Consider the following 116,375-nt stretch of genomic DNA (forward strand, 5'->3'; position numbering starts at 1 on the left):
AGTGTGCAAATTACGTCACCATACGTATGGTGGTGGTGTTGTTAAGAAAACTATAAAACATTTTACCCTTTCCCAGCGTTGAAAGCAATCGTCATTGTGTCCTTTATGTAAGTGTGCTAAACAAGAATTGACCCCGCAAACTATGGACAGAAATGTGGTGGTAAATAAACTTCTAACCACCACTGGGTTTAGAAAAGTTAGTTTCTGTCTGGCTAATCTACTCCAGAGAGTAAAAACCTATTTGCACATCATGTAGTAAAAAAATAAATAATAGAATAGTTCGGCTGTGAAATACACTGCTCAAAAATAAAGGGAACACTTAAACAACACGATGTAACTACAAGTCAATCACACATCTGTGAAATAAAACTGTCTATTTAGAAAGCGATACAGATTGACAATCAATTTCACATGTTGTTGTGCAAATAATAAAGAAAAATAAAGTGATAATAAAGTGAAGTGATTGTCATTGTGATACACAGCAGCACAGCACATGGTGCACACAGTGAAATGTGTCCTCTGCATTTAACCCATCACCCTTGGTTAGCAGTGGGCAGCCATGACAGGCATTCAGGAATCAGTGTGTGGGGACAGTGCTTTGCTCAGTGGCACCTTTGTGGCACCTTTGTGGCACCTTAGCGGATCGGGATTCGAACCGGCAAACTTCTGATTATGGGGCCACTTCCTTAACTGCTAGGTCACCAGTGCCCCTAAATGGAATAGACAACAGGTGGAACTTCTTGGCAATTAGCAAGACATCCCCAATAAAGGCGTGGTTCTGCAGGTTTTGTTTCTATGCTTTCTGGCTGATGTTTTGGTCATTTTTGAATCCTGGCGGTGCTTTCACTCTAGTGGTACAACCCACACAAATGGCTCAGGTAGTGCAGCTTATCCAGGATGGCACATCTATGCAAGCTGTGGCAAGAAGGTTTACTGTCTCTGTCAGCGTAGTGTCCAGAGCATGGAGCCGCTAAATCAGGAGTCCATCAGTACCACTATGTACCATCCGACCTCTACAACTCATACAAAATGCAACAGCACGACTGATCATAAACCTTCCCAAATTCTCCCACACCACCCCTCTGCTACGTTCCCTCCACTGGCTCCCAGTTGCTGCATGCATCAGGTTCAAAATACTGATGCTGGCCTACAAAGCCAAACATGGAGTAGCACCATCCTACCTCACAGCCCTTATTACACCTCGCACTGCACCTCGTATACTCCGAACCTCCAGTACTGCTCGCCTGGTCCCTCCATCTCTGAAGGTAAAAGGAAAACATTCATCTAGACTCTTCTCCGTCTTGGCCCCTCGGTGGTGGAATGAACTTCCCCTCAAGGTCAGAACAGCTCAGTCACTGAGTATTTTCAAACGGCAGCTCATGACCTTCCTCTTTAAAGAATATTTAGATTAACTTGTAACCTTCTTATTGTCGAACTTGTGTACAGAATCTACAACAGAGTGAATAAAAAAATTGTATCCATAGTTGGGGTCCTAGTGAACCGGAATTGATCTCTTCATTGATGGTAACTTGAAAACACGTTGTAAGTCGCTCTGGATAAGGGCGTCTCCCAAATGTCGTAAATGTAAATGGGGGTTGTGCTTACAGCCCAACACCGTACAGCACATTAGGCATTTGCCAGAGAACACCAAAATTGGCAAATTTGTGCTCTTCACAGACGAAAGCAGGTTTGCACCACAGAATGTCAAGGAATTGGCGGATGCTTTAGTCCAGGTCTGGGAGATGATCTTGCAGGAGACCATCCGGCATCGGGAGCACGCCCAGGCATTGTAGCGAGGTCATACAGGCATGTGGAGGCCACACACACTACTTAACCTCATTTTGACTTGTTTTTAAGGACATTACATCAAAGTTGGATTTCAATTTTGAGTGTGACTCCAAATCTCCATGGGTTCATAAATTTGTTATTTGTGTGATTTGGTTATCAGCACATTCAACTATGTAAAGAACAAAGTATTTAATAAGGACATTTCATTCATTCAGATCTAGGATGTCTTATTTTTATGTTCCCTTTGTTTTATGAGAAGTATATTGAATATATATTTCTTAATAAGCCTATTAGAGAATCCTCTGAAATGGAATGAAAATGAATTATTTTGTGATCAATTTCTTAATCAGTCTCCACGTTTTAAAATTCTACTGAGTCATGAAACCTACTATGACACCAAAACCAAAATCACATTTGCGTGACATGCAACTGAAAATAAAGCTATTGTTTATAACATACCCAAAAAAAGATGCAGAAATATCATTTATATCTGTTGTACACAGTTTATTTAACAATATGGTATATAAGTAAGAAATGAGATTTTAACCAGTTTATACAGTGATTTCATTCTTTCTTCCTTATATTTATAATATTTTGCGTAATAACTTGCATGATTTACATTAGAGAAAAAGTAGAGACCCAGTTCAAGTTTCTGTGTGAGACGAATGAGGATGGATAGTCCTTTAAGCATTCAGACAAGCAACCAATGACCACCTTCTTTCCATTCCCACAGCCCTCGGAGACTCACCTTTCTCACTTGCTTTATACTTATATATTCTCTATGACAAAAGTGAAGGACAAAAAACTTATAAGACAAAGCAACAATTTTCTACATCTGCAAGATGGAATTTCTGGCAATGCGCAATGTCCATGTTTCTGTTTGCTTCAAGGTCTGTGGTATTGGTTCCGGTTTTTATTTGTACAACTCCTCGTGTATATGAGTGTGCGAATGGTGTGCATGCTTGCGTGTATGCCCAGTTCCTATTGATACGAAAAAAAAAATAAAAAATGTTCTCCTCGTACAGATCTTACAACGATAAAGTGAAGAAAAACTCCCCGAACATGTTGAAAAACAGAACGCTAGAATACAACAGCCAGGTTGGAGGAGAGCTAGAGAACAGAGGAAATCCTGGCCCAAATTCCGAAACAAATATTTGTACAGTCTCACCACCTCCACCCCCCCCTCCCCGAAAAAAAAAAAAAAAAAAAAATTTTTTGAAATAAACACAAGAATAACAATGCAGTTTTATACAAAACGAATAAAGGCATGAAACCATATAAAAAGCAAAATTACACAGCTAAATGGGGGAAAACAAATCAAAAGTTAAAACATTACATACAGACCAAATTTGGCCAGAACCAAAAAATATATCCTTTATGATTTTTTTTTTTTACTTTGAAACATTTAAACAGCATTTTTTCCAAATCCCTTGCCATATAGGAAGTAGTATAAGTCTCTTATTTTAAATGGAAATACATCAACATGTCCCAAGCACTGTCTTAAATTTTTATTAATTTTTTTTTTTTGATACACTTCTTGAAACTTTTTACATGTCAGTACAAAAATTCTTCAGAGAAAAAAAATGGACACATACAGACCAAAGTGTGGTGGGTTGAGTCTCCCAAATAAAGCTACAATCTCTCCACAAACTTCTCCAATGTGTCCCCCGTGGGGTCCACCATGCTCAAGTCACTTGTGAGCCCACCGCGGTTGGGCGTATTGAGTTGCGGGAGCATGGCGCTCTGCTCCGCAGTGCCCAGATGTCCCTGCTCCAGAGGCACTGCCAGACTGGGGTGCGGTGAGCTGGAGTGGGGCGGGGCATGCTGGGGCGAGGGCTGCGGCTGCATCTGTGCTGGCGAGGGACTAGAAAGTGCCGGTGGCTGCTGGGAAGGCGGCCGTGGAGACTGAACGGGCGCCGGGGAGCGCACCTGGTTGCCCAGCGTGTTGGCCAAGGGCTGGCCAGTAAGCAGGTGGGCCTGCGGGCTCATGGGACCTGGCTGAGCTGGGGAGCCCATTAGCGGCTTGAGGACCGCTTGTTGCTGTTGGTGCTGTTGCTGCAGCATGCGCTGATGCATGAGGTTCTGCGGGCCGTCCATGCCCATTTGGGCCATGGGAGGCAGCTGACCTATGGGTCCTGTGCCCACCTGCATTGCCAGCTGCTGCTGCTGCTGTTGCTGCTGCTGCTGCATGCGGAGCTGTGAGTAAGAGGCCTGTGCCCCCTGGGTCTGGGTGAATTGTCCAAGAGCCTGTTGCTGTTGTTGTTGTTGTTGCTGCTGCTGCTGTTGTTGTTGCTGTTGTTGTTGCTGTTGTTGTTGTTGCTGCTGTTGTTGGCGTAAAAGCTGCCGGCGGTACATCTCTTGGATCTGTTGGTTGGAATTGTGTCCTGGGTTCATCAGCTGGCCCTGTGGACCAAGAGCAGCCATGCCCTGGGGAGTGGGCTGCCCAGGCTGTGGAGGGGCCATGGCAGGTCTCTGGACAGCCACCCCGCCCTGCAATGGTGCCTGCATGGCCGGCTGTACCCCATGTAAGCCCTGCGGTTGCTGCTGCTGCTGTTGTTGCTGCTGCTGCTGGCTGGCATTGTATTTGAGTGTGCGCTGCTTTATAAAGGCTGCCATGAGCTGAGGGTTTGATTTCAGTATGTTGAGGACCTGCTGCTGCTGCTGGGGAGAGCTGGGTGATTTGAGGGTGCGCAGCAGGTCCTGCAAGGCATTGGGAGCGATTGCACCAGGCCGCTGTTGAGGAATCTGAGGCCGTGGACCCTGCGGGGGAACCATCATGCGCAGTCCTGCTTGCTGGGGTGGCTGCTGTTGCTGCGGCATCATGGGACGCTGCATGGGAATGCCTTGCTGGGGCGGCTGCTGCGGAAGAGGCTGCTGCTGTTGTGTCTGCTGCATTGGTGCCTGAGGGCCTCCAGGGCCCCACTGCCCCTGGGCCATGGGCTGCATGACCTGTGGCGTCCGCGGACCGACCATCTGCATGGGTTGCTGAACGGCGCCGGGCATGCGAGGCTGCTGATGGTTCATGGGCAGCCCGTTCATGCTGAGCCGGTAGTTCTGACTCTGCTGAGCCTGAGCCACCATCTCGATGTGACGTGCCATTTTGACTGCAGCCGGAGGCGGCTGCTGCTGCTGTTGCTGCTGCTGAGGAGGCTGGGGTAAGGGCGACTGCTGCTGGGGGAGAGGTGAGGGCTGGGCACCGGGCTTGCCCTGCGGAGCTGGGACCTGGGGCTGGTTGGGGCGGGGTGCCGCACTGGCGTACGCCGGGGACATGACCCCAGCAGTGTTGGGCGTGGACGGTTGGGTAGATAGCGGTGCCTGTGCCGCGTTGGCCTGCGGATGCTGTGAGGTGGGCGTGCCTGGCGTAGCTGTAGGGGGTGGAGAGGGCAGGCTCTGAGGCATACGTTGGCCCTGCATAGTGGCCATGCGCCGCCGCATCATTTGGGCCTGCTGAAGCCTGTGCTGCAGCTGCTGCTGTCGCAGTTTATGCTTGATGTTGAGGCAGAAGGGCACGGGGCACTTGTTCTCCTGGCAGTGCTTGGCGTGGTAGCAGCAGAGGGCGATCAGCTGCTTGCAGACAGGACAGCCGCCGTTGGTCTTGCGTTTGCAGCCCTTGGTGTGCTGCACGACCCGCTTCATCTTCTGACACGAGGGAAGCGAGCAGTTGGCGTTGCGGCACTGACAGGCGTGCACCAGCGACTGGATGCACCGCTGGATGCTCAGGCGCCGGCTCTCCTGCGGACTTTTTGAGGCTTCATTGCTCTGGCTGTTACTGTCATCATCCAGGCCGAGACCCCACTTGACCATTGTGTGTTCGTGGCCCTTAGTGTTGTAGCAGTTGATGCAGAGGTCAAAGTCCTGGTGGAAAAAAATTGCACATGAATATTTCAAAAGCTTTAGATTTTTGGACACTGCTGAACACTGTGGTTCAAACAAGATTATCATTTTGGCAGACATCAGTCAGTCATACTTACTTAATTAACAGTTATCTGCATCTAACAGCAATCCTAATAAACATTTGGACTAGTATGTGTAAGTTAAATATGTATTCATGAATTTTAATATGCAACATGTAACATATATCATGTTTCTGACTGTGTGGCGTTTAACACACTAAGTCTGAACAGAAGTCAAACTTAAATATGTTGCTTGGGTCTGTGTGCAGGCCACCCACCTCACAGACAGTGCAGTGCCAGCGTGTCTCCACGTGGTGCTTGCACTCGTTGCAAGTGTAGACAAAGCGGTCTTGGCCCTGGTTGTGCAACTCCACCAGCATGCACATAGTACTCCACTTACAGCGTCTCAGAGAGCTGAACTCCCAATGTTTGTCCCTTGCGAGCGTCAGGAAGGCGTCACGCCCGTCCATCAGGTCGCAGGTCAGCATTGGGTCAGGGTCCATGATGGGTGGAAGCGTATTGACCATGTGGCCCGCGTGCAGGTGAATCACAAAGAACACCTACAGCCCGAGAACATAAGTGTGAAATACATGGCCATAGTATAGGGTAAGCTTAGATGCTTTAGAAACAGAGGTGCTATACCTCCTTATGCTTTTCCATGGTGGCATAAAGCTTCTGTGACAGATCGTTGGCTACATTTGGCATCCCAGGCTTCTTCTTGTTGGCTCTGCTAATGCTGCTCTTGTTTTTGTTGGTTTTTTTGTTGTTCTTCTTCTTGGCATTTTTACTATCTCCAGGCGTGCCCTAAAAGCAAGAGGGAATGCAACATAATTATTACATAAACACTAGAAAAAGTAAGAAAACAATATCATGTTTTAAGGATTTGATATAGTTTCTCCACAGAAGCAGCACCTCTGGCAGTAAAGAAGACATTGGTCACACAATTACATTTCTGTTAACACAAAATCTGTTAATAAACATCTGAAATAAAACTGCCACCACGCCTTTGTATGTATGAAGGTTTACATTTTCCTGTAGTTGGTAAATTAAAATGCATTGTGCCTGAACAAAATGAAAAAGCTTATTAGCACCAGACTCCAGAATGGACAAGAGTCTTGATGTGGTTCTCCCAGCCTGAACTCTTTACAGTTTGCCCCAATATGCACAACATGTATTGTTGGAAATATCTTTGAAATTAAGTATTAAATAAACAAACAAACAAATAATTATATACTAAACATTTCGTGACAACTGAATATGTGATGGCATCACATATGCAAAATCTGGATCGGAATAGTCATAACAAGTCATTACATGTTTTGTTTGGTATTAAACTGCATATTTCTTGTGATAAACTTCTTATTTGGACCAAATCGGTTTGAAGAAGAAGAAAAAAAAAAGCATGGTGTTCCCTGTATCAACCTCTCAGGCTCACCTCTGGCGTTTCGCATGCAGCAGTGTTCTCCTCCTTCTTTCTCTCCTCCTCCTCCTGCTCCAGCTCTTTGATGCTCTCCTCCAGCACATTAGGCCAGAAGTCACCTTCAAAGTACGGAAGCTCGTTGGCACTGCTGAGCCGGTCCTCTGTTGCCTGTTTGAAAATATCCTGCAACAACAACAAAAAAAAAATCCTTTAGATAAGGCTATTAAATGTAAAAGTCCTTTAGATATGCAAACATGGCAACTCAAACAGTCCCATCTAAAGAAAATGTCATTTTTTATAAAATTATTTTTAAACAACTTGCCTTGTAGTCCTGAATGATTCGTTCAGCAAAGGCTTTGTCCAGCATTTTGCGGTACCACTCCTGTAACCTCTTAGGCTTGGGGATTTTCTGGTCAGCAGGGTGACAGTGGAAGATGTAGTCATCACCTTCACTTGGTGGACACGCCCAAATGTGACCAGTCACATACCTGTATATATCCAGCAACGATGAGTAACAACCCAGGCCAAAATAAGAAATGGTAATAAGCATAAAAAGGGACCTACCCGAGTTTCTTGACATATTCCAGATAGCCGATAAGGATTTCGTGATACACTGCTGTTCGCAGCAAGCGAGGTCTGAAGAAATGAATACTGTCGAGGTATGATATGTATACTCGCCTATGGACAGAAAGGGTGAAGCATTAATTAAGATTTGAATAATTCTGATGTGACTCTCAGTCAGTCTATTCTTTTCTTTAGGAGCAAAACGATGGTTTAGGTGAACTTCAAAACTCTGATGGAATCATAGCAAAGAGCAAAATTGAACAATAAACGGAACACATAACATTCTCTCGTGCAGCCCTAACTGGCTGGCTGACCGCAAACCCACACCACGGCATCACTTACTACTGTCATGTTCTGACCTGCAAAACAAGAGCGGCCTCACCTGGTGTTGGGAAAACAACATTCTGAGCCATATTCTTGTACATGCATGCCAAAGAAGCACACGTCCACGCCATCGATCTCCTCGAAAGCAAAAAGTGCCTTAGTTCTGTAGGGAAAGCTGTCAGCCATCTCACCCATGTCCACAAACCTTGCAAAAAAAAATATCCCTTATTATATCAATAATTATGTACATGCAACAGATAAAAGGAGTTAAACAGTTCCTGCAAGGTTTTACCTTGACTTCATGCCAGGTTTAACTTCTACCGTTTTGTCCGAGCTGGCTACCACTCGGACAAACACCTCCCCGGCTTCTGGATGGTTTTGCCTCTTCAAGTACTTATTGACACGATCCTCAATGTATGTGCCTAGCCTTGTTGCTTGCAACCCTATATTGGACACACAGGCTAGTTCATCACACACTGGCTTCCTTTATTTAACAGCAGAAGAAAATTTTCATGAGTAATGCCAAAACATTTATATGTAAATAGGATCACTCACTTTTTGCAGAAAATTTGTTCTCCTTCCTGGTTTTCCCAGTTTTCTTCAAACAGTTATCACAGATGAAGCTGTGAAAGGTGAGTTGTGGTTAGATTATTCTTTGCACTGATCTGTGTGTGTGTGTGTGTGTACTAAAGACATGTTGAATCAAAAAGTACTGACCCAGAAGGCCAAATGACATCATAATGAAGAACACATATCTGATGCATCTTCCTTCCACAATCCTTACATTCAACAAACCTGCAGGAAAAATTGTGTTATTTTCTTTGTTGCTTAATTGCTTAGTTCAGTGCTTGGTGCAGTGTGCAATGAGGTGCAAAACAAGTCTAAATACATTAAAAGAAACATTTCCTCTTTATTGGGAATGGCACTAAGTGATACTATTAAGTTTTCAAATATTCTGTAATGTTTTATGCCTAATTAAGAAAAATGGCTGCCTCACAACTTACGGCTCAGGGTCTAGAGTATCATTTTTCTTCCTTTCAAATTGGTCTTTAGAGATCATCCTGCACACAAATAAAGAAAAATTATATATTGCAAAGATAACAAAATCACATGCATTACCTCCCAGGCTCCCTGCATTTTAAACCCATATTGTTCATTTGTTTACATTTACAGCATTCAGAGGACACTCTTATCCAGAGCGACTTACGTAAGTGCTTTAAATAATCAGATTGTTTTCCTGCTTGCCATGAGACACTACAACAAACACCACAACTGCATAGGAACCCCACGTACCACTGAGCATTTCTCTTGTGATTATCTGACATGTCTACACTGGACTTGAAATATTTAAATGAATAAAAAGAAGTTTCATGTAATAGAACTTACGTCTGTGGCTGTGCAGGGTCGTCACCTAGTGTTACACTTTCCCCCTGGATCTCATTGAAACACTTCTCACAGAAATGATATCTGCAAACAGAAATGCCATAAAATGATATGCAAGAGAAAATGTGCACTTGATTGAATGCATATCTTAGATGCATTGCTTAAATAATTGTACAATATTTTGTACTCATTTTAAGAATGTTATTTGGTAGCTCTTTACTAGTACCATTTCCACAGGTTTCTGATGCTACAGCTCACTTGTGTCCTGTGCGGAATTAGTTTGAAAGGTTACACTAAAAGTTATGCTATACCATGGGTCTCTGGAACTGGTGTTCTCTAATTGAGGCTAAGTATAATTAACTAGTATATTAAGTTCAATAATTATTACCGCACATCCAAGGTAAATATCTGCCGCGTGTCTAAATTACAATCTCTCATATTTCGTATTACAAAGTGAATTATGCACCCCCTTTCAACAACTCCTTACCTATTCTGGTAGCTGTAGTATGTCCCATCTCGGGGTATGGTGCACAACTGTTTGCCATAGCAGCACAGTGTCTGGGGAGAGAACTCGTACTGCAGAGAAGGGAAAAAAGAAAATTAAAAACCCAGTACATTTAAAATACAGACACATGCAGAAAAGATAATGATAATGCTCACCTTTCTGCCACAGCAGTACCCCAGCCCCTGCATAACAGGGTCAATCTCCTGTTCGAAAACCTCAGCCAGCTTGGAGCAGTACTTGTACACACGTGACGTCTTGCGATTGTACAGCCAGGCATTGTTGAACATGAGCCAGACGTCGTCCACATACTGCCACGGCTCCTGGTACTGACCAGTGTCCAGTTTGCGTTTGATGGTGGACAAATCGATTGGGTTCTTCACAATGTCAAAGTAGTCCTGACCACAGAGACAAGACCGCATGTTATTCAAATCCCTGGGGTGGGTGCAGGGCTGAGTGACATGGCTTATAAATAATTTTGGGAAATTCTGAAATCTCCTCTCCAGCACTTCAAAAATGCATAATTTAACCATTCAATGCTCTGAAGACATGCCAGCCTTGAAGAAAGGTTTAAAAGATTGTCGCTTTGGGTGTATTCAACCTGAAAAGCTTGTCTGGCATACATGAGTATAATATGTCCAACTAGTACATATTGTACTTCAATTAAAATAAATAAATAAATATATAAATGTTATAATGGTACAATTCTTGATTCTTTAACATCCACAAAGACTAAAGTTTCTTATATTCCTGAAAATACATCTTGTGGTGCCTAAATTGTATAAGAACATGATTTTAATAAACAATGTGGCCATGGACAGCAGCTGCTTAAAGCAACACACACCGGAATACCCAGAAGCATGGGGTCCACTGGCTGTCGGAAGGGCAGAGACTCGGGGTCCTGCCGGTAAAGAGACTCCAGAGTTTGCATCAGGGCCTGTCTCAGTTCTTCTGGCTTAAAGACTGAATGGGATAGAAGTAAACAGGCAGGAAGGTGATAATACAAAACTAGATCATTGTAACCGCTGGACATTAAGAGTCTCAAGGTGGGCCTCTGCACTCACTTTTCCTACGAGACTGTAAAGATACAGCCGTGCTACTGGCTCCACCCTCCTCATCCTCTTTACTTTCTGCCTTTATGTCTGGCTTCTTTTCCTCCATTTCCATTGGTTCCGTTTTACCCTCTAAACCTTCCTGCTCTTCCTTGGTTGCCGTAAGAGAGCTTGTGTCATCTTCAGCCTGGAAGGGAACACATGACCACTGTAATGTCAGTGTACAGTGAAAATTATGCTGATTCAAGAGTGTGTGTGTGTGTGTGTGTGTGTGTGTGTGTGTGTGTGTGTGTGTGTGTGTGAGAGAGAGTTAGAGAGGGGTGCTCTCATCAACAACAGACCTCCATCTTAGGCTCCATCTTAAGGCCTGCCAGATGCAACTCTTGCTCATTGTGTCGGGGCTCCACTTTGGCCTCTGTGGTGGTTGGCATATCAGGCAGTGCATTCTGGGAATGCATTTCTGCACTGGTCGCTGAGGCTGGTGTGGGAACTCTGTTGTCTTGGCTGGTGGCCTTCTGAATGAAAGAACGTGACCAAAAGAGTGAGTTAAGATAGATCTGGTGTCCCATGCTAAAGCATTCATTTGCCATAGTTATGTAGAATCAGGTACATTTGGGATAATTCAGTGAAAAAGAAACAAACAACAAGTCCACATTTTTGTTCTATATGTAATAAAAATATGTAACCAAAAAGGCTGAAGGAAAAAAAAGGAAAGTACAGCAGGGTTGGAAATGATCCGAACCAGTCATGCATATAGAGTGGCCTAGTGGGTAATACATTTGGCTATGAACTGGAAGGCCACAAAGGTCACAAGTTTAAAACCCCACAAGTTTAAACCTCACTTAGCATTGAGCAAGACACTTAACCCAGATTGTCTCCAGGGGGACAGTCCCTGTAAATAGTACTGATGCTCTGGATAAGGGCATCTGATAAGTGCAGGTAAATAAAATAAAGACAATATACCAGTAACTTTAAAAGTCAGACAGACACTCCATATGTCCTTCATTCCGACAAGCACAGACATGCAAAGTGTAGATATTTTCTTTTTATATTTGATTCTGTTTTTAGGTTATTTAACCTAATTGTTATTTGAAAGCTCTTAAAGAATAGCTTTCATACATAAACCAAAATAGTCCCTTCTGACAAACAAATGAGGTGACACACTGTGCTGCGGCCAGCAAGAGTGTTCACCTTGCCAAAAACATAATCGCTGAATGTCTTGAAGTTGAGGCAAAACCAACTGCAGCATGCAGGACATGATTTCTTATTTATTTCTTTTTTAACCAAAACATATTTGTGGCCACATCTTCAGATGTTTGCCAATGTAATTCTACTACAAACAAAGAAAGCACATAAAAGGCAAACACACATACATTTTACCTGGGATTTACTTTTATCCCCCAATCATACTGATATCACAGCATAACATTTTTTGTCCTGCCATCAATATCAGACATGATATACTGTAACATTAAATCTAACACATTTTGTTACCATTCAAACGATTATGTTGTTTTGCATTTAATAATTAGGAAAACTAACATTTAAACACAAACCCTGTGTTTGTCAGTAGCTTATTTCTCCCAGTAGCACCATTTCTATATTTTGGGAATGTTAGGACCCATGTATGAATACTGTAGCTCTTGTTTTAAGTTTCATATGCAGTTATACACAAAAAGGTTCATTTCCAATGCTGTTTATGAATTAACACTGAATAAAAACTTTGAACAATGCTTACCACACATTGGACTATGGAACTCAAAGAGAACATGTTTCATATGGATGTGGATTGGAAAGACACCCACAACAGACGCTGTGCGAGACAGCAGCAGTTAAAAGGGACAGTAATGTGTTGAGGGTATGGTGAAGGGGTAAATGGGTATAGCTGGGCATACACTGTGTAAGGGCTCATAATAAACTACTGAGGAAATCTAAAAACATGCGCCTTGAGACAGTAGAACCTATCCTTTAACTTTCACACCAGTTCCAACTACAACTCCTTTGGCTTGACCACTTTCTTCATTACAAATTTTCTGAACAAGAAATATGATACATTTGACTATAAACGGATGGTGTCACCAATCTAATAAATTAAAAAAATAAAAGCGCTGGTGAAGAACTGGACCTGGTCATGTCATTAGGGACTTGCTGGAAAATAATATTGAAACATAATTGCTTATTTCTTGCTGACATAACGGATCTTCTAAAATTAAGTTTCACTTTTGTTGACATGCATGTTTTCTTCACAAAAAGATGAAAAGAAAACTGCAATGTCATGCAGGACACTCTTTCAGATGCCCACAGGGTATCAACAAAACTAAGCTCACACCACCATTCTGAAGTACACTTGTTTTGAAGGTTACTTTCTAGAATATTAAGAAACAGACTATTAAGGCTATTAACAGCAGAAATTTAAAAAATGGTAACATACTCATTCTGCCTTATGTTTTGGGGGAAGTTGTCTTTATAATAATTGTATGTACTACTCAATCGGTTTTACAAAACAATGCAGTTTAATCATTTGAGCATTGAGGCGGCTATGTTGTAATTTTGACATTCTGACTATAAATTCTAGACATTTTCGCATCAAGTGGAATTCAAGTTACACAGGTTTAGTGAAATGCAAACCAGGTACACACTGGCCACATCAGGAGCAAGCTGTCAAATTTAAACTCCAGGGAATGTGTGGAAAAGCATGAAAGGAAGGGAGTAATGAAACGATGCTGAAAAGATGAAGAGGGTGTCTGTTGTCTCACCGGAGTGGTTGGGGGTTGCGCCTGTGGTGTAGGAAGCATGTCCATCGGGGAATGGGCCTGGGTGGGGGTTTGGCCAGGCTGTGGGCCCTGTACTGTGCCTGAGGTGGGGTGAGTGGGGGTAGAGGAGCGGCTGGAGGAGGCTTGCTGAGCCTGGGTGGGTGCAGGGAGCTGTAGCGAAGGCAGGTTAGCAGCATTGGTGTTGGAGGAAGAGGAGGAAGAGGATGGCGGAGTTGATGTTGCACGTAGCACAGGCTGGGGCAGCTGGGTGTTCATGGGAAGGTTAGTGGAATTGAGTGACTGCTGTTGAAAAGAAGAACAATACAAAGACATATATAGCCCTGCTTATTTGTGCAAATCCATGTGCACATCCAATAACCATCCCTTCTTTAGAAACCGATTTCTAATAATAATAATAATATTTTTAAAAAAATATCTAAAAAAAAAAAAAAAAAAAAAAAAGTTATCGATAGTAATAACATGAATGCAAAATACCTGAACGATTCTACATTTCTAGAGTTCACACTAAGTTATGAACAGATAATTAAAAAAATGCAACCGAAAAGGCACAAAACATGACCTTTCACATGTCACAAATCGAATAAAATACTATGTCCCCAGACACTGTTCAGGGAGTAAATGTCTCTGTATTGCACTATAACCAGGAGGGGGAAAATGGGCTGATGTTAGAAGGTAAACATTATTTGGGAGGATAGGATTGGCCTCTACTGGAAGACAAACGGTTACCCCATGAGACTGTGGTTATGATGTAGATGTGTGTGAGTGTTGGTTACCAAGTTAACACAAATCTGTGGATATTTTGTTTGTGTGTTGGTCCTAACCTGCGTAACTGCTGCTTGTGCTGCCGTTTGGCCCAGACCCATATTGCCTGCGATGGCGGCGTTGGTGTTTGGGAACTGTGTTGGGCTCAGGAACTGGGTCTGGCCAGCTGTCTGCCCTACAATGCTGCCCGAGTGGCCTCCAATCATGCTCTGTGCTTGGGGCATTCGTGGAGGTGACATCCCCATCTAAAAGGCAGCCAATAAAGAAATAAATAATAAAATAAAATTTTTATTAAAATGCCATACACATTTCTATGGTCAAAACACTGATTCATAATTCAAATGGCTGATGAATGACTAATGTGGTTGAGTGAAAAGAAAAGAATATGGGCAGCATTTCTCTTCAGTAAAAATATGAATGTTACTAGCAAGAGAAAGAGAACTAATGACAAAGAAAAAAATAATTATATTAACCGAAAACTGACCGGCGGGACGGTGCTCATGTTCATTTGCTGGGGATGATTCATGGGGGAAGCAGCATGAGCCCCCATGGGCGCAGGAGACATCTGTACATTCTGCATGGGCATGGGGCTAAACTGGTTCATTCCTGTACATAAACAGAAAAGCAGAACCGAGACACACGCATGTGCTTCATTATAAATAATTTTTTAACTGATGCAAAGCTACATTAGATAGAGATCAATAATAATAGTATTAATAGCAGGGGTGTTCGAAAATATCAATACCGCAATATATAGTGATATTTTATGTTGTGAAATAGTATTGATACAGGGACATCAAATATCAATAATTTTATATACAAATTTAGTACAAATTTTGTTGTTTTGTAATGTAATGTGATCACAGCATCTTGTATTTCAACTCTGTTTTTACATTTTCAGTGAACTGAAGGGGTTCTTTTCTGAGACACACAATGGTCACAAAAAAGGGAAAAGGGGGGAAGTGGTCCCAGAGGAAAGTGCAATACCTTGGGAAACCTGCATGCGATTCACGATCTGATTTGGCACACTGGGCATAGACACGGGTCCATCTGAGAGCAGAGGTATGAAAAAGATCAAAGAAAGAAGAGAGAAAGAAACCGGAAGACTGGAAGGTGAGATTTGGTGTATGTTAATCATATTTAGTTAAAATAAGGATGTGGATTTCAGGTCATGTAAAAACATGTAACATTAAAGTACATTCACTATAAAGGTACCCTCTTTTCACCAGATAGACTAGGTCCTAGTCTAGGAGTGATTGACTAGCACCCAATATGTGGTCATGTATAGAACTGTAGGGTAACCAAGACAAAATATGCATAATGTGTGTAAAATTTTCTACTCGAAAGACAGATTAGTAATAAGATTAGACAATAAGTAATGAATACAAGTAGGAAATGGGTTCAAGATGACTATAGGAATAGAGAAGATAAACTCACTCTGTGGCCTGTTAGGCTGTTGTGCGAGTGCATTGGGTTGCTGCTGCTGGGGTGTCTGGTTGATTATTTGCTTTTGCAGACGTGAACGCCGTTTCTCCTCAAGTTCTTTCTGGATTTTATAGATTTTCTCAGCAAGAAAATGATAATACTCATCCTGTATGAACACAAATGGAACTCAGAATCAGAAAAAAATTAAATCAAAAAGCATCTCAGGTAACGTGCCCACAACTGACAGCTGAAAACGTACCCTACTGTTGGCAGACTCATACATATCTCCCTCTACTTTACGAGCATAAGCCACCAAGTTCTCCATGCGGCGATCTTTCAGTGCTGCTGGGTCTGGTGTGGGGAATATGGCTTGAACTCTGCAAAAAAGGAAGGGGGAAAAATGAAGATAGGGTGAAATTGACAATTTCAAGAGAACCAGACAGATGCCATGCTGAGTAGGTACACTTACAGTTTATGGACCAGGTGATTGCGCAGGTCCTGAGTGACATGCTCATGCCAGGCTTTGCGCACTCCTGTGGCGGATAGTGGTGCTGCTGTGGGCAGATTGCCCATACTGCCCACCACTGAGCCATCTGACATCAGTTGACTGCAGGACAGACAAAATATCAGTCAATAGAAAATGTGGAGACTTTGACTAAACAATGACAATGCAGGGCTTCAAGGGCCAATATCACATGAACTATTTTATACCAGAACAATTAAATAATTCTCTAAAAGCATTTATTTTTACATTAAAATCGAGGTTCTTGTACTGATTAGCATCCTGCTTATCAATTTATTTCCACTTTGCTTCAGATTTTTTTCTTTTTAATAGTCGATTCAATTTGAACATGACAGAAAAAGTGATTTATATTGTATAAGAAAGCATGTGGGATATAGCCTCTCACTATAATAAACACAAATATTTTTTGTTGTGGGCCCATTTATTATACAGTGCAGCCGGAATGTATTCACTTTTGCCCCATTTTGTTATGTTACAACCTTATTCTAAAATGGATTAAATAAAAATTTCCTTCAGAACACCCCAAAATGACAACAAGAAAAAATGATGTTTTCTTGAGGTTTTGGAAACGTATTTAAAAAAATAAATACATAAAAATTGAAAGTCTTTGTGATGAAGCTCAAAATGAAGCTTCCTATTTCCCCGATCATCCTGGATATGTGTACACCGGTGGAAAAAAAAAAACCTTGATTGGACCTCCTTGGTTTGGAAAGTCACACTTGTCTATATAAGGTCCCACAGTTTGTGTCAGAGCACAAACAAAGCATGAAGTCCAAGAAATTGTCTGAAGTCTTAGTCTGGGAGGTGACCAGAGCTCCAGAGGTCCTCTGTGGACAGAGGATAAACTTCTAGAAGGACAACCATCTGTGCAGCAATCCACCAATCAAACCTGTATGGTTAAGTGGCCAGACAGAAGCCACTAATTAGTAAAAGGCACATGACATGAGACAAAGATTGAACTCTTTGGTGTGAATGCCAGGCATCACAGGACACAATAATGGTGGTTGCAGCATCATGCTGTGTGGATGTTTTTCAGGATAGAAGGAAAGATGACGGCAGCAATGTACAGAGACAGCCCGGATAAAAAAAAAAAACCAATGTCCTTGAGCGGACAGACTCGAATCCGATTGAATATCTCTGGTGAGATCTTAAGATGGCTGCACCAACGCTTCCCATCAAACCTGATATTGCTTGAGAGGTGCTGCAAAAAGGAATGGGTCAAATTGGCCAAGAATAGGTATGCCAAGCTTGCGGCATCATATTCAAGACTTGACACTTGACACTGTAATTGTTGCCAAAAGGTACATCGACAAAGTATTGAGGAAAAAGGCTTAAGTTCATGTGATCTCATTTATTTATTTATTTGTTTTAAAATAAATTTTCCAAACTCTCAAGTTATGAATTTAATCCATTTTGAAATAAGGCTGTAAACACAACAAAATGTGGAAAAAGTGATGCGCAGTTAATACTTGCCAGAGGCATTGTACATCTATCATTCTTCAAATTACCAAACTTCAGTGGTTTCATTATGCTGATTTGTGCACATTTCTGTGTGTTCAGGTGCAGATATGCAGTCGGCATATTAAAAGCCTCTCACTTGTTGGCATTGAGCGTGGACGGCAGTGTAGAGTCCGAATGTAGGCTTGTCTGCTCTGAAATGGTCACACCCATTGCTCCTCCTCCCATATTCATCTGATTGGATGCTGTCCAGACAGAATGGATGGAACTTGAGGTGATAGTGCCCATACTAATACATTTAATGTGACAATTTTTGTCTGTTCTACTAGGTACTTTTACTTTATGTATTAGGTTAAATAGAATTGCAAAAAAAAAAAAAAAAAAAGACTAAACTTAAACTTAAACATGACTAAGACTAATAAAAGCTAAAATGAGAGTTGGGCTCAAAGACTAGTCTAAAACTAAAATTAAGACCAGCCACCAAAAACAAATAAACTCAACAAAACACAATTAAACTGAATACTTTTAATTACTGTGGGCCACTGCAATAAGAAAATAACCAGAGCAGTTGAGCACAATATTTACCATGTGGGTTGAGGGGTCTCAGCTGCTGCTGCGGGTGTGATGTCTGCGTGGGTGTCTGGTTTCCATAGGGCAAACCCAAGGCAGCATAAGCACGCTTCATGGAGCTGGGGTCGATGGGTGTAGAGCTGTTGAGGGTGGAAGCGCTGGGCTGGCTTCCACCAACAACTGCTACCATAGTGCTCGGCAGACCTACACTGGGGGAGCTCAGCATGGCTATATGTGAGGGGGGACAGAGGGGAAGAGAGAGACAGAGATTAGAAATAAAGCTTTTTAATTTTATATAAAATGTTTCCACAGTAGAAAATGAGCACAAATGTTTTTATGTTTTAGTTTGTCACATAAGACTGAAGAACCAGTGGGTTAATTTGATTTTATCAGGAAAATGCATACACAACAATGTGGTTGGTGAATGGTGTTGATGACAATTTCTGCAAATGCCCAATCAATTTCTATAGGCCGCTCTAATCCTCGTCCCCGGCTCTCTGCTCATCATAAGCATTTATAGCTATACGTCATTGTGTGACTGGCAAAAATTGGCTTTAATTCTGCACCAAGGCTGAATTTCAGAAAAAAATTGTCAGGGGACCTTTAATTTCCTCTAATCTGAGCGTATGGTTTATTTAATTTTTGCACTCTTAAAGTATGAAAGTAAAGCACACTGTTAAATACTCAGTGATGGCCTAGCGGGTAAGGAAGCGGCCCAAGGCCCAATCCCAAGCCACCAAGGTGCCACTGAGCAAAGAACAGTCCCTACACGCTGCTCCCCGGATGCCTGTCATGTAGGGCTGCAACAACGAATCGATTGAATCGATAAAAATCGATTACTAAAAGAGTTGGCAACGAATTTCCTAATCGATTCGTTGTATCGTGCGACGCGGAGACATTTGATTTATAAAAAAAAAAAAAAAAACACCTTTATTTGAGCGCGGAGCGAACACACTCTGTCTCTCTCACGCACAGATGCTAGCAGAGTTTGGCATCTCATAGACAGCACGGCGCAAAAAAAAAAAAAAAATAGCGATTGGAGGTAGAGGACACGGCGGAGGCAGAGAAATCTGCGTGAAAATATGCAAAAGCGACATGGCACGGCACGGGAGCACCACAGCAATGATCCAGCACCTGAAATGCGTGTTTGATGAGGAGGAAGGGAGTTCAGCAGCAGGGTAAAGCCACTACAGAATCCTACTTTTTTTCTTCCATTTTGAAGTGAGGAACGTAATGTCCCTGGCGCTGGTGTTGGTGTTTACTCGTTATCCAGCTTGACAAGCATGACAAGTTAGCGTTAGCGCGTTAATAACAGTAGTAAAGCAGGGCTGCTATAGTTACTTTGCATTAAAAGACTAAAACAATGTTTTTATTCACTAGCCGTTTTTGGACCATTCATTTTTCAATCTGTTGTCATCTATAGATACACTGCAAGAAAAGCTTTTCTTACCTTGTAATTTTGTCTCGTTTCCAGTCCAAATATCTAAAAAAATCTTAAAATCAAGATTACTAGACAAGACAAATTGCTTGAGAAAATTAAGTGATGCTTAAAACTTCTGTTTGAGATTATATCTCATTAAGATTAGTTTTATTACCCCATTGGCAGATAATTTTGCTTGTTTTAAGCAATCACTTAATTTTGAGATGTTTTTTCAGAAAACAAGAATTTCTTATGCTATTTCATGTGTCTAGTGAATGTATCTTGATTTAAGATTTTTTAGATATTTGGATTGAAAACAGGAAAAGTTTAGAAAAGCATTTTTTGCAGTCTATATTCTGTTCTTTGTCCCATATAAGTTATTATTGACAAATATGTTTGTGTGTGTTGTAATTTTTAATTTAAGTTATTTTATAGCACTTGGTCATCTTAAGATGTGTTTAAATGTGGTGTATAAATGAACTTTGCACTTACTACATTGATGAATAATTTAATGAATAAGCTTCTAGTGAGCTTGAGAGAGAGATAGAGTGTATGTGTATGTGAGTTTGTGAGTGTGTGCGTCTGCGAGTGTGTGCACCTGCAGTGTAGTGTAGAGAACAAGTTCTGACATTCAAACAAATCCTGTTAAATGTTCTGATTTGTATTTTTCTTAATTTTTTTTTATAAATGATTTATCGTTCTGGCAGCTCAGGTGGCACTTTATTTAAAAAAAAAAAAAAAAGTCTATATTTGGCAGATGTAAAGCATACGTGTGTATGTTTTTTGTGTTAGTCCATTTTTATTTTATTATTATTATAACAGCTCAAGGAGCAACATGTTTGTGCACTTTCTAAAGATTTTGGATCTGTTTTTGAATTTGAATTGAATGTTTGGAAATGAATGCTTTTCTGTTTTTTTTATCCAATTCTACGATTAATCAAAAAAAAAAAAGAAGACAGATTAATCAATTATTAAAATAATTGTTAGTTGCAGCCACTGTCGTGGCTGCCCACTGCTCACCAAGGGTGGTGGTTAAAAGCAGAGGACACATTTTGTCGTGTCACCGTGTGCTGTGGTGCAGTGTTTCACAACGACAATCAGTTCACTTTCACTCAATGATGACAATGATGAGCACTGCTGTATTACCTTTACTATTTCTAAAAGAAGTATATATAGTTTAAGGAAAAGCAACATTTTGATTGCATTTTAATATGTCTGTCTCTATATAATTACTACATGAAATATAAATAATATTAATAATTTAAAAAGTAGGTTAAGAGGAGGGGCTCACGTTGTTGGTTTCGCTTGTCACTAGCGTTCTTAAGAGGTAAGCAGACAGGACAGTCATGCCTTGTGCAGTTCTTCCAGTGTGAAATGATCTGCCTGGATGATGCACAGTGAGCCACTAAAAAAGAAAACAGAATATTCACCACTTCAGACAGTGCTACAACACATCCTGGCAACAGAACAATAAAAATAAGTGCTGCAAAACACACACCAATGGTTTAACTAATGCACCATCACTTGTTAGCCTTATGCATTTATAAGACTGTGGTATCATGTTATAATGCTGTTCTTTAATGCAATTTCCTTACTTGAAACTGGAAACATGTGGAAAACATGTACTTTGAGAGTAAGAAACAATGTATATGCTAACCTCAGTCATTAAATAATTAACTGAACAATCACAAAATAAACTATTTTAAACTACTGTCTCTGTAGTCACTGCTAATATCACAATCATTACAATGGCATAATATAAATTAAACTTTACAAGTTAAGAGAGTGGACAAACTCTTACCTTGACAGGACTTGCCGGCCTGGCAGTGGGTCATGTGATTGAGCACATTTTTCATGGTTCGGCAGTGGGGTAATGAACAGGCTCGCACCTCTCCATTGGCCTGCTCACGCCGCTGGCACTTGTGTGCATGGAGCAGCAGGACCAGTTGCTGCTGTATAAGTTTCCGTTTCTCTGGGTCGGCAGTGGGACCTGCTGCTACCCCAGCACCTGGTCCTGTGGACACCATGCCCACTGCTGTACCCATTTGTTGCTGCTGTTGAGTAGCCTGCTGTTGGTGCTTGGATTGAAAAGAGACAACACTGTAAGAAAACCCACTGAAATTGTTTTAAATTAGTAACAAATATATATATAGTACAGGTCAAAAGTTTAGACACACCTTCTCATTCAATGTGCTTTCTATATTTTCATGACCATTTACTTTGGTAGATTCTCACTGAAGGCATCAAAACTATGAATGAACATGTGTGGAGTTATGTACTTAACAAAAAGTGGAGACCTGACCTCCACAGTCACTGGACCTGAACCCAATCCAGATGGTTTGGGGTGAGCTGGACCGCAGAGTGAAGACAAAGGGGCCAACAAGTGCTAAACACCTCTGGGAACTCCTTCAAGACTGTTGGTAAACCATTTCAGGTGACGACCTCTTGAAGCTCATTGAGAGAATGCCAAGAGTGTGCAAAGCAGTAATCAGAGCAAAGAAACTAGAATATAAAACATGTTTTCAGTTATTTCACCTTTTTTTGTTAAGTACATAACTCTACACGTGTTCATTCATAGTTTTGTTGCCTTCAGTGAGAGTCTGCCAATTTAAATGGTCATGAAAATAAAGAAAACACATTGAATGAGAAGGTGTGTGGGTGTGTGTGTGTGTGTGTGTGTGTGTGTGTGTGTGTGTATATATATATATATATATATATATATATACACATACACACACAACTGCATCTCCCTCACACTCGCTGGGGACTAGAATTAACTCACATTCATAACTACTACAGCATTCAGAAAGCTAAGTGAGGTCCAAGCATCAGTGACATAGGTGACAGCCACAGCATTTCATTTATATTATGAAGCAGTGCATTCAATTGTTTTGATTAGAATATACTAGGGCTGAACGATATATCAAAATCGAATTGCTATAGTGATTTGAATAATCACAATTTTACAAATCGTAACATAGGGCTGTGTGATATGGTTTAAAATTCATACTGCAATATAAATGTATATAAATAGCCAGTATATAATTTGACAAGTAAATCTAAATGTATCTTTTTTTAAAGGTTAATGTCTCTATAGCAAAGCAGGAGACACAGCACTGCAGCAGGAAGTTATATAGGAAGAACTATTGCGCTCAACTTGTGGTATGCTAGTTACAGCAGAGTTAATCTTTTTAAATATATGGTTATGCTACAGATTTTAATTCATGTAATATAGTGAACAAACAAATTAAATCACAATTTCTTTCTTAAAATCATTCATCCATACAATACACTTCTTTATATTATATCTTTGTCAAACAACAATGAACATTTGACACATTGATACAATGTAGTCAGTGTACAGCATGCAGTCCCCTTAAAATAACTAAACACTAAAGGTCTTAATAGACCAAACTCTGAATTCCATTGTTGTCCATGGGACGTATGCCTTTGCCAGTGAACGCTGTATGTTGTTGGCAGTGTAGAAATAGCATGTGATAGACATAGATCTACTTTTCAGTTTAACTGAAATAATGAGGTATAGATATTAAAAACACATGTGGTTGGCTTTTGATGGTGGTGCTCAGTAACGCGAGAACAGTGGCAAGTACTTTCACTGAATGTCTGATTTTACTCTTTGGTCTGAAAGCAATAGCTCAAATTCCTTTTGTTCAAAGCACATGTCATGTTCAGTCTAAGCCATTCATGTCTAATCTGCTGGCATCTAAAGTGAGTACACCCTGTAGTGAAAATGTTCAAATTTTGCCTAATTAGCCATTTTCCCTCCCCAGTGTCATATACCTCATGACAAGGTGTCAGGTGTGAAAGGGGAGTAGGTGTGTTGAACTTGGTGTTGTCCCTCTCACACTCTCTCATAACGGTCATTGTAGTTCAACATGGCATCTCATGGTAAAGAACTCTAAGGATCTGAAAAAATGATTGATACTCTACATAAAGATGGCCTAGGATAGGAGTTTACACACACCCTGAAACTGAGCTGCAGCATGGTGGCCAAGACCATTTAGTGGTTTAACAGACAGGTGCATAAACTCAGTCATGGTGTGTGTGTGTGTGTGTGTGTGGTGTATGCTCAGACCATACACCGCACACTGCATCAAACCGGTCTGTATGGCTGTCATCCCAGAAGGAATCTTCTAAAGATGATGCCCAAGAAAGTTGAAGACAAGCAGACTAAGGACGTGGGTTACAGGAACCATCTGCTGTGGTCTGATGAGCTCAAGATCATCAAGATCTTATTTGGTGTCAAGTGTATGTGGTGGCAACCAAGTGAGGAGTACAAAGACAAAGTGTGTCCTGCCCACAGTTTGGGGCTGCACGAGTGCTGCGGAGGAACAATGAGTAAATGCAGAGCATGATCCGCTACCTTCGGAACCTGGCCCACAGGGCAGAATTCAAACATGGTAATGACCCCAAACACACCTCCAAGACGACCACTGCCTTGCTAAAGAAACTGAGGGTGAAAGTGCTGGACTGGCCAAACATGTCTCCAGACTTGAACCCTATTGAGAATCTATAGGAAATCCTCAAATGGGAGGCGGAGGGGTGCAAAGTCTCTAAAATCCAACAGCTGTGTGATATTGGAACAGAGTGGAAGAGGTTTCCAGTGGCAACCTGGAAGCTCTAGTGAACTCCATGGCCAGGTCAGTTAAGACAGCGTTGGAAAATAAAGGTGGCCACATAAAATTTGAACATTTTCACATAGGGGAGTACAATTTTGTTGCCAGGGCTTTAGACATTAATGGCTGTTTGTCAAGTTATTTTGAGGGAACAGAAAATGTATAGTTTTAATAGCTGTGCACTGACTACTTTACATTTTTATCAAAGTGTCATATCTTCAGTGTTGTCCTAAGGAAAGACAAATTATTTACACAAATTGAGGGGTGTACTGACCTTTGTGATATGCTGCATGTACTCTATAAAACTATTAATGGATTTTTAAATGGCACAGTGTTTAGGATTGTCCCCACAATACTAAATATATTATTTAAATGCTGTGTACATTTTGTCCATACCTGGTTTGTGCCAGATGTTTTAATTTTGTTTTGTTCATTACTAGGACTAAGCAGTTAATTACAAATCTGCAGACAAGAGATCTGTGCATTGTTTTCCTAGAAATGAACAGGTTGGTATACTGGCCCCTATTATCAGTTCTCTAAATGGTAAATCTTACATATCACACATTCGAAACAAGTTACTTCTTTTGTTGTTCAGTGTTATGAGAAAATAATGCAATTTTAATAACAATGATTGAGAACATTAAACTAGATCGTCCTTGTGTTCACAATGTTACTTGCTAATTCTTAATAAGCAGTGCAGTGAAAGAACAGAAATATGCATCTGTATTGCATAATTGAATAACTCTGTTTTAACCTTCTTTGACCTCTCTGTAAATCCACAGTTCTAAGCAGACTGATTGACCCAAGTAGAACCTGCGTCACAAAAACCATTAAGATTCACTGCCTGGTAGAGCCAAAGGCAGGAGTGCTCAGTCTGGCAACTCAAAACTACACAAATTTTACAGAATAAAAGAAAAATGGAACAATCTGGACCACAACAGAAGACACTTTAATTACAAAATGAAGTTTAAGAACCAAATTCTGTACTGAATTACAATGGTGATTCAAATTAAAACATATCAATCCATGCAAAACTTAATTTTAAGGACCGAGGCTCTACATGCCAAGTATAATCATAGAATTGTATGAAAGTTGCAAACTTAATGCTGCTGTACAAACATTTTAATTTGTGCAAAGACTAAAAAAGGTTTATTTATATTTGTGAATACTGAAGAAGAAAAAATGTGCAGTAGTTTAAAATGAAATGACAACTCACCAGATTTGGCACACTGGTTACAGCAGCCTTCAGGTCTGATGGGAAGGGGGGTAGACTATTCTGTAAGGGAGCATTCACCCCTGCAGTACCTAACTGCTGACCTGAACCCTGTCCATACTGTTGACCAAATGGATTGTTGCCTGCCAAGTTAAGCTGGAAAAAAAGGGGAAACAATTATACATATACATAAACACACATGGCATCAGGTGTCCTATACAAGAGTTTGTGCCCAAGGAGTCCATACAAAATCTAACCTCAGAATGGATGTAAAATAATGACAAATAATTTAGGAATTAACCTACCTTGGCTTGCTGTGCGTTCAGACTTAGCGTCTCAGCCAGAGCACTGCCTCCATTGCCTGTGGTGCCACCTGTGCCCCCTCCAGCAGATCCTGCCCCTACCACTTGGGCCTGGTACTGCATGCCACCTCTGCCTCGGCCTGCTGACCCAAGTGTCCCATTGATAACCTGACCCTGCTGAGTGACAGCATTCTGTCCCAGTATTCCATGTGCCTGTCCACTGTTCATCATGGCCTGGTTAAAGCCGGTGTTCATGCCCATTGCGCTGCTGCTGTTAGTCTGAAGACCCCCGCTGTTCACCCCTGGTTTCTGTGCCTGGGGAGAAGGATGTGATGGGGAGCCCTGACCCAATGGACTTTTACCCAGTGGGCCCAACTGACCACCCCCCATTCCTCCAGGCTGGGGGCTGGGCGAGTTGAGGCCACTAGTTAGACTGGAGCTGCTGCCCGCCCGTAGAAGCTCTGAAAGCTGCTTGTGCTTGGCTGCAGGTTCAGGCCCCAAGGATCCCATGGACCCCAAGCTGCCTGCTCCTCCGCCCCCATTAGACGACATCAAGCCTAGGTCACTGCCATTGGGGATCAGCTCATCTGGAAGGTCATTTTCCAAGTCATCCCAGGACAATGAGCCCAAATCTAATCCAGAAAAAGAAAAATGAACAAGTGGGAAAAAAATAAGAAAGAGTTTTCGGTGAACCAACTCATGAAAATGCAAATTCAAAAATTAAAATCCAATTATGCTGAACTCCTGTCACAGTTCCTGATAACAACACAGGCATTTATCAGATCAAGTGTGTTGCACTACATGTGCACTAGAAGAGGGGGGGTAGGGGGTAGGGATGTCACGATTAAGCGGTTTCGCGATTAACCGCGATATAAAACGGCATGGTTAATTAATCGTAAAGGCTCCTCAACACCGTGTTTCTGTTGGCGCTCTTAAAAACGTAGTTTATGACAATGCTATCAACAGCTTGGTGGCACTCGCCCGGAACAAAAACGTTTTACCACCAGGGGTGCACTTCTGCTAGAAACACAGACAGTACAATCAGCGCATGACGGCTCACTTGACTGCGATAAACAATGGCAGAGACAAAACCTGAAAACGCTTTATTTCCACCAAAAAAGTGATTGAAGTCTGCCATATCGGAGTTTTTTGGATACCCCAAGAATACAGAGGGTCACATTCAAGACGATGGGTCACCCACATGCAAAACGTGCCACAAGAAAGTTTCGGCAAAAGGAGGTAATACCTCGAACATGACTCAGCACCTGCGGGATCATCATCCAGCTTTATACGCCCAAGTAAAGGTAATACAAAATTACAAACTGTTAGAAGCGAGTTATTTAATGAGTTGGAGGGAATTAAATATAAATGTGTCATATTTCACTAGGGGTGGGATAAAAAAAATCTATTCTTAGATGCATCGTAACTCGGGTGTACACACACACACACACACACACACACACACACACACACACACACAGGAACTTCACTGTAACTCACACATCCACACACTCGCCCGGGCTAGGCTAAGCGGCTAACAGGCTAGCGCCGTAAACAAACTAGTGCAGATAATGGGGGCGTGCAGTCTAACCACTAACGCACAACAGCAACCGCAAACACAGGCTGAGACTAATGCTTTGCATCTACCGTCTCCGTTACTTGCGGAGCCTGTGTGTGTGTGTGTGTGTGTGTGTGTGTGTGTGTGTGAGAGAGAGAGAGAGAGAGCCAAAATCAAAATCCAAAGTCCGATTTCCATACAGATGTTTTATTTCCCCGAGTTTCGTTTATAAATCACACTGAAGAAAATCGGATAACAGACCATTTTTTCGTTTTCCGATCGTATAATAACAACAAAAAACGGGTTGTTTCCCCTTTTTGCATTTTCTAATTTAAGACGAAAATCCATTGGCAGTCACGTACACGGACCGAGCTGGTGTTTAATATAACATAAACTGATAGAACTGAAGCAAGCACTCCAGACAAAAGAGCACTCCAATCCTATAGCCTTTGAATATGTTTATTTAAATAATATGTAAGCTTAAATTTAATTCTAAAGATAGACTGTTTATTTTTGTTTTAACTATAATGCATCACTGTTTACATTACTATTTATGTTCCAAAAGGTAGTACCCATTTGTTTATGTTCCATTTATGCACAGTATTGTTTGTTTATGGTTTTTGTCTTTTTTTTTTTTTTAAGACAGCAGTAAATAAAAGGTAAAAACCTCTAAATAATGTGATTGTCTATATTGTGATAATCATGCCATCAAAATCTATAATCGTGCCATCCCTAGTAGGGGGTGATAAAACATTTTCCATCGAGATTTCAAAAGTGTACCATTCCCTCACTTTTGAAAAACAAACACATTTCATTCAACAACTAAGTGTTGTGCTGATGTTAAGGACCACACTGCAAAAACACATGTTGCAGGGATCATTTTAATGGAAGATTACTGGCACCAGCCAGAGAATCTAGTGTGGACTTCAAGATTGTTTTCAATCTATGATCATGCCCTCCTAGCTCAATCTCCACATCAGATTTCATAATATTGACACTACTATGAGGAACAGAATGCTAAGGACTGAACTTTTTGAATTCCAAAAAATGATCCATTCCTTAACAGTTTTTTTTGCGAAGTAGCGTTCACCTGAAAATATGATGCCTCAGTCAATGCCGGTTCTGAAAAAAATGTATTCTCAGAAATTCAATACCAGTTAGCACTAGTATCAATACTTAAATTCCAGTTTTTAATCTGGCAGTTCACAGAATTCGCCAGTAGACTACAGAAATTTCCACTATGCATTGCAGCGGGCAGCCCCTCCCCAGCTACCTGAAGGACTTGGAAGTTTACATGAGAAACACACCAAGCTTGCTAGAAAATGTAAAAAGCAAGAGCACTGTCTGGTATTATCAAAGTATTTTGGTTCGGATTGGGTTCAGGCTCAATTTTAATGGGTTGGGTCGAGTAAATGATCGATCAAGAAACACAAACTTCTGGTCTATAAATCCTATAATTTCCACATGATTCATTGCTTTGCTAATTTAATTTGCCATTCCCAGCAATTGTAATCACTTAATTTGTTTTAATTATCGAGAGAGATAAAAAAAAATGCTGAGGAGGTAAAAAGGATAACCCAATTTTTGCTGTCAATGCAAATCCATTAACCTAGAACACATGGGAAGCCAAAAATAAGAAGTAAACCTTGACTGGTATCTGTTGAACACTAAAACTCATACTGACATCACTCAACATGTATCAAATTCAGTCTTTTGATTACTTTGGCAAGACCACATTAATTTGCTTTATTAATTCCATGCAAAGCTTTCACTTAACAAGTAACTATTTCCTAAAATACTAAAGGATTTCTGTAGTTTTAAGGAGGCAAAATTTAAGACATCTTAAGACACAGGAATCCTATTCCGATTACTGAGATCAATATTGCAATATGTGATATGATTTATAATAACTCACTACATAAATCAATAAATCACTATAAATCTTCTAATCAATAAATAATCAATAAGAATTATTTTTAAAAAAAGGTAACATTTTTAAAAAGATGTCCTACATATAGTTGTATATAGGAACTACTGGATATAAGTGGGATGGTTTAGGTGCTGATACAAATTTGTCCTCATGATGTTGCATTTTTTACTTACCATTAGTTCACCCAGTGAAAATTAATAACCCCCCTGCAACAATAAATAATTGTATACTCTCTATTCATTTGGCACACTACCTGCCACGGAAGAAAAGTTCTTCAGTTTTATATGTATTGTATATGGGCTCACCATCACCTGAAGACAGTGGCAGAGATTTGTAAATTAGATTAACATTTAATAAAAAAAACAAAAACAAAAAAAACATTTAATACATTTATGTACAACTTTAAGGATAGGTACTATAGACTGGAATTTTGTATTTGCAGAACGATCATTTATCGTGCAAACTCAACCAGATTAAAATGCTAAAAAAAAAACTTATTTACAGCTCTGCCCAACTTCAGTCCAGAGCATAGGAACTGTTAACAGACTTAAGTGAGTCTGAGCATCTTAGTCAGTTGGTAAACATGACAATATATTTTCGCTTCAGTCCAAGTACTTATAATATAAATGATTGAGCAGTGCTGACTTGTAAACCCGGTGCACCGCACTGTGACTGGCAGATTACTGGCAGAATGGAGGCTTGTCTCATTTGATTTACAAAATAATAAATACCTCAACTACGCTATTCTAATGTCAGAGACATTTTTATTATAAGGAGAACTTATTTAGAGGTTACCAGAAAATAAATGTATTGGGTGTGTAGTATTTTTAAGACTTTTAACTATGGATAACACCCTGTACTATGATTACTGTGACAATGATAAACAATTCACTGAATACTCTACTTTTTCCTGGTGCTCCTTTAATTGCAATATAAACAAATATCTTTGGCTTTAATTCTTTTTATTTCAAAGAATTTTACGTCATTACCGCACCAGCTTTTGTTAATTGAAGTCAGACTTTTGATCTTTTGCCACATGACTCAGCATTAACGTCAGCCAGACTCTGCACCACCTTAATGGTGTACAGTTTACGGAAAAAGAAATACCTGTGGCTAATCACGATAAGCCTTATTAGGTCTTCAAATCAGGCCTATGCTTATTCTGAAAAAACTTGAGAGATATTGGCAAAAGCCATCTGCGATCATATATGGAATGAGATTTATGCGCACAATCAACTGCACAATTCAACCAAGTATTTATTAAATATACTGATTATTCTGTGTTCAATATGTGATCGCTAATAGCTATGGCTGCATGTTCTTAAGTTCGCATAATTTCAATATATTTAACAAAAACTGCAGACATTTGAAACAGTCATGTCTCACGTTGTAACTTTTTTTTAGTTAAATTCAAAGCAAATTATTATCATAACCCAGACAATCAAAGTTACATTTATATGCATTATATTGTGCATATAATAGTGTATCGGGCGTAATTTAAATATTCATACAATGCACCACATTTTTATCAATTTTATCACATTATAATGCTTTTAATAATTATACATTAAAATTCACAGTACTCTTGTAGCTTTTAGACCAGTGACATTGTTGTCCCATGCATCACACCATCTTGGTCATTTTAGTTGAATATATTGGTATTGCATAAACATTATTTTGTTGATATTTGACACCCATTATACATTGAAATATTTGGTGCAATAGTTTTGTCTGAATGCTTATAGAGTTCACATAATTTTACTGTGGAAGTTTGTTTTAAAAAGTAAGACTAGTTTTCTGTGTCCCGTGCATCACATAGCAAGTTTTCAAACTGCTTGTATAGCTTTTTGTCATATTTGTCATAACCACCCAGTAGTAAGGCACGACAAATACTACATACAGTGGGTACAGAAAGTATTCAGACCCCCTTAAATCTTTCACTCTGTTATATTGCAGTCATTTGCTAAAATCATTTATGTTCATATATTCAATCAGACCAGAGAATCTTTTTTTTTTTTTTTAAAGCAAACTCCATGCAGGCTTTCATGTGTCTTGTACTGAGGAGTGGCTTCCAACAGGCCACTCTGCCTTTTTTGTAACCTTGGCCAGATCTGTGCCTCGCCACAATTCTGTCTCTGAGCTCTTCAGGCAGTTCTTTTGACCTCATGATTCTCATTTTGTCCAACATGCATTGTGAGCTGAAAGGTCTTATATAGACAGGTGTGTGGATCAAGTTCAAACACAGCTGGACTAGAATCATCTCAAGGACGATCAGAAGAAATGGACAGAACCTTAGTTAAATATACAAGTGTCACAGCAAAGGGTCTAAATACTTAGGACCATGTGATATTTTAGGTTTTCTGCAAAAATGTCAACAATTCTGTGTTTTTCTGTCAATATGGGGTGCAGTGTGTATATTAGGAAAGGAAACAATTAACTTGATTTATGATTTTAGCAAATGCCTGCAATATAACAAAGAGTGAGCGGGTTCTGACTACTTTCCATACACACTGTACATGTCACACTTGTTCATTGTTCTGACCACTAATTGGAAATAAATGTATGCAATGCTATTTGAGCACGCAGCCAACCAAATGGTGGCACTGCTCTACTTTAATTTGCCCCAAGTCAGTTTTTAAGTCTAGCTCACCTGACGACATGAACGGCAGAAAAACACCAGGTTCAAATGTCAGTGTAAACAAGGCCTTAATTCTCATGTCACTGACATATATGAAAATGTATGGGATGCATTGTGATTATCAATGCACCGATTATTGATCAATCGTAAATCATATCAAATTGTGAGAGCAGTGAAGGTTCACACCTCTAACTGACATGCTGCATCAGGAAACGAGAATCTGTAGCCTCGCTTCGACACAAATCAAAACACACACACACACACACACACACACACACACACACACACACACACACACACACACACACACACACACAAACACGTTAGCTGTCAGTAAATCATGCCATGTTCAAAGCAAGCAAGACTGGATTCTTTCTTTCAGAAGCATATATCAAATGATGCCGACTTACAGAATGAGCCAGAGGCAGAGGTTTGGTAGGGGGGAGGTCGTTTATGCAGGGCATGCAGCATTAAAGCCTGACATGACTGGTTCCCAGAACAATAAAGTTTGACAAACTTTTCCAAACAGTAGTGTCCGGGGAAAAGAGGACGTCTGTCGCCCTATATAAGGACACTTAAACCAAAGTATCAACTGACTAGTTGCTGTTTGCAGATAAATCACTACTGGGGCTTTACATTTCAATGAGAAAAGGTGGCTTATAACTTATAATATAAATAAAGATTCTCCATAAATGCAGATCTGTGGTCCAGCAAAACCTTTGCTTTGCTTCAAGGGGCAGTGGTGGCCTAGCGGTTAAGGAAGTGGCCCCGTAATCAGAAGGTTGCCGGTTCGAATCCCGATCCGCCAAGGTACCACTGAGGTGCCACTGAGCAAAGCACCGTCCCCACACACTGCTCCCCGGGCGCCTGTCATGGCTGCCCACTGCTCACTCAGGGTGATGGGTTAAATGCAGAGGACAAATTTCACTGTGTGCTGTGCTGCTGTGTATCACACGTGACAATCACTTCACTTTATTATTATTATTCTTTCTCTCTCTCACTCTCTCTCTCCTCGCCAAACCCCAGGCTGAGCACGACCAGGGTTGATGTGTCTGCACCTCAATCAGACAGCCCGTACTGCCACGAAAATCTGCCCCTGCCTATAAGATCTCCAGGCAGATGAACCCTGAACGACAGAGATTATAGTGAGTCAGTGATGCGCAGGGTTTGGCACACTCTGGCAGTGTTTTGAGCCCATGTTTCTTAGCATAAGCGCGTAAGTGCTTGTCGCATTGGAGAGGAGCATGAGCGAATATCAGCACCAGTGCACTCTCTTTCACCCTCTGGATCGCAATCATTAGAGCAGTCAGTGGCAATATGCAAAATGATTCAATGGATGTTTGGGGCTCAGGGCATGGTGCTTGAGCCTGACTTGTATGGGGATTACAGACTCTGTAAGATGAGCGATAGCGCATAAAATTCAGATTGCGATATAAACTGAAGCATAGATATAAATTGAACCATATATATTGTAGTATATAATCTGCTGAATAAATTTAAATGTAAGTTTTTGAAAAGGGTAACATACATATTCTATGAAACCAGGTATTTGTATGATGCAATTATGTAGACAGATGTAGACAGTTTACATAAAAAATATTGTCAGAAATATTTAAATAACACCATGCTTGTTCATATTTCATCATGTAGTCCCTTCAGGATTCCAAGATTTTATTTGGTGATGATTTTTGTTTGTCACAGAGCACCAGACAGACTTGGACCTCCCCTGGTCATTTCCATGCACGCATGGACCGGTGACCAGTGGATTACTGACATATTGAAGGCTTGTTTGATTTCATTTATTGTGTCTGCAGTATTTTTAAGAACGTTAAACTCTAGATTTAAGGATTACTAGTCATTTTTAATTATATTTAAGGGCTTATTTTTTTAATGAAAGCGTTGGAAGTGTTTGGTCTTTCCCTATGAAACACATACTCACACACAAAGCGAGGATGGAAAAAGCTTACCAGTCTCTGAGTGTACAGATATCTACCACACCACATTATTGTCTTACCAGGAATTTAAAAAACACTATACCTGTTCTTTACATTTTACAGGGTGGTAGTAGCCTAGTGGGTAACACACTCGCCTATGAACCAGAAGACCCGGGTTCAAATCCCACTTACTACCATTGTGTCCCTGAGCAAGACACTTAACCCAGAGTGTCTCCAGAGGACTGTCCCTGTAACTACTGATTGTAAGTCGCTCTGGATAAGGGTGTAAATGTACATTGAGCCCTGCAGCAAGCCCGGCGCTGATTTTTTATTTATTTCTTTTTAAAAGGAAAAGTAAAACTTGCGGTAAGCGCAGCAAACTTTGTTTTAGTGTCAGAACTTTGTTTACTCTGCTCTATTCACCCCTCAAATGGACAGAATGGCATCTGCCCATGTGGCTGTATTCGGCATTCAACGCAGCACTCAAGCCAATGCAGCATGTTTTGCGCATGTGTCTTCCCAAAGCAACCCTGACATTAAACGATAGAGCACAGTCTGGGGTTTATTCATCACGCCATTTCTAATGGCTAGGACAAAAATGGAGTAAGAACTGAGGTGTAGTGTTCAAACCTGAAAAGAAATAAAAACCTGCAAGTCTACCCAGTGGTAGAGCTGTAATTGGGTATAAAATGTTAGGCCTGACTCTGCTCTGTTAGGATTCTGCTGAAGCCCGACAATCCCACCAGTATAGTATAGTATAGCTTTCTTTGCACATGTTATGAGTGCTAGACTAAGAGGGAAAAAAATGTGTGGGGAAATAAGCAGCACCAGAGGCTAACCACCATTTCACCTCCTAAGCTTCCATTTTAACATCTCTCAGGAAAATGAAAACGAATCGCATGACAACGGTGGCTGAGATTTGCAAATCAAATTAAAATAAAACTAAACTCTTTTACAAAACATACTAATTTACATTGTAAAGCAATTTGAGCCTGAACCACTGAGCAAGAGGCAATTATTTAATAAATAATTAAAATAACTTATTTAAATAAAAATAAATAAAATAAATAAAAACTGCATTAAAAGATGCTTATACAACAGATCCAAATTCGAGATAATGACAATGTCGCCTCAGTACAAGTACTCAGAAAATAAGTTGCATCATTTTGCATTCATATAATCGCATGATCTGACATTAAATCATACAAAAAGGATAGATACTAAAAACCAAAAGTTGTTTGCTGACTGCTCATTTAATGTGTGAGCTCAAACAGACCCAAGCCCAACTAAAACAATTGCAATTTGAGATAGACAATGCCACTTCAGTCCATGTACACATAATAAAAACTGCATAATTTTGCATTCATTTAATCTCATGATCTGACATCAAATCATACGAAAAGGATAGGTAATACATACCAAAAGTTTGTCCACTGACTGCTCATTTATCGCGTGAGCTTGAACAGACCCAAGACTGACTAAAACCATAGCAATTTGAGCAGACCCAGGGTTGATAGTGAAACAAATTCCTGAGCCTGAATTTTTTTCTTTGCCGAAGGGTAATTACTTACTTTAAAAAAAACAATTAAAAGCAATAACCGCTACATTTAACCGCTACATTTAGATCTTTTTGTCAGTTGTTTCTGTTGTGTATTAAACTATAATTACAACCATTTTACAAGTTTCAAAGGCTTTTATTGACTATTACATCAAGTTTATGCAAAAAGTCGATATTTGCAGTGTTGCCCCCCCCCCCCAAGACCTCTGCAATTCGCCCTGAAATGCTGTCAATCAACTTCTGTACCAAATCCTGACTGATGGCCACCCATTCCTTCATAATCAGTGCTTGGGGTTTGTCAGAATTTGCGAGTTTTGGCCTCTAGAGGATTGACCACAAGTTCTCAATTGGATTAAGGTCTAGGGAGTTTCTTGGCCATGGACCCAATGTTAATGTTTTGTCCCCCGAACCACTTAGTCATCACTTTGGCCTTATGGCACAGCGCTCAATCATGCTATAAAAACTTTTTTTTTTTCAGAAAAAATTACTTTACCCCCCAGTCCACAGCAGCCCAATCCCTGTACTTCTTGCAGAATATCAGTCTGTCCTTGGTGTTTTGTTTTGGAGAGAAGTGGCTTCCTTGCTGCCCTTCTTGACAACAGGACATCCTCCAAAAGTCTTGGCCTCACTGTGTGTGCAGATGCACCCACACCTGCCTTCTGCCATTCCTGAGCAAGCTCTACACTGGTGGCACCCCGATCCCGCAGCTGAATCATCTTTAGGATACTTTCTTGGGCAGCCTGAAGCCTTCTTCACTATCTTAGTAGCAGCAATATCCTTGCCTGAGAGGCCCGGCCCTTTTTATGCAACGCAGTGATGACTGCACATGTTTCCTTGCAGGTAAACATGGTTAAAAGAGTAGAGCAAAGATTTCAATGTTTTTCACCTGTTATAATGTAAAAGTGTTTATGTAAGGCAAACACGAGACTTCATCAAGAATGGAAGCACAAAAAGGACATTAAGCATAGCGCAGAAGATCTGAAAGGAAAATGGACGCAAAATCTTCCTAGTTTCTAGGTGTATTTGTGAAGTTGAATATATCTAAGAGTGTTTGGCTGGTGAAGCAAATGAAAAGGAGATACAATTAAACATGACATTTTACATCAGTCGATGGGTCATCCTATTTCCTGCCAGAGAAAAGAACTGGGGAACGTTACAATCTCTCCCATAATGGTCTTGACCTTAGTAAAGTTAGAAGTGAGTTCAGTATTTGATAGAAATTTTCTGGATTTTCTCTTACTCTTTAAACAAAAACCAAGAAATCCCCACTTTAACAAAGTCATGTATGTCTGTGAAATTACAGACACACAGACTGCTTTTCTGCTCATTGGACAAAATCTAAAGCTGCTTTCAGACCGAACGCAGCAGTGCAAAAAATATGCACATTTTTCTAAACTACCGGTAACACGATAGTGTCGTGTTGTAGATCTCTGTACACTCAGATACTGTTAGGATCAGCTTTTCCTCCATTCCCTGCTTTAATTCCATTAGTCATGCAAAAATACATCATGGCATGCAGCAGTTAAAGTTCAACAAATTTCAACTGTGACCACGTTCAGACAACAAGGCCGGCAAGTGCTGCGCCACAGGAAACTCCTTCCCGGAGCGGCACTGTACTCAGATCAGGCCGCCACAGTCACTACGGGCATTACTTTTTAACAAGAATTTTTATACCGCCGCCACAAAAATCACCAAACAACATCATTATGATATAATCTATTATGTTTTGCACTGTATCGATGCAATATTGTCCACGTCTGAACTAGGAACAGCCTGCCTTTACACTAGACAGGAGCTCAGCAGGAGCCTACTAAACAGAATCAAACGTTTTTAATTGAGTTTCTATGGACGTCCATATAGGTAGAAAAGCTTAAATTTCTTTAGTGCTCAACATTACTGGACTTTGGCTCCCAATCACTCCGCCCATTGCTCGTGATGTCTCAGGTTCTCGTTACTAGACCTGCAAAGTTTAGGGGCCGGTTTGGTGCCTGTTTTAGGGCACCGGCAACAATTTATCGTCTGTGGAAAAGCACGGCATTGGTTCCAAAATTGGGACGGGAACAGAGGGACAGAGCAGTGGAAAAGGGGTAACAGGAAAGGTTTCTTTCCCCTCGCCATCACCCTCTTAAACACCTACAGCACTGCAACTGCACTTTATGTACACTTGTGCTGTACATTTCTGTAATCTTTTTATTTTCAGTATTTAAAGAAATATATACTATATTGTCTATTGGTGTTTTATACTGTTGTGCTTCCTTGTATGTGTTTTTGTTTTATCAATTTTGATTTAGGGGAAACAAGTGATATTTTGCAGTTTATAGAAATAAATTAACAGTTTCAATCATAATTTGTCTGCAGGGTAGTAGTAGCCTAGTGGGTACCACACTGACCTGTGGTACCTGTGTTTAAGCATGGCAGCCATGTGGCTCCATTTGGAAAACAAATTTGAATGCAGAAGCAAACGTTAAGTCATCTGAATGTAATGCACATCTGAATGCACGTAAGCAAAACCTAGCTGAATTAAGTTATTTTACCACATTATATATTCATAAATTATTAACAGCAATTTTAACATGTTATTTTTAACAGCTCTAGATTTGATGCATGCTCATAAAATGGCAACCAACATTATCATTAATGAAATGGTTGATAATATTACAAAACAAAAAAATGATAGCACCATGTATGTTTTGAACACAGCATTGGTTGATAAATAAATACATTTAAAAAGAGACAATGATCTGGGAAAAGCTGGGGAAAAAACATAACCAAATCAGACAGACCCCGTGGGGAATTACTGCCATTAAATGATACGTAAATACCAAAAACAATCCAAAGAAGAACCAACATGAGAGCTGTATGCTGATGGTCAAAGCAGATCAGCTCACGATGGAAATCATGGTCACTTGACAGTCATGAAATACATTTCTAAAATATATTTTCACACACACCACAACAGACTAGTGCCACAAGATTAATCTAATTGCAATTATACTACTGCATAATGCTATGCAGTCAAATGCACACACACGTTCACTTTCCACTTCAGATGTGACAAATCCGCTGACAAAAAGATGAAAATTCCATCTCGGTTTAGAATATCAAGATGACATTGTTTTTTCCAGCACACTGAATAGCAGAAACAGAAATGTTGAGTTCTACTGAGTTCTAGATCAATATGCTGGCAAAACAGAAAGCAGTGAAAAGGGGAAGCCTGTTTCTTTGAGGCTTGAAGACGTGTAGTTTTCACATTACCCACAGTAATTACAACATACACTTCACGCAGTATGAATACGAAATGCAACAACTGTTTTATTGCTCATTGGTAATGTCATCAACATTCTTTGATCATGGCTCCTGCTCTCACACACAACTGGACATATTAAAATATATGGACTGAATGCCACTGAATGGTTCAATTTATTTATTTTTGTGGTTTCAATCCATGACTGAGACATTAAATCATTTTTAATAATTAGATTCTTCCTAGACAACCATGAAAGGTGATAGCCTCTATTTACAATATAACCCACAAATGCGTAGCATGTAGTCTAGTGGGTAACACACAAACCCCACTTACTACCACTGCACCCTTTTACTACTGCAAGTCGCTCTTGATAAGGGCATCTGTTGAATTACTAAATGGAAATGTAACAATGCAGTCCTCAATAAATCACAATATGAAACACAACACAACACACACACACACACACACACACACACACACACACATATATAAATTCTACAATGCAGTTCAGTCTGTTAACCTCGCTGGAGGTTGATCAGTTTAACTATATAAACTACACAAATACAAATGGTAACTAACAGCAGTGTCATTGTGTCTGGACATTTAACAAAATAGGTTTCTGTTAACTTCAAAGCACAAAAAACTATTTAGCTTTGGGAGCCACCATCTGAACTAACTTCCCCCTAGTGTCCTTTTGTTGGCTGCAAGGAATAGTACGATTACGTTAAGCCAGGCAACATCTATGTCCTTTGAGCGTCGGATTCAACATAGTCAACAACAAATTCTAACTGAATGGGCTTTCCAGCTTTAGTTTCACATGAAGTAATGTGCATCGCAGACGACTGTACTGTAACATATTGAGTATCACAGAGGTGGAAGGGTGGTGTCTGTCATTACTGTGAACAATCACATTCATTATAGTATCATGATTCATTCTATGATTTCTGCCCCTTCTCTGTTGCTTAACCAGGGGTGTGTTATTTTCTGGGTGCATCCTTTATTGTTGTCCTGTTTATCTAGTTTTTTTGTTCTGTGTGTTACATCCATGCACAGATTTGACAAGTTAATATGGACATGTTCCTATGGAATACACGCCGCAGGTAAACGCACAGCAAAGACTGTCTTTGTGAGGTAGCAGTGTTGTTGCAATCATTCACATTACACAAGGCATCCATTGTTTTATTTCACATGTAAACTTTACTTCTAAATTCCCCATGAAAAACATGGTCAGTAGTTGATATAGAATGAGTCACAGAACAAGTTAAAATACACTGAAATGTCCTGACCACATGTGTCCTACTAGGTGAAAGCTCCTAGTACATGGATGTGTGAGAATCTAGGATAATCAATGACATGATCCCATAACCCACGTCCCACGCTCGATGGGTTCCACACAGACCACAAGGCTTTCTGATGTCTAGGAAGGTAAATCCCCACTAACATGCCACACTCCAAGCAGGCCGAGTCAGGATTCGGTAAGATGGCAGCATCAACACATTCCCGTACCGTTCCACATTTACACTAATGCAAATTCTTGTTTATTACCAGTGCATATGGAGTCACGCCAAATGGAATAAGGAACCACAGTTTTGGACGTTTGGGTTCATTACACCAGCACCGGTGTCTAGGACGAGACCATTAGGGCCATTACAACTGGCTCAAAAGTTAAATCAACCGCCTCACATCTTCGAATTCGGGTAATCGTCCAACCGTGAACGTCGTGGCACAGAGTCGTGTAATAACGATGCGGCCCCGGGTGCAGGACCCCACATGAACAGCGCCTGGTGGCAATTTACACGGCGTCCAACAGACTGTCAGCGGGTTAGGACCAACACAACCGGGCCAATAAACGAAATAAATGACCGTGCGCTGTGGGGTCTGTGTTACGTCGTTCACGGGAACTGCAACACCGACAGTGCAGAACGCCACTCGTTTCCCACGGGTGCGGGACGTTCAGAAAGAAGAGTGGACGAAAAACATTATATATATATAAGATATAAAGCGCACGGGGATGCGTTAAATATCAAAGCCATTTTTAAGATGTAAAGCGCCGAGTGTGCGCCGTCGTGGAGCTAATGTTTACGTCGTGTAAAAACCTGCAGCTCGTACACACGCGTGTCGGCAGAGGCGTGAAGGAACCCCGGGCGGCCTGGAAAAGCAGATCATTCGTAGTTATTTGGTTGGAAGGAGCGGGCCTCCTTTACCTGGACCGTCGGAGGCAGAGAGAGCAGGTGTGCTCATCTTCGGACGCTTGGCGTTCGGGGGTCCCATCTCGAGCAGGTTTTCGGTCATTGTTTTTTTTCTTCTTGCAGCGGGGTCGCTTCTGGTGAACTGTTCGGAGGGGCGACGATGAAATCCTCACGGCCGGGGGCGAAAAGTTGGCCTGACAAGTCGCCCCGCTCCTCTGCCTCGAACGATTAGCAAGTGGCTAGCTAGCTAGCTAGCTCGCCCGCTAATTAGCCTGCTCGCTAGCAGCAGCAGAAAGAATTTCAGAAAAGCAACAGCGCCCCGCTTCGCCACCGCCATTCACCCCATGATAATCCAACACCCAACACCCACATTATAATCGCTAAATAATTGTAGAAAAATGTCTCACTTCGACACCGAACAGCAGTTTAAGGGATACATTAAAACATGTCCGCAGGCGTCGCAACGCGCTTGGCCAAAACGAGTCAATTTTGCATCGTGAAACGGACCATTTTTCTGACGTCAAACAATTTCGTGCAAAATGCCTGTCGTTCGCAATAAAAATGCATGGGTGCATCAAAACGGCGTTTTCGTGGAAAAACGAATCCTCGCTGCTGTCGCCTCCCCGATACCTCCCGGTAAACAATATTGCTCGGATTGCGCCGCTCGCTGAAGGCGATATAAGATACACGAGGGCTTTCCAGGCGACGAACGCCCAACAAATCCACGTCTTGTTGCAAAAAAAATCTCCAAAATGGGTCGCGCTTCGGGTTTTTTGGACGAGCCGTGTCGCCGGACGTACATTTGGATGCTTCGTTTCAAAATAAAAAATATAGTGCTGTGCCGAAATCCTAATTCTGAACCGCGACAAGATGGCGGCTGTTGATTCCTTCTATACAAAAAGTTTTTTTTTTTCTTTTTTTTTTCCCCCCCAGATAGGCTGGGGAGGGGGAGGGGTCTCGCAATCACGCCCTACGTAAACCTATGTAACGAAGCCTCGGCGTGCGTCACCGGAGCCGCCCCTCGGCGCCGCTAGGGGCGCCAAAGCACCACTTATCCGCGCCGGCCGTGCGTGACGCTCCGCTAAAGCGCTCCGGCGCCGGTACCGAACGCGTTTCCCGTTCCTTCGCCAAGTTGTGTCACAAAAAGGGCCCGTCAGTCCCGCTCCTGGAAGGTGCGAGGTTTTTCTTTTCCACCCAACATTAAAGCTGGTTTGGAAGCACTCGCGTGTAACAGCAACATGGAAAAATACCTTAACTACTTAATGTCTAGTGGAACTTCTTTCCTAATTTACAAAATTCACACTATAAAGTGAAATTGTAAATTAATAGAAAACTGCAAGTGTAAACGGGTTGAAAAAGCATTCAGGCCAAAAGGTTCTTATTTTGGCTACTAACTACAAAAACAAATGAAAAAAATACAAGGCCATTGTGACCAATAATTACATTTAATAAACAAACGGACCACACAAAACAAAAATCTATGATCGATGCAGTGGTAAAAGAGCTCACAAATCGCAGACATGCTAAAAACACAATGTGTAGTCAGAAGAATGAGTCTACATCAATGAATTGTTCATGTGAATTAAACATATTTATATATTATATTGTGCATTATATATAAAACTATTGTACAACATATGCATTAAATATACAACAATCTACTGTTGTAGGTGTATATGCATTTATATAGATATGGGGGAAACAATCATGGAAAAAATTATGTATGTGTCCATTTAGGTGTACTAGTTAGCAGAGTTCAAACCATAATCTGACTAAATTATAAGGATGTACTGAATCTTCCCTTTTGCATTAATTTCATCAGACAAACTGAGACTTGTGTGTACATATACAGACCATTCATATACACACACAACAGAATAAAACTTTTCATTATGGTGTTCAGACTATACACTGTAAATGTACAAATATAATGAGTGCTTAGTGCAATGTTGATTATATACACACTTAAATGATATATGCTCACAAATGTGCACAAGAAGAGCAGTAAAATGTAAACGTACAAGGAACAAACACCCACACACAAACACACAAAACCTCTTTGGCAAATCTAAAAACCTCTGTTAACCCGTGGCAAAGTACATGTACACTGATTCTGCATATCCAAGCAGTACATGTACAAAAATGTTGAAACAATCATCATGTGATCACTTTTAACATCTAAGTTTTACAAATACATTTGCATTCATGAACAGTGTGAAAAGAGTTATGAAAACTGGTGTGAAGTTGCTGATTTCAATGAGAATGGGTTTGGGGAGCTGCAATGTTTGCTCAGTATTCATCTCTTCTCCACCACAACCACTCAAGACACAATCCAAGACAGTTTATAGGAATCTCACTGAAAATGACATACACCACATATACAACAGATTGCTCAGGTCATTCTCATTTATCATAGGGATTCATAAAACATGGACATACTCCATACACACTTTGGCCAAACCTAATGCCGTACCAGGTACAAATCTAATGCCTTTATTTAACACCAAGAGAGCTGGAGCTCAGGACCCACATTTCCACAGAATTCTGAAATATGTTTTTGCACAATATAAGATTTACAAATTATGCCAAGTTTATACCAAGTATTAGAATGTACATTTGACAACTACCAAGTATCTCAGTCGATCTGACACTATTTCAAAATTACCAGGAACTGGCAGACACAAAGGTAGACTTTTTTTTTTCTGCTTTCTCGTTTTCACAGGAATTTGCACTTTGTAAACACAGAACAAAAGAAAACTATGCAGCAAAAATAACTTGAAATTGTTACATTACGACCATTATAGCTAATGGAAACTTTGTAGGTGCTTTACCATTTCTCTTGAGTAAACAGTGAAGTCTAATGGCGCTTGTGTTCATATCCCTTACAAAGACAACTGAATAAGATAAATAGCAGTACAGTTGTAGTGTAGTAAAAGGCAGAGGAGGGTTTTAAAACACGGTGCTGTACCTGAAATGTAAGACACAGTTAGTGGGTACAGGTAGTCATCAGAAGGCCATGGATCACAATTTGGATAAAGAGGAGAGGATGGGAGTAAAGTTCAGCTCATAACTTCCATTAAGTTATGCAAAACTGTAACCCTCCCCCATATCTATATCAAAACCAAAGCTCTGAATATCCATCCACTCCAGTGCGAAATAGCTAATCCTAATAAACTAGAAAATACAGTTTTTGTGACAATTACGTCAGCACTTTGTATAGAAAACTGTCTGGTTGATGAATACATTCTTGCATGATGCCAATATGATTTGTAATATTGGCTCAAACCTATGGAAGCAAGAGATTGATTCATTTCTGTGTCCAACCACCCTCAGCCCTGTGCGTAAAGCGAACAAACTGTATGAAAAATTGATTGTCTGCAGCTCGAGGTGACTGACACAGCTGTTTTAGATATTCTATTTAGATGCTTAGAATAGCACTCGACATGATTTTCAAAAAAAGTCAGGGTTGACCTTGCAACAATCGTCATAACATGTACAGTCTTCAGACAAAACTGACATTTTAAGTGTGCACTAAGCTTCAAAAGCCAAATACAAAAGCGTTCAGACTCCTGGTCCGATATCTAATGCCATTAGCACTGAGTAAATTGAGGTGACTAACAACAGATATACTTAAACACCTAGTCACAGGTTTATAATTCTGCCTCCTCATTCTCGATTCATCTGTTCGCTACTGCTACTGGACTACTCCAGGCCGTCTTTGTAGGTGTGCTTGACCCCACAGTCCTGTTGAAATGTGAACTTTTTTCCAGACTTAAGTATTAAACAGACTGGAAAATGAGAACCTGTTTCAGGTTTTTTTTTCAGCTACTTGTGATTAATTTAGATTGGACATGGATCTGCACAGCACAGCTATAATCATAAGGTTTTTTTTCCCTTTTTCCCAGTGGCAAACCTTATTCTTTAATATTTGGAAGGCATGAAGGGAAAGGGTTGCATTCACATTAAAGTGCCTTACAAAAGATATCATGTTGTACTATTTGTCCATCAGCAGAAGAATTCCAGAGTATAATCATATTTCCTCCAGGCACCACAAGTAATATGCGTTGGGAGGAAGTTCCACTTTCAACAGGACGGAGATCTCAAGCCCAAAGGCAACGGCTGAGGAGGAAAAGGCTGAATGGCATTCTGACTGATCTGAGAACTGCGGTGTTCAACATAACCAGGAGCAGTTGACTACCCACTGCAATGTGTAAAGCTGCTGACACCATGAAGCTACAACTGCAGGAAAAATGGTTCTACCATTAATGTTTGGGAATTTTAATGTGTGAGTTGGCAGTTATATCTTACTGCTACTGACATTGAAAATCAATTAAATCAAATAAAAGGTTCTGATCAAAGTATAGCTTTGTTCATAGAACTGCATCAACTATCCATCCTACCCGAATGAAATCAGAATGGCTTAATTGTACACTTCACCTGCAATTACTACACAACACACATTCCATATACCCTAAACCAATCAGTATTTATGGGCACCAGTTCAAGCACCCAAAAGCTGAGGTTCTGCATGTCTATGGCATGTGGATGGAGTGTTGACCAGGATTTTAAGGTACCATGGTCAATGTTTAATGGTGTTTCGTTCCAGCAACATACCTAAGCCAGAATAAAAAAAAAATAAAATAAATTTTTAGTACCAATCCTGGATTGTGTTAATAATATATGTTCTAGATTTAAATATTTATTGTAATACATTTTTTTTTTTGCAAAAAAGAAAATATAACCACACCATTCTTGCATAAACCCATACATAAACTGTTTTAATTCATTGCTCTTTGTTCAGGCCTCAATATCTAGTTATGTTTATTACACCCGCAGAACCACCCAAAAGGCACTTAATCAACAACAACAAAAAAAATATATAGAAAAAAATGTTATGGCATCACACTGTGATCTACACAGTTTATCAATCCTCGGTATGCCCCTTAACACGTGCACATACATTCCCTTATTATCCCTAACCCTGGTGGACGTGTAAGCATATTTTAAACCTCCACAGTCTGGCACAAATTTATAATGGCTTCCATTTCACATGTGTAGTGTTTGGCTGGAAATGAGTGGTAAGATGAATCCTCATAATGCACTAATAACACTTTCATAAACCTTAAAAGAGAAAGGCTTTTTAGTTTGCCACCCAAGTAAAGGCACGGGCAAAGGCTGACTTCCAGGGAAGCCAAGTGAAGTCCATTCATGGGCACTCTGAATTCCGAAGTTTTGCACGCTCGTCTGCTCCCTCGTCGACCGCTCCTTGCCCCATCGGGTCTGGTAAAAGAAAAAGTTTGTCTTCTGAAGGTTGCGGCACAGCATCAGTGACCGCAGGCACTGTGCATTCTTGAGAGTCTCTGCGAAACGTTTCGGAGGAGCCCTCGTCATCCATTCCACACACGATATGGGAGGTGGGGACATCAGGGTCGCCTGGCACGGAAAGGGATGAACAGAAGAGCGGCGTGTTGGCAGCAGTGCAGCGGGTACTGCCCTCCACCTTGGCACAGATTTCTTGTTCATGATTGGCTAAGTGTTGTCCACAGATGCAATTTCCGCCATCTACCTCCTTCGGGTAGAGGTAAGTCCTCATTTGGCCTTTGCCTTTGACGTTGACAGTGCCACGGTATTCAAAGGCATAGCCTATGCTACTGAGCACCGCGTGGCTCTCCTCGCTCACCTGCACGCGGCACTCGACGCCAGTGGTGTCCATGCGGCTAGCGATGTTCACGGTGTCTCCCCAGATGTCGTAAAGCAGCTTGGTGGTGCCAATAACCCCGGCAGTAAGCGGGCCGTGGTTGAAGCCTATGCGGAGCTTAAACTTGAAGCCTAGCATGTTGTTGTTGAAGTCATCCACCACGCGCATCATTTCTAAGGCAAACTTGAAAAGTGCGTCAAGGTGTTGAGGAGTGTCGTGCGGGGTCGTCAGTCCATTAAGGCCTGATGCCGCCATGTAGGTAGCACCGATGGTCTTGATCTTCTCCACGCTGGCAAAATCTGGCTTGTGCAGGAGCTCATCAAAGTCACCAATAAGTTCGTTGAGCACACGGTAGCACTCTTTTCCACCCTCAAAGCTCTCCTCATAGAATTCACTGAAGTTGACGATGCTAGCAAAGATGACTCCCACATTGTCGTGGTTCTTTGAGTAGCTCTGCGTCACCTTCAGTTGCTCTGCTACGTGTATTGGAATGATGTTCCGTAGTAACCAGTCAGCCTGGTCGCGCATGTTCTGGATTTTGATGCGGTGCTTATCTGCCTCCACGTTACCGTGGTAATGCAACCGATAGCTCACCTCAAACTCGCGGTTCAGGAACCAAACCAGCAGCAGGAGGAGGAAGAAGGCCAATACAGCCTCTGGGACCAAGAGCTCCAGAAGAGCACTGTGATCTTGAAAATGTCTGGAGTCTGTATGACTGATGCTGCTGCTGTTGAGGTACCTGCAACACCAAAGAGCTGATCAGAAAAAACAATACCATTTACAGGGATTAACAAACAGTTTACAACATCACACATTCCATTTTTCTGTAATTAAATGCAGGTTAAGATTGTCATCTGCTGTTTCAGATGACTGAACATTTGAGATTGATGCAACATCCTGCCATAAATCTCTGTTACGGTCACAAATTAATGTCATTTTATTGCCTGTTCTGGTACACATTGTACAGTAGGTTTTCTATTTGTACTTCTTGCACATTCATCTCATGACACTTCTTACTAATCGTGGGATGTACTGTGCAAATTCTGAAGTGAAAAGTAAAAGTGAAGTGATTGTCATTGTGAAACACTGCACTCCGCACACACAACAAAATGTGTCTTCTGCTTTTAACAATCACCCTTGGTGAGCAGTGGGCAGCCATGTCAGGCGCCCGGGGAGCAGTGTGTGGGGACGGTGCTTTGCTCAGTGGCTCCTTGGCAGATCGGGATTCAAACCTTGTGATTACGGGGCCGCTTCCTTAGCCGCTAGGCCACCACTGCCCCAGAATGAAGGTGGTGCAGCTGAGGACCCTGATCTCCCGCACTCCAGCCAACCTCTGAGAAGTTCTATATACTTACTTGCACTCTCTTTAAAACAAGTCTATTTTTCAGATCCATACTCTTGTTTATCCTGTTTATGTATTTATATTATTTCCTGGTATATTTTTAAAATCTGTTTCAGTACCAACTGTCCAAGGAAACTCCTTATATATATATATATGAGAAGTTGCTTGGCAATAAAATTTTTCTGACTTTTTTTTGAATGTGCTAGGTTCTGTAATAGCTGCCTGCACAAAATGAACATGCTCCAAAACTGGATTTATGTTTAAGTCATAGGATTGGTAACTACAAAGAAAACATTTAGTCATAAAGTCAAAATCAATGCTACAAACATTCATAAAATACAAAAAAAGGTGCCAATGCTTTTCCATATAATTATAATGCAAATCTAAACAACACTTACCCCGTGCCATCATAGCTGTAGCTGAAAATATATGTTCATATAGTGTTAGTGTTGAAATAGTGGCCATTTTGCTTTAAAATTATGACTATTAAAAATATCAAGGATGTAATATCATCTGCATCATTTCTAAATATGAGCAGTGATTTTAAACAGACTTGTCTTTGTACTCTGTAATAAAAAGCTGTTCAGCCTACCTTGCTTTGAGTGGTCTATAGAGCAGGAGGAGCAGGGCCACCCCTGCAGCGGTTGCCAAGGCGGACCGCATCCAGAAGCTTAGCTGGCAGAAATTGCAGTACTGGATGATGGCAATGATGATAGCACAGCACAAGAACATTGTAACCTGAAGATGAAACATCTTTTAAATACATACAGGCAGGTTAGAAGCAATGTGCTTCTCACTGATGCACAAAGGCTATCGAATGTAACTTATTTCTACAAATGCTGTATTCTAGCAAATATTGTAGAATGCCTAGAAAAAGGATTAAGGACAGAACTTTGCACTAAATGAGTCTGGGGTGACCGATTGGGGTGGGGGTTTTCCTTGACATCATATCAAGAATATATCTGAAAACGAAAACCTCATTTGTGCACAGTACATCTGTGACATAGGAGTGTCCTTCCCAGTGATTCAGCATAAAATACTGAACTTTAAAAGCTTAAAACTAATGTTCATGTTCTGTTTCAGGCTGGAAAAAGAGGAAGGGTCAAAAATAACACACACCTGTATGGGGAGGTGGAGATTGCAGATCAAGTGGGTGAAAACAGACAGGGCAGGAAGTGATACTAGCAGTGCTCCTATAGCGTGCCGCGGGATCCAGCCAGACACCCCACGCAGAAGCTTCTGGGTACAGTTGAGTACATCGTCCAGGTAAAACGTCATGCTGGTCATAGGTGGGAAGCCGAGACAAAATGAACATGATATGGGGATGATGTGAGAGAGGACAATAAAGATGATAGAGGAGCAAAAACAGACATGTTATATCAGATAGCTGTTAAGATTTATATTAAGCTTTCATAAATTAATAAGTGACTCACCAGATGGAAAACACTAAAGAGATGATCTCCAACAAGGCGGCAATAACGGCCACAACAACAGTGAAGACTGAGGGTGTTTCTGCTGTAACCATGGGCCACAGGAAGCAGGCCACGGTGAGAGCAAAGAAGACGGCACAGGACAACAGCACATCGAGAAAAGAACTGAAGGTGGGACTAGCAAATGTCTGCACTGGGGCTTGGGTCTCCACCTAAAACAGTTGTGAAGGGGATAGAAAGACAAATTTCAGTAGAGGTCTGTAATTGACTCGCTCCTTTATATCATATCGGATACTGTCTGTATTGGCAAGTAAAACATGTACCTCACCACATTAACAGAATTTGAATGATACTATGGTTCAGGGATTTTACTGAAAGTTTAGAAAAAAAAAACAATTTCCAGAAAGTGAAGTTATTGTCATTGTGATGCACAGCACAGCGTACGGTGACACAATGAAATGTGTCCTCTGATTTTAACCCATCACCCTTAGAGAGCAGTGGGCAGCCATGACAGGCGCCCGGGGAGCAGTGTGTGGGGACGGTGCTTTGCTCAGTGGCACCTCAGTGGCACCTTGGCAGATCGGGATTCGAACCGGCAACCTGATTACGGGGACGCCTCCTTAACCACAATTTGTAGTTGCCAAATATCCACTACAGTAGCCTTCTAGAACTCATCTTGTGTGTGATGTGTGTGTTTGGGTGAGACAGAGAGCAAGCACACACACACCTCTTTTTGGTAGCTGGTCCGATAGGCCAGCTCAAGCGATGGTTGCAGAAAGTTGAGGCTGAGCTTATTGAGTGGAGGTTTGAAAATGTACTCATCCATCAGGCTGGAAACAAAAAGAAATCAATAAGAAAAAATCCATCGATCCAAGAAAACTGGTTTAGTGAAAATTATGAAAAAAGGGTCAGGATGAGCGAGATCAGACTTTTAAGTTAACTCATAATTTTGATGAGTTGAGAAAAGAAATGATGAGAAAAGACCTGAGGCAACTAGCCAGCGCCATTTAACAACTTTTTCTGCATAGAAACTGGATTACAGACATACAACTATAATCCCTCTGCATGAAGTTCTTCCGTAAAATGCAAAGAAAAAAATGAATGAAGCTGACAAGAATATTGCAGTCATTGTATGCGTTATAATAAGTTGTCAGCATATAGACAAATAAAGCTACCTATTTCTACACATTAACAAGGTACACTGTTCTCAAGGAGACTTTTAACTAGCACTCTATTGCTCAAAGATTCACATCAAAGTGAATACGTTAACTACAGATTATTTTAAGATATTTTTGACAGTCACACAAGTCCGTGTTTATTTTTTTTGTCAGATATCCCAGTTTTCTATATGATCGTGTTCAGAAACTGGCATTATTAGCAGGTAACATAGAATCGGACAGCGGACAAAGTAAAATAATAAAAATCGAAATAAAATGGAAGGGCAGCCACCATAAATTATGAAAACGTACGCTCACCGTACGGGAAAAGGGCAAACGTATAGAGAACTCACCTGTCATCTTTGATGACATTTACAAAATGAGCATCACTCCTATCTCGGAAGTTCTTTGAGCGCAGCGGAATCAGGGCTGAATGGTCCACAGCCCCTCCAACTCTTCCTGCACCTTCCCACTTATGGTCGTTGTCCTGAAGCATCTCACTCAGGGAGGTCTGGCTGGCCATCACCATGCCCCCCGATGGCTGGCTGGGGAAGCCATTCAAGGTCTTTGGACTCTAATTCATCGCAAACAATAGACAAACAGTCGATGGCATTATAATCTAAATTACAAAGAATATATTCCACAAATGTGAAAACTGTCAATCAAGATCATTTCTCTTTTAGACATACCCTGAACGTCACCGAATTCATTCAAATAATGTACATAATAACGCACAGCATTTTAACCAAATATTCATGATTTATGATGCAATTTAGGCTGGGGGTATAAATGTACCTCACTTACCTTGAGAGAGTAAGACGGGGCATCAAGAGCCACAGGTTCTGGCACGCAGACATGATGGCTTGCCGAGTCCTCATATTCTTGGCACAAGAAGCTGAGCGGTGGGCAGCCACACTGAGGTGCCTCCGTTTTCCTCCCTGAGATTAAGTAGGTCTTTAATCCTGTAGAGGACAGAACAGACAATTAGAGGCACGAGTTAAAAGCGCAATTTTTTTGTTTTCATTGCTGCCAATGATTTCCCATTTGCAATGCTTGGTAAAGGCTACGTCAAACGAAGCAGCCATTTACCTGCAATGGCGACAGAGTCTCTATGATTGTGTTTAAATCCTCAATAAGTTTCTTTACTAGGCCAACAATTAGGTCTGTTTCTTTACTAGTCCAGCCACTGTTCGAAAGTGGAATGTAAGTTCATTTCAGTTTAAAAGAAAATGCGGCCCTCCTGAATGAGCATCCAAGACTTTGGTTACCCACACCTAGGATAGAGGCTGAACTTTGCTTCGTGTTTCTGCTTATCTTATCTGAGTGACACCTTTGCCTTTGTGCTGTGGTCACACCTGCCGACAGCAGGGGTCAAAATTGACTACACGATGGACCGATGCCGGGGAAAGAGTCCAAAGAGGGTTCATTTTACTGTACTTGCTGCTAAATGTGGAAATCCTGCTGTCGAGTTCAGTGATTTCTGAGACTCGGGTCAATTGGTAACCACATCATAAACTGCGTTTAACCCTAATTAGAGCAAGGGAGTGTTCACAGAGCAGCAGGTGTGTTACAGGTAAAAAAGGCACAACCCAACCAACAGAGATGAGATTTTAAAACATTAACCATTGAGATTAAATATTTACCAAGCACTATAAAAAAAGAAACACACACACACAAAGTTGGCACATTCCTTACAGCCATGGGTGAAGGTAGCACAGATTTGTTGCCTTCTAATAAACGAACACACAGACACAGCAATGGTTTCCAGAAAAACAAGCCAAACCGGCACCAATCAGTCCAAACATCTCATTTGTTTTGGTATTATCATATGAGACTGAGCAGTGTCCCTACTATTCCTGGAAGACAAGTAAAATGAGATAACTAAGTGGCTATGGAGGGATGAAGAACCCATGTGAGATCTTTGGGGGGAAAAAGGGGAATTCCTTCTGTCAACATCCACATTTAATCGAAGGGACCATATTGGTCAGACCATACAGGCGTTTGGTTACTAAGGAACTGTCGCAGGTACAATGTGTAGCAGTGTAGAGAGGAATGTCCTTCCGAAGTTGAAAGTTAGGTTGAAGAACTGATCTTGAACTGAGCTGAACCTATAGTTGCCGGTCCAAAAGACAGGACAGTCTTTTGGAGAGTTCAAGCTCAAAAATCAGTAGCGACACTTCGCAACTAGGGACTTACCGAACTGATACGAGCTTTGGATATCTGTCAAATAATGACTCGAGTAACCAGATTGGGTAACACTGTGCCCACCATTTTGTATGTATGCACACTACATCCATTCTCTCTGTTATGCGTACGCAGGCGTAAAAGGTCGGAGGTTCCAAAACTACTTGCAATATATCCAGTTTCAAAGGGTGGCAGCAGCACTGCAACGACCAACTTACTAAAACGCCTGCAGAAGCATCATGCCAAACGAACAAGAAGTTCAGCATGCACATGCATGAATTTCCGTAATCGTTGTAACTGAGGTACTTAAAGCAGCATTTAAGTCTGATGCATCCATAGGCTGAGGTGCCTATGCTCACGTGCATAGTAACATGTCCCACAAGTATGTACTATTTGTCCCATATTTGGATTTAATTCACAAGTGTGAAGATAAGTCAGAAAAAGTCAGCAATCCACAAATTCGGAATTAATATGTGGCTTTACTAGATTTCCACACACATCTAGCCTCACACTGCCCTATTAGCTGCTACTAAAACTCAAACTCAATGCAAAACTCAAGTGTCAAGTCCATTCTTCTCTGTCTGCGATAGGATAAGATGTTAATTATCATTCAGTAGTACATTAAAATGTTTATTACTGACTAGCAGAACTTGAGGCATGGAGGAAAATGCTGCCCAGCCCACAAGCAACATCAAATTATCCGTGAATCTGTTAAAGCAGGAGAAACAATTACGCTAATGTGCGGTCAGTAATATGTTAGGAATGGGTACATGGTAAGCGGTGGCTCCAGTGGATTATCGAGCCATGATCTTAATAAAAAAAAAAAAAAAAAAACCCTGTTCACCACAATCACAAATTCTTGCCTCATATTTACAGTGATATTTTTATAGTATGAAGAAGGAGCTTAAAACACCGCAAACGAACCATATTTCTTTCAACCTTGTGTATTTGGTTTCAATAATTAAATCAACTGACGCACTGATAATTGTCACTCTTATTTTTGCATTTGAAACGAATCCCATAAAGGTCTCCACAACGACCTCCCGCAAAAAAACCTGACACAGCTCCCATTCCTGTTCGCTAGCTACACCGAATTTCTCCGCCTCGCGCTGGCATGCTCTGCTCGCCGCGCTTATCGGTGGCGATCGCCCGCAAATATGCTCAGCGGCACGCACGCACACAACTTGAATATACACAGGCAGTGCAGTGCAAATTTGACCCCACCACTAAAGCTAATATTGCGGCGAGCCAGTGCCAAGCGTGCCACGGACACCCGGTCACTAAAGATGGGCGTGAATTTTCTATATTTAAGCAGTCGTTTGCTTATCACGGAGAGCGGCAGTTTATTGTAGGGTTGAACTGGTTCAAGCGGCGCAGCGCTGCGCACCACGGTTTACCGTGCAGGCAACGCGGAAACGGACGTTCCTTTCTGAAAATTTGGATTTGTCATCTTTGCCTTTGGACAAACTAATATGGCACTGCTCTGCTTTGCCCGTCCCACATCCATCCCCTTATCCCGAGAACATATACTAGCGTTTCCAGGCAGAGACCAGTTTATTACCAGCAACTCACCAAACCCGTCTTAGTTTGTGTACGTGTAACAATCAAAAATGAATGATTTCATCCATAGCACGACGGTTCGCTTTCTCGTTATTTTACTGCAGTTCAGAAAAGCTTAAAATCCTGAGCTCAAAACCAAGGATGCACTTCATTTGTTTTGTTCAAATTCACGAACTCTCAAGTTCATGAATGAAACCCTTCGCATAACGAAAAATGAAAATCAACTAAAACAGTTGAAATGTGTTGAATTTAAAACGATCTCGCTCTGCAATTCGGCTTCGCCACTCAAGAGCTGCGGTCCGCTGGCCACCTCCTTACCTCTGAGCTGCTCCGCCACCACGCCGGCCCCCACGCGCTCCGCCACCCGCCCGTCCTCACACTGGTACCGGTCGTCCAGGAAAGCGGCCGTGGCCTCGGACAGGTGCACCTTTCCCGCCACGCCCAGCTGCTCCATGAGGTTGGCCAGGTTGACGTCGTTGGACCACACATCGAACTTGAGCCGCTTCATGCCCAGGATGCCGCAGAGGACCGTCCCGGTGTGGACGCCCACCCGCATGTCCACGGTTTCTCCGGACTCCTGGCAGAACTGCTCGATGGCCTGGATCATCTCCAGGCCCATCTCCACGCAGCAGAAGGCGTGGCCCCTCAGGGGCTCGGGGCAGCCCGCCACGCAGTAGTAACAGTCGCCCAGCGTGCTGATCTTCTCGCAGCACGTCAGCTCGCACAGCCGGTCGAAGCGGCCGAACAGGTCGTTCAGCAGGCCCACCAGGGCCGGCGCCGATTTGTTGGCGCTCATCTTGGTGAAGCCTACGATGTCGGCGAAAAGGATGCTGACGGGCTCCATGCGCTTCATGTTGAAGCGCCTGAAGTTGATTTGGCCCTGCGGGATGGAGGTCTTCTTGCGCTTGTGGTTCTTGGGGCTGGACGAGGAGGCCGTGGCCGCGGCGTTGCCGGTGGAGTAGCGCTTGCCCGAGCTCTCGCTGTCCTCGTCGCCCTGCTTCATGAGCTCGTCCGCCACACAGCGCGGCATCACCGAGTGGATCATGCGCTCCTTCAGGGCCTTCTCCACCTCCAGGTCCTTCCCGTGCATTATGGCCTGGCCCACCTTCAGGAAGGTGCTCCGCGAGCGCACCTCGGACATGATGAACAGGTGGATGCCGATCAGGTGGGCGCACGAGTGCAGCGCCGCCTTGGCCGGGCCCAGCCACGCCGCCGTGTCCAGCGGTTCTCCCGCCCCGCCCAGGGCCAGCCAGCCCAGCGCCTCGAACGCCACCGAGTAGACGAAGCCCAGCAGCACCGAGGCGTACAGGCGCATGTGGAGGAAGCTGTAGAGCAGCAGCAGCACCTCCATGCACAGCGAGAACGTGCCCACGGGGGAGACGCAGCTCGCGGCCGGCCGGCCCGCAAGGGAGCCGTTGCCCGCCTGGGCCGGGCGCTGCGCCCCGAAGCCAGCGGCGTGCATCTGGGGCGCCAGGGTGATGACGAAGGTCGCCATGACGAGAAGCAGCGAGGCCTGGTTGGACAGGAGCGCGTAAGGCTTGGTGAAGGTGAACAGGAAGAGCAGGAGGCACAGGAGCAGGAAGGAGGCGGTGGGCAGCAGAAAGGTCGCGGGGTCGCACCGGGAGGCGTTAATGCCAAAGTAGGCGCCCCACCAGACGCTGGCCACAGACAGGTAGAGGAGAACGTAGCGGAAGCGGCGCCGCGTCTGCGGGAAGCACCGCTCCCGGCACGCCTCCTCCATGATGGCCGAGTCAAACTGGGGGTCCCAGCACTGGGCCGCCGACCTCTCGAACAGCTGGGGCACCTTCCTCCGGGCCCGCTGACCCGCCGCGACCCGGCGGCGCGCGCCAGACCCCCCGGAGCTGAAGCTGGAGGAGACGCTGCACTGGCAGGGCTTGGGGCTGCTGCTGCTGCTGCTGAGGCGCACCGCCACCGCGCCGCCTGCGCCGCAGCGCGCCTCCGTGTCGTGCCGGGGAAGGCGGTGGTGTCGCGCCGAAGCCATGGCGCCGTCCACGGTGTGAGGGGAGTACAAAAAGGACGGCAAAGAAAAGCTGACAGCCGCTCGGGCGTTACTGATCAGGCATTAGAGCCCTGGTGGCAACGTCCACCAGATCACCAGATCACACGGCTGTGACATGTGCCATGAAGAGAAAGGCGGAACGCAACGTGGATGCGTGGCACGACAACGACTGACGTTTGCGTCGGAGAAAAGAAGACGTGCCACGTACGTTCCAAGTCCATTTCCACCGCCACGGAGCGGCTCCATTCATCGCCGCCCGGTCGCCTCCTCCGGAACCGAGCACGGCGGCGCCGGTGGAACGGCGGTTCGGCGTCCGGCGCGTCTCTCTCGGGTTCTCCGGTTCCCACGTTGTGACGCCGGCGCGACCGGCTCTGTTTACGAACCGCAGCCCGACTTCCGCTCACATTCCACGCGCCTTTACCTCCGGACGAGGTCGGTCTACACCACCGCTCCCTCCCCCCGAAAAACGACCATTTCCGTGCGGGGGAAAAAAAAAATTAAACTGCGTGGCAGCGAGGGCAATAAAGTTGAGAGCTGTTCCACTTTTTACCCAGGCGTCCCTTATAAAACATGATTTCCCTTTAAAAAAAAAAAAAAAAGAACAATTAATAAAGGTCCCTTAATTGGTCCCTCCGTGTCGCGGGCAGTGAAGGCGGGAACGGGGCCGAGGTGCGGGCTTCATGTCCGCCTCCCCCCGCCCGGAGAGCTGGGGCCTAATCCCTCGGAGGAGCCCCGCACTTTCCTGGAACTCCGGCTCCGGGCGCGCCTACCCCGACATTCGGCGGGCACTGGAGCTGGGGGGGCGGGGAGACGGTTTCAGGAGACGCGGGCGGACTTGTTGACGCGTCCAGGGAAAAGCGGCATTCCTCCGTCTGGGAAAGTTCAGAGCGCGGAGTCCCCAACTATCCAGCTGTATCACGTGAAGGCCACATCGTGGGAAAATGACATTAAAAAAAAAAAAAAGTTAAAGTGCCTCCATATATTGAGTCTACAAAATATGATTTGAATCCACAAAACGGAGACTTTTTCCCCCCCAAAAAAACGAGAGTAATTCCCTTCTTCTTCGGGCTGCGGCAGGTTGTGAAGAAGTCCTTCCCTTCTTCCCGTGTCGGAATCCCCGCGGCGTCACGTTCCTCCAGGCCCACGGCGGACCTCAGGTGGCGGGCGGGCGGGGCTCTCCGGCCCTGCTCTCCGAGTTCGTCCGCGTCCCGCCGGGCTGGGCTCTCTTCCGTTTCCCCCCCGATCCCTCCGCGGCTCGGCTCGGCTCGGCCGGCGGAGGCTGCAGGCTGGCCGACGCGGGGCGTGTGTGCGCGGCGCTGGGCTCCGTGCCCGGCTGAGACGCTCTTCGCTCCCCGTCCTACTGACAGGACCGGGCGGGCGGGTGGGGTGCGCGCCTCCGGGCAGAAATGACGCGGACGCGCCTGAAAACGACCACCCACCCCGCGGCGGTGGGAGTGTGAACGTTCTCCGCTTTGCCCCGAATCGCCCCGAATCACCGGCCGTCCATCTTCACTTCACCCCCAACACGTAAAGAAATGTCGGGCTTTTTTTTTGGACAGAGACATACATGAGCTATCACACATTTGTTTAATGTTAAAACTCTTCACTAAATTACAAATAAATTAGGCTGTTATTCCAGCCTAAAGGACAAAGTTTGTGCTCAACATTTTGTGCTAAAAATTATTTTAATTTTAATCTCAATGTAACTGGCCATAATGACATTCTGTTACAAGCATGTTAAAAGCAATGTTGAGAGGGATATTACTTTCTTCGCAGCTAAAATGAGTTACAACAATAGAACATTAGAGCTCAAATAAGTCGTACATAATTCATAAATGAATAACAAAATATTAATAATGTTAAGTACATTTTTACATAATTAAGTACATTTGAAGTCAAATGCTTTTATTTATACTGGCTTAATATCATGGGAAAAATTGTTTGTGGTCTTTGTCCGACATTGTGTGTTTTTTAAAATTCATTCTGCCTCACTTGAGTTTATTCAACAGGGAGGAATTACAAGACATGTTATATCGAGACGGACACTTAAAATCCTACCTGTATTTACGGCATTGTGTAGACACCCTTATGCAGGGCTATCTATTGTCAGTATTTCGGGACACGATGGTAGTAAGTGGGGTTTGAACCTGTGACCTTACTGTTGATCTCATTAGGCTACTGTCACCCCTATCAGGGTGGGACGCCAGGGAGTGTGTTAATGGGGATCGCTCTGCTTGTCTGCCTGTGTGTGTTTTCCTTTTTAGGGCCTGAAGAGGAGGAGTTTCTGATTGCTGGCTCCGCCCCCAGTCTGGTGACTTAACTTCGGCTGCAAGCTTATGAGGAGGCCTGTACCAGGAAGACTGCGGCTTAGTGCTCACGGAGGAGTTTGGAGTGGAGTTGTTTGTCCTGGCAGCAGTGGGCCAACTCATTCTTAGATATAGTAAAGATGGAAAGATCTGTGGGCCGAATGCGTGGTGTCAGCCAGAAAGCCTTACGTGCATGGGATGCAGCTTACGTTGTAGTTTAAAGAACATGTGTAGTTTTTGTAAATACTTTTTTTTTTTTTCTTCCGAGATCCTAAATTCATACCATTTGTATTTGTATTCATTTTTTTTTTCATTGAGAGAGAGAGAGAGAGATTCAGGGGCTGTGTTCTTTCTATATGGAAATTCTATGTTCCAGTTTCTGAATTGTTTTTTCCGATGTTAATACTTAATGAAAATTTGATCCAAAAAAAGGTCTTGATTGGCTACACTGATTAATCGATGCATATAGGTTATATAGACAGTGACATACCCAATAAAACATTATTAATGTGGCACATATATGAGAGAAACATGCTTTTCATTTCATAAAACACAAAAAGTAGATTCCCCTGCAATAACCCAAAAAGCCTACTTTACAACACACTGATCTGTCTGTAGGTGTGTGTGATATTGACAGCAAAATACTCTCTAATACCCCACTGTCATTGCTAAAATACAAGGGAAAACAGATTTGCCCAGTGGCCAGGTAAAATAGTTTCCCCTGCTGTAACACATTAAAAAATTATTCCCAGGTACTACTTGAATGCACACAAATCTGTCTACAATCTGTATGGGATATTAACAATGAAATACTCTCTATGATTTCACTTCTATTGCTAAAATACAGGAGAAACCGATTTACCCAGTGGCCAGGCAAAGTTGTTTCCCCTGATAAAAAACATAAATGCTCATACCCAGTTATTTTATTAAGCACACTGATCTGTCTGCATGTCAATGTGATATTGACAGTGAGAAAAATCTTTAAAATGTAACTTTAAATTTAAAATTTAAAAAGAGTTTCTGAACATCTGAAAAAAGATGAACCTGAGAAATAAGAACACACAAACAAACACCCACAGAATTCACATCTTTATAGTAAAAAAGTACAAATATAGATGTTTCTAATACAGAAAATACAAGGTTTTATGACACTACATTAAAATCTTATTAAGCCTTATTTGTTTTATCACACTACTTTCAAATCTCATTAAGCCTTTTTTATGTGACAACATTTGAGGTTATTATAGAGCTAAGAAAGTAAGTGGATATTTGCTTCCGTACATATTAATATACACTCTAAATACATTTTTGGCTTTATTGTTCATTTTTTTTGGCAAAAAAGACACAGATAAGTAATTCAACATCTAAGCTCTCAGATCTTCCTATTCATTTATTCAGATTCTGATTCATAAGTGTTCAGATGAGAAGATACGTTTAATGATCCTAGTCCTGAAACCGTCGTAATATGTCACAAGTCTTCTTCTCTAGCACCTCACGAATCTTTTTTAAGCGTCTTTCAGAGATTGCGCGTATGTAACTATCTGGATGAATCACAGCCATGCCATCTTGGACCTCCCCCATGACTAAAAGGGGGGAATTGTCAACTGTTATGTTTGGACAGGGACACGTCCAGTCCATTTTACTAAGTGTCACTTCCAAGTGCTGCGTGTTAAAAAAATTAAGTCCCATCTTGTCATCACGAAGAACTTCTTCCAGACTAAAGCGAGCGATGCCAGAATCAAGGTCCTCAATTAGCTCAGTGAGTTTCCCAACTATTGCGAAATCACTTCGGCACAAGCTCGGGATCATTTTGCTTTTCACCCGGCAAGTTCTACAGGGACGACCCTTCGGCTGCGGACAGTTGGATTCACATTCAGCTTTTGTTCGGAATCTGTTGGAGTTGCCTTGACAGCCACCGTAAGCAAATGCCTGGCACTGCTTCATTAAAGAGTTGTATGCCCACCATGCTTCCCAAGCCTTGCAAGGACCCTGAACAGCTGGAAGCGAACAAATGCCGATGCCCTCTCGCTGGCAGGACACGCGGCACTCCTCGTAGGTCTCAAACCGGTTCCGACTGCTCCTACATCCTCCATTTATAAAAGTCAAGCAGCTTCCATGTTTGCTGTCATAATACCATTCAATGTCATGCTCACCGCAGTCCCCGCGATCCGCTTCCGCGAGGCAGTCTGCGGGCGAGAACGGAGGACCCATAGTCATGCTCGTCTCCAGGTCGTCCAGGAAGTCATCTTCCATGCGGCGAATGACTGATAGCGGATAGTCGGCGCGTAAAATCCCAACCGAGTTGCCGGCAATGCAAGTATAAATGCCAGTGTCCCACAACTGGGCATTGTAGACAACAAGCTGTCCAATGGTGGTGATCACAAGGTTGCCGTACATTTGGTCCGGCCTCATGATGATCCTGTCTTGTCGTTCGGACTGCTTTTCCCAGGTGACGTCGGGTTTGGGGACACCGATCACGTCGCAGTGGAAACTGACCGTCCCGCCCACGTATACAGACTGATGGCTAGGGTTGCTGTAGAGTGTTGGTGGGAGGGGATCCTCCTGTAATGCCGTTGGGGTCGGATGCGTGGTGGTGTCATACGGCAGCGGGCTAGTGTGCGGCCCTGCTAAGTGATAGCGGCACGTTACAACCGTGAGGGTTACGCCCCTGATGCAAGCCTCGGCGTCCATATAGCAGCGGTTGAAGTAAGTCAGCCCGTCAGAGGCGCACGTGAAACTCGGCTCTTTCTCACAGCGGTCCTGGCACTTGCAGATCGGCTGGCCTTCCCAGATGTCGCACGTGGCGCCTTGCTGACTACAGATAAATCCGTGGCAACTGGCAGTTGCGCTGTGGCCCTCAATTAGGGGCCCTCCAGCTGGCCCCACTGGGGAGCCATCAGCAAAGCGTGCCGCCACACAACTGTGCAGTCCGCACACGTTCGTGCAACACTTCTCAAACTCTGCACAGTCCTGGAAAACAAACACAGGTTTTACAAGTCGCTTAGTAAAGGTTTCACAAGTATATCAAATAGGAAAATACAAAGTGTGTAAACTTTTGATTCGTTTTTTTTTTTTTAATGAGAATCACTAAAATGCTTAGTAGCTAATATTGGCACACCATTTAACGCTGACATACTATCTGTCATTGTTTGTCTTCATTGTTTGGCACTAGAATAACACAGTGGCAGTTTTCACGGCAGAAACAGCTATACAGAAAAAAACAGACACTAATACATAGAAAAGAATATACGTTATTTATTATTTATATCAAGTAATATTATCACCCCATGTAAACATGTGACATGCATATGAAAACATGTTTCAAACGTTTAGGGATCTATAGAATTTAGGTGCAGTTGCAAAGGTGGAACATCTATATACTTGGTAGTTATAATAACATTACAAACAGAAGCTTTAAAAAGATGCCATGCAGGGCACATAGATCCTCTGGTATCGTCATGACCTCAGTTACGCACAGGGCCTAGAAGGCAAATATGAGGTACATTATTTCACTCGAATGCTACACAACGAAACATCTGAAAGTTGAGTCACGGCAACTGGACTTTCTTTCTTTAATGTAGAGACGTTTCATTCTGCATCCACAGAACTTTGTCAATCCAATGCCCTAATAGATTAATAGATTCTCGAAACATTAGAGCTTACAGTTGCTGGTGGTGCTGAAGCTCACCATGCCCGCCTATCAGCCCGCGCCACCCGCTTGTGTTCTGTCTGATACAGAATACTGATGCGTTTGTGTAGCATGTGGCTAAAGTGTGCCAAGTTAGGCAAGTGTGATATGCTACCAAGCTAAGACGGGCTATTTAGACTACACATACACTAAATTGTAAAATGGTCACCTTCATAGCATTAATGTACAGTAGTAACGGTCCAACATGACAGGATTTTTTTGGTTTTGAGATTGTATCTGAAGTCTCTTTCCAAGATTCAGACTTGGTGCAGAATTACAGCCCCTTATAGCCAGTCGCAGGACTCGCCGTTTCTGTGTCTGTAGCTTTAAATGATAATGAGAAAGGCGGGGCGAGGAGGAGAGCGGCCTGTAGAAGTGAGGGGGCATTCGCGGAAATTACGTCATCGACAGCATTCACCAACCAGAAAAAATCAAATGAACCCGCTGGTTCTTCAGCGTATCTCATGATGGAACAAAAAAAAACAAAAAAAAACACATTTGTGCTCATTTTTACAACCAGTCACCGATTACACGTTTTCAAGCCATGACGATCAGTGGAGGTACTTTTTTTAGGCCATTTCTAGCCACTGCAATGTGAAATGTGAAATTTTCATATCATTGGACATATCATTGTGACCTCACAATTCAATTGTTCACATGTGTGGAGTGAAGTGAAAGTGAGGCACTTGCACACAACAAAATGTGTCCTCAACTTTTAACCCATCACCCTGAGTGAGCAGTGGGCAGCCATGACAGGCACCCGGGGAGCAGTGTGTGGAGACGGTGCTTTGCAGAGTGGCACCTTGGCGGATCGGGATTCAAACCCTCTGATTATGGTGCCGCTCCCTTAACTGCTAGGCCACCACTGCCCTGCATGCTCTCTTTCCTCTGGGTTCTCTGGTTTCCTCCCACTGTCCACCGGCATGTACACTAAGTGAATTGGTGACTCTGAATTGTGTTTGTGTTACTGTGTCGTGCCCGCTTTGTGCCCAGCGTCCCAGGATGGACTCCGGCAGCCACAACCCTGCATGGGTAGGTTGTGGAAGGTGAGTGTATATGTGGCAGCTCAAGACCTTCCTCTTTCGAGAATATTTAGATTAACTTGTAACGTTCCTATTGTCTAACTTATGTACAGAATCTACAACAAGAGTGAATAAAAAGATTGTATTAATCGTTGGGGGCCCTAATGAACCAGAACTGATCACTTCATTGATGGTAACTTGAAAGCATGTTGTAAGTCGCTCTGGATAAGGGCGTCTGCCAAATACCGTAAATGTACATTTAAATGATTGATAACGGACCCATCCACCAGGAGGGACATGTGGCACAGTTCAGGAACAATATTATCAAAATATATAAGGTGGTGGAGGTAATATCTGTAGGAATAATTGTTCAAGATGAAATCCCCTCAGGATGGGCAGGGCAGAACGTCACTGTGGCCTCACACCTCCAAGGTCAGGGGTTCAAATCCAGGCCCTGGCATAGGTTTCTGTTGGATGGCAAACAACCCAATGTACAAAAAAAATAACGTTGATGAACTTCAGCCCAAACGCTTGCATATTTTGCCAAGATTGTCAGTGCAAATGTTAAAACTGATGTAGTTAAACAGGCTTCTGAACTTCTGACACACCAAACACACACACTTTGGAACCTTTCCACTCACAATCACTTCAATGTCAAGTCCTTTACATTACTCAGTGACATTCACTTAATTGACTGTGTACTATTTCCACATTTACTTTTACAGCATTTATCAGACGCCCTTATCCAGAGCAACTTACAATCAGTAGTTACAGGGACAGTCCCCCCTGGAGCAACTAAGGGATTTGAACCTGGGTCTTCTGGCTCATAGGCATGTGTGTTACCCACTAGGCTACTACCACCCTACTACCACTACCATATAATTAGTTGAACAGTCCGAAATGATCTCTTAATTAAGGATTAATAATTTTGACAGGATTGGCAGGCCGGAAGTAAAAAAAAAAAAAAGTATTTGTATCTGCAAGGCTCCACCTTGCGGGCCATCAGGGAATTTCCGCTCGGATGCTGCACGATTCCTCATAAACGTCGGCGTTTCTTGCAGTTACGCCCTCCTCTACATTTAAACAGAGATATAAGTGCTTCAGGCCTCTTGCATGCCTCGTTTGGCAAACATTTAAAGGTAAATGACAGTTTCCGCAGCTCTACGTCGAGCTGCGCAGGGCAGAACGAACGCGCATGCAAACTTGTCGCGGTCCTCCGGTGAGACGCGACCCGGGGCCGCGTTACCTGGTGCGCCACACACTCCCGCTCGCAGGTGCTCTGCGCGTCGACCCACAGGTTGGAGTTGAGCTCGTTGGGACAGACGCCGGGATGGCCGGCGGCCTCCGTCCCCGGCGGAGCGCGGGCGTGCAGGAGGCAGAGCGACACGGCGACGGCGCGGAGGAGCGCGCCGCGGGCACGCGCGCAACGCGGCGGCGCGCGTCGGGCGCGGAGGTCCATCACCGCGCCGTCGGCGTCGCTTTCATTCCGTTGCGAGCGTGTTATTATCGTCGCTGCTTTAGGTCGCCGTCCGAAATAAATGAGATGAAGAACTCGGCGGGAGCGCGACGAGTGGGCGAGGTGGCGGCGCCGCGACCCTCCCCCGACCCGCAACTGGACAAACGTCGTAAAGACATCAAAAGGCCGGCCGTTCCGGTGGGAAGACGCCCGTAAATCACCCGCGGCCGAGCGGCACCGGGCTGGAGGTCCCCTGTCTTCTAGTCTGCGGTTCGAATGGCGTGTTAACGAGGGCGGGGACGCGCGTCTTGTGGTTCGTGGGTCCGCGCTTCGTGGGGTCACGTGGCCGGGCTTTTGTCTGGCCGCATTCCGAGGTCCATGAGAAGCGAGGACCCCGCTCTTTTCACCAACCTTGACCCTTGACCCCTCGACGTGGCTTTTGACCCCCGCAGAGTCAGCTGCTGTTTTATATGCTGAAGTCTGGACCGCCAAGGAACACAATAGCAAGCACTAACTAATTCGGCCTTTATTGACACACACACACACACACACACACACACACACACATATATATATATATAAAACGTTGCCAAAAGGTTAGTTTTGTTGGTAGGGTGGTAGTAGCCTAGTGGGTAATACACTCGTCTATGAACCAGAAGACCCGGGTTCAAATCCCTCTTAATACCATTGTGTCCCTGAGCAAGACACTTAACCCTAAGTTGCTCCAGGGAGACTGTCCCTGTAACTACTGATTGTAAGTCGCTCTGGATAAGGGCGTCTGATAAATGCTGTAAATGTAAATATAAATGTAAATTTTAAGTTAGCCAAGTTCTCCAACAAAAGAATTACTGCTCTTCTGTTCACCCTTGCTGTCACCATATGTAAATGTATAAAAATTAACTTACCTGTTTGGCCATGAAAAAGAGGCCATTTAAACTTCTGTGAAGTTTCTCAGTCATCCATAAATTATAAGGTTTCACTGGCAACCGGACTTGTTATGGATCCTTATGGATGCCATTTAAACTACTCTCCTACTAAATCTCTTTATCCAATGCCTAGGGGGAGGCTAGGGTGGAAGTGATGTGAAGGTGAAGTGATTTTCATTGTGAAGCACTGCATAGCAAACGCTGACAGAACAAAATGCTTCATCCGCCATGACAGGTGCCCGGGGAGCAGCGTGTGGGGATGGTGCTTTGCTCAGTGGCACCTTGGTGGATCGGGATTCGAACCGGCAACCTTCTGGTTACAGGGCCGCTTCCTTAACCCAGGGTCAGTGGTTACATGTAACAATGTGCAAAATCTGTTTCTGATGTCTTCAGTTACGTTGCACGCGTTTACATTTACTTAGATCTAGTGGAAAGTCCAAAAAACTGATTTTTTCCTAGGGATTTTTCATGTGGGACAACAGTTCGTCGTTATAAACCAGCATGGGGAAGTCGCAGTGTTGGACAACTCTAGACAATAATGTAGGAGGTGACTGGCCTCATGTGCTCATGGTGACCACAGCAGGGTCCGCCCTGAGACGGATGTTGTCAGCCCAGCCAGCGGGGGGCAGCACTGCGCATGTGCGCTGTGTTCTCAGTACAAGAAAAGAAGAAGAAGAAGAAGAAGAAGAAGAAGAAGTAGTAGTTCTTGCGAGGTGCGACGTTGCTTGTACAGAATGTAAACAACTTCACGCAGCGACTCTGTATTGGCTTATTTTATTTATTAAATCTCTAATAAGAGGAGAAGTAATACGCACCGAACGAGACAGACTGTTTCCGTTCACATAGAGAGTTTGGCCACCTATAAGCTTAATATTTTGCATACCGTTTAATAATAATAATGAGACAGTTATTGTGTTGCTGTGATTATTTTATTGTGTGTCGATAAATGTTCGTTCTACAATGGCTTTTTGGGACTGTATAATGTGGGTGTCACCTTTCACCCAGTCGGCGAGCTGCGTCGTTGCGTAACAGGCCGAGTGAAGGTGGGCTGTTTTCACCTCTCCAGATCCGCCATGGCTCTCCGGGCTGTCGGGCGGCTGGCGAGACCCCGGCGGGCCTTGTGCACGCAAAGCGCGTCCTACAGGAGCTCCGTTCGGAGCGGCCCGTGCGACGAGGCCGCCGAGCTCTCGGCCCAGTCGCTCTTCTCCAGGTCCGCGGTGGGCTCCTTCTTCCAGGACCAGCCTCTCCTGAGGAACCCCGTGGGCGAGGACGCCCTGCTGCAAAGTTACCTGCGGAGGCACTTTCCGTCGACGGTGAGGGGCATAAAGCTATAAAATTATATATATAATTCACGTTTTTTTTTTATGTGTTTTTTTTGTCACAATGTGTCCTCTGCTTTTAACCACAACTCTTGGTGAGCAGTGGGCAGCCAGGAAAGGCGTGTGGGGACAGTGCTTTGTTCGGTGGCACCTCGGTGGTTCGGGATTCGAACCGGCAACCTTCTGATTACGAGGGGGGGGTAGGCGATTCCTCGCCCTCAAGGCCACTACTGCCTTTTGAATGTCTTTGTATATATTCCAACTATATTGCTCGCTGAGCTTGTTTTCAAAGACTATCCTTCCGGTAAATAACTGTTTCCATGCGTACCTAGTAAATGATTGTTGGGAAACTGAGTTTGTGAGCCAGTGTTTCATTATACGCCATCTGGAGAAATAACGACATGGCACCTGTATTGTATAAATCAAGTTTCATCACATATAGTGCAAAGGTCCTTTTCTTTGCAGCAGAGTCTGAAGTGGAAACAAATGGGTCTTGTTTTTCTCTTCATGTGTGGATCATGTTGTGAAGTGATGTGCATGTAGTGAAAATAATGCTGTGGCCTCTGGCTGCATTTTGACTTTTTTTTTTTTTAATCAGGAAGTGAAAGAAGACCTGTCAAGATTTGGGGAACGTCTTGTGAATGAAATAGATGCTCTGGGACATGAATGTGAGGAGCATCCTCCTCGCTTACAGCATTTTGATGCTTGGGGCAATAGGGTGGATCGTATTCTTACCTCTTCGGCCTGGACCCGCATGAAGGAGGTCTCTGCTGAGGAGGGCTTTGTGGCTGCTGGTTACGAAAGATGTTTTGGAGAGTGGAGGTGAGTTTTTTTTTTTTTTTTTTTTTTAAATAAGCCAACTAGATAAGTTGAGGAATATTAGATTCATTTTTCAATACCTTGTATAAAAAAAGAGGCTCAAATATCTGAGGTTGTGAGTTCAGTTCCCTGCTCTGACCTCCCCGTGGGTTTCCTCTGAAGGTGAATTGGTATCTCTGAATTTACCGTAAGTGTGTGTGGGTGACTTCCCGTTAGGGCTGCACGATATATCGAAAAATGACTGTTATCGCGATAAAAGTATACGCGATATTGGTATCGCAAAGAGTTGCGATAAATGAAATGTATGCTGCGTCCGTAATCGCATACTATATATACTATTGTGACGAGCCATCACCGCGAGGTCAGGAAGGGAGAAATTGGCTCAATCATGAGGGTTTCGGAATAACGCTTTTAATTGAACGGAAGCCAGTAGGTGGCGCCAACAGCCAAAACCTACTCCTCTGGCTTCAAAATAACAGGGAGGCGTCTCATCATCTCCTCCAACAACTACGTCCCGGTGTAAAGTTTCTCCCCTTACACACACTACATTAAATCCACATAACACACACATCCCGAACCCCAACTGAACACATTTACCCGTTACATGGTTAACTATTTGCAGTCCCCAGGCGCGCTCGTACCATTGGCGCGTATCTCACCCGCAAGGCATGCTGGTCCCAACTCATGGCTGACACACGACATATTGTATGTGAAAAACAGTATGCGAGGCGAGTAGTAGGCACTGTACTGCCGCTGTACTTCTGCGCGTGCGGACTGGACACCGACACCGGGCTGGAACTGGACATGCTGAGTGGTGAATTCATATTCAGTATTTGAAAAACAGTAGACAAGAAGTACCGTATGACCGACTACTTCCAGCCAAATTCTGTACTATCCCAAAGGGAGAGGCGGCGTCATATTCAAAACATGCCGGGAAATGGCTCTTTTCAAGTGTAAAATATAAAAATGTCATTCAAATGTAGTGCCTACTCAAGTAGTATGCGATTTCGGGCGCAGCATTAATTTATGTGCCAAGCATTTATGTGTCCAAATTTGATCAGATTGGTCCTTACTATCTTTGTACCCGCCTCCCGAGGAGGTGATATAATGCTATTGGCTATTTCTTCAACTCTTCGATCTTGATAATTAGTTCCTCAGTTGTTTTTGCATGTTATTGCAGAAATCATGGACTGACTTTCACAGTTTGAATGGAGAAAAAAAAAAAGATTTATTCTGTTTGATTTGAAATCTTTTCTAGTCGTGTATACCAGATGTCTAAGCTCTACCTCTATGCACCTTCTGCTGGACTCTACACCTGCCCTCTGGCAATGACCGATGGAGCAGCAAAAGTTATTGAGGTTTGTGCAGCATAGACACAGTGAGCTACATTTCTTGCAGTTAAACACTTTGATTTATATTAACATATTTTTTCCTTGTTTTGCGCCAGTCTCTGGGTCGCTCTTTGCCTGTGGATGAGGCATTTCAAAGACTGACTTCTCGTGATCCTAAGCGCTTCTGGACCTCTGGCCAGTGGATGACTGAACGGAAAGGTGGATCAGATGTAGGTGGGTGAGACGTAACATTTACCAGGATTCGTATGGTAATTAAAGACCTGGAAAAGTCATGGAATTTGAAAAGAGAATTTTCCAGACCTTGAAAAGTTTTGGAATATGAAATAAACATATAAAGTTTTGGAAAAAGTCATTGAAATCTGATTGACACATTGTGGAAGGATGTCCCTCGAGCTTGGGCTGCGCAAACTTGGAGTAACAAACACTGTAATTTAGGTTAAGCTTTTTAAGGGTGTCATAGGTTTAGTTAACTTTTCTGGTAAATTTGACTTTTTGTGATTAGATAGGAAAGGGGGGGGGGGGGTAAGAAAAGCAGGACTGGAGGGTCGACAACTTGTTTTTTCCTTCAGCTCGTGGGACTGAGACCCTTGCCTTCCAGCAACCTGACGGAACTTACAGACTGCGTGGGTTTAAATGGTTCACCTCTGCAACAGATGCAGACATGGCGCTCGTATTGGCACGGGTCGTTGACGGGCATGGACAGATTGTTCAGGTTCAAAAGAAATACAACATATGTAGCTTTCAAATGTCATCTTGGACAAAAGAAATTATTAATATTACAGAAGGCATGTACTGACAATGAATATGTTGTTCTGAAATAATTTTGGCATATAACACACACACACACACACACACACACACACACACATATATATATATATATATATATAAATTTTTTATACTTTTCATACTTTTTAGGGGAGTGCAGGTCTCTCTCTTTTCTATGCGGAAGTTCGGGATCAGTTTGGGCGCCTGAATGGAATTGAAGTTAAGCGGTTGAAAGAGAAGCTTGGCACACGGCAGATGCCCACAGCGGAACTGTTGCTGTATGATCTGCCAGCTCATCTGGTCAGTGCAATTCCGCGTGCATAACTACAGAATATTGTATTATTTATACTTTCTTTTTCAGATTTGCAGTCATTTTCTGATCAGATCAGGCGTCATAATAATGAGCAGGAATATACATGCATTACTGCGCGAAAGCCTCGGTCAGATCACATTAGTCTGGCCAGGAGGTGTGGATTTGATCAGAAGGTTTTAGCTGACTGACTGACTAACATTAGAAATAAAATAAAAGTAATGAAATATTCTGTATTCTTTTGAAGGCAGCTTTGGTTCTCCTCAGGGCACCTGACTCACTGCACACATTGCATGCCATTGTACCCCAGCTCACATAATATAAATAGCAAAATAACTTAATTCGCGTCTTCATTAATTGAAATTGCCTGTTTTAAAGATGAGCTGTTCAGAAGTGTACCTAGGTGAATTGCCACACTTGAATATTGATTTGTGTTTTTCCTTTTATATAGATAACTAAGATATTTATCTCGGCCAGTGGTGAGACAGAAGACAAACTTCAGTCTCACAGCTAACTAACTGCAGAAAGTAAAACTGTGTGACTGATAACACATAGGATGTTGTGCAAGACAAACTCATGCCAGGTCTTTTTTTATTTTAAATTCTAAGGTATCACCTGAAGGCAGAGGGGTGGCAACCATCGCCAACATGTTAACCCTTACACGAATCCACAACACCGTGTCTGCCGTGGCTGCAATGAGAAGGTACAGCTATGGCTGATTGATTTTTTTTATGTGAGGATTTTAATGACTGGTACTGGTAATTGTTTTTGTTTGTAATAAATTGCTAAAAAAAAATTTTGTCTGCAGAATAATTCAGCTGAGTCGGGATTATGCAACAAAGCGATTTGCTTTTGGAAAGTTATTGAAGGATCACCCTTTGCATGTTCAAACCATTGCCAGAATGGAGGTGAGCAGTTGGTCACAAAACAAATCTCAGCCAATGATGTGTAGGATTTTTGTGGTGAAAAATCAAGTTTTTCAAAGTCCATTGAACAAAATAGTTCTTTTAAGAATTCCATCCTATTTTAAAATCTGGAAAAAGATTCAGTGTAATTGCAGAGTATATTCACCACCCAGTGGTGCAATTTCTCCAGATTTAGTTGACTGTTTCTGTTTTGGATTTTACTTAGTGCTGTACAAAATTCTATCTTTAGAAATTCTTTTATATAATAATTCCTTTTCTAATTGAAAATGATAATAATTTAAATATCCCATTTTTTAATATCCATTGACTTTATTCAAGACAACACACACTGCTTTACACGAATAATCAGAAATTCATTCCTGCTCTTGGACAAGGAGAGGAGTAGAGAGCAAAGGACCTTTTAGGTAAATGAGTTGAAAGCAGTCACAACAAAGTCCTCAGATTTCATCTTGAGTAGTGTCCCTCTTGTAAAGAGGGCTCCGCAGTTGGGAGAAGGCTGTGAGACGTTGCCTAGTAAAATTGTCTACTCCACCTGCCAAGGTCTGTTTGAAAGAGGGCATTCCTTTAATCAAGCCTGCTGCGCTCACCTTTCTGCCTCTCCTGAGACTCAACCCCCCTTGCGTCAGCCACTCCAGCACTTCAAAGAGCACGTTCGCCGTTCTCAAGCAGCAATGCATCACAAGAGCGGCTGCCATGATGCAAATTGTTTTTGCTCACTGAAAGAAAATCTCTTAAGTGATCTTTTAGGCCTTCTAGGGAATCTTTTGAGGAACCATTGGTGGTGGCAGCATCTCAGCCAGTGTTGATATTTTATGACTTTAATGCCCTACTTGCAAATGAGACGTGAACGAAAATCTAAAACAAAAAAGCATTCCAGGCACCAGAACTTCAAATATCCAGTCTCTCCAGCAGAGGTAAAGAGAATGGCATCTCAGAATGCACGGCACGTAGAACCTTCAAGAAGAAGAGCTGCTGCAGCAGAAGTCCATGCTCGGGGGGGAGAGGGGGCACTCCTCCTAATAAGAGCAAAATGAGGCTACAGGAACAGAATAATAAAAGATACATGGTGGTGCAAGACCGGCTTCATTCTCAGTTTTTAGCGTCTCATGCTTGGCCAACTGTGCGTTGTCGAAAGCATCAGTTGTTGCTGAATGGCGCTTTTGCTGTGTGAAAATGCAGGAAATCATTATAGAAACCTGTTTCTATAAGTAATGTGGTATCTATCAGGACCATTTGCACCATTTCTTTTACATCTTCGTCTTAGAATAGTTAGGCACAAAATGTTGTGCACTCGAGACATTTGAGTTTTCTGTTTTTCATGCATGCAGCAAGACTGATTCTCTGGATTAAGCTTTTAAGGCAAGTATAGTACAGTACGGACTAGTCCTAAACAGACCAAGGTTTTATATGATTGACTTTATGCCTTTTTTATTTCAGTTATAGGTCGTTCTTCAAACAAATCATGTTACTTGTGTATGTGTGGGCATTATTCGCATCATGGGAAAAAAAAACGGGTGCTAAATACCTTCCTATTTTTTTTTTGTAGATTGAGACACGTGCTGCGTTCCTCCTGATGATGGAGGTGTGTCGCCTCTTTGGTAAAGAGGAAAGTGGAACTGCTTCAGACACAGAGGTGCATTTGTTTCGCCTGCTCACAACGGTGGCCAAGCTCTACACAGGGAAGCAGGTATCCAAATGTTTTAGAATTCTGCAAATTTCCAGTGTATTTCATTAAAATATTTGAGTATCTGAAGTCAAGTTGCCTTGTAACGATTTCATTCTTATGGAAAACCGGAATGTGTTCATTTCTTAGCATGAAAAGGGAATAAAAAGGAAGGAAAAAAAAAAAAAACGCTGAGATATCATAACATAAGTTGAAAGTCTACAGCTACAGTTTTTGAAGCAGAAAAAGAACCTTCTTTAACTTTCATTCTCCTTCCGCTCAGGCTGTTGCTGTGGTGTCCGAAGGACTGGAGTCTTTTGGAGGTCAGGGTTACATTGAGGACACGGGCTTGCCTCGAATGCTGCGGGATGCACAGGTAGACTAGACAGCCTTTGGAGTTTTTGCTTGTTTTGTTGGTCTCTATAGAACACAGGGTGGTAGTAGCCTAGTGGGTAACACACTCGCCTATGAACCAGAAGACCCGGGTTCGAATCCCACTTACTACCATTGTGTCCCTGAGCAAGACACTTAACCCTAAGTTGCTCCAGGGAGACTGTCCCTGTAACTACTGATTGTAAGTCGCTCTGGATAAGGGCGTCTGATAAATAATGTAAATGAACTTGGTTCATACTCCTCAGCAAAAGTTCAGGAAACATTTATTTTGTATAACAAGCCCCAGCAGCATAATATAACTAAAGTGGGTGCACCTTAATCTCAAAGCTGCTTATTTATTAAAATGTATTGCTTTTCTGTGCATTATTCCCACAACCTCTGCTGTATGAAGTTGAGTTTTCTACACACGATTGTTGTTGCTATAGTATATAACATGTATTTATATATCAGCCTGAATCATATCAAATGTGTAGATTATTAAAATCTATGTTTTAATTACAGCTGAGGGGTTGTATTTTGTCAACTCAATCAGGCACACAAAAGTGTATAGTATTTTGGCCTAAAGGATGAAGGAAATCTTTTACTTATGTTGTACACTTTCAGTTGCTATTTATAATGATGTTTGTGTTTGAGACAAAGAACATATAATGTTGAAAACAAAGCACATCCATTATGTGTGTTTTTATTAACAAATCATATTTAAAAACCATTATGAAGATGTATTTATTAAATACAACAGGGGGAAAAATCCATCTTATGGAAGTGATTATTTCTGAAATGTACTGTTGCGCTGTAAAATACTGATTATGTTTTTGTTTAGTAACTGAGAAGCGGATAGCTTAGGTGTTGGGCCTCTGGAGAGATGTTAAATGCTGCATTCCCCTCCAGTTTAACCAGAACATCTTTATTAGGCCAAAAGCATTCATCTCTCCTGCCATGTTGAGGTGTGAATATCTCACTGGGGCCATGGGAATGCAGGAATTCCACTTTCACATCCTGATTTACATTATGCACAGAAAGTCATTAGTCATTCATTTGCATCCATCAAAACAGTGGTATAATGTAGGTTAAGTTATTTGAATGCATTTAAATAACATTGAAAATACGTTATTCTGTAAATGTTGTTCTGTAGTGGGTAGACATTTCATCAAGTTGATATTCAGAATAATTATTTTCAGCTTTAATGTCTGTTTAGGTTTATTTTAGAAGGGTTCTGGAATTGACCTTTTATAAGAGACACCTGGTTCTATATCATTCTATGAATGAATGAATGATGCAGCCTTCCATTTTTTATCATCACAAGCTATATCATCAAAAAACAACTTTTTCTTTGCAGTTCTTAAATGTTTGGTAGTCATTCTTATCTGGTCCAGTGAAAGTTTAGACATTAATAGAATAAAAAACAGGCAGAAAATGTTCTTCATGTATATTTTCAACAAATGTTGAAATACATTACATTTTTTGGGCCAAGACCTGTTTTGTCCCAGTACTCCAGAATGGTTGATGTGACTTATATTCAAATAATGTTTTTCTAAATGAGGTGCTGAGTATTTGGGAGGGAACTACAAACATCTTGTCACTGGATGTGCTTCGCAGCACAGCCAAGTCTTCAGGACACGTTTTGGACTCATTTTTTGCTGATGTTAAGGTAAGTGTCATTATGATTGGGCTGTCACAATAATAATAATAATAATAATAATAATAATAATAATAATAATAATAATAAAACACTTCAGCGCTCTCAAAAAAAACACAGCCATTGTCAGATAAATTAAGTCATTAATTAATTTAAAAAAATTAAGACCACTCTTTTCTGTTCGCACATGTCCTGGCCAAATCATAGCGGGGCAGGCCATTAACAATTTCGAGAATGTTGAAAATGCTGCAAAATAATTTAATAATTTTAACACACACACACACACACACACTCTCTTAAGAGAACATAAAATATTGTTGGCATTTTTGCAGACTAAGATGTTGGCTGTGAACGGCAGTTCTGCTCTCCGGCCTGCTGTGGAGGCTGTTAACACCGCTCTGTCCTGCCTGGGGAAGTTTGTTCACACAGCAGCTCAGAGACCTCCAGGCTACATGGAGTTGGCAGCTCGTGATCTGGCGTACAGCCTGGCTCGTATTTATATGGGTATGAATATCGATGAGTACAGTGAAAAAATAAGAAGTATTTGGAGCGTATTTTCAGACTAGAGACATCTGGTCATGTCATAATGTAATGCATTGTTTATAATTGTATTACTATTGAACAAAGGCGGTACTTAATTATAAATTAAATAGCAAAAAGAAAACAAATGTATTCAATATAAAGAATTGATAGCATAAATAACAACTAGAGGTCTGTTAGTGCAATTAATTTTCCATCTGGTGGATTTTCTTCAGGGACGTAGGTCTCTCCACTCCGCAATTTGAATAACATTCTTTTACTCAGAAAGGGAATAGCATTGACGTTTACTGTTTATCTTTGTACTTTTGTCTCCCAGGATGTCTTCTGATCGATCATGCCTCATGGGAAGGAGCCTCTCATGCTGATGCGTATGCTGCATTGAGGTACACTGAGCGATCCTTCACGTTATGGTGATTTTTGTAATAATCAGATAAGGCCTCCATTGTGATCTTAAACTAAAGAGTAAAGAGATGCTCCTATAGAACAGGCTGTCCTAATCTTTTGAGGAATTTTAGTGGTTTCTAACCTTTTGTGAATACAGGGAGCATATGAAGCAGCATATGTAGGGTGGTAGTAGCCTAGTGGGTAACACACTTGCCTATGAACCAATAGACCCGGGTTCGAATCCCACTTACTACCATTGTGTTCCTGAGCAAGACACTTAACCCTAAGTTGCTCCAGGGGGGGACTGTCCCTACTGACTGTAAGTCAGTAAGACTGTAAGACGCTCTGGATAAGGGCGTCTGATAAATGCTGTAAATGTAATGTAAATATGAACACACTATTTTGTTTTTATTGCTTTTTGTGTCTGTTTAGCTCTAATCTAATAAATGCAATGCTGATCTCTGCATTATGGTCACAGCATAATTGAGTGCCAGGAAGGAAATGTAATACTATTTAAAATCAGTGCATAAAACAAAAGGATTACTTTTTGAGAATAATTCTAACCATAGACTTCAAATATAATGCGTAGGATAGACAAGGATCCTCCATCATGGGGCACGAGGATGCATATTGACTATATGAAATGCGAACCTTTATCAAAGTCAAGAATAACACCTACATTTCCAGCCTAATTTTTACTCTGCAGCTTTGAGTGTCCCAGATCAAGAGCTATTTTTTCACCCCATGAGCTTTGGGAGCAATAAGTAAAAATCTTATCTTAATTAGATAATTTCTGGCACATTTTCCTTAATGCTTTATTTAATAACAATAAAGTGCAATAATGCTTATAGATCAACTTTACAAAATATTAACTGGAAGCACAGTTTCGTGCATTTTAAATATTATTGATTGTGATATTGATAGTAATGCTAAGCTGAGTAAACCTGTGGCTAAAAGAAGCATGAACTGTATTCTTTAGAGGAAATTACCCAAATTGAGAAATCAACTATGAAATTGCCATTATATTTTGTAAATAAAATAGAATTCTGCAGCTTTGGAGATCTATTTGCTATGAATGTTTCTGAACAAATTGTTCATATCGGGGCAGTGGATGCCTAGCGGTTAACGAATCACCGTAATCAGAAGGTTGCCGGTTCGAATCCTGAGGCGCCAAGGTGCCACACGCTGCTCCCCGGGCGCCTGTCATGGCTGCCAACTGCTCACCAGGGGTGATGGTTAGGGTGAAGCAGAGGACACATTTCGTTGTCACTATGTGCTGTGCTGCATTGTTTCACAATGACAATCACTTCACTTTCACTTTTACTATTGTAATTATTTCTTTAAAAAATAAAGAAAAACTGGACTGCAAAATGTTGCATGAATGTTTCATGAAACCGAAAATCTTGTTTTTTTGCCGATCTGACTGAAATTTGAACTAAATTTAAGAACATATTTTTTCTGTAGGTGGTGTGAACAGGACCTTTGCCCAGTGGCAAGCAGAGACTCAAGAGGAATTTATGATCCTAATAGCTCACAAATGGATTCTTCTTTGGTCTATGAAGGCTACACGAACAACTGAGCGTGTGTGAACATTCATTTAGACCATTTAGCATGCCCACCATGGATTGTAATATCTTAAGTATGCAATCTGTCTGAAATGCAATCGTTATATGTATTACATGTGTTTGCTACCATGTTAATGAGCTGTGTGTCTGTCTGTCTGTTGTGTTAGTGAAAGTGCAGGAGTTTTGTAGGCTTGTACCTCATCATATTTGTCTATTTTTGTGCTCACTAAAGCTCTTAACTTGTGACAAAAATCACTGCCTCTTGTGGCTTATTTCTTTAATAAGTTTTTATTTGTATATTTCGTAGCAACACGCTCCAGTCTTTAATATTTTGAAACAGGAAAAATTTGAAAATGTAAGACACTTGACGTGGTTGAAATGTTACATGAGGCTCAGAGCATCTCCAAAGCTTCAGATGGAACCATTCAAAAGTGGTCCAAGGAAGGGCAAGCAGTCCGCCCTGGAGAGGATAAAAATAAGTGTTACTGTTGCTGGTAAGCAGTGTCATCCAAGTTGGTGTTACTGACCCATCCTTGCAGACAATGTGCTAAGCTTCATGTCAATGGTATTTTCGAACATGGGTTGAGGTAGAGGTGATCACCACTTTTCCTCCAAATTCCTGGTGGATGACCTGTGGTATGTGTTATAAAAAAAAAAAAAAAAAGGACCATGAAGTGTCCACCGGGAAACTACTGCATCTGCTGCCAGCGTCTAGCTTTGTTCCGAGGGAAACTTGGGAGAAAATTAGGCAGGCGGTCTTAATGTGATGTTACTCGCTAATTATCTACATTTCTTCATTAACTATTTGCACTGTAAAAAAAAAAAAAAAAAAAAAAAAAACATAAAAGTGCAAGGCAACCATCCTAACAATTTAGGAAAACGAGTCTTCACAACTATATGGACATGAAGTTGAAAAAGAACTTAAAAATGCTTTGCGGCTGGTTGCCTTCATTTTTTATTTATTGATTTATTTTCCCGATTGTTAATATTTCACATAGAAACTGTTCGAGGATGATTTCTCGAACTTCCTTCGCCATGTGATGAGGTAGAATGCGCAAAGCACGTTGTTTCTGGTTCGTTTGCTTTTCGATCCAGGTCTTGGGCGCTCTAATGCGATTAAACTCCACCAAGGAGACTAAAGGTAAATCAGCGAGTCTTTGCAGCTAAAACGGATAAAAAAAAAAAACGCACACCAGCGCGGCCTGAAAATATGAAAAGTCACTTGGCGAGACCGGCGCAGGCCTCAATGCAGCAGGGAGCCAGCGGCACGTTTACTCGTTCGCCCTCAAATCTGCTGTAATCTGGCTAATGGCGCTCCAGATCAGTGTTATCAGCGTGTTGGACGGCCGACGGGCAAACAGAGATCTGCGGTGCGGCCCGGAGCCGCTGCCAACAGACCCGAACGGGGCGCTCGTTCCAGGCAGGGGAGGGGTGTGCAGGCCTGACAACAGCAGCAGCAAAAAAAAAAAAAGAATAAAATGGCCAGACTAGGGGAATTTTATGACATGCACACATCTGCAGGCCGTAGCATTTCGCAACGTTTCGCTTTTGGCTGGAAAACGCCTCCACCCGCCCCTTTTCTCCTTCTTCATTTGCGGGCGGGCTGTGGCTGCACCTTGTACCGCTAGCAGCGCGCTAGCAGACCTGAATGTTAAACACGTCCTCTGTGCTTGGGGAGGGCATCATCAAGGGAGGGTCTGCGCTGCTCTTATCCATGCAAGGCTCGCGCTCGCTCTCACTCTCCCCTCGCTGGATTTCTGCCGCTTTTCACCTCTGCAGCCCCGTCTCAGATCATTGTGCCCTAACGCTGCTGTTGCTCGGTCACGCATGTTAACACGAACGCAATTGACCCCGGCAGTTAAGATCTCTCTATCTCCCACTCTCTTTCTACCCCTCTCTATCTACCCTCCTTTCTCTCTACCTCTCTCATTACTTCTCTCTCTACTCTCCTCTCTACGTCTCTCTCTATCTACCCTCCTCTCATTCTACCTCTCTCTATATCTACCCATCTCTCTCTATCTACCCTCCTCTCTATCTAACCCTCTCTACCTCTTTCTTTATCTACCCTCCTCTCTCTGCATCTACCCTCCTCTCTACTTCTCTCTCTATCTACCCTCCTCTCTATCTACCCTCCTCTCTACTTCTCTCTCTATCTACCCTCCTCTCTACTTCTCTCTCTATCTACCCTCCTCACTACTTCTCTCTCTATCTACCCTCCTCTCTATCTAACCCTCTCTACCTCTTTCTCTATCTACCCTCCTCTCTCTGCATCTACCCTCCTCTCTACTTCTCTCTATCTACCCTCCTCTCTATCTAATCCTCTCTACCTCTTTCTCTATCTACCCTCCTCTCTCTGCATCTACCCTCCTCTCTACTTCCCTCTCTATCTACCCTCCTCTCTACTTCTCTCTCTATCTACCCTCCTCTCTATCTAACCCTCTCTAACTCTTTCTCTGTCTACCCTCCTCTCTTTCTACCTCTCTCTACCCTCCTCTTTCTCTACCTCTTTTTTTACCCTCCTCTCTTTCTGCCTCTCTCTATCTACCCTCCTCTCTTTCTGCCTCTCTCTATCTACCCTCCTCTCTTTCTACCTCTCTCTATCTACCCTCCTCTCTCTACCTTTCTCTAACTCCCTTTCTATGTACACTCCTCCATCCATCCATCCATCATCCATCCCCTCCATCCCCATCTCTACCCTTCCTCTTTCTCTACCTCTCTATCTACCTCTTTCTGTTTACCTTTCTCACTCCCTTTCTATGTACTCTCCTTTCTCTATCTCCCCCTCTCTCTACTTCCTGCTCTCTCACTCCCTTTCTATCTATCTCTCTTTCTCTACCTCTCTCTATCTACCCCTCTCTCTATCCCCTTTCTACTCCTCTATCTACCCTCCTCTTTCTCTACCTCTCTATCTACCTCTTTCTGTTTACCCTCATCACTCTCTACCTTTCTCTCACTCCCTTTCTATGTACTCTCCTTTCTCTCTATCCCCCCTGTCTCGTGTGTGTCATCGTCATAAAATTTTACCCAAGGACCTCAGAAGCGGAAATGTCCAAATGCGGGAAACAATTTTCTATATTTATATGAATCTTATATATTTATGTGTATATGAACTTTTTCAGACACGTCTGTCGTGTTTTTGTCTTTCCCGTACGTCTGAAAAAACTTTAATCAATTGTAAGACTCTTTAATGAACTGACTAGTGTTAATCGGTTCGCGGCGTTAGCATGATGCTAATTAATCCGTTTTCGACGCAGCGGCCGAAACTGGACGGCACGCGCCGATTGTCATGACAACGGAGCGGCCCTGCGCGCCGCTGATTGGCCGCTTCCACCCCACTGCAGCAAAGCCGCCTCCGAGCCGACTTTGTGCCGGGAGGCCGAGGCGGTTCGGAAGTCGTGGCGGCTCCGTCGACCCGCGTGTGTAAAACACGCAGCCGAGCTGCGGAGTGGGGAAGAGGGAGCTCCGAACACGTTCCCACGGAGTTTGCCGAACGCCTCCGGAATTCCTGGGCGAGCGTGCCAATTACTTGGGCTCAGATGCACAGAACCGGCGGTAACCGGTGATGACACGCTAATAATAATAATAATAATAAAAAAAAAACTTAAAATGAAGCCACATCTGGACGGTGTTACACGACTAGCTATACAGATATACACAAATATAGACGACTCATTAGCGTATTTCACAATTGTAGCGGTAATAAAATAATTTCACTCGACGACGGGCTGGTTAAAAAGGGGGACGCGCATCCTTATATCATCATCTCTCGACCATCTCGGCTCCGTTTTGCGTGGTGCATCTCTCTCTCCATCTCTCTCTCTCTGTCTTCATCCGACTCCCCAACCCCCCTCTCTCCGTGCCTCCTACCATCTACCCCCTCCTCACCTCTTTCACTTTTATCACAGCGTGCACCGGGAACGGGGAGGCGTAGCGCAAGCACCGTCGAGAGATTTTTTTTTTGCATTCCACGATTCTGTTCATTATTCTTTGACATTTTTTTTTATTTCGTTTTTGTCCGTGATTTCGATCTTCTTTCATTTTTTGGGGGGTGGGGGCGTGTTTTTTTTCCTCCATTGCGTGGTGCCACCGCTGTGAATGCAGCTCTATTTCGATTTCGGTTCTGGGTGTGATGTAGAGGCTAATCGGATTCGGATTGGGAGCCCCGGTGTTCAGCGACGCTGCTGGCGTGGAACGGTCTCGGCTGAGCCCCATCACCCACGTATTGGTCTTCTGCCCGGCTCCGTGTTGAGTAATGGTCGGCTCGCCGCGCTGGATGCGCCCTGTTATCCACCGATCGACTTCGGTATCGTTCCCTTTCGCAGCCGACTGTCCTGTTTTGCGGAGCACTTCCACGGTCTAGGGCCCACATATGGAAACTGGAGACCGGAATTTTAGGAAAAGAACGACTCGCTGTTTTTCAACGCCATCCTTTTTATTATTACTGCCTCATTTCCTTTTACACGGTTCTTCACTTAGCCTTTCATGGTTGCCTTATCGCCATATATATTAACCACGGCTAATAAGCATTTCTGAACCGCTCGTCTCCATTTATTCTCCTCGACGGTCGGCACCTCGGCTCCGGAACATCTCGCGTGGTTTCGTTCGAGCGCGGCGGCTCGCGGCATGGAGGCTGGACGCGCGTCTCGCTCACGCGTCGCTCCCACCAGCCGGGGCGAAGGCCGCCCGCGTTACGCGCCATTTTAACGGGATCCTACCATGGTCGCCAGTCACCCTCGCTCACACGCGGCAGTGCGCAAATCGCCGAGCGCCTCTCGGGCGCGTCTCTGGGAACGCGGCGACGCGCGCGTCACGCCGGCCGCCCCACGCGCGGCGCGCCGCGGCTGCTAGACACGTGCTAATAATGCGCGCGGGCGAGCGGCTAAAGGTCAACGGGACGCTGCACGCCGACGTTCGCCGAGCCTCGCGGCCGCCTCCTTCCTCCGCCGGTGCCGCGCCTGCGTCCGGGCGGGCCTACGCCAGGGGTTACGCGCGTTACGCGCGCGGATGCGTTCGACGCGCACGCTCCAAAGGACATTTTGTATAGCGGGACCGATTCGAGGCTCTTGTTAGTCCTTCGCTTTTTGTGGAAGACATAAGACTCGGGTTCTGGCACTTTTCCTCCTCCTCCTCTTCTTCTTCTTCCTTCTTCCAGGCTGTGACCGCGAGTACAAGCGGGTTCATTTTTTTTTATTTGCTCCCTCGAGCCCACACTTAACTAATACGGTTTTAAGCCGGCTCATCTGTTTTCCTTATTATTTATTCATGTATTCGTTTTTTTTGAAAGGACACTGATAGGATTCGGAGCGCTGTGGATTACCCCCCCCCCCTCCTCCTCCCCTCGCGTGTAAAGGCACCCCCCCCCCCCATTTCTGTCTCGAGCTGATCCCTCAAATTTACAAATATTTATTTCCTGTACATCAAGAGGAAAGGGGGTCCCCCTTTCATGGAATGCGGGAACATGGGTCTGTTTGACCGCGGGGTTCAGATGCTGCTGACCACGGTGGGCGCGTTCGCCGCCTTCAGCCTCATGACCATCGCGGTGGGCACGGACTACTGGCTCTACTCGCGAGGCGTGTGCAAGATCAAGAGCACCAACGAGAACGAGACCAGCAAGAAGAACGAGGAGGTCATGACTCACTCCGGACTGTGGAAAACGTGTTGCTTGGAAGGTAAGCGGTCCCCGGTGCCGGCGCTGACGTCACGGGCCGCGCGGTGCCGCTCGGATCGACCGCGTTTCGACACGGGCGGCCCGTTATATAAGCGCCAGATACGGCGCTGCAGTCGGCAGGGCTGCGAGTTGCACGCCGATTCCCGGCCTGACTAACGCAGGTGCACGGGATTTTTCATTTTTATTTTTTAACATTTTTTTTTTTTTTTTTGGTTGTTGTATGTCGCCAAGCTCGGTCCTGCTTTAGTTCAGGTCTGCTGTCTTTGCAGTGCAGTGTGCTCACCCAACCCTTGCATGGGAAGGAAGATGGGGGGAAAAAAGACAAAAGTCCGCCCTTTTAAGGCACAAGACAAGTTCAGTGGACCGACAATTGAAACAGAATGATCAAAAATGTCAACAAGAACGCACAGTGTGTGTTTTAAAAGCCGCCTTCTTGCGGCGGGTGCGTGGTATAGATGGAACAGCGCCGTGGATGCTCTACGCTCTCTGCCTCCCCATGCATGGATGCCTGTAAAGAAAATGGCATCTGTCGGCTTTTTGTAGGCCACGCATTGTGTTCAGGCAAATATGCGATGGGCCACGGTTGCTCCATTTTGCAAGAAAGTCAGGTTCCCATTCGTCTGCTCAGCTGTCCGGTGCAATGCCATTCTTAAATCATGCTTGGGTTTTGTGCACCCCATAGATATACACACACACACACACACACACACACACACGGGTCTGGTATCCACACAAGCTACAAGGAGCTCATGATTTACCAGCTAAAGGGTTTTTGACATTTAAAAAATACACCACACATGATTTTGGGGGGACCACCGCATATCCTTTGCTTTGAACATTTGCACCGTTTCTTGCCTGCATAGTAAACAGGCACGGGTCAATATGGTGCCGTGCGTGTGGCCCTATAGGCCGGGTGTCATTTGTTCACAAATTCTCTGAAGAATTGATTGGTGGTGCTGTCTGTGGGGATGAGACATGAAGAGCCGCCCCGCGCGGTTACGTAATCGCTGTCTGTATGGGCAAGAGACCAGTTGCCCAACTTTGACCCACTAGTAGTCAACGCCGCTTGGTCTTTTAAAAAAAAAAAAAAAGAAAATCTGTTTTACCGTCACAACGTGGAGTCACAGTCGAATTTGTTGAGATGCCGTATTTTGGCATGGCCTGCAGTGTGTTCTGTGACAGTTCATTATTAACCATCTGTTGTTTCTGCTGGAAAAAGAAGAGAGAAACAGTCCATGGCAGGGGTTTATGAGTCTCTGCAGCATGTTGAGCGGGTTGGTTTCCTCCTCATTCTGTCGGGCCGAACTTGAAATGTATTCCACATATTAAGCCAACAACTGCAAGGTCGCCTGCTCTCTGGCTCCTTGACTTAGACCAATCAGGGTGTTCGGATTCATACCAGATTCGGCTGCCGTGAGTAAAGGGCGCCTAATGTTTCAGTCCAGGGCTAGTTTAAAGTCTTGTCATTGTGAAAGTGATTGTCTTTGTCATTGTGATATGCATCCATCACCCTTAGTGAGCAGTGGGCAGCCATGACAGGCGCCCGGGGAGCAGCGTGCGGGGACGGTCCCTTGAACAAGGGGACCTCAGCGGAACCTTGATGGTTTGGGATCAGGCCGGACATGGGCTGCTGTGTGTTTGCCTGTTGGATGTGACGATGGGATTGCAAAATATCATTTTATTCATTGATTTAATTATGATTCCTTATAAGCCTGCGAGGTGCATTTTCAAGCTCTAAAATACGACGAGTTTCCTGTGGATGCTATTGAAGTCAAGATAAATCATTTTTCACCTTGAACAAGACAAAGCAAATAATTTGTGTTAACTGTGCTGTCCCAATTAGCTAATACTTTTTGGAAGCACTTTCATAATAGCTCTTTATCTACTGAGCACAGCAGGACATCGCTAATGGGGCTTGGTGTTTTGGGCCCCAGTATCTGAAGCCTTTGTGCCAAAGTGGCTTCTGATCCTGGGAAATAATACAGTTTGCCTTCGCTCTAATGCATCGACCCCTTGCCGACGACTTTCCCCAGTACTGTCTCCTGTACGCATGGGTAGCGGGTCTTTGTTGTGCCGGATTTTGTGAATGTCGGAACCTGTATCCATTACTGCATTTACTGCAGTAATGCGACGTGACCTCACAACTGTTACGGGTTTCCTCCCGCCATGCAAACTAGTTGAATTGGCGACTCTATAAATCGTCCGTGTCCCGAGTGCGCGGGTGAATGATGTCTGTGTGTGGGGCGGCTGAGTGTCCCAGGACGGGCTCTGGCAGCCGAAAAAACCCTGATTAGGAATAAGCGGTTAAGGGAAGCGAGCGAGCGTGTGAGTTACTGCATTAATGCGACGCAGTTGATGAATGGCATGGGGGAGCTGTCTGTGGTGCTGATTGCCGCAGCTCGGAGGGTTTCATCGCGGCCCTCCCGGTCTTCCGTGTTACATTTAATGAAACTCTTTCATATCTATCTACCAAACAAGACTCCGGGGGCGTCTTACAGATGCAGCAGGTTTAGGGGGGGATAATCACGGTCGCTTTGATTGATGTGATGCGAAGGCAGATTTATTATTGATCTACAGTGTGAGTTCATCACAGCACACAGGTACGGCACTTTCATCGCTTTAAAAATGCATGACGGCGCGCTCATTAGAGTGCAAGATTTTAAAATGGGACTGTTTCTTCAGATTGGCACCATGGCTAATTGCTGTACATATACATTTTGCGTATGCATTTTGTCTTCACGGCGAGAACTGAGAGTGGGGCCAAGTTTGATCGGCTACAACCCTCTCAAATTTACATTTACATCGCCTGCTATTTTTAGCCTCGGCTACGATCTATCTTTGTCTTACACAAAGAGCCAACGGAATCAATATTAAATATTGCATGTGTCTCTGTGTGTGGCCCGGCTGTGATAGAGTGGCCTCCGCAGCCGCCACTGCAGCCTGTCAAGTCGCCGGCTGCAGTCGCTCAATCAAAGCTCATGTTTACCGCGTCCCAGGTGCCACCTGAGACTGACACGCTGTGCGGCGCCAACACATCAATCACCGCTGAGATGTTAACATTTAGGCTACACACGTCGTACAGTCGGCGCACGCTGTGGACCCCAAGGTTACCTGCTGCGGGCCGCACAGACGGTGCGGTCGCAGTCACGTCGGGTGTTTCCCGCCCGACACAAAGTCATTTTCACTCCCGCTCGGCCTTGCTGTGAAGTGAAGGCCACTGAGATCACGTTTCTTTATTTCAGATTCACGCCGGGCAATTACATAAAGGCTTAAGTTATGCATGATAATAAATAGGCAATTGACTACATTATAATATCAACCCTTGCATATTAATCGGCGTAAACAATTACGGGGCTATAAATCAATTTAGCCGCTACCATAGTGTGCTCGCACTTGCACTGTGAATGTTTATCAACGAATAATTACAGTCATTTATTTCTTCATTAGCTATTGTCAGGCCTCGCTTTCCCATTATGCAGCTCTCTCTGAGGTGAAGATGGAGCCCGGCTCGAACGCCTTCCGTAGTGGAGTAGACATTGTAAAGATGATTATTGGAGGGGAAGGTCCTTTTTCTTACGTAGAATTCCTCGTGTGTGGGACGTACGCCATTAACACGGCCTGCCATTTATGAGCTCGCTGCTTAACCGACTCATTTACATTGCTATTAACTCACGTATATTTACAGTCGTTTGAGTAGATTTTCTTTCAGTCCGCCTGGATGTTCCCTGATAATTAGATAATGTTTTCTGTTGCGTTTTACTACGCTTTTTTTTTTTTTGGCCCCTGATGACCTCAGCATAGCTGGATGGAAAGTGTGTTGTTTGAAGTGTGTAGTTACACACCACACTAGGCACTCTGTGAGCATGCAGGTCTGGCTTCACTGATACACAGAACAGACAGATGAATGGACAGCTGGAAGTGACCTCATGCAATGTAAAATGGAACTTTTTATGAATAGTTTGGTCAGAATTGGTGTGTGTTTTTTTGTTGTTGTTGGTGTACTTGGTTTGTATTATGTGTAGAAATAGCACAGCTTGCATGTTTTGCAGCAATTGCATATTTTATGTAACAATAAAGTTTGCGTCTGTGGCGCTGATCTCTGGAATTTAAGTGGTTATTGTGGGGATTAAAGGACATTTTCTTTGTGCCTGTAATATAGCAACAGGATTAGGGAAACCCTGTTCTCTAGCACAGATGGATGAGCCCCGGCAATGTCCTTGTGTCCATGACATGTTCCCACCTCTAAAGATGCCACTTTGCGCTTGGTCAGAAAGGTGATGACAGGTCTTTCCTTGTCCATATGGCTACTGGGGCCATGACTTCAACAGGGTTGTAGTGTCTGTGAGTGCCACACGTCTGGCCACCCTTCAGTCACAAGTTATTTATGGTTTTAGTATTTGGATGTATAATTTAAAAGCTGGGGTCCCTTAATGTACTTTCCCTCTCTTTGCAGTGTAAATTATATAGATGTTTTAAAAAAAAGTATTTATTTAATAATTTAGTAGTAATTTTACATATAAACATGATAGCTTGACCACTGTCATTATCTTGGACATGCATGCACACGCACACACACACATATTACACACCTGTAATCAGAAGGTTGAATCCCATACCACTGAGGTTCCACTGAGCATCCACACACTGCCCCCCGGGCACCTGTCATGGCTGCCCACTGCTCACTACGGGTGATGGGCTAAAAGCAGAGGAAACATTTCATTGTGTCACCGTGTACTGTGCTTGCTATGCATCATAATGACAATCACTTCAGTTTCATATGCATAATATCTACAGATGTCATAACATGAAATGACAAAAAAATTTCTTTGTGGCGTTTAAATCTGACTGTCCTGCATTTCAGCAAGAGGTTTCTAGTGTCAGAAAAGGTTTTTGCCTTCTGTACAAAACAAAACCTTCCACATACCTCATGAATCAAATGAAAATAGATGTTCTTCAAAACAAAACCTACAAAATGGATGGAAGAATATACAATACTTCTCTTCAGTCAGCAAAAACACTGCGGTTTTAACATGAGCTCTCCATTCAGGGCCACTATAATAATGTGGACAGTGACTGTTTTAATAACTCAATAACATTAGGAATAATGACAGGGGAATTGATTCTGGGTTGGAATACATGCATGTGTTAATATCAATATTTGCCATTGGTAGTGGTTGAAAAAATCCCGATTTCTTTTACACACACATTGATGTATAGTGACTCAGGCCTTAATGCAGTGTGCGGCAGCTCACCAGGGCCCTTGTAGGAGGAGATACTCACATATAGCGTACACCTCAACCATTATGTAACACAGTTTATGCAACATATGCACATACATCAGCAGGGTATTCCCATCAGCAACTGAAATAAGAGAAGACATCCCTCTCAGATATCCCTCCGTCCAGTAAGTTAAAACAAATCAGGATGTGAACAACCAAATGCATGCCAATAATTGTCCCACACACAACATTGGTATTAAAAGAGCACTGATCATCCATTGACTGACACCGTGCCTGCAGCATACTCCTCTGGCATAACTTTACTTCTCAGCCACCTGCCAGTGATGCATCACATGTGACTTTGCCATGAACTGCAGACCTAGACGGCTGGTTACGTCATCCTCAGTGTTGACCAATGCAGCATCTCTGTCATCCTAGCTACTGTTCCACAGAGCATTCTGGAACCAGATTAGATGTGGGTCTGTGTGTGGCTGGGAAGGCAAAGAAGGCTCAGCTAAAGGCTGCTTCCATGTTCTGATTTACACATCTGCTCTACTGCTGCATAGTCATAAGAGAGATTCATATGATCTTTACTACTTTACATGCCTGCCATTAATATGTGCACTTTTGCTGCTATATCAGCACCTTCCCCACTGCCAGTAATTTCAACATGCAACCAGTTTTGCTCCACCACCACCGCCATGTGTGTGAGAACAAGTGGAGGTTTGACTGACCTCTTTTCCTATACAACATTTATTTTATTGCCTTGCAATTACAACTGAAAAATGTGCTTTTGTTTTAGTCAGTGAGGATCTAACGCGACAATCATCCACAATGGAAGCAAGTACATGTCTAATTAGAGTAATTAATCGTAATTGCTTAATGATATTGTGAGACTGCATCCATGGTTAAAACATTTCCTTCGTTTCCTTATAGACGACCACCTGCCATCACGTTTGTCTGTATCCTACGCCGGAGCTCTTCTGATGCATATAATGCGCTTGATTGTTTGACAATTTGACGTATAAATACACATCATGGCCATACGTATGTGTGTGTATTTCTATGTGTATATATAAATAGTCACAAAATAGTGAGGGGAGGGGGTTGTTTCAGTTGATTTGTTTTTAATGAGCCCCTGACCCTATTAATTTCCAGTTCTCAACAGTCTGAAATAAAATAAACTCCCACAACTCTCTGATGTGAGAATAATTAAGGAGGGGAGGTTGACTGCAGTGTCCCTGACCCCCTGTATTAAGGATCATTAAAAATGATGCAGAGAGGCAGCATTCTGAATACTGAGCACTTGCTTCCTCCTTTCACTTCTGCCCCCTCTCTCCCCTCGCCCCTCTGTCCCTCATTCTTTCAGCTCCGAAGAAGAAATCAATACACACAAACTAATCATTCTGCCAGAGGAGGTTTAAACAGCAATTGAGAGGGAGATGGGGGAGAGGAATGGGATTGCATGAGAGGCAAGGAAAAGTAATTGCAGTGATTTCAACATGTGTGTGTCTGATGAAGCCACGGGTCGTTTTAATTTGAATCTGAAATGTGAACGGCACAACAATATGTACAAGTGTGAATTCATGCTTGTCTTTACCGGAGTACAGTGAGAAAAGTGCAGTAGACGTCACTTTAAAGGCAGAGTTTCAGAAGGCTGCAGTGAATGGTGCTGGCCTACTTAGTGTATCGAATTTACCACTACAGCTCACTAAATTTAGAAAAACCCTGGCTATCCCCTTTCACCCTTTTCACAGGCATTTGCTCAATTATCTGGTAAGCATGTTCTCATGGTGTGTGTGGATCTGGCCATTTGCGGCCTTTTAACTTGCCGGAATTCTTTCTTTTTTTTTTTTTTTTTTTTGTGACCCTTATATTTGGGTTCCAAAGAATTTCCCAGTCGTCCTTTATTTTGCTCGAGAGACCGACGCATGGCTTTGAGGTACTCTCCGGAATTTGTTGCTTATTTCTTTCTTTCTCGTTTTTGGAGCTGCCATGCTGTGAAGCGCTGTGGTTTTTTTTTACTGTACTGGCGGCACTCAGGGCTGTCAGGTTACACAGGCCTGTGGTTACAGCGGCGTGCTGCAAAGAGACATGTTCAGGTGAAGGAGGCCGAGTGCTGTTGTGCTAACAGAAGTGTGGTCCCTGGGCAAAGTGGTCTGTTTTGTGCCATTATAGGCAGGAGATCCTCACCGGGCGATTCCAGCCCTGACAGTGCATGGTACCTAATGCCAAGCTGAAGTGGGCATTGCTGGTTGGCGAATCTTCAGTGCTGTCTTTAGCCTAAATTTAATAATACATTTTGACGAAATTGAGAACAAAAAATATTCCACATATTATCACAATGCATTATTAAATATTTGTAGTGTGTAGTGACTTAATTGGACTGGCACCACCATTGGGAGTTGTTTTTACCCTTGTATTATTATGATCATTAAATGTATACGTTTTATGCATTGGAGGGCCCTTAAATAGGTTATTTATGTCTTTTCACTGAGCTGCTAACCTCTGATCCTTAAGAGTAAATGAATATATTTCAGAGAAAAGCATCACGTGATTACATACATTCGTTATTTAATGCTCATTGCAATACACTGCTGTGAAGATGTATAAAGTGCATCCAGCTTTCACCCCAGAGGGGGGAATTACAGGACAGTCACAATATGATAAACGCATAAGGTATGACACCCAAAGCCCAAAATAGTCCACATTTGACGTCATAACTGAAACCTTCTATAAAGGGAGCGAGTGCTTGTGAGTATATGAATCATAGGCAGTACAGTGAGCTACACTCATTTGTGGCGTTGCAATGTGTTGGTTGCTGCTTCATGCAGCAGCATTTTAAATGCTGTCCCCTCAAGGCCTGCGTTTACGCTTGGATGAAGTTGTGCCTATGTAGCATTACTATATAGACTTCAGGCCTCAGCGACAGCTGACGTCAGTTTTAATCTACAATATTTATCTTGTGTCTTCCAAAGGCTCATAAAGCAGTTCTCATTTAGATACCAACTTGATGCTTTTTTTTTTTTTTTTTTTTTTTTTGCCTTTCAGTCGGTTACATTCCGTGTGGATATTTTTTCATTGTACATGTAGATCCTGACTAGTCTTTTTGACCCCCTGGATGTACCTTCTCCTTGTTTCTTGCACTGGTTTTGTGATTGGGCCTGCTGTCATCGACAGTACTTGCCATGTCCTGCCTAGACACCTCAGAAGGTACCGTGTACCTACGTCCATGGTTTGACCTTGCACACCCTGCAGCACAGACTTGGAAGTCATCCTACTAGGCAAGCTGCCAGGAGCCCTCCCAAAACTCTGGCATCCTCTCGTCCCGTCTTTGTCCTCCAAGTACCAACCACCTGTGATCTGAAGGGTTCATGAGTAGTGATCTTGTTCTGTAAGGGCTCATGGTTGGTAAATGGCTCGATCGCATCTGATCCAGTCAGTTCGAATGATGTCATCTCCTGGAAAGGAGAAACCTGAAGAAACCACATTCCCTTTACCCTAACAATCTTAAAGGCCCCCTGACATCACGTTTCTTTCTTTTATATAGGTGTTGGTGGTCCCCTAGTATTATATCTGAAGTCTCTTTCTGAAATTTTTTTTTAGGGGAGGTAACCTTTCCCCTTATGACCACATTCCCTTTATCCTAACAATATTAAAGGCCCCCTGACATCACATTTCTTTCTTTTATATAGGTGTTGGTGGTCCCCTAGTATTATATCTGAAGTCTCTTTCTGAAATTTTTTTCTAGGGGAGGGTCGTTAAATTCTCAGAAAAAGCATGAGAAAGGGGAGGTAACCTTTCCCCTTATGATGACATTAAGGGGACAAATTCCAGATCCGACCATCCGAGCTGCCGCTTTCTGAACGACTAAACAGAATGACAAAAAACTTATTCCATCTCAAAAAGGGTTCTTACCTTTTGAGTATTGCATTTAGTTGGTTTGAACGCCACAATATGTACTTTCAGGTGTACTGACTATATGATTTTCCCTCTGAATTTCCATATATGATACCTGAATAATACAGTCTATAAATTAGAGAGTCAAAATGAATAGATGTGAAATTATATGTTATTGGACCAAAATAGTCTATATTATTCTTGTACTGCAGTTTTGAATGCAGCAGTGACTCTGATAAACAGCACAATCGCAAATAAACATTTTTTTCTCACCATTTTTGTGGTGGATGAATTTTGAATGCTGCAGGTCTGAAGGAAGCGCAGGAAATATGCTGAGCGACATTAAATTAGAGCTGCTATCAATGCTGCAACATCAGGAGGTAAAAAAGAAATGGTGTGGTGTCAAGGAGCAAAGAAAATTGTATCAGCAGATCAGGCAGAGTGCATCTTCTGTAGTCGGCATGCCTTGTTGTACTTGTGAGGGTGATGCAGACATGATAGAGAAGATCACAATATATGATCATTGCACGCTTTCCAAGATTTGTTCAGTGCACATGCTGGTTTACTGAGTGCCTCACAATTAAAGCAGACTTTAACTCGTGTGTTCATTCCTTCGTCCAGATTTCTCCCCTTTTCTTGGCCACCTGCATCCAGTTTGCAGACTGCAGACCATTTGCTGGTCAGGCTGGCAGACCTCATAAGAAGACCAGCGCTATCAATAAATTATGTTCCAAATTATATGAAGTAAATAATTTACTTGCTGAACTAGCTGAAAAGTAGAAAGTAAGGCTCCATGTGCACTGACCTACCTTGGTTACATCTGACTCATCACTTCCTGGCACTGCTGTACCACTGCTGCATTGTCCACTGCACCAAGATGACCAGGGTTAGGGTCATTTTTGTGGTAAGGGTGAGTCCATCTGGGCCAATGCACTTGCCGTCTTAATTTTTTGTGTGTCTATACAGAATCATATTACCTGAATCTAAACACCACAATGGGCGTTTTGGACCTAATGTTCTACATAGGTCCTCTCATTCATTTGTATTCTCCTTGTTGCACCCTTTTAATTTGGCAAAGCAGATTGCTAACTACACAAAATGCACCCCCAAATTACATGTAAAATGTGTGCAGTCTATCTAGGGCAGTTTCCCTTGAAGAAAGGTCTTGCTGTTCCCATTTAGCCTTGTACAAGGGCCTAGTTTCACAAAGGGCACAAACCATTGCATTTTTTTTTACACATTTATATATATAAATATATATAATGTATATATGTAAAATGTGTAAAAAATGCAATGATTATATATATATATATATATACTTCATTTTATTTTTATGATATATATGTTTTGTACGTTTAAGATACCATGATTGTATATCAGCTGAAAGGTGGTGTTTCTGGTAGCATCCTGCTGTGACCTAGAGCCTGTACATTTAGTTTTCCCTGTTTAGTCACGGAGATCACTGATGTACATCAGAAAATGGGTCATGCAACATGACTGTGGCCCTGACTTCTACGTGAAATACTGTGGTGTGATATGAAGCTGCTGTTTGAAACAAGGATGAAACAAGACTTTCACAGAACCACTGGCTGAGGTTACTTGATGCTCACGATATATATATCTACAATGTCTTTAGGGCTTCTAATTTCTTACAAATGTCAGACTCTTAAGTAGTGCCCCCCACGATTATATTATTTTTATTGGCTGATTTTTGCAATATTTTGTGACTCTCTTCTTAAAGTCCATCCAATTAGAGAAGTACAAAATTAACATGCAGAAAAAATTATTGCGGGTAATCGCATTCCTCGCTCCCCGGTTCATCCACTAGTGTGAGTGGAAGGCAATTTTCTGGTCTCAAAAAGAGGACATGTCTGGGAAAAAGAGGACGTCTGGTCACGCTCCTAAATGGGAAAGGTTGACAATATTGACAATATTGATTAAAGGGGACAGTAAAGTGACAGCAGCGTTGTATGGGAATTGCATGGGAAATACTGCCACCAGCAGGTGTTCAGACTTTACCTGAAGGGTGAAGATTAATCAGTAGAATTGAAATGATGCAGCTCCATGAAAATATATGGTAAATTGCTGATTTGCAGGATTTGACACAATCGCAAAATTGCAAAAAACAAAAAACTATCATGAGCTTTTTAGAAACAGGTGGTCAAAGTCACTGAGAGTAGTGGTGGACCAACACGGGACAAGTTTACGTGAATTGATTCAGTTTTAGTGACTGGTCGCTGTCATATGGGGAGATGGTTTTCCCTTGAAGATTAACTGGTTTGTGAAGCACTGATTCTTTTTTTTGTTACCTTGATGAAGATCATTCACTAAGAGGCCCAAATCTAAGCTTTCAAACATCAGAGTAAATGAGAATTGAAGAATTCTAACAAGATTACAGACAGAACAGAACTATTTACTCACTTTCTCTTTGTAAAAAATATGTTTCCTCCTTTAAAATGTCAAGAGGTAGACATAAAATAGTATTGTGAAGGGCGGTGACTCTGGAGACCAAAGTCTTCTCATCTCTTTGTCTTTCCTGGCTCTTAAACAGTCTGGAGGTTTATTAGCAGACATGGTCACAAATTTTGGTCCAGTTAAGTGGCGACTAGCTGGGAATTATGTTGGTGCGTAATGTAACGCAAATGTGAGCTTTTCTGTTTTTGTCATAGAAGCACATTTCAAGCATTCGAACAATGAGTCAGGTCAAGATACTTCTGTATTGTCTTAGATATACATTGAATAAACTGTATAAAATATATTCCTAAGCCTAATTGTCAACTTCAAGAAATCACTGAAAAGCACTGAGCAGGGCAGTGGTGTGTGTGTGTGTGTGTGTGTGTGTGTGTGTGTGTGTGTGTGTGGTTTTGGTGGGTCTCTGCCAGTGCAGTCATAAATGATTCAGTTCCCCAGAGTATTTGCACATGTGTGTGAGCGAGAGAGGGGTAAGTGCGATGCGGTGTTATTTATGCATGCACTTTTGTAGTACCCTGAGTCTTTTAGTGCTTTAACCACGGAGTGTGTGTTCAGAGTGTGTGAGATTGCTGCATCAAATGCAGAGCAATATAAAATATAATGTGAGAAAGGAGAGGAACTGTATTTATAATGAATGTAACATGTAGGAACAGATGTGATAAGAAATGTTTGTAGTTCGGCAAATGCACTTGAATGTAGAAGAATGCTTGTGTGTGTGTGTGTGTGTGTGTGTGTGTGTGCATGGGAGAGCAGGGTGGTAGAAAAAGTTACAGAGCAAGAGCAGGGAATGAGGGAAGACATTTTAGGCTTTCTATCCATTTGATTTGCTTGCCTTTCATCAGTCATTAATCAATTACTTGTTTAATTATCTGTTTAATGACACTAGAGGGCATGTTAAAAACAAACAAATAAATAAATAAATAAATACTCTGTAGGCCTGAAGGAAAACTGCCATTCACCCACCCACTTCAGTAAAATGGCTCTTCGTGGCTTCGTGAATAATTTCCACATAAAACAAAATGGGAAGTACTGACACTATAGTACTTGAGTGTCATGCGATGAAATTGGCCCATTTCGGAAACCAGCAGCAGCTTAAGGCTGAATTTGCAGATAAAATAGTGTTGATCTTAGTGACATTCTATGATTTATTTGAAAGGCGAAATGCCATTTAAATGAATTCATTACATGGTGCTGTTTGGTATTTTCACATTGTAGACATACAGAAAGTCTGAATTTTCCACCTGGCAGAACCACCAAAATCTTGGTAAAAACCTTGTGAATTACATTAAGAATTCTTAAATACATTAAGTACAAATTCATTTTGAGTCTTATTAGTCTGCTCTTAACCAAACAGCACTCATTAAAAATACCTTTGATTTTATTTCATATTCATTCCATTTCACACAATTTTTGGGTGGGTTTATAACACCTATTTGCTTTGTACTGTTAATATGTTCTTTTCCAAATTCACTTAAGGCGTTTAGTCACAACATTTACGACATAAGGCATTAGGGCCCATAGCGCCCAGAGTGTCTTAGGGAGAACACACAACAAGCTGCCAGTAATTCTCCAGTTAGTAACTCTTCTTTCTGAGGATGTATCCGTGTTTGGTGATGCTGATATTACTGTCCAAAACCAGTTGGATCTGAGATTTGGTGACATTTTCATTCAACCATCAACATAGGCACTCTACACCTGCCACTTATCATCCTTCCCTTGAGGAGAGTGGACTAAAGCCGTGCAGAAAAATATATTCACTTTATGCATAACTTTTTTTTTTTTTTCAATTTGTCTTTTTGGTTTTGTTTTAAATATGGTCACTGTAGTGCACACTCATTTCCTGTATTTGTCAAGTTTATGGTGTTGCTTTAAAAAAAAAATTGGTTTCCATTTGGTTTCCAACTCACTTTTGTTGTCTCCTTCTCCAGGTAACTTTAAAGGGCTCTGTAAACAGATAGACCACTTTCCTGAAGAAACAGACCGTGAAGCTGATGCCGCTGACTACTTTTTGCGTAAGTTCACTCTCCTGCCAATTAGCCTGCAAATTAGGCCGCTCTCATCTATAAATACTTCAGTTGTGCCTATATGGGTCAGGTCTCTTCTGTTACCCAATCAGCAGTGCCATAAACAAGTTGACTTACAGTAGAAGCATTAAACAACGCATTTAACTACTGTGACAGTCCATTCACTAGCATTGAGCATCAAAGAGGTCAAATGGGGACACGAGTCCTGCAAGGATTTCAGGCACCATTGAGTAAACCTGTGTTCCAGCTATGGTTTAGGAGCTCAGATTGAAGCTATATAAATACACTGCTCAAAAAATAAAGGGAACAGAAAAAGACATCCAAGATCTGATTGAATTAAATGAAAATTCTTCTTTGTTCTTTGTTCTTTGCATAGTCGAATGTGCGGTCAACAAAATCACACAAAAATCGATGGAAATCAAATTTATCAACCCATGGAGATCTCAAAATTAAAGTGGAAAAACACACTACAGGCTGATCTAACTTTGATGTAATGTCCTTAAAACAAGTCAAAATGAAGATCAAAATGACCTCCCTACAATGCCTGGGCATGCTCCTGATGAGGTGGCGAATGGTCTCCTGAGGGATCTCCTCCCAGACCTGAACTAAAGCATCCGCCCCATCCTGGACAGTCTGTGTTGCAACCAGTTCAGGTCTGTCAATGCCTTTGTCTTGCGGGAACTGCTGACACACAGCCACATCAGGTATAGCATTAGGCGGAACCGCACAAGCATAAGGTCTAACAAGAGGTCTGAGGATCTTATCTCGGTACCTAATGGCAGTCAGGCTACCTCTGGCAAGCACATGGAGGGTAAATACAGTAATAATAATTAGATGAATACCAATGTCAGCAGATGCGTTCTGATGTTTGCAATTGAACTATGCCGGAACCCTTACAGGACACTGCATTGAAAAATGAAACAAATGGTTATTAAAGACTGGTTCCGGTTCTATTTACCAATGAAAAGCACTATAATGGTAGCGTCAGAACTGGACCATGGAGAGATGGCATAGATTAGCAAAGATTTACACTTGCCTTGCTCAGCGTTCTAATGATATTTGCAATTTAACTATGCTGGAACCCTTGCAGGACACTGCATTGAAAAATTAAACAAATGGTTATTTTAGTTGCTGATGATCACATGAATGGCTCGAAGGTATGGAAGTATAGGACGAGCAATTTAACCTTTTTTGTTGTATCTCAAGGAAAGTTATTTGTTATCATCATGGATGAACACATTCATTATTACTTTAATTAGGGGTGTGACACAATGCCTTAGATGATTCTGCCTCGACATAATCGGTTATTTCATAATGATGTTTCTTGGTGATTTTCTGGCAGCGGCAGAAAAATTCTCGTTAAAAAGTAGTGCTGATAATGACTGTGGCTGTCTGATCTGAGTACAGCGCCGCTCTGGGTAGGAGTTTCAAGCTGCACACTGTGACGTATTTTTGCGTCAAAAACCATGCAGATTGTTCAACGCTGAGCTCTGCGGCCAGCGCAGCGCGAACCTCGTTTGGTCTGAACGTGAGTTTAGATTTTCTCTAATGAGAAGTAAAACGGTCTGTGTTCAGTCCACTCTCACCTGACTCCACAGACATCTGAATCAGGCATTTTTCTGCTGTTTGTGGCTTCAGGTTTGGGTCGGCGTGTAGTGGAGGAAAAGTAGGCCCACCGGGAAAAAAAGAGAATCTTGCTCTGTATTTATCATGTTTACAGCATGTCGGTAACCGCTCGTACATGAGACGGGGACATTACACGTACCAAACGTTACTGCTTTTATGTAATACAAAATTAAATAATAAAAGGACCGCAGGAGCTTGGACCAGTCTGCTTGGTTCCTCTGCTTGGTGGAGAGTCGATCTGCATCAGGACCGGCGCAGATGACTAACTCCGCCCACAGCATAGTGCCGTGTGCATTTAAAGGAGAACTACCAGTATATACCACTGTTACAAGGCCACAGTTTTTCTGCTCATTGTAGAAAATCAAACTGTCCACACAGGCATACGAGACCTTAACTCTTGTATTGGAAAACATCATTTGACCATGTAGAGAATTTATGGGATGCATTGATATCGAGGCATTGAGAATCGTAATCTAGTGTTTGTCAGTTGAGGAGATGACTTATGGAGTTACATCTTTACCAACGCGTTTACACTTTTAAGTAAAAAAAAAACTTTTGGATGTAAAGAAAAAGTCTTTATTATTGCCAGCTTTGTTCAAATGCACCTGCCATCTTTGGCAACATTAGAAATATCCCAAATGAAATGGTGAGAAATTTAAGTTGACTTAGTTTTCCTGGAATTTTCACAAAAGTTGTTATCTCGAGGTCATGGGAAAATTTAATTGTGATCTCGAAATAACAACTCTTGTTTTCTCAAGATCACGGGAAAACTGAATCATGATCTTGCAGTAACAAAACAAAAAAAATTGAAATTGCATGTCCTCTAAGGACTTCCACACAAAGGAGCTACTAATGATGTTTCAGTCTCAGCAGCGGCCACTGTGGGACCTACATTAGCAATTAAAGTAAACATCAGCCCCAACATGGTAGTCTGGGAACGGGCCAGTAGTGGTCACCTGACTCACCTTACTCATGTTTCAATTATGTGTTTGGCTCCTTTTGTCTTACTTTTTCATGTTCCATATTAAATACCTTGTTCGGTTCATCTTGGCTTTTGACAGGACTCATGTTCCATAACTTGCTCAAAATTGGTGCCTTCTAAATGTCTTTCAGTGTCTGCCTCCCCTTTGTGCAGCATTGACACTGACATACTGACATTTTTATTACAACCCAGTTATGAAAATCACAGCTCAGACATTATTCAGAATATTTAAGGAACGCCGGTAAAAGAGAAAGGATATCCTGTGTGTCTTCAGCAGAGAAACCAGGTCTGGCAGCTGTCAGGTTGTCCCTTTCAAAAAAAGAAAAAGATAAAAGTGTCATGGTCAAGTCCTACAGATTTATTGAACACCTCTAAATTGAAATGAAGCCAGGGCTTTTTCTTAAAAATAGACATTTCTGTGGTCTGTTCTGTGCCTATATATTATGTAGCAGTGACACTGCTACAGTGAGGATACTGCTCTGTTTCAGACACTGAACATCCTTTTCAAACAGAGCAATGACCTAGATCATACAGCTGTTATGACCTGATAAAGGTCTGAAGTGCAGATGAATTGTTGTTGATCTCATAGAATATGACATACTTTTGTCATTCCCTGAAGCAGTATGAATACTTATTGCACTAAAAGATGTTATTAATTGATATCAGTGTTTAAATACATTTAGATATGGTAGTTTTTTTCGACAACATAGTCATTCATCCTGTAATGTAACATCAGAAATCACACTTTATAAAGCAAACCTTTATTTTGCAGGGGACAAGCAGGATTGACCATCTCTACCATATTTTAAAAAATAGCCCATGTGAATGCCACTCATATGTTTTTGGCAATGGAATTTTGCTGTTGCAGATCAGGAGTTCATACACACAGCCTCCTAGAATCATGGCAATTCCATGTGTAGTGCAGTGAGTATCAGATAATCTTGTTAAAAGAATAAATTAGATTGAAATGGAACTGTCAAGACAGGACTAGCAAAAGACTGGTTCCGGTTCTATTTACCAATGAAAAGCTCCATAATGGTAGCTTCAGAACCGGACCATGGAGAGATGGCATAGATTAGCAGAGATTTACAGTCAGAGTTAAGTGCCTTGCTCAGGGCCACAAGTGGGGTTTGATCCTGTGACTTTTGTGGTCATCTGCTTCATAGGCTCTTCAGAGATTTTATAAAGTCTTCAGCTCTTTCAGGAACAGTGTTGCTTTGGTTACAATAGAAGAACTGACAAAATATCACTCAAACTATAAGGCATAGTACATGTAGTGTATATAGAGTACTGTTCAAAATGTAGGGTAATTTAGACATGTCCTTGTTTATCAATGAAAAAGAAAGGTTAATAAAAATTATATTCATTGACAAGTTTGAAATAATGATCCTGAAATTTGGTTGTTGGAATGTGTGGCTTACAATTTAGTAAACACTTTTTATGATGTTTGGTAATCTGATCCTATAGTTATAAGATTAATTTATGAAGGTCTAAAATGATTAATCAACATATGAAGGCTACTGATTTGATTATTGTTGCAACTGTGAAAAAATGAACAAAGAAATAAAACTACAACAAAGAATCAATATCCTGCAACATCACATAAGTAAAATAATATAGTCAGATTATAATTTCTGATTTGTTTGATAAGCACATACTTAAGGCATTTTTAATAGTAGAAAAGTACAATACATTAGTCAACAATTAGTCAATGACATTTATAATAAAACCGAGCAAATGCATATTAAACTCTTTAGCCCTTTGCACATAATTAAAATTAAATTATGCTTTCCCAACTTACAGTGATTTGTGGCCTGTCTTTTAGTCTTTTATTGACCAAGTAATTCATTGTGAAATTACAGATTGCAACATGATTTGCATTCTCAGCATGACAAGGTTGCATTTTCCCTGATACTTTGGGTTTTCATGTAATCACTGTCTCTGTCCTCCACTGAAATAAAAAACGATCTTTCTTCTTGCTTCTATTCATAGTGATATTTTTCCCATAAATACGTTTAGGCTAAATATTTGGGTGAGAATTCTTCCATTTTAAAGTCTGCCTGCTGATTGTGTAACTGGACCAATTGGTCGTTTGCCTTCACTCAGCCTTTGTGACCGTAGAACTCCCTCTCTCACTGCCACTTGTTAATGGTTATATCCTGTGCAACAATGTATGTTGGACCCATGGGTGATCCCAATACACCCCAATACACCCCTCAATACACCCCCCCAACATAAAACATATTAGAAATGATATATTAACCTATTTTATTGTAAAACATGTTGTTGAAACCATACTGAATTTAACCAGGTAAACATATATGGGGCTTTCTGCTGTCCTTGTCCATCTCCCATCAGTGTTAATTTTGCACGCCAGTATCAACACCCATCCTCCAACCCGAGGATCAGCCCAATGTAAAGCAATAGACATTTTAGTACGCGCATTCCCTTTGTATTTTATCGTGTGATTTCGCACAATCCAGTAAAAATAAATCATGACATAATGAGCTTGTATTGACAATATTATATATAAATGAAACGTGGTTTATTTGGAAGAAGCCCATCCCTCTTCCCTTTAGACAGGTGTGAGACTTCAGCCCAGCAGCAGGAGCAGTAAGCAGGCACACCGAGGACCTGCTCATATGGTTGTGATAGAATACACAAAGATGCTATTTACCTACATAAAGTGATCAAAGTCCAGAAATAAAATGAGTCAAAGGGGAGCATCTCCAGCTGAATGAAAGAAAACGAATCCGCGAGAAGAGGCATTTAGAGTGAAGGTGTGTATGTGTGCACACAGCTCCGGAAGCTCTCTGAAGAAATGGATAAGACATCAGGTTTTGAGACTCTACTGAACATTATAGTCGCAGCAATGTGAGGAGTAATGTGTAATGAATGTAATTAATGAATCAATATAAGGAATATGTTTCATTTGATTAATTTGTTCTTTTTAAGTTCAAAGCAGTTTGTGCCACACTACCGACTGGCCAGTAAAACAAATCTAATGCAATTGTTCTCACTTTGCTCCTTTTCATAATGTTTCAGTGGTTAATTATGTCATACATCACAGATTCTAGCTCTACTGTCGTTCATTCATCCATTCCATTCCATCTCTTTGTTGCATTAATTATTACGAATTATTGCAGTTGAGCTAATTAAGAATTAACTTAGTTGCTGAATAATAAAGTAGACCTTGAAGGTGTCACATTTTAGAGCTGTGTGATTTCTCAAAATAGTTTCAGACAAATTGGTGACTGTTAAAAATTGCATTAAAAAGTGTTTGTGAAAATGTTCCTTCTATTATTCTTCAGAAGCAAATTTCTTTTCCAGATGCTGTGCTCATGACTATAATCATTTTGCGTAAAGAGTGATTTAAGGGGTTAAAGTGCTTGCATAGAAATCAACTTTTTTTTTTTTTATTTGTGACCTATGGTTTGGAATTAATTTCACATTGTGTTACCTATGAGAATTCCCCCATGCATGGGTTTAAATGCTGGGGGGGACAGAGGGGACATAAATGCCCCCCCAAAACCCCATAAAACACAGATTTTTCCTTGGAACAATAAATTCATGTTTGTTGAACGCACAATACATGTTGTGCTACTTAAAAACACACTATTTGAGAGATATAATCCTCAGTGGTTCAGTCCAACGATCTGTTTCTCCGATGGGAAGGGCTGCTGCTGCTCGCACCCAGAGTGCGATGCGAGGTGCAGAGCAGAGCGGCGTGTGTATATAGTTGCCTGGTGAGTTTTTAATGCATTAAAACTGGTTATTTATCACCGCACTTGTTCAACAAGCACAACACAGGACACCTAACAGCTACAGTTCAGCTCCTGTGGCATGTTTCATATAGACAACATATATTGTTTAGCTTAAGCAGCGCAATGTATAAAGTGAAGTGATTGTCACATGTGATACACAGCAGAACAGCACACGATGCACACAGTGAAATTTGTCCTCTGCATTTAACCCATCACCCTGAGTGAGCAGTGGGCAGCCATGACAAGCGCCCGGGGAGCAGTGTGTGGGGACGGTGCTTTGCTCAGTGGCACCTCAGTGGCACCTTTGCGGATTGGGAATCGAACCTGCAACCTTCTGATTACAGGACCGCTTCCTGAACCGCTAGGCCACCACTGCCCCATGTATTTGTATACAACCATGTATTTACATTTACATTTACAGCATTTACATTTACAGCATTTATCAGATGCCCTTATCCAGAGCGACTTACAATCAGTAGTTACAGGGACAGTCTCCATGGGGCAACTTAGGGTTAAGTGTCTTGCTCAGGGACACAATGGTAGTAAGTGGGATTTGAACCCGGGTCTTCTGGTTCATAGGCGAGTGTGTTACCCACTAGGCTACTACCACCCCTACTAATTTAAATTAACGCTGGTTTAAGGGAGAAAGATATTTGATGTTAAATGAGACTTTTAAGAATGTGTCAGCAGCACATGAAACAAGCCTTTTTTTTATGTCTTGCTCGTGAAGTACTCCTGAAGATTTTACTGTCTAATGTCCCCACCCAACAGTGATGAGGGTTTATCTCCCCTGCCCCCACGCGGATGTTCCAGAAGTGCTGGGGCAGGGCGGCACGGAGGCCTGCTAGTTTCGAGAACACTGACTTCCCGGCAACAATTTTTGGTGGATTATTGTCTTTTCTGTCTGAAACGAGAATTTGCTGTTTGTTACTTACCAACAGGAAGCGAGCGAACAGGAAGGGATAAATGAACGTCACTGTCACGTATCTTGCTGTGTGTACTTGCTGTGTTCAGACGTTGTCAGCCTTGAGTTGCGCAGGATGGGGCAAAAAATGTAGGTCTTGCAGGCCTTTACAGTACAAATCTGTAAATGGTGGCCTCCTTCAAATCCCCGAGGTTAGACACAAAAGGAGTGGTGAGGCAGCTCTCTCTTTCATGCTCCTCTGCTTTTCCATTTGCACTTCATCTAACATTTGCAGTTTGCAGTATTGCATTAACAATAGGAACCGTTCTGATGTTCATCACTCTCGGATCCCGCGGTGCAGATTTGTTTTTGTGCTTGTGTGTGTGCGTCTGCAGGTGCGGTGCGGGCCTCCAGCATTTTTCCCATCCTGAGCGTCATCCTGCTCTTCATGGGAGGACTGTGTATTGCCGCCAGTGAGTTCTACAAGTCACGCCACAACATCATCCTCAGCGCAGGGATCTTTTTCGTCTCTGCAGGTGGGCAACCGTATTCGTCCTGGTGAGATTATGCCTGCTCGTGAATTTTGGTTTTGGGGTTTCTGGATTATTGCTTTTCAGGTCACACTTGAGGTCTTTTCACCCCCCGCCTGTCATTTCTGTTACTGGCGCTCACTCACTTACTCACTGTCCTTAACTACTTAGTCCTGTTACTCAGGGTTGTGGCTGCTGGAGCCCAGGGGGCACACACACACACACACACACACACACACCATTCGCTCACACACTCACACCTATGGTTACACGGGGAGAGCATGCAAACTCCGCACACATTTGAACCTTGGAGGATGTGAGACCACGTGGCTGACCACCGCGCGGACCTGGATACTGCAGCCGCCACGTACTAATTGCGATTGACCCGAGTCTGCAGTGGACGTGCCGATGTCCCCGGTTGATGGCCGCAGTACCAGTTGCCTGCCTTTTTCAGTTTCCCTCAGTAATAAGAGGCTCTGTGCGCTTACTGCGCTTGGACGTGGTTCTGAAATAGGGCACGGCAAAGACGCAGGCTAAAAGCCTAATACTAGGCCATCTCACTCACCATGACCAAATTAGATCCCTTGTAGCACTAGTTTGAGGTGTGAGAAATTTCTAATTCCTCTCCCTTTCCTGATCCTGTTTCTAGGCTAACTCACCCGCTGGGATTAGCCTGTAAAAATAAGATGTCCTTTTCTACTGATTCAGCATCTTCGCTCCCCTGTCATGTTCTCATGACTGAAATGGCCATAAATTAAGTCAAGAGCATTTACAGTTCCAGGGCTGACGAGAAAGTTACAAAAAATTAACCATTGAAATACATAAACAGCCCCAGTAGTAATTTTGTGATAAGACACTGTAACGTTTAAAGTTTTAAATGATCACATAGACAAACACAACAGTAAGGATTCTCCGATCAATTGGAGGATGTGAGGCCACGTGGCTGACACGTAGCTGTGGCAGGCTGTCAGTCAACAAATACTGAATCCAATCATGATTTATCATGTTTATATCATTTATTAGTGTTATATCATTTGTTAGTGTTAAATACTAAAGTGTGCATGCAAGTTTCAAATTTTTCAAATCTGCACGCACTGACAGCAGAAACATTTCCTTTTCTGTGATTTTTCTTTTAAAAAAAATTTATATTTTCACTCATTTGAATAGAATTTTTCTGCAGTTGCATTAATTATGCAGAATTATGCAGTGGGTGGAATAAGTCCCACACTTTGAGATCACCAGTCACGGGTTGACCTGCTAAGTCTTTCTTGTTCCAACAGGCCTGAGCAACATCATTGGCATGATCGTGTACATATCAGCCAATGCGGCGGACCCCTCCAAGAGCGACAGCAAGAAGAACAGCTACTCTTACGGCTGGAGTTTCTACTTCGGCGCGCTGTCCTTCATTATGGCAGAGATGGTAGGCGTGCTGGCTGTGCACATGTTCATAGACCGGCACCGAGAGCTCCGGGCGGGGGCAGCCAGGGGGAGAAGCAGGGTCCCTGGCGGTGGAGGGGCTGAATACCTTCAGGGCTCAGCCATCTCGCGCATCCCGAGCTACCGCTATCGCTACCACCGCCGCTCTTCGCACTCCTCATCGCACTCCACCAACCCCTCGCAGTCCCGTGACTCCTCTCCCGTAGGGCTGAAGGGCTTTGGCACGCTGCCCTCGACTGACATCTCCATGTACACGCTAAGTCGCGGTGGGGGTGGGGGTGACACCCTCAAGGCCTCTCATGCCACACCCAGTGCCACCTACAACTCAGAAAGGGACCACAACTTCCTGCAGATCCACAACTGCATCCCCAAGGACCTGAAAGACTCTGGTCACAGCAACGCGGCCAACCGTCGCACCACCCCTGTTTGAGGGCTCATCATCACCACCACTGCGGAACGATGTGAGGAGAAACGGATCAGGGGGTGGATGCAAGGTGGGGAGAAAAAAAAAAAGAAGAACGCAAAGAGGGACCCAAGACAAAAAAAAAAAAAAAAAAGAACAGCTGATGCTTCCATGAATTTCCATGTTTGAAAAGAAGAAAAGCAAATGAAATAAATATATTAATACTTAAGAAAGATATTAACCATAATACATGTTTTTCCTATCCTCTTTTTTAAGGGTTTTTGAAAGATGTTTGTAAAGGTTTGAGTGGTGAGAGGTGCGTAAACGGCATGAAAGGTGGGGAAGCAAGAGACTGTGGGCAGAGGTCAAGAAAAGTCTCATTTCTTCACTCGTAGTGCAAAGTGGAGGTTCCGCACTCACCCTTGCCCCCCTTCCATCTACGCCCTTCTCTCTCTCTCTGTATTCATCAACCTCTGTTGGCTGAAGGATTTCTGTCCCCAGCCTCCCGCTTTTCAATTTTATTGTCAACCACTGCATCCGTGGAATCCAGTGGAGATCTGATGGGCCCAGGTTTAAAGCGAAAATATATAAATAGATAAAATATACAATTCTATAGGGTTCACCCAACGATGTAGAGATTCTGTTGCCATCTTCAGGTCCATCAGTGGTCTGACCACAGGATGGCATCGGGCTGAAGACTTTTGATTGGTGGATGTGGGTTGAGAATGGTCCACAGTATTCATAATGTCTGGGTTTTGTTGCAGTGCATTTGTAAAGTGGGAACCCCTAATGAGGAGCAAATACAAAAGCCAAAGTATGTGTGTAAAGGGAAGTGGCTGTTAATATATTACTGTAACCAAGGGGGGGGGCACAACTCAGACCTCATGATATCATGAACATAGCCATGATGTGGGAAATTCATGAATTAACCTTTGCTTTTAACAGGTAACAATCTTGGCAACAGTCAGCTATTTAAAAAAAAAAAGGCAAGACCTGCATTTATCCGCTCTGTTGTTTCACCCACGCCAATCTCTTTACCCTATTTTACCCTTTATCCTATGTCACAAAAAAAATTGAAAAGAAATACAAGTTCCATGGTGGGAGCTTAACAATGACTTGTCTTTTTGGACTGCTTATAAGTACCTTGTGTTTAAGGGGAGAAAGGGGGGGCAGAGTGTCGATTATTGGAGTTGAATTGTGGGATGTGGAAAAGGGTGAGAGTGGGAAGAAAATCAACCAATAAAGAAGAGAAGGAGATACCACAAGGGACTTTTACGAGTAAAATACGGAAAAAAAATATGCATGCTAAGACAGAAATAAAAATGTTTTTGATTTTCAGACATGTACATTTTCATAAATGCTATTTAAGGATAAGAGATTCGAGAGAAAACTTTCAGTATTGTGTCTATCTGGGGTAAATCAGAACAATTGTTTTTGTAATGAAAAAAAAAAAAAGATTATTTCTACATATATGAATGTCATTTATTTTCAAAGTCTCACTCTACCTTTACTCTAAATTGTCATTGTCTTTTTTTTTTTTTGTGTTCCCAAAACACGGCTCTCAGTCAAAAGGTGCCAAAATTAATTTGATGCATTGCTCAGTCATCTCCATGTGTATTGATTATGGCAATTTATTCTTTACTTTTTAACAATAATAACATTTCCTATATTTCAGAGGAGTCATGCTTTCTCTTTATTGCTCACTGTGAATCAAATGGCTGTATTTTAAGGGCACTATCTATTATCTTTATTTTTTTCCATTACATTATACAAAACCACATGGGGCCATCTGTGTCTGTTTAATTTACAAGTACGCTCTGTAAGTCAGTGGTTTGCATTTCGACCCTAACCTGCACATTTTGGTACATTCACTTGCTTCCATTTCTGATCCTGACAGCCGTACTCTACAAGTGCAAAGTCTTACGTGCGCTTGTCTTAATGCCATTAAAATACAGCCTTGCGTCTGTTCCCCTGACTGTGGGTGGTGTGGTCCATTTTCATATTGCTGATCTTTCAATATCATGTAGTTAACTCGTCCCACCCATCTTGGTTTATTAACCCCAAAAACCAGAGCTGAAGCATTTCAGGTTCAACAGTTAAGATAACAGCCAGTTGAAAGGCTCACAACTCAGATGTTATTTTACAACACAGTCTGGGTCTCTTTTAGGTGTGTAATATAAGGGTTTTACGCTTATTTAAGAAGAAATTGGCTAAATGTCCTGTATGGGGGGTTGTTTTTATTGGTTATAGATGGAAGTCCAAAAAGAAGGTTTAAATAAATGTGAAAAACATCTACTCTTTGGGAGCTATGGACACTGTGAGCTTTATGAGATGCTGATTAAAGTGATCGGAGAAAAAGCAGCCAACAACTCTTTCATGAGTTTTCAGACTCATTGTCTAACTGGAAATGGTTGAGAGAAGCCAAGGAATGCAGAGCAAAAAGTTCACTTTTTTTCTGATTCTTCAGTTTGGTTCTGCAATGTAAAAACAGTCTGAAGGAGAAAAAAAAAAGCCCTTAAGACCCATAAAAGAACAGGCAACTTTGTCTCGTGTGCTTGAATTAGCTGAAGTTCTTTTCTCAAACGTCGGGTAGCAAGAAAAGCACTGCAGCTTCTTAACCCAACTCCATCACAAAATGGCACAGTCACCATGTTTATCTAATCAAAATATTTCATTTGTAAATTTTACCATGATTTTACCTAGATGTGTTCATCACCTCGAGTAGCCAGTTTGATTGCGATCGCATGTAGCTCACGTGGCCTTGTCCTCCGACAGCAAATTTGGGGTTTTCTCTTTATTGACACTGGTGGATAAATGAGAAGTGGTGAATTTACAGACAGGGCGACATATTTTTGGTTGTCCAATGTCGAAACGTAAAGCCGAATTTGGGCTTGAATCAATATTCCCATAATGCATGAACCTGAGAGAGAGAGAGTGAGGGTGCAGGGTCATGGGAATTCAGCGGCCGTCTTCACGCACCCAGAACAAGTCCACCGTGAGGTTTGTCACTAAGAGGGTACAATACTGGACGCACCCTCAGTGCATAAAACAAAACCCGGCATTCTGAGTGCCTGCTGGGTTCCATCCTTTCACTGCTGCTGTTCGGCATCATGGCTCAAAGCAAACTCCTGCTGTCCTCGATGTTCACATACTTCAGCTTTTTATTTTTTTTTTGTGGGGAAGGAGAACGTCTCAATTCATTATAAGGAACATTTACAATCCCTGACGTTACGTTTGTTATACGCTGTGCAGCTTGTCCATCACGCAATAACCAACACATTCACTCATTTCTCAGCCACCTCTGAAAACATGGCTGAATCAAGGTACTCTAGTTAAATGGGGGCAGTGGTGGCCTAGCGGTCAAGGAAGCGGCCCCATAATCAATCAGAAGGTTGCCGGTTCGAATCCCAATCCGCCAAGGTACCACTGAGGTGCCACTGAGCAAAGCACCGTCCCCACACACTGCTCCCCGGGCGCCTGTCATGGCCGCCCACTGCTCACTCAGGGTGATGGGTTAAATGCAGAGGACAAATTTCACTGTGTGCTGTGTCTAAATCTAGATGGACTGTGATTCTAAGAATATTATTTTATAAAGTGCTTCCTCAAGGATCAAACACATAGGGTTCTAATGTATACGCCACCTAGTGAATGGTCCTTAGAAAAACAATACAATCAGCAAGGCATTTAAAAAGATTTATAAAACATATTTTATTGCATGATATTGCAATTGCAAGGCTTTAAACTTAAGTGCCACCTGGTGGCAGGTAGCAGGCATGGCCTGCTGTGTGATTTCACGTTTGTTGAGTTTGATTAACCAGCCAGTCTCATGACCTCCTGAATATTACATTAGCTGTATTGCTGCATTGTTCTGCCGATTAAAACAATTAATTGTTGCTTAAAGCGCGCACTAAAAGAAAAAAAATGAAACTAAGTTCCTTTGTCAACCACTAGGTGGCACCACACTACACGCCATTTATATTTCACGGCGTACAAGAAGACGTTTTCATGACAGACTCGGTCAACAAGCGCATTTATTTCTTATACGGTCGACACCCCCCAAAAACGATGATCATTCCTGAACACGGGGAGGGGAGGCAAACGTGGACGAAGCCGGACCAGAGAGAGGAAACCCGCTCCAAGGTAGCCTGTTATTACGCGGCACGCCATGGTGATCTCCACAGATCTCCACTACCACAGTAACAGATCCAGACGTTCTAGCCGGGCGAAAAAAAGCCCCCACCAGAGGTCAGAGTAACCAGGTTTGTCAGTCTACCACTCGGGAGACCACGGGATCCGAGAACGTTTCATAAAAACAGGCCGGGTACGTGGCGACGTTGGAAAAGGTCGCTTTTAAAAAGGCGAGGGTGGGCGGCTCTGAAAAGAGCCTTTGGGTTCGGGGGGTTTCGTGCTCGGTCTACTTGGAGCTGGTGTACTTGGTGACCGCCTTGGTGCCCTCGGACACGGCGTGCTTGGCCAGCTCGCCCGGGAGCAGCAGGCGCACGGCGGTCTGGATCTCCCGCGACGTGATGGTGGAGCGCTTGTTGTAGTGCGCCAGGCGGGACGCCTCGCCGGCGATGCGCTCGAAGATGTCGTTCACGAACGAGTTCATGATGCCCATGGCCTTGGAGGAGATGCCGGTGTCGGGGTGGACCTGCTTCAGCACCTTGTACACGTAGATGGCGTAGCTCTCCTTCCTGGTCTTCCTGCGCTTCTTGCCGCCCTTGGCGGCCGTCTTGGTCACGGCTTTCTTGGAGCCCTTCTTGGGCGCGGACTTCGCCGGCTCGGGCATGACGGTCGACGACTCGCTGCAGTACAAAATTGACGCTGCGGCTGAATAATCACTGGCTTTAAATTGAAATGTTATGCATGCGAACGGTGAAATCTCCCCTTCCGCCATTGGAGCGAGTCGGACGTGCAGGGACCGCCTCTCGAGCTGGATTGGTGGACTCGTACTTTGTCGCAAAAAGGCTCAGCCAGTCGTGCTTGTGAGAGGCAGACGAAGGGAATAGATCTGCAGTATCTCCTAGTAAAACTGGTCATAAAACATATCACGACAGACATTCATGGCAGTAAGAAGCCTTGTAATTAGAAGGAACACTCAGCAGCAGGAGAGCCGGTCATTTCAGATCCCTACATGCCCCCCGACTGCTCTAACTACCCCGATATTCCAGGCAATAGCCCACTAACTCACCCCAACGGTGGGTAGAACCTCTCCTCGCTACCCCCAGAGGTGGCCATATCTAAACGAGTCCAGCCCTATTGGCTGCAAACGCTACTGTACGAAGACCCTGCAGCCCTTCCCCTGGACAATAAAGTGATTTTCATTGTGAAACACTGCAGCACAGCACACGGTGACACAGCAAAATATGTCCTCTGCTTTTAACCATCACCCTTGGTGAGCAGCCATGACAGGCGCCCAGGGAGCAGTGTGTGGGGACGGTACTTTGCTCAGTGGCACCTTGGAGAGTGTGAACACAGTCCCCCCACTACCAGAAATTATGCAGTCCTGATTCCCACATATGGGGGAAAATGGCGAGTGTAGCAGATGCACATCAGCATCCAATCACCACAGGCACATTGGTTGATAATCAAAGGCCTTTTATTTCTGTAGAAAATACACAAGGGCCCAGTCAGCGGCCACCAGTCCTCCCTCCTCTCATCCACACTCCGCTCCCGCAGCACACTGAGCATACCGACAAAATACCTGGCCATATAACCGGCTCTAAAATATGAAGGTGCTCACACAGCGGCTACCAAAAACCAACCATGTCACAACCATGTCATTTACAGGTGAGCCTAACAGTGACATTAAATGGCAAACACACAGTGAAAAGGAAAATATAATTTTATAGAGAAAACGGACGATCGTATATTTACATTTACAGCATTTATCAGACTCCCTTATCCAGAGCGACTTACAATCAGTAGCTACAGGGACAGTCTCCCTGGAGCAACTTAGGGTTAAATGTCTTGCTCAGGGACACAATGGTAGTAAGTGGGATTTGTACCTGGGTCTTCTGATTCACAGGCGACTGTGTAACCCACTAAGCTACTACCAACCTATGGTAGTATAGTGGCTGCATTATGTACGTTTCACATTTAACTACCTGTAGAAAATAAATAAACCTAATATTGCGTTGAGTAATTACACATTGATCGTTACAAAATACTGATTAGGTGCAGTGTCACTGTGCAGCCAGCAGAAAGAGAGGTGGTGGGTCGTGTTGCACCTTGTCAGAAGAGAATCATTCAAGTGATATCCAAGAGGGGGTCACAGCAGAGCCACATGGGCCAAAAGGCACAAGCACTTGAATAAATGGTAGGTTTATCACACCCAGTGAATAGTGATTATCAAACACATTTAACTTCTAAATGATCGGTATAAATACGTTTTTTTGTCCCTTTTATTGTTAGGTCGAATCATTATCATTCCACCAACACAGAAATGACAACAATCATTTTGTCACACATATTTTTGGACTTGTGCATATTCTGAGCGATAAACAACAACAATATTAATTTCTTATATAGCCCAAAATCACATACAGTATGTGACTCAATGGGCTTTGACAGGCCCTACAGTTGACGTCCGCCACACCTGACCCTTGTGTGAACTCCACACAAAAAAACTCTAGGAGAGAGGAATAAAGAAAGGAAGAAACCTTGGGAAGGAGTGATACAGAGAGGGACCCCCTTCCAGGGTAGAGTGAGCCTGCAAATGGTGTCAGTGCAGGGTTTGTGATGATTTGTCCAATAAGAGAAAAAGTGGAGAAGTCCAAAGTGTAGTCCACTGTCATGGTGGACATTACGTCCATTATGATGCTACTGGTCCATTTGACAATTCCCAAAGTTTAGTTGTTACGGTGGTGGTGGCTGTGGTGACCCTGTGGTTCGTTTTATGCTGAGTTGTTTCCAGGAACCAGGATCTGGTTCTGCTGGTCTATTCACTGGAATCTGCCAGTCGTCTGTGCAGACGGTGGCTTTGTACGACTGATATTGAAATATGTGGTATATTGGTGCAACAGTGGCCCAGTACCCTAACTAGGACAGCCTAACTAAGGTGAATTAAACACTGTCTGTGCTTAACAGGGGAACTGTGTGATAAAGTGGACTTAATAATTGACACTGTGCAGGGGACTTTAACAGAAGGCCAGTTCAATCTACCAGAAACAACCACAATGTTTTATTAACATTTTACGGCGATAACAAGATGAATCTAGAAAAATATAAACCTTCTAATCACTCTTCAAATTTTAGTCATTGAAATATGAACATTTAGTTTACTAACTTATAAAGCAAATAATCCATCTCAAGTCACGTCATTTTTGCTACCCATTGTCACGATTGGGGGCAGCTGGGAACACAACTGGCACCAATCTGTCGATAGGGGCTGCGACATTTTATTGTGTTTAATAAATCACGTGCCAGGACTGGGATATGACCCCCCAAGAACTGGTTGAGCGGTGTCTTCCTGATGGGATGGAAGTCGGGCCATGGTGGGCAGTGTCACAGTGTGACGTCGATCCCTGGGTGATCTGCAAAACCCAGAAACGGCAAGAACTGTGGGTGAGTGGGCGGAGCGAGGACAAGGGCATCGGCCGAAGCGAGGAGGTGACGTGGGAATCAAGCACAGAGGATGCTACTTCCCATCATGCCCATCCCTGATCATCGAGAGGTCTGTGGAGGACTTCCGATGATGTGATGACGAGAGAGAGACAGAATGCAAGGAGGAATATGGCAATACAGGGGTAAGCTGGTGGAAGAGGGCAACGGGAAGTCGCCAGCCAGCAACTTAGCTGCCGGGGCTGCCTTGTGGGGAATCTGCCTTGCGGGGACTTCCTGGAGCTGCTGAGGGCGGAGTTCAATCAGTCAGAGCCCGAGCCATGGATCGGACCCTGCCCCACCACCACACCCAGAACCAGCTATGATCCAGTGCATGGGATGCAGCACTGGCGAGTGGCCAGAGGGTCACTCCTCCTGTGTTCCTGGCTGTGCCTCCTGAGGAGGTCCCGGAGAGCCCAGAGAGGGAGCCAGAAGACCATCTCTTTTGTCTGTCTCTGTGTGTGTGTGTGTGTTTGTGTTGTGTCCTTATGTCACCCCCACTTCCCCTCTTTGTGTCCACCAGATGGTGTCCAAGCAGTGGAGCAGAACCCTAGGGATTATGTTCCTGACCTGACTGCGCTGGTCCAGGGCAAGGTCGACAAGCCTAAATATACCCCTTTGTCCAGACAGGGGGAGTTTTTTTGGGGGGGTTGGGACTCCTTTTGAGGGTGGGGTGGGCTGGGTCCTCCAGTAGCCGGTAAACAGGGCTGGCCAGGCAGGGGCCTGGGTTCACCTCCAGAGGTGCGGAGCACCACAGAGTCATGGGTGGCATGAGGATCCAGCCGGGACTGGCAGGAAGGGGGCCTGCTCATCCCGATGGTTGCAAAAGGGGCTGAGTGGATGGTCCAGCAAAGCCCCTACACTGCCACCAGGGACGTGCAGCGGTAGGGGCCGCACTTGCCCAGAACGCTCCACCCAGGGGGGCAATAAGCCGTCGCCAGAGGGTCCAGGACCGCCTCCCTGCCAGGAGCAGGGAGTGACGCAGGAACCGTCAGCAGGGACGTGCAGCGGCAGGGGCTGTGTGTGCCCAGAAGGCACCAAGCGGGGCGCAGTAAGTGATCGCTGGAGGGAGGGAGTGATGCAGGAAGCATCACAGGGGACGTGCAGAGACAGGACCTGCACGTACCCCGAAGGTTTGGCTCTGGTTTTTGTGTGCCACCAGGCAGAACAGCCAGAGGGTCCGGGTTCTCCGGTGGGAGGAAACAGCAGTGCCCCCCAGGACGTATCCCATGGAGGGGGGGGGGGGCTCTGTCACAATTGGGTGCAGCTGGGAACACAACTGGCACTAGTCTGGTTAGCTGCAGCCAACCAGCGTTGCACTTCCCTCTTGACTGGAGCTTCACACCGAAAGCTTTGTTGATATTCTGGCGTGTGAATAAAAGCGTTGTTGGACTTCCCACTGCTTGTACGCAGTGTAACATAGGTCCAGTGTGTTTGCTCCTCTCGTCAGACATGTAATGTGTTGGTGAAAGTTGGGCATAACTTGTCTGAGGTTTGCTTTATTAAAGTTCCTTGCCACAATGAGCGCTGCATCTGGATGTGCGTTTTGACAAGCACACAACACAAACAGAGCCATACCTTTTTTTGCGCGAGGAGGGATGTGGACCACCGTGATGGTGACCGAGGCGATGGTGATGTGGCAGGTTACATGGATGGCACTTAATGCTCAGATGAGGAGAGCAGCCGAGAGTAGAAACACTCATTGCACCACTTGTTATTGACCATGAAACAAACTCCTCTGTCCATATGAAACACGAAGAAAGAATCCAACAGGGTTACGATGCTGTCCAGCACTGGTGTTGGACTGCACCATAACAAGCCAAACTAACATGGACAAATGCCAGGGAGGTTTAGTGCTCAGTAATAATTATTCCATGAATGACTGTTTATAGTGCACAATAAGTTATGAAACATGACAGTGCCGCTGGTCTCAGCATAAACACCACCGCCACACTGGTAGCCCAGGCTTCTCTGCTGATCATGCCGCCTACCACATCCATAGGTGGCCAATGCCAGAAGTTTTTTTTCATATGCTATGCTTTCCAATCTTGACAGGCCTCTTGCACTTAGTTGTTGTTGGTAATGGGGGACTAAGCAATGGCAGACTGTGACAAGTTCAGCCAGGCTCAGTTGCTGATCGGTTGGTCACACCTTAAATGCTTGAAGTGCTTAAGCATGCAGATACACAACATATCTAGTGGCAGCTACAGGCTCCTGATTTCTTAAGTGCAAAGAAATGTTTGCAATCTCACATTTACATCCACACATTTTTACCTTTTTTTTGCATCATGGTGCAGCTATGCTCCAAGATTAACA

At 43.0% G+C, this 116,375-nt stretch overlaps 6 protein-coding genes across 10 annotated transcripts; 2 read left to right on the forward strand and 4 right to left on the reverse strand.

Moving 5' to 3' along the window:
- Nucleotides 1-3,120: 3,120 nt before the first annotated feature.
- Nucleotides 3,121-42,011, reverse strand: crebbpa (CREB binding lysine acetyltransferase a). 5 transcript variants are annotated; one of them, XM_028974510.1, is made up of 31 exons: nucleotides 41,080-42,010; nucleotides 26,014-26,642; nucleotides 25,712-25,864; nucleotides 21,660-21,936; nucleotides 21,150-21,263; nucleotides 18,454-18,666; nucleotides 18,008-18,113; nucleotides 16,357-16,494; nucleotides 16,147-16,264; nucleotides 15,900-16,053; nucleotides 15,450-15,512; nucleotides 14,947-15,068; nucleotides 14,522-14,707; nucleotides 13,683-13,982; nucleotides 11,268-11,441; nucleotides 10,939-11,113; nucleotides 10,719-10,837; nucleotides 10,033-10,272; nucleotides 9,860-9,948; nucleotides 9,376-9,456; nucleotides 8,994-9,050; nucleotides 8,707-8,784; nucleotides 8,545-8,612; nucleotides 8,282-8,432; nucleotides 8,048-8,194; nucleotides 7,666-7,779; nucleotides 7,424-7,589; nucleotides 7,117-7,284; nucleotides 6,324-6,485; nucleotides 5,960-6,241; nucleotides 3,121-5,643 (listed from the first exon to the last, which is right to left on the reverse strand). In XM_028974510.1, the coding sequence occupies exons 1-31, from the start codon at nucleotides 41,165-41,167 to the stop codon at nucleotides 3,421-3,423; spliced, it is 7,155 nt and encodes a 2,384-aa protein (XP_028830343.1). In that variant the 5' UTR covers nucleotides 41,168-42,010; the 3' UTR covers nucleotides 3,121-3,420. The 5 variants fall into 5 exon arrangements, with proteins under 5 accessions (XP_028830343.1, XP_028830344.1, XP_028830345.1 ...); XM_028974511.1 differs by having other exon boundaries at nucleotides 3,421-5,643; nucleotides 13,683-13,979; nucleotides 41,080-42,011; XM_028974512.1 differs by lacking the exon at nucleotides 15,450-15,512 and having other exon boundaries at nucleotides 3,421-5,643; nucleotides 41,080-42,011.
- Nucleotides 42,012-42,490: 479 nt separating this feature from the next.
- On the reverse strand, nucleotides 42,491-57,827 carry LOC114786921 (adenylate cyclase type 9-like). The gene is made up of 9 exons (XM_028974515.1): nucleotides 54,754-57,827; nucleotides 51,496-51,653; nucleotides 51,045-51,265; nucleotides 50,262-50,364; nucleotides 49,538-49,746; nucleotides 49,224-49,383; nucleotides 48,697-48,842; nucleotides 48,503-48,523; nucleotides 42,491-47,501 (listed from the first exon to the last, which is right to left on the reverse strand). Exons 1-9 carry the CDS (start codon nucleotides 56,435-56,437, stop codon nucleotides 46,271-46,273), a joined length of 3,933 nt encoding a protein of 1,310 aa, XP_028830348.1. The 5' UTR covers nucleotides 56,438-57,827; the 3' UTR covers nucleotides 42,491-46,270.
- A 2,091-nt stretch (nucleotides 57,828-59,918) lies between these two features.
- Nucleotides 59,919-65,180, reverse strand: wfikkn1 (WAP, follistatin/kazal, immunoglobulin, kunitz and netrin domain containing 1). Its single transcript, XM_028973642.1, has 2 exons — nucleotides 64,718-65,180; nucleotides 59,919-61,731 (listed from the first exon to the last, which is right to left on the reverse strand). The coding sequence occupies exons 1-2, from the start codon at nucleotides 64,928-64,930 to the stop codon at nucleotides 60,205-60,207; spliced, it is 1,740 nt and encodes a 579-aa protein (XP_028829475.1). The 5' UTR covers nucleotides 64,931-65,180; the 3' UTR covers nucleotides 59,919-60,204.
- A 1,151-nt stretch (nucleotides 65,181-66,331) lies between these two features.
- LOC114786487 (acyl-CoA dehydrogenase family member 11) lies at nucleotides 66,332-77,780 on the forward strand. The gene is made up of 15 exons (XM_028973641.1): nucleotides 66,332-66,566; nucleotides 66,920-67,166; nucleotides 67,771-67,994; nucleotides 69,250-69,349; nucleotides 69,439-69,556; nucleotides 69,913-70,055; nucleotides 70,262-70,411; nucleotides 71,030-71,124; nucleotides 71,230-71,329; nucleotides 72,894-73,034; nucleotides 73,294-73,386; nucleotides 74,944-75,051; nucleotides 75,372-75,543; nucleotides 75,896-75,962; nucleotides 77,428-77,780. Exons 1-15 carry the CDS (start codon nucleotides 66,355-66,357, stop codon nucleotides 77,540-77,542), a joined length of 2,085 nt encoding a protein of 694 aa, XP_028829474.1. The 5' UTR covers nucleotides 66,332-66,354; the 3' UTR covers nucleotides 77,543-77,780.
- A 3,661-nt stretch (nucleotides 77,781-81,441) lies between these two features.
- LOC114786188 (voltage-dependent calcium channel gamma-2 subunit-like) lies at nucleotides 81,442-108,432 on the forward strand. The gene is made up of 4 exons (XM_028973080.1): nucleotides 81,442-83,197; nucleotides 96,716-96,799; nucleotides 104,483-104,623; nucleotides 105,898-108,432. Exons 1-4 carry the CDS (start codon nucleotides 82,972-82,974, stop codon nucleotides 106,482-106,484), a joined length of 1,038 nt encoding a protein of 345 aa, XP_028828913.1. The 5' UTR covers nucleotides 81,442-82,971; the 3' UTR covers nucleotides 106,485-108,432.
- A 1,823-nt stretch (nucleotides 108,433-110,255) lies between these two features.
- LOC114786352 (histone H2B 1/2) lies at nucleotides 110,256-111,263 on the reverse strand. Its single transcript, XM_028973405.1, has one exon. The coding sequence runs from the start codon at nucleotides 111,244-111,246 to the stop codon at nucleotides 110,872-110,874; it is 375 nt and encodes a 124-aa protein (XP_028829238.1). The 5' UTR covers nucleotides 111,247-111,263; the 3' UTR covers nucleotides 110,256-110,871.
- Between the last annotated feature and the right edge of the window lie 5,112 nt (nucleotides 111,264-116,375).

Source organism: Denticeps clupeoides, chromosome 3 (genome assembly GCF_900700375.1).
Source record: "Denticeps clupeoides chromosome 3, fDenClu1.1, whole genome shotgun sequence".
Classification (NCBI taxonomy): domain Eukaryota; kingdom Metazoa; phylum Chordata; class Actinopteri; order Clupeiformes; family Denticipitidae; genus Denticeps; species Denticeps clupeoides.

Excerpts from the sequence above, each read along its gene's own strand:
- crebbpa (XM_028974510.1), bottom strand. The coding sequence starts at position 41,167 with ATGACCGAAAACCTGCTCGAGATGGGACCCCCGAACGCCAAGCGTCCG. Across the intron at positions 14,708-14,946 it reads ACATGAGCACCGTCCCGCCG|ATGGGGATGTCACCTCCACG; the intron begins GTCAGTTTTCGG and ends GCTGCCTTTTAG. Across the intron at positions 13,983-14,521 it reads CACAAGCAGCAGTTACGCAG|CAGTCACTCAATTCCACTAA; the intron begins GTTAGGACCAAC and ends TCTTTTCAACAG.
- LOC114786487 (XM_028973641.1), top strand. The coding sequence starts at position 66,355 with ATGGGGAAGTCGCAGTGTTGGACAACTCTAGACAATAATGTAGGAGGT. Across the intron at positions 73,035-73,293 it reads AGCTCTACACAGGGAAGCAG|GCTGTTGCTGTGGTGTCCGA; the intron begins GTATCCAAATGT and ends CCTTCCGCTCAG. Across the intron at positions 75,963-77,427 it reads GATGCGTATGCTGCATTGAG|GTGGTGTGAACAGGACCTTT; the intron begins GTACACTGAGCG and ends TTTTTTCTGTAG.
- LOC114786188 (XM_028973080.1), top strand. The coding sequence starts at position 82,972 with ATGGAATGCGGGAACATGGGTCTGTTTGACCGCGGGGTTCAGATGCTG. Across the intron at positions 83,198-96,715 it reads GAAAACGTGTTGCTTGGAAG|GTAACTTTAAAGGGCTCTGT; the intron begins GTAAGCGGTCCC and ends CTCCTTCTCCAG. Across the intron at positions 96,800-104,482 it reads TGCCGCTGACTACTTTTTGC|GTGCGGTGCGGGCCTCCAGC; the intron begins GTAAGTTCACTC and ends GTGCGTCTGCAG.
- wfikkn1 (XM_028973642.1), bottom strand. The coding sequence starts at position 64,930 with ATGGACCTCCGCGCCCGACGCGCGCCGCCGCGTTGCGCGCGTGCCCGC. Across the intron at positions 61,732-64,717 it reads GGGAGTGTGTGGCGCACCAG|GACTGTGCAGAGTTTGAGAA; the intron begins GTAACGCGGCCC and ends TTTGTTTTCCAG.
- LOC114786352 (XM_028973405.1), bottom strand. The coding sequence starts at position 111,246 with ATGCCCGAGCCGGCGAAGTCCGCGCCCAAGAAGGGCTCCAAGAAAGCC.
- LOC114786921 (XM_028974515.1), bottom strand. The coding sequence starts at position 56,437 with ATGGCTTCGGCGCGACACCACCGCCTTCCCCGGCACGACACGGAGGCG. Across the intron at positions 51,654-54,753 it reads GGTGGCGGAGCAGCTCAGAG|GATTAAAGACCTACTTAATC; the intron begins GTAAGGAGGTGG and ends TGTCCTCTACAG. Across the intron at positions 51,266-51,495 it reads CCCCGTCTTACTCTCTCAAG|AGTCCAAAGACCTTGAATGG; the intron begins GTAAGTGAGGTA and ends GCGATGAATTAG.